This window comes from Prionailurus viverrinus, chromosome E2 (genome assembly GCF_022837055.1).
Source record: "Prionailurus viverrinus isolate Anna chromosome E2, UM_Priviv_1.0, whole genome shotgun sequence".
Classification (NCBI taxonomy): domain Eukaryota; kingdom Metazoa; phylum Chordata; class Mammalia; order Carnivora; family Felidae; genus Prionailurus; species Prionailurus viverrinus.
In genome coordinates, this window is record NC_062575.1 from 2,536,344 (window position 1) to 2,680,522 (window position 144,179).

At 44.1% G+C, this 144,179-nt stretch overlaps 3 protein-coding genes and 1 long non-coding RNA gene across 17 annotated transcripts; 2 read left to right on the top strand and 2 right to left on the bottom strand.

Annotated features, from left to right (window-relative positions):
• The first annotated feature begins 7,919 nt into the window (after positions 1 to 7,919).
• Positions 7,920 to 25,655, top strand: ZNF583 (zinc finger protein 583). Of its 6 annotated transcripts, none has more exons than XM_047834472.1 (5): positions 7,920 to 8,118; positions 9,630 to 9,726; positions 16,132 to 16,258; positions 16,551 to 16,649; positions 21,769 to 25,655. In XM_047834472.1, the coding sequence occupies exons 2-5, from the start codon at positions 9,718 to 9,720 to the stop codon at positions 23,244 to 23,246; spliced, it is 1,713 nt and encodes a 570-aa protein (XP_047690428.1). In that variant the 5' UTR covers positions 7,920 to 8,118; positions 9,630 to 9,717; the 3' UTR covers positions 23,247 to 25,655. The 6 variants fall into 6 exon arrangements, with proteins under 6 accessions (XP_047690428.1, XP_047690430.1, XP_047690429.1 ...); XM_047834474.1 differs by having other exon boundaries at positions 7,925 to 8,118; positions 16,554 to 16,649; XM_047834473.1 differs by lacking the exon at positions 7,920 to 8,118 and adding an exon at positions 8,128 to 8,266.
• ZNF667 (zinc finger protein 667) lies at positions 16,536 to 97,441 on the bottom strand. 9 transcript variants are annotated; one of them, XM_047834468.1, is made up of 6 exons: positions 62,916 to 62,931; positions 51,247 to 51,338; positions 50,951 to 51,047; positions 48,704 to 48,830; positions 47,292 to 47,384; positions 35,006 to 37,868 (listed from the first exon to the last, which is right to left on the bottom strand). In XM_047834468.1, exons 4-6 carry the CDS (start codon positions 48,735 to 48,737, stop codon positions 36,289 to 36,291), a joined length of 1,707 nt encoding a protein of 568 aa, XP_047690424.1. In that variant the 5' UTR covers positions 48,738 to 48,830; positions 50,951 to 51,047; positions 51,247 to 51,338; positions 62,916 to 62,931; the 3' UTR covers positions 35,006 to 36,288. The 9 variants fall into 9 exon arrangements, with proteins under 9 accessions (XP_047690425.1, XP_047690424.1, XP_047690423.1 ...); XM_047834467.1 differs by lacking the exon at positions 62,916 to 62,931 and adding an exon at positions 61,675 to 62,080; XM_047834469.1 differs by lacking the exons at positions 35,006 to 37,868; positions 50,951 to 51,047; positions 62,916 to 62,931 and adding exons at positions 16,536 to 16,761; positions 61,675 to 62,117.
• LOC125152509 (uncharacterized) lies at positions 62,138 to 64,754 on the top strand. Its single transcript, XR_007147225.1, has 3 exons — positions 62,138 to 62,293; positions 62,656 to 62,826; positions 64,417 to 64,754. It is a non-coding gene; the product is annotated as an uncharacterized LOC125152509 (long non-coding RNA).
• Positions 97,442 to 136,500: 39,059 nt separating the features above from the next.
• ZSCAN5B (zinc finger and SCAN domain containing 5B) lies at positions 136,501 to 140,772 on the bottom strand. Its single transcript, XM_047836075.1, has 4 exons — positions 140,437 to 140,772; positions 138,835 to 138,984; positions 138,736 to 138,751; positions 136,501 to 137,174 (listed from the first exon to the last, which is right to left on the bottom strand). Exons 1-4 carry the CDS (start codon positions 140,770 to 140,772, stop codon positions 136,501 to 136,503), a joined length of 1,176 nt encoding a protein of 391 aa, XP_047692031.1.
• Between the last annotated feature and the right edge of the window lie 3,407 nt (positions 140,773 to 144,179).

Genomic DNA, 144,179 nt, shown 5'->3' on the forward strand with positions numbered 1-144,179 from the left:
ATTGTCACTCTCCCTGTAAAGTCTCTTGAACCAAAGCACATGCCAAAAAACTCCAGCTCCCCTCTCCTCTAAACCCAGCTAGATTGATGCCTTTGCCACATTCCTTCTCTTCACAAAGGGACCACCAGTTATCACATGAATGGGATCAACTATGGGGAGGCCCTGTCCCATATGGCCAAGGCTCTTGTAGGCAAAGAACAACAATGTGGATTCTAACCCTATCTTAGCTTCTTACTCCTTGCATGACCATGACTTTAGGCACCACCTGTAACTCTTTGACATACAATCTATATAATGAAGGAAACAAAACTGTGAGTGTGTTTGTTGTTTTTATTTTTCATTAATGGCAATTGTCCAGGATTAACCCTGTGTTCTGCTGTTACTACTGACATTTCTCTATACTGTTTTTCTGGTTTTAAGCTTGCCTATTAACCAGAAGAAAACTCAAATATATTTTCAATACTTTGGTATTTTAATATTTCAAATACATATTTGTAAAGAAAGTTTTATAGATAATATATACTTGAACCCTCTAATTATTTAAGGGGTGTTTTAGTTTTTTTCAAATTTTCAATTATTTTACCTAGATCTCTATTCATCTTTGGCTACTGTCTTCATAGGTTTTGTTATTATCTTTGTGTCTAAGTCTATTCACTCTAGGATTGTGTGACCTTATTTCAGAGAACTGTGTATTTTTTTAATCTTTATTTATTTTGAGGGGGGAGGGGCAGAGAGAGGAAAGAGAGAATCTCAAGAAGGCTCCACACTGTCAGCTCAAGCCCAACTTGGAGCTTGATCTCATGAACCATGAGATCATGACCTGAGCCAAAACCAAGAGTCAGATGTTTAACCGACTGAGCCACCCAGGTGCCCTGAATTGTGTGTATTTTTAACCAGACTTATGATGAAGTTGTGCAGCTAAACCACTTGGCAGCACGACTTTTTCATACTAGAAATGTAAGTGTTATCCTTGACTTCTCCCCACCTAATCAGATACCAAAGCCCACTGAGTCTACTTTCCATATAGTTTTTCTCTCCTGGTGAACAGAATTTATTTGCTCAGTAGTATAGATTGAATGTTTATGTCCCTTAAAATTCACGTGTTAAAAGATAATCCCCAGTGTGATTGTATTAGAAGGAGGGACCTTTGGGAGATGATAAAGTCATGAAGGTGGAGCCCTCATGAGTGGGATTAGTGCCCTTATAACAGAGGCCCCAGAAAGTTTCCTTGTCTCTTCTACCATGTGAGGGCACAGTGAGATGTCTGTCTATGAACCAGTAAGAGGGCCTTTTCTGTATACTGTGCCCTTAGCATCCCTTCATCTGGACGTTTATCTGTATCCTTCGTCATATCTTTTTATAATAAAATGGAATGGGAAGTAAACTTCTCCTGACTTTTGTCAGCCGTCCTAGCATATTAAGCAAATTTGCAGAGGGGGTCATGGGAACCTCTAATTTATAGCTGATTGGTCAGAAACATGAGTAACAACCGGGGCTTGTGATTGGCATGGCGGGGGAGGGGTAGTCTTAGGGGACTGAGCCTTGAATCTGGGATCTGATACTATCTTTAGGTAGATGGTGTCAGAATGGAGTTAAATTGTAGGACACCCATCTGGTGTTGCAGAATTGCTTGATGTGGGGGAAGAAAGGTCCCTCACATAATCTGCTGTCAGAAGCATACTGAGATGTTCTGTTTGAGCAGTAAAGGAGAAACACAGGAGGAAGAATATAAGTTGTCTTTACAATAACCTAACAAAATATGTTTGGTGCAGTCAAGGCAGTGTCAAGAGGGAACTTTATAGCACTAAATGCTTACATTAGAAATAAGAAAAGGTTGGGGCGCCTGGGTGGCTCAGTTGGTTAAGCGTCCGACTTCGGCTCAGGTCATGATCTCACGGTTTGTGAGTTCGAGCCCCGGGTCGGGCTCTGTGCTGACAGCTCGGAGCCTGGAGCCTGCTTCTGTTCTGTGTCTCCTTCTCTCTCTGTCCCTGCCCAACTTGTGCTCTGTCTCTCTATGTCTCTCAAAAAATAAATAAATGTAAAAAATTAAAAAAAAAAAAGAAATAAGAAAAGGTCTTGGGCACCAGGGTGGCTTAGTCATTAAGCATCTGACTCCAGCTTAGGTCATGATCTCATGGTTGGTAAGTTTGAGTCCCACATCAGGTGAGCTTGAACCCTGCTTCGGGTGAGCTCAGGTCCCGCTTATGATAAAACACAAACCCAGGGGAGCCCTGCCTCTCTCTCTCTCACTCTCTCTCTCTCTCTCTCTCTCTCTCTCTGACCCCTCACTCACTTGTGCATTCTCTCTCTCAAAATAAATAAATAAACAAATAAATAAATAAAAGGTCTCAAGTCACTATTCTGAGTTCCTCCATCAAGAAACTAGAAGATAAAAATAAACCCAAGCCAAGTAGAAGGAAATAAAAGTGAGGTCTTTTGTAGACATAGATAAGCTCTTTCTAAAATTTACATGGAAAAGCATAGGCTCTAAAATAGCTGAAATAATTTTGACAAAGAATAAAATGGGAGAAACTCCCCAATATCAATGCTTACTCTATTGGTACAAGACAATGTAAAAATGGACATGTAATCAAGATCATCTAGCATAGACAAAGGGATATACACACAGGTCAATGGAACGAAAGAGAATCCAGAAATAAACTCACATAAATACGCGGAACTAATTTTTAACAGTTGTATTGAGATATAATTCACACACCATGCATTCACCTATTCAAAATGTACAATTTAATGTCTTTTAGTATATTCACGAGATTGTATAACTCACCACAATCTAACTTGAAAGTATTTTTGTTGCCACAAAGAGAAAATTAGTGTTCATTCTTTATCCCCTCCCATCAGCCCTAAGCAACATTAATATGCTTCCTATCTCTACAAATTTGCTTATTACGGCTATTTCACAGAAACAGTCACATACAATATGTGCCCCTTTGTTACTGGTTTCTTTCACATAGTATGATGTTTTCAAGGTTCATCCACGTAGCATATGTTGGCACTTCATTACTTTTTATCACTTTTTATGACTGAATAATATGGGCACTTGGGTTGTTTCCACTCTTTGGCTACTATGAATAACGTTGCTATGAACATTTGTGTACTAACTTTGCACATATATTTTCATTTTTCTTAGGTATATACCTAGGACTGCAATTTCTGGGATCATATGGTAACTCTATGTTTAACTATTTGAGGAATTTCTAGAATGTTTTCCAAAGCAGCTGCATCATTGTAAACTCCCACCAGCAATGTATGAGGGATAAATTTCTCCACTTCCTTGCCAACACTTGTTATCTTTGATTTTAGCCATCCTAGTGGGTGTGAAGTGGTATACCACTGTGGTTTTGAATTGCATTTCCCCAAGGACTATGAATGTTGAGTGCCTTTTCATGTGTTTATGCAGCATTTGTATATCTTCTTTGGAGAAATGTCTATCCAAATCCTTTGTCTATTTTTATTTATGTATTATTTTGAGAGACAGTGTACATACATAGGGGAGGGGCAGAGACAGAGAGAGAAATCCCAAGCAGGCTCTGCACTGTCAGCGTGGAGGCTAATGCAGGGCTTGAAGTCATGAACCGTGAGACAATGACATGAGCCGAAATCCAGAGTGGGTCGCATGACTGACTGAGTCATCCAGGCACCCCTTTTGTCCATTTTTGTATTTGTATTCGTGTTAATCAGTTGTAAGTGTTCTTTATATATTCTGGATACAAGTCCCTGTCAGATATCTGAACTGATTTTAACAATTTTTTTTTTCCTTTTTCAACGTTTTTATTTATTTTTTTTGGGACAGAGACAGAGCATGAACGGGGGAGGGGCAGAGAGAGAGGGAGACACAGAATTGGAAACAGGCTCCAGGCTCTGAGCCATCAGCCCAGAGCCTGACACGGGGCTCGAACTCACAGACCGCGAGATCGTGACCTGGCTGAAGTCGGACGCTTAACCGACTGCGCAACCCAGGCACCCCATGAACTGATTTTTGACATAGGTACAAAAGCAATTTAATGGAGGAATAGCCTTTTCAACAAAATCGTGCAGGAGCCATTAGACAGTCATGACCAAAAAAGAAAAGGAAAAAAAAAAAAAAAAGAGGGAGAATTTTGACCTCATATTAAACAAAAAAAAATTAAATAGCCTTAAATTTGCTCCAAAACTAAGCCCTAAAATAAATGTATTGCATCTTCATTGTGACAATTGAAGGCAAAATAAATGAGTCCTCTGTCTCTGAGGAATATATACTTTATTTCTACTTCTCAAGATTATGTAATTAGATTATTACATTAAACTTAGTTGCTGGGCAGACATCTGTTTGCTGATTACTTATTCGAAATTGATAACTGTATTTATTATGCAAATGAACATAAATTTGATTCATTTAGTGACTACTGCCAAGCTTTTGTAGAGGGTTCTGCCAACAGAAGCAGCTTAGGAAATAATGGCTGAAACAAAAAAATGTTACCACAAAATTTCAGGCTTTGAATACCTAATCTCTTTATATATTTGTGAAATGTGGGAAAGGCTGCAAAAACCTGGAAGTTAATTGATGTATCTTAACTTACCAGAGATTTGTCTGTATGGTCTGCAAAAGCAAAGGAGAAGATAAACACAAAAACAACTACAATTTTTGTGGATTGTGTTCCTTTTACTTTTTAAACAGGAACAGTTTGGGGCACCTGGGTGGCTCAGTCGGTTAAGCGGCCGACTTCAGCTCGGGTCATGATCTCGCAGTCCGTGAGTTCGAGCCCCAGGTCGGGCTCTGTGCTGACAGCTCAGAGCCTGGAGCCTGTTTCGGATTCTGTGTCTCCCTCTCGCTCACCCTCCCCCGTTCATGCTCTGTCTCTCTCTATCTCAAAAATAAATAAAATGTTAAAAAAAAAATTAAAAAAAAAATAAACAGGAACAGTTTTCCAGTATTGCCACCTTGGTGCAATTGTAACAGCTTAGTTCCTCCTTAAAAAAAAAAAAAAAAAACCAAAAGTACTTACTTTCACGTATTGCTTCACCATCACACAATTTTTATTAAGTTGTAGTTTTCAAAACGATAGATGTACCATTATTGAATCATACTTCTACACGTAGCCATATTGTTTACATTCAACATTTTATTACTGTAAGTGATTCAATTAATATCTTTGGGAATTGGGGCGCCTGGGTGGCTCAGTCGGTTGAGCGTCCGACTTCGGCCCAGGTCATGATCTCACGTCCGTGAGTTCAAGCCCCACGTCGGGCTCTGTGCTGACAGCTCGGAGCCTGGAGCCTGTTTCAGATTCTGTGTCTCCCTCTCTCTCTGACCCTCCCGCATTCATGCTCTGTCTCTCTCTGTCTCAAAAATAAATAAATGTTAAAAAAAAAAATTAAAAAAAATATCTTTGGGAATATATTTGCATTTATTTTTTTTTAATTTTTTTTTTCAACGTTTATTTATTTTTGGGACAGAGAGAGACAGAGCATGAACGGGGGAGGGGCAGAGAGAGAGGGAGACACAGAATTGGAAACAGGCTCCAGGTTCTGAGCCGTCAGCCCAGAGCCCGACGCAGGGCTCGAACTCCCGGACCGCGAGATCTGACCTGGCTGAAGTCGGTCGCTTAACCGACTGCGCCACCCAGGCGCCCCTATATTTGCATTTAAAAAAACTTCCGGGGCGCCTGGGTGGTTCAGTCCAACTTCGGCTCAGGTCACAGTCTCGCGGTCCGTGCGTTCGAGCCCCGCCTCGGGCTCTGTGCTTACTGCTGTGCTTACTGCTCAGAGCCTGGAGCCTGTTTCGGCTTCTGTGTCTCCCTCTCTCTCTGACCCTCCCCCGTTCATGCTCTGTCTCTCTCTGTCTCAAAAATAAATAAACATTAAAAAAAAAATTAAAAAAAAAAAAGCTTCCTCAATAGAAAACTTCCCAGCTCATATGCTTTTTGTCATCGGTGACTTTGCTGAGACGAGTTGCATGGAAGCGTTGGAGGCCTAATTTCGGAAGGGCTGAGACTCAAATAGGAGTTAATGAAATACATTCAAAGACATAGGCTGAAGTATAGGAATAAGTGGGTAGATAGAACTGAATGATCTATAAACTTTTTTTTCTTTTCTTTTTTAAAAGTTTATTTATTTTTTAAGTAATCTCTACAGCGAAGGAGGGGCTTGAACTCACCACCCCAAGATCAAAAGCCACATGCTCTTCTGACTGAGCCAGCCAGGCGCCCCAAACTGCTGTTTCTCTTTATAAGAAAACTGTCACTTCCCAGTATATTAAAAAAAATTTTTTTTAATGTTTACTTATTTTAGAGACAGACAGAGCACAAGTGAGGGAGGGGCAGAGAGGGCCGGAGACAGAATCTGAAGCAGGCTGCAGGCTCTGAGCTGTCAGCACAGAGCCAGACGCGGGGCGCCAAAGTCGGACACCCAACCGACTGAGCCACCCAGGCGCCCCAGTGTGTGTGTGTGTGTAGCTGGCTGCAGGCTCTGAGCTGTCAGCACAGAGCCAGACGCAGGGTGCCAAAGTCGGACACCCAACCGACTGAGCCACCCAGGCGCCCCAGTGTGTGTGTGTGTGTGTGTGTGTGTGTGTGTGTGTGTGTGTGTGTGAGTGTAGCAGGCTGCAGGCTCTGAGCTGTCAGCACAGAGCCAGACGCAGGGTGCCAAAGTCGGACACCCAACCGACTGAGCCACCCAGGCGCCCCAGTGTGTGTGTGTGTGTGTGTGTGTGTGTGTGTGTGTGTAGCTGGCTGCAGGCTCTGAGCTGTCAGCACAGAGCCAGACGCGGGACGCCAAAGTCAGACACCCAACCGACTGAGCCACCCAGGCGCCCCAGTGTGTGTGTGTGTGTGTGTGTGTGTGTGTGTGTGTGTGTGTGTGTGTAGCTGGCTGCAGGCTCTGAGCTGTCAGCACAGAGCCAGACGCGGGCCACCCAGGCGCCCCAGAGTGTGTGTGTGTGTGTGTGTGTGTGTGTGTGTGTGTGTGTAGCTGGCTGCAGGCTCTGAGCTGTCAGCACAGAGCCAGACGCGGGACGCCAAAGTCAGACACCCAACCGACTGAGCCACCCAGGCGCCCCAGTGTGTGTGTGTGTGTGTGTGTGTGTGTGTGTGTGTGTGTGTGTGTGTGTAGCTGGCTGCAGGCTCTGAGCTGTCAGCACAGAGCCAGACGCGGGGCGCCAAAGTCGGACACCCAACCGACTGAGCCACCCAGGCGCCCCAGTGTGTGTGTGTGTGTGAGAGTGTAGCAGGCTGCAGGCTCTGAGCTGTCAGCACAGAGCCAGACGCAGGGCGCCAAAGTCGGACACCCAACCGACTGAGCCACCCAGGCGCCCCAGTGTGTGTGGGTGTGGGTGTGGGTGTGGTTGGTTTGCGTGTGTGTGTGTGTGCGTGTGTATTTAGTGAGTTTCTCCCGTATTAGAAGGTCAGCCACATGAGGGTGGGGATTCTCTTGCGCGGGTTCAGGTGTGTCCCCAGTGCCTGTAACACTGCCGGGCACACAGGGGACGCTCAATAAAAGCCTAATGAGACGAGGAGGAGAGAGAAGACATAAAAGGAACGGAAGTAAGGACACCCGGCACCCGGGTTCCGGCCCACCCGCCCGGACCTGCTGACCTCTCCCCAGCGCTCCGGCCCGCACACCCAGTCGGCCAGCTCCGCTTCCGTCCCGCGAACCGCTCACCTTGCAAGCCCAACCAGGGATTCGGGCCCGCGGGCCCGTGCACTGCGCGTGCGCACCTCGACCCCGCCCGGCTTGGGCCCCTACGGGGACCGAGGACGGTGCGCCTGCGCACTCGGAGCCGGCGCGTCCAGGCCGGGGCGGGACTCGGTCGGCCTGACCGGGCTGGGCGGGTCCTGGCTCTTGGTCGGAAAGCCCGGAGTTTCGGGAGAGGGGCGCAGACGCCCAGGGGCGGGAGCAGGAGCCATCTGCCAGCCGTCCCAGGATGCCCAGCGCCGCGCGCGGCCTGGACTCCATTTCCCGGCGGCCCCCACGGCGGGCCCCGCTGCCCGCCCGCGCGCCGCGGCCCCTTTGTGAGCCCGGCGGTCCGGCCGCGAGCGAGGCCCCGCCCCGGCCCGCGGGCCGCTGGGCTCCCGGCGGCCGACGGCGCGCAGGGAGGTGCCGACCCTCGGGGAGGAGGCGGTGAGGATGTCGGGGAGGGGCGCGCGCGCCAGCGGGCCTGCGGGGCTGGAGCGGGCGTGCGAGGGGGCCTGTGACCGTGGGAGACCATGTCACAACGTGCGTGCGCCTGTGTGTGCCTGTGCGAGCGTCTGTGACCATGACAGTGACGGTGAGTGTGCAGCTGTGTGTGTGGTCCTGTGAGACGGCGTGAGGTTGTGTGACCTTCTGTTGGTGTGACAGTGCGACCCACTGTGAGGGGACGGGTGCCAGGCGAGCCGCCAGCAGGAGGACTGTGTGGCTCCTGCGGCGGCCGGGTTGGGGTGTTCGCGAAGATCGGGCGGTCAGGGCGAGCCTGAGTGGGACTGGGATGGAAGGGAACGCTTGAGAGAGGAGAGGGGAGCCCCAGCTTCAGGCCTGGACGGCAGATGAGGAGGCTGCTGGGCCTTAGCCCTCTCTGGCACAGAAGGAGGCTCTTTCCCTTCCTCTCCTGGGCTCTAGAGTAGGTGAGGAATAGAAGAGGAGACCTACTGTGTGCTATTTGTGACCATAAATCACTGACATTTACTGAGCACAAGGGATGTGCCAAGCACTAGGCGGAATGCTTCCTGTGCATCATCTCATGATCCTTCCAGCAATTGATAGGGAGTAGGTACCATTTCACTGATGACGAAACTGATGTTTGGAGTGGTTAGACCTAAATCATGGAGGTTGCAGAGCTCGTGAGTGGTAGACTGAGTATCTGCCGCCAGGTGTTCTGATCCCCAAACCTGGTGGTTCTTACTGTTACCTTATGCTGCTTCTGAGATAATTGCTTTGCTCTCCAAGGCAGAGAGGTTTAGTAGAAAATAACTCATGATTAGGAGTTTCAGTGACTGCGAATGCACAGCCCTCTCGCCCATCTCTTTTTTGAGGAAATTGCTCAGAAACGTTCAGAGAATGGTTTCCAGGTAGAGTTTGTCATAAGCCAGGGCTACAAGCAGAGTGTTCTGACTCTGGTCCAGTGTCTTCCAGACAACATGACCGACCCCTCTGATGCCTACTCTGTAGAAAGAAGCTTTCCCTGGGGCACCTGTGTGGCCCAGTTGGCTAAGCGGCTGACTTCGGCTCAGGTCATGATCTCCTGGTTCCTGAGTTCGAGCCCGGTATTGGGCTGTCTGCTGTCAGCACAGAGCCTGGAGCCTGCTTTGGGTTCTGTGTCTCCCCCTCTCTCTGCCCCTTCCACACTCGTGCTTTGCTTTGTCTTCATGTCTTCGTGTCTCAAAAATAAATAAACATTAAAAAAAATTTTTTAAAGATGCTTTCTCTGAGGCATTGTTTGTAGCTTTATCTCATTTTGTAGTAAGGGTGGTAACATATTCCCTTTTACTATCATTATCTGATGGAAAGACTAAAAAGTCAGACCTAGATTCCAGTTGGGCTAACTTATTACTATGAAGCCTTGGATTATTTCACTAATGAACAGATTTCATGGGTGAAGAGAAAAATAATCCTTACTTGACAGTGCTATTTATGGTTTCTTTCTCCCTCTCCAGCTCTGTTTTTCCAGACACTGCCCTTCCATTGAGGAGCCTGAAGGAGGTGGACAGAAGAGCTGTCATAAATTCTTAAATTCTTAAAGCCATGTCCAAGGTAAGGAAGGATTTTTTTCTCCCTGAGGTGCTTTGTTTTTCAGGTTGTATATGAATATCTTGCTTTTTTCTTCTGAAATTCCCCAGCTAACAAAGTCCCATTCATTCAGTGACCTGGTCCTCATGTTCTTCAATCCATTAAAAGGAGGTCCCCAAAAGCTCAGTGAGCTTCCTTTGTTCCTAAGCCGGCATTTTCATCTTCGTTCAAGAAATAGCTCTGCTCCTCCTGTAGGTTAGGTGTTCTGTTAGGAGCTCTCAGGAGGCAAAAATGCACTCCTTGGAGGGATATGAAAGCCTTCATTATAGGGATTTGATTCATTGAGGTCAAGGTGTGTTCTGATGTGACTACAAGTATAAAGCTTTCTCATAAACCCAGGTTTAAGAGGAAGGCAAGACAAGGGCTATTGGGGCAATCTTAGTTATAGTACATGACAATATCCCTTGCTCAGGGTCATTTTGAAGAGTGGAATGTGTTGGCTTTGGAGTGTTAAAGCGTGGGTCAGTGAAGGCAGGGATTTTCCCAGGCAATCAGTGGGCTCTGAAGAATGGGATTCCATGGGGGTAATAAGGTCCTGTTTTAGGGACATACTGAGTTAGTAGTGGGCTACAGCCAGGATATTTTAGGTCATGTAGTTAAAATTCGTGAAATTAGTATGGAAAAAAAACAGGACATTTTTTGAAAAAATGAGAACAGGAGAGAGTACTTGAATCTATATTTTAAAATGACTGTATACATCTATAATGAAAACAGTAAATAGTGTGGAATGGGAGCCAGAAGAAACAAATGAAAAGATCAACATATAATGCCCAGAAACAAATACAAGTAAGAATGTAAAGTATTTATTCATTCACTGAACATATAGTTATTAAAGACTTCATTTATACCAAATGCTGGGAATACTGTGGCAAATAAAAATAGACACCGTCTTTGTTTTCATAGTTTAATGTTTGCTCATTTGTTTATCATGATAATGTAAGTGATGTTATTTTATTTTTTTTAATGTTTATTTTTTTTGACAGAATGAGCTGGGGAGGGGCAGAGAGAGAGGTGACAGAGGATCCAGAGTGAGCTCTGTGGTGACAGCAGAGAGCCTGATGCGGGGCTTGAGCTCCCGAACTGTGAGATCATAACCTGAGCCGAAGTTGGACACTGAACCAACTGAGCCACCCAGGCACCCCCGTGATATTATTTTAAAGTTTTTTATTTTGAGAGGGCGAGAACACGAGAGGAGGAGGAGCAGAAAGGGAGGGAGAGAGGTAATGCCAAGCAGGCTCCACGCTGCTAGCGCAGAGCCTGATGCAGTGCTCAAACTCATGAACCATGAAATCATGACCTGAGCCAAGATGAAGTGTCAGACGCTTAACCGGCTGAGCCACCCAGGAGCCCCGTAAAGTGATATTATTTTAAATCAGTGTAGACAGAATGGATTATTCATTTAGAAAAAAGACTCCTTCCTCACCCTTTGAGGTTAGATACATTCTGTAGGTTAAATGTAAAGAGTAAAACAGATGAACTGTTGGATGACAATATAGAACATGCTGTAAACAAGAAGATAAGCCAGAAGAAATCAATTAGAGCAGCACTGTCCAGGAGAACTTTCAGTGATGACTGATAATAGAAATGTTCTACATCTGCATTGTCCAATACAGTAGCCACTAGCTACTGTAGGAACTGAATTTTTAATGCTAACTGATTTAAAATGAAATAGCCACATGTGACAAGTACCTAGTGTATTGAGTAGCACATATCTAAGCTCATAAAATAATAAAGCCAGGATGAAAATTATGGGTGATCTTGTACAAGTCACTTATTTTACAGATGAGGGAAAACAATCTAGGTCACTAGTTAGTGATTGTATCAGATGTAGGAAGTTGTAGTATATGTTGATTGTCAGTATAAATAGATGATGGTGAGTGATGATTTGAAGACGGTGGTAGAAAATCATAAAGGACACTGTCAACAGTGATAGAACACATCATTTCATTCCTTTGGAATCTTCATTGGCTTCTCATTTTACTTGGAATGAAATCCAATGTCCTCTCCACAGTCTCTAAGGCCCTGCATGGTCCAGCTCCTGGCTACCCCATACCTCATTTTCTACAAGTCTTTTTCTCTCTTCCAGTCACACTGGCCAACTAGCTGTTCCGTAGACTCACCCAGTTCTTTCCTGTCTCTGAACCTTTGCATTTGCTCCTCCGTCTTCTGTAACTCTCTTCCCTTAGGTGTTGGCATGGCTTGCTCTCTCACTTTTAGATTGTTGTTCAAACATTACTGCTTCCTTGAGGTTTACCTTGACCATCCTATCTAAAACACCTTGTCACTCTAAATCACCTTCCCTTGTTTTTGTCATAGTATGACTTTATGTTTAATGTCTTTCTCCTATGTTAGAATATTAACTCCACAAGAGGAGAGACTGTATTTTGTTCACCATTGTATTTCCAATACTTAGAACATTATAGGGAGTAGGCATTCAGTAAATATTTGTCAAATTAATATATAAATGGACAAGATTGTGAATTTCTCATCTGTGAGTGAGCCCAGAGAGGTAAGAGCCAGCTATCTCTTTTCTCCTGCCACTGAATTGGTAATGGAAAAAGCAAAAAGCAGAGGGTATGATGTGTAGAATAGACAGAGCCCATTGGCCCCAGTGCTATTTCTGGGACCCCATGAATCAGTCTCTGGTGGGAGGATCCAGAAAACCGCATTTTTATTAAGTCCACAGATGATTTTTTTAATGTGTTTTAGTGTTTGTTTATTTTTGACAGATAGGGTGGGGGGAGGGCAGAGAGAGAGGGAGACACAGAATCTGAAGCAGGCTCCAGGCTCTGAGCTGTCAGCACAGAGCCCGACACAGGGCTCGAAGTCATGAACTGTGAGATCATGACCTGAGCCAAAGTCAGATGCTTAACTGACTGAGCCACCCAGGCGCCCCACGTCCAAGGATGATTTTAAGGCACATTTTTTGGAAGCCTCTCCTAATGATTATATTAAAGTGTGCCTCTTGTAAACAGCATATTGTTGGTTGCAGCTTCATGCCTTCCACAGTCCCTGTGACTGTCACCATTCTCTGGCAGTCTGTGGCAGCCCTGTGGCTGCTGTAAGTGGCCCTGTGTGCTTCCCATGATTCCTTATGTCTCCCACAATCCCACATCTCCCTCAAAACATTGATCTTTTTAAAGGGATCCAGGGGGCGCCTGGGTGGCGCAGTCGGTTAAGCGTCCGACTTCAGCCAGGTCACGATCTCGCGGTCCGTGAGTTCGAGCCCCGCGTCAGGCTCTGGGCTGATGGCTCAGAGCCTGGAGCCTGTTTCCGATTCTGTGTCTCCCTCTCTCTCTGCCCCTGCCCCGTTCATGCTCTGTCTCTCTCTGTCCCAAAGGTGAATAAACGTTGAAAAAAAAAAAAAATTAAAAAAAAAAAAAAAAAAAAAAATAAAGGGATCCAGTCTGAGAATATTTGTCTTTTAATTAGTGTTCACTACATTTTCGTTTAATGTAATTACTGATGTATTTGTGTGTATAGCCTTGTAGTTTGTTTTCTACTTACTCCCATCTGTTCTTTGTTCCTTTATTTCTCCTTGTTTACCTTCTTCTGGATAAATCAAGTACTTTTTCTTTATTATCTTGTTAATTATACATTATTTTTATTATCCTTTTAGTGGTCACTCCAGGATATTTACCCATATCATTATGTAATTATCTCCTTTCTTCCTTCTGCAATCTTCCTTCTATAGTTACTACTCTTACTACTTTCTGAACAAGATAAGGCCCCATAGTGATTTAACTCCCATTTATTGTCATTATTAGATATTATATTTATAGTTATTCCTCTGGGACTCTTGATTTCTTCTTGATTTTCCTTTCCATCTCTTTCCATTTTCCTCCACCTGAAGAACCATTAGTATTTCTTTGAGTGCAGGTCAACACTTTACTCCCAGCCTGAATTATTTTTTCAGTAGCTCCAATTCTTGCTAGGTCACAATAACATAATTTAAATTTTTTTCTGAGGTTAAGTACGTTTGGGGAATCATAGTCTCCGTGGAGAGAATATCTTCCAGGATTCATTTTAAGGAAATAATTAGAGACCTCTATTGAATCTTTAATTTAACATACAGTAGTATTATATGAGAACTCTACTATAATGTTAAATTAGTGAGAATCCCAATTCTGACATCATAGTGAAAAATTAAGATTCATATAAATGAAAATAAACGGGTTAGTAAATAAGGTACAACATATTTATACCACATTATGTTATCAATCCAACAAAAGTGATTTTATAAGTAAATGAATGCAGATAGATAATCAGACATGTCTGTATAAGGAAACATTTGAAGAAATATATACTAACTGCAAATTTTTATTGTTTCTAGGAGGTAGGGTGACATGGTGGGTAGATGTGGGGATGAGGACTTCCAATTCTTTTAACTTTTATAAAAAGGAAAAAAATTCACTGAGGGTAGAAATACTGGACATTATTTGGTAAGTTTCTTTGATGATTACAAATCATATGAAGTTCCTGTTTTATCAAATCAAAACAAATATTAAAATATTTGCAAGATATTCAGGTCTCATTGGCTGAGAGGAAAAGGACAGTCAGCCAGTTGAAACCTAGACTCCTTTAGGATGTGCAGCTAAAAAAATGTCTTTTAAGAACACTGCCTACCAAAAGCTGCCTCACCTCTGTTTACAGTAGAAATGTGTGTAGAACACTTTTTTTTGCACAAAATATTAGAGTTTGTATTGAAGTGTTTGAAGTTTGATAGAATTGATGCTTGACAGTATCCAGCCCTGTCTAGGGCAAATTTTTTCTTTTAGGACCCAACTCATGTTCCTTTCCTTCCTTTCTTGAAGCCTTTACTCACTTCCCATATTTCCCTGTAGTAAGAAGTGTTTTAGAAATGGAAGCATGTAAGAACAAGCTGATGTATGTAACTGATGTTTCTTGGAGGCATACTTCTGCTTCCTGTATAGCTTCCTTAACATTGTTGTCCATTACTGGGGCACTAGCCCAGTATCGACTCATTTTTTCCATTAAAAATATCTGCATAAAAGCATTGATGTACTTAAATACATCTTCAGTAGGACCATTACACTGCAGAGTCACATTAATAGGAGTGATGTTCATATCTGATGACCACTAAGGCAAGGGCACACACCAGAACTTACCCTAGATGGGATACTGGAGGCCACTGGAGTGCTGGGTATTCCCCTTCAGTTGCTGGGCTGTGGGGAGATCTGGGATTGTCACCACAGGGCTCAGTGCAGTAGCTGTTTACCAACCAACGTGACAGTATTTCAGTATTTAACAGATCAATTCAGCTCTTCACATGTGTACCATTGAGTGTATCTATATATCATCCCAGTTAAAGAGTCGGTTTTGCTCTGTGACACGCCAAACCAGCTGAGCATATAGTAAATCATATGCAAGCCCTGGTAAGTCTGGAGTAGATTTACCTCGTTAGAAAGAATATCCATTTTGAATTTTTAGGAAGCAGACCAGGTCTTATTCCATGTGATAAAGATCCTTAATTCAATGTAGTATTATTAGTTGAGAACTACACTGTAACATTTGAAAAACTCTCGCTCATTAGACATGCACAACTGGGTATGTTCCTCTAGTGAGAGCTGTAGGGGTTTTTCACTGCACTTCACTATCACATCTGAAATACTATTTAACAGTGCTTAAAATTAGTATTATTTTGTTTCTGTAAAGAGAAGTCACCATCTTTGAAACTCACTGGGGTTATCAAGAGCTGTTAGATAATCTTTTATGACCCCAGTTGTTCTGTTATGGCATACATTTCTTTAAGTTATATTTTGCGAAATCACTACAGAACTTATTTAATGTATTTATTACTTACATGTTTAATTTTAAGAAATTAATATTATGAACATCAAATACATTTATATATGTTACTCTGTTGACATACCTGGAACATTGGCCATTCCATTGAAGAGTTTGGAAAATGTAGGTTTAGACCACATACAACTTAGAGGGCTTAACTCATGTTCCTGTCTCTTCCTTAAAGTCTTCTTTCACTGTCCTAGTCTATCCTGATTTTCCATATTGAGAAATGCATTAGCATTTAGTATGAATAACATATTTTGCTCTTGTTTATAGTGTTCTGTTATTGCCCATTTTTGTGCTATTAATCTTTTCACCATCAGTAGAGACTATAGACTATGCCAGAAATTGTATGCTTTCCTTGACAGAATATTAAAACCAAGCAAGAGAAATCATCTTAGCAAGTGTTTGACATGTGTTGCACAGAACCCAAGATATGGCCTGAAAATTTCACTATATGCACTATTTCTCTCTAAAAGTACAATTTAACTTTTCAAACTATGCCAGTCTGACGTTAGGAACACTAGTTGAGCATAAAAGAATATGTTTATGTCATTTCAGGATTTGGTGACATTTGGGGATGTGGCCGTAGATTTCTCCCAAGAGGAGTGGGAGTGGCTGAACCCTGCTCAGAGGAATTTGTACAGGAAGGTGATGTTGGAGAACTATAGGAGCCTGGTATCATTGGGTAAGGAAGTCTCGCCAGAATTCAGAATCTGCACACAGGGCTGCTTTCCAATGTTTAGGAAGCCTCTGATGTACTTCACTAAATTTCTCTTTCTTGTGCTTCCCAAAATGGGTTGAGTTTTGTAGAACTGGCAGCTTCATTGGATTATTTCTACCACTTCATTTTCCCCATTCTTCAGAATACTTCACATCTTCCTATACTCCCTTCTGTAATGCCCTCATCAACTTCCTGATGACCAAGCAACTCGATCTGCCTTACAGATCTGGCTAATTCCCCTTTTATTTCTTGTAAGCAGGAGTTTCAGTTTCTAAGCCAGATGTGATCTCATTATTGGAACAAGGAAAAGAGCCCTGGATGGTGAAGAAGGAGGGGACAAGAGGCACATACCCTGGTGAGTGAGAATTAGGAAGGTAGAGTCCATTGCAGGGAAAAGCTCAGCTATTCTGAAAGCTTCCAGCGTATAATTGATGTTTCCTGGGTAGCTTTTCTTAAAGGCTGAAGGCCTGGGAAGAAACAGTGAGGTGTCATTAGCGTGAGCTAACTTACTCTTCTTGTATATATTCTCTCATACGTCACTGTATTCTCTAATAACCCTCTCCTGTTCTCTGAGTCCAAACTGGCACTGTCTGCTTGCCCTTCTTTTTTAGTTTTGGCACAAGTGGCTTCATCACATTTAAAAAAATCCAGAGACAACAATGACTATTTTTTTCCCCCTTTTCAGTCACTCATTCCTTTATATTGAAGGATTCATTGAATTTTTACTTTGAGAAAATAATTCTGCTAACTTCTTGGGGTTATTCAGAGGTTTATTAACCATCAAGGAAAAAAGAAATAATTCCCAGTTACGTTTTCAAGTCTGGGCGACTGGATGGTGACACCATTTAATAGAAATAAGCCAGAAGAATATGTTGGTAGGGGAAAAGATGATAATTTGACTTGGGACAGAAGAGTTATTTTTATGAGATGGAGAGACTTTGGAGTGAAGAAATGCAACATGCCACTAGAGTGGGACAGAGGCTTAGAAGAAAAAGTCTGGCATAGAGATGCTAGTATGAATGAATGAGGTCACTAGTCTTATAGCTTGAGAGAGAAACCCTGGTCCTGAGGCCTTTGTGAGTAAGTGGATCTTTGACAACTTTCTCAGTGTTCTCTTTGTGATAAATGGTCTCTACAGTTTCTGTCTTGGGTGAAATTTTACAAATTTTTCTTTTTCTTTTTTTATTAAGCAGTCATTATTGCCCAACATAGGGCTGGAGCTCATGACCCCAAGATCAAGAGTCACATGCTCTTCCGACTGAGCCAGCCAGGCACCCCTAAGTTTTTATTTTTATTTTTTAAAGTTTATTTATTGGGGCGCCTAGGTGGCTCAGTCAGTTAAGTGTCCGACTTCAGCTCAGGTCATGATCTGTGGTTGCTGAGTTCGAGCCCCACGTCGGGCTCTCTGCTGACAGCTCAGAGCCTGGAGCCTGCTTTGGATTCTATGTGTCCCTCTCTCTCTGCCTCTTGCCCACTCACAGACTCTGTCTCTCTCTCAAAAATAAAAAATAAACATTAAATAAATAAATAAAGTTTATTGATTTTGAGAGAGAGAGAGCGAGCGAGCGAGCGAGCGTGAGTGAGTGGGGAGGGGCAGAGAGAGAGGGAGAAGGAAAGAGAAAGAGAATACCAAGCAGGCTCTGTGCTGTCAGCATCGAGCCTGACGCAGGGCTCGAACTCCCAAACCATGAGATCGTGACCTAAGCCAAAATCAGGAGTTGGACACTTAACTGACTAAGCCACCCAGGTGCCCCAAATTTTTATTTTTCTAAACATCACCTTTTCATTCATGTTATCAAATTTATTCTCATGAATCTGAACAAAATAATCTTGTAACCCTTTTTATTTTTAGTATCTATAGTTTCCAATTTTAATTTATTTTGTATACCTATTCTTTTTTTAAAACAATTATTAGGTAGCTAGTTATGAATCAATTTTATTTTTAAAGTCCAGTTTAAGGACTTATTAGAGTTACCACTCTTCTCCAATTCTTTATTTTTTGCTTTTCACTAATTCCATTGTTCTAGTTTTCTGAGATTTATTTTGTTCTCCATTTTGCTGAAATAAATGCTTAATGATTTCATTTTCTTTTATTCACTAAATGATTAAGGGCTATGAATTCTCCTTTGAATATAACTTTAGCTGTTTTCCAGAGATTCTGATTTTTAGTGTTTTTGTTATTGCTGTTTCCTAAATAACCTACTTTGAAAAAATTTCTTTTACACAAGAGTTGTTTAAAAGAAAGTTTCTAGTTTTATTGTATTTTGATCAAATTGTTTTATCATATTTGATCAAATAGGAATTAGTACTAATTCTACTTTCTAACTTTAGGATTTTGTATGGCCAAACATATAATTGGTATTTGTAAATATTCCATAGGTTCCAAGGTTTAAGTCTTTATTTTCAGTGTAAAGAGCTTGTTACATAAGTTTTACTCTTTTTATTATGTTATTAAAGTCAGTCTTTACTTACCTATTTCCATCTTATTTTTTTCTTAATAACTTTATTAAAGAATTACATACAGTAAGTCACATCCATATACATTATACAGTGTGAGGAGTTCTGACTGTTGTATAAACCCATGAGACGATCATTATTATCAAGACATACAGTGTTTCCATCACCCCGAAAGATGGCCTCTGCCTCTTTATGTACCATTTTTTCTCTACTCCTGGCTCCAAATGCTATTCTGATCTTGGTCATTTTAGATTAGTTTCCATCTAAGCTAAATGGAACCATACAGTATATATTATGTCTGGCTTATTTTACTCATAATTTTGAAAATCATTCACAATTTTATGTAGATCTCCCACATTTTGTTTTTCCATTCACCTGTTCACAGACATTTAGGTTATTTCCAGTTTTTGGCTATTACAAAGTGTCTCTGAAGCTGTCATTTATAGGACTTTGTATGCATGTATGTTTTAATTTCTCTTGGGTAAATATCTAAAAGTGTAATGAGTCAGACAATAGGAGTATGTTTAACTTTTAAAGAAACTGCTGGTTTTCCAGTGTCTGTACCATTTTCATTCCCAGAAGCAATGTCGAAGACTTGCAGTTGTTCCATATACCTTGGTATTGTCAGCTTTTAATTTTATTCATTCTAATGGTTGTGTTGTGGTATCTCATTATGCTTTTAAGATGCATTTCTCTGATGACATAATGTTGAATGTCTTTTCATGTGCTTACTGACCATATATCTGTTGTAAAGTGTTCAAATCTTTTGCCCATGTTTTATTATTATTTTTTTTATTCTTGCTGAATTGTAAGACTTCTTTATATAGTCTTAATACAAGTCTTTTGCCATTTATATGTATTGGGATATATGTATGCTAGTTGTGGCTTGTGTTATTGTTTTTCTACTGCTGCCTTTTGAACATCCAGTTTTCAATATTTGTAAAGTCCAATTTATTAATTTGTCGTTTGGTGGTTTTTGTGTCATACCTTAGAAATTCTTGCTACCCCTCAGTCACAAAATTTTTTTTCTGTGTTTTCTCCTATAGTTTTAGCTTTTACATTTACATGAGCTAAATATTGTGTCTTATATGAGGTAAAGAACAAGGTTTTGGTCCTCTCCCCCAACTATTTGGATATACAGTTGCTTGAGTATCTTTTTTTGAAAAGACTTTAACCATTATACTGCCTTGCTGGTACCTTTGTACCAAAAGCAGTTGGTCATATCTACATGGGTCGAGTTCTGAACTCTATTCTATTCCATCTATCTATATATCCTTTCATCAGTACTAGTCTAATTACTATAGCTTTATAGTAACTTTTGATATGAGATAGTTCAACTTGTAAAATCACTTTATTTAAATCCATTTGCATTCCCAAATAAATTTTAGAATGAAGTTAAGAATTTCTACCCCAAAAGCCTGCTAGGATTTTGATTGGGATTATGTGGAATCTATACATCAATTTGGGAAGAACTGATATTCTAATTAATGTCATTTGAGTTTTTTAGTTCATGAGTATGGTGTATTTAGCCATTTATTAGTCTTTTTAAAATTCTCTTATCAATGTTCTGTAGTATCCGGTGTAGTGGCTATATATATGTATTTTTTTCTGAGTCTTACGGTAAGTTTTAGTGCTATTATAAATAGAATTCTTAAAAATTCCATTTTCCAGTTGTTTGTTGCTAGTATGCAAAAATGTAAACTGATCTTTATATTTTCTATCTTACGATCTTGCTAGATTTATTTAGTAGTTCTAGTAGTTGTTTGTAGGTTTCTGAGGATTTTCTGCATAGACCATCATGTTACCTGCAAATACAGTTTATTTCTTCCTTTCTGATCTTACAGCTTCTTTTTCTTGACTTGCTGCAATAGCAAGGACCTCCTATATAATGTTGAATAGAATTGCTAAGAGTAGACATACTTGGATTATTTCTAATCTTAAGGGAAAACCTATTCAGTCTTTCACCACTAAGTTCATGTTTCTTAGATGCCCTTTATCAGTTTAAGGAAATTTTATATTCCTGGTTTGCTAAGAATTTTTATAATAAATAGATGTTAAATTTAGTCACATACTCTTTCTGTATCTATTGAAATGATCACATGATTTTTCCACCTTTAATTTATTAATGTGGTGAATTACATTGGTTTTCACATATTAAGCCAACCTTGCATTGCTGGGATCAGCTATGAGTGGTAATGATTATGCTTTCATATTTTCTTGGATTTGATCTTCAGTAATTTTATTAAAGGTTTTTACATTTATGTTCATTACTACATTGATTTTCTAAACCATAGTAGGAATTTTGGTTTTATTATAAATATGGTGAGAAACCATTGGAAAATCTTGAGAATAGGTGATGGGGAAGGTGGCAAATTAAGGCTTGTGGCAGGTTAATAAAATCAAGCAATTTAATACAAAATTACTTTTACGTGAAGGCATTTTAGCTTTGGGAGCAATTAAAAATTTAGATTTGGTTGGGGCACTTGGGTGGCTCAGTTGGTTAAGTGTCCAACTTTGGCTCAGGTCATGATCTCACAGTTCGTGGGTTCGAGCCCTGCATTGGGCTCTGTGCTGACAGCTCAGAGCCTGGAGACTGCTTCAGATTCTGGCTCTCCCTCTCTCTCTGCCCCTCCCCAGCTTGCACTCTCTCTCTCTCTCAAAATAAATATACGTTAAAAAAAAATGTTTTTTTTAATTTATGTTTGGTTGAACTATATCACATAGAAAACTGTCAAGAAGACATTTTTTTTAGGCTACAAAAGTTTAGCTATAGCTGCATGTATAACCTAAGGCAACTAACAGTACCTTAGGGTCTTGGGATCTTATGGAGGTGTTTTAAGCCACATTAACATTATGAAATTGGCTTTTTAAAGATAATGCTTGAATGCAAGATAGCCTAAGGCAAGAAAGAAAGGGTGTTTGGAGACTAATATTAATATAACTATAAACTTTTTGTTTCAGAAGTTATCTTCTAATGAACAAATACAAAAGACATTTGTTTTCTTGGTATCTTTTAGATTGGGAGTATGCATTTAAAAACAATGAATTTTCATCAAAGCAAGTTATTTATGAAGAATCATCCAAAGTACTGACAATGGGAAGAAGCCATCTTAGTTATAGCCTTGACTGCCCCAGTTTGAGAGAAGACTGTAGATGTGAGGACTGGTTTAAGAACCAGTTAGGCAGTCAGGAGGTACATTCTAGACAACTGATCACCACTCATGAAGAAATCCTCACTGAAGATAAAAGTAATGAATATACTAAATCTTGGCAAACTTTCCATCAGGATGCAATATTTGATATAAAACAGAATTTTCCCACCAAAGAAAGAGTACATAAGCATGAGCCACAAAAGAGAAACTACCGAAAAAAATCTGTTGAAATGAAACATAAGAAAGTCTGTGTACAAAAGAAACTTTTGAAATGTAATGAATGTGAGAAAGTTTTCAACCAGAGCTCATCTCTTACTCTTCATCAGAGAATTCATACTGGAGAGAAACCCTATGCATGTGTTGAATGTGGGAAAACCTTCAGCCAGAGTGCAAACCTAGCTCAACATAAGAGAATACATACTGGGGAGAAACCTTATGAATGTAAAGAATGTAGGAAAGCCTTCAGCCAGAATGCACACCTTGCTCAACATCAGAGAGTTCATACTGGAGAGAGACCTTATCAGTGTAAAGAATGTAAAAAAGCCTTCAGCCAGATTGCACACCTGGCTCAACATCAGAGAGTTCATACTGGAGAGAGACCTTTTGAATGTATTGAATGTGGAAAGGCCTTTAGTAATGGTTCATTTCTTGCTCAGCATCAGAGAATTCATACAGGAGAGAAACCTTATGTATGTAATGTGTGTGGGAAAGCCTTTAGCCATCGTGGATACCTAATAGTACATCAGAGAATTCATACCGGAGAGAGACCTTATGAATGTAAGGAATGTAGGAAAGCTTTCAGCCAATATGCACACCTTGCTCAACATCAGAGAGTTCATACTGGAGAAAAACCTTATGAATGTAAAGTATGCAGGAAAGCGTTCAGCCAGATTGCATACCTTGATCAACATCAGAGGGTTCATACTGGAGAGAAACCCTATGAGTGTATCGAATGTGGGAAGGCCTTTAGCAATAGTTCATCACTTGCACAACATCAGAGAAGTCATACTGGAGAAAAACCTTATATGTGTAAGGAATGTAGGAAAACATTTAGCCAGAATGCAGGCCTTGCTCAACATAAGCGAATTCATACTGGAGAGAAACCTTATGAATGTAACATTTGTGGGAAAGCCTTCAGCTACAGTGGATCTCTTACTCTACATCAAAGAATTCATACAGGAGAGAGACCCTATGAATGTAAAGATTGCAGAAAATCTTTCAGGCAGCGTGCCCACCTTGCCCAGCATGAGAGAATTCATACCATGGAGTCATTCTTGACTCCTTCCTCTCCCTCACCCTCTATGTCCAGTCAGTTGCCAAGACCTGTAGGTTTTATCTCCTAAAAATGCCTTGAACCAGACTCCTTTAATCCATTTCCCTTCCATTATCTTTGTCCAATACACAGTAATCTATTTCATATGGACTATGGAAATAACTTTCTGATTGGTCTCCCTGTATTTACCATTTCCTTTGTCAGTTGCCTACACTGTAGTCAAACTTGTACTTTAAAAGTTTGACGATATCACTTCTCCTTCATTGGTACCCTTCATTGGTATCCCATAGTTCTTAGGTTAAAGCACACATTCCTCAAAATAGTGTAAAAGACCCCCTGCCCCAGATACCTTGTTCCATTTATACCTTACAAAGTACTGTTTTGTGTCAAAATCCATCTAATTCTTTGGACAATTAAGAACTCCTATTCCAGCATCAAACAGATCTGGGTTCTAATCCTTGCTCTTCCATTTTCTAGCCCTCTAGTTTTAGAGAAACATTTTGTCCTTTGTAAGGTTCAGTCTTATTTATATTATGGGAATAATAATGGTACTACCTCAAAAGTTGATGGGAGAATTAAATGAGAGAATGCATGTAAATTGCTCAGAGTGCCTAGCATAAAGTAATCACTTAATAAACATTACTGTAAAATGAAGAGATACTGTGGTATACAAAGAAGACCTGATCATCTTAGCAGGGATCATCTGAGAAAAGCAGTAGCAGCTCAACACTTAAGAGATTATAAGTATTTTTGATTAAGAATAGCAGTCATTGTTCTAAAGTGGTTGATAAGGGCATCTAATACAGTAGCATTGGTGTTAAAGTCCATGATGATACAGAGTAAGATCTGACTTTGTTGGTAAAAACTTCATTAGATATTCAGCAGTTCTAAGAAGCCAGATTTTAAAAATCACTAGTAACAAGTAGGCTTTACTAAGATATATTCAACATTTACACTTAGACAAAGGCAAAATAGGTATTTTTTAAAAGACAAAAAGACCAATAACCAAAGAAGAATAGAAAATAAAATGGAAGTTTGGTCCCTCTCCTAATTCCAGGTGGTTGAATTGTATTAAATCTATGTCATTTAAAACTGAAAAGGTTAAGCTAGCTCTCCAAGCTGTAATTCTGAAACTAGAGGGGAAAAGAAAATTACAGATCAGTACTCCTAAACTGGCTGCCCACAGACATTTGATTTGGTAGTCACCGAGTTTAACATGAATACAAAATAATAATAATAATAATAATAATACCTTTATGTGGGCATGTTTTCCAGTTCTCCACAGTTCAAACCACTCCTTCTTTACATCTGATTTATTTTACACTTTATATTACTTCCTGACTCCTGGAGGCTTTGAGTCTGCAATCAATTCAGAACCAACTCACACAGCATTACAGGTACGCAGAAAATGGATGAAAAGGAAGTCTTAAATAGACACTTTACCCTTCTGCAGGGGGAAGACTATTCTAGAGATGTTAGAGGCCCAAAATTAATTTACAGACTCTTTGTAACTAATAGAATCCTAATTTTTTTTTAAGGCTTGAAACACTGTGTGCATGTCAACGCACACACATATACATTCATACAGGGAAACACATAAATACATAAATAAAGGTACTATGTCAGTGGCTTAACAGTATTAATAACATTAATTCTGCTCTACAAAACCAACTCCCTCATCCTTTTATCTGAATGTAAAAGTTATTAAAGGACGCTGTAATTTATAATCACAGTGAAAACAATCTTCCTAGCTGTAATTTATAATTACAGTGAAAACAATCTTCCTAAACAAGACATGAGATCCAGAAGCCACACACACACAGATTCCAGGTTTTACTGCATAGGAATTTTATTAAGCCTTTATATAGTCAAAGACAGTATAAACACAAAGTTTTTTATTATCAGTATTGTAGATATTACAACATATATGAAATTCATATCCTTAACATAAAAGTGCTCCTACAGATCACTTAGGAAATGACACTACTCCCATGAGCAAAGGATATAAAGAAGCAACAGGTGACTGGTAAGTGACAGAATCTCACTAGAATAAGAACAAGTTAAAGTATCCATTTGTCAATATCAAACTGATAAAAAAAATCTGCATTGCAAAAGCACAGAAAAGGAGATACTTCTATGCAGTGATATGAGGAAGTATGAATTTGTACAAAATTTCTGAAAGGTAACTTGTCAATATCAGAATTTTCACTGGGACAATCAGAATTTTCTTTACAAATTTACTTTATTTCCTTATCCCATTAAACAGATAAAACAATGTAAAAGGTACCAAACAAAAAAGATCAGAAAGGAGGATCATCAGTGGATGAGAGAGTTGAACAAATAATAGACAAAAGGGAAGAAAGTGTTCATTCATGAAATGTAGCAGAGGCTGCTGCTATCTGAAATGTTTGAATGATAGGGATGTCAGTAACAGAAGCCACTTTACAGAGGCTGGGGGTAATAAACAGTGACAAGACTGTTCAGTGCCTTTCTTTTTTTTTTTTTTTTTTTTTAATTTTTTTTCAACGTTTATTTATTTTTGGGACAGAGAGAGACAGAGCATGAACAGGGGAGGGGCAGAGAGAGAGGGAGACACAGAATCAGAAACAGGCTCCAGGCTCTGAGCCATCAGCCCAGAGCCCGACGCGGGGCTCGAACTCACGGACCGCGAGATCGTGACCTGGCTGAAGTCGGACGCTTAACCGACTGCGCCACCCAGGCGCCCCTTGTTCAGTGCCTTTCTATGTGGCAGTCAACAGCTTCCTCACTTCACCCTCTCTTCTGTAAGTAAATTGAATAGGATCCTTCACACCATCCACAAAAATGAGTTCCAGTTAAATAAATTCTTAAATGTAAAATTAGCAAGTATTATAAGAAAATATAGTAGGATATATTTACGAACTGGGATTGAACATATCTTTCTAAAAAATGCTTTTAAACAATTTAAAAACAACAGAAGGGAAGAAATTATAATAACATAATAAAGGGAAAGATGTAAGAACACCTATAAGTAAAGGACAACTAAACAAGTATAAAAATGGACAAAGTATAAGAATAGGTAAATCATAGAAGAAATCGGGATGGCTCATAAAGGAGTCCGTGCTTAACCTCACTAGTATTGAGATACAGATTTAAATAATGTAATATCAAAAAGTGGCAGCTGTATGGAGAAATGAGTACTCCTCATTGCCATTTTGGAGGCAGTGAAGTTTTTAACATGTTCACTCAAGTCCCTTTGGAAGGCAGTATGATTAGTACATGAAACACTGGAAACAATCTAGATTTCCATGGGACTTGACTAGAAATACTAGCAGCAGTTTCAAAGAAGGGACCAATGATATAGACATGGATGGATTTGTCTAAAGGACACTGAAGCAGCAAATTTTGCAGATTTGCACAGTATTATATATTTTAAAAACATTTCTAACACATTTAAATAGGTATTCAAATATTTAGAAAGAGTCTGGAGAGACACACCCAACTAATAAGTGTTCCTTCTAGGGAGGAGACTGGGATTGGATATTCTGGTCAAGAGGAGATTTTGTGTTCTCTGTAGTATTTGAAGTTTTAAACAACAATGTAAGAAATTTAACCTATGAAAAAGTGAACTTAGCATGAAAGTTGGCAGGTAAATTAGAACCTTTTTGGAATTTAGAGAATATTAGCTCATCGACTTGCCAGTCCTTCCCAAGCATACAGAGATCCCAGTAACCTTTCCCATCCAGGGAAACTGATATACAGCTACCTGGAATAATCAAGCCATAATCAGATTTTTAAAAAAGTAATCTCTATACCCAACATGGGACTCAACTCACAACCCTGAGATCAAGAGTTTGATGTTCTACCAACTGAGCCAGCCAGATGCCCCAAGCCATATCATTCCTAAATGTTGAACAGACAGTTAAGGATCATAACATATGAAAACTATCAGAATAAGAAGCAAGAAACCGAAATAAACCTACAGTGGGGAAAGTTATGTAATAACAGAAGAAAACAAAATTTATATTAAATTTGAACCTAAGTATTCCCATATTTATGGGAATCTATATAAAAAAAATTAGATAATACTGTACACCTGAAGTGGATGCAACAATGTTAACTATACTGGAGTTAAAAAATTTTTAAATCGTTTTAAAGAAAAAAATAGTACAGAAAGAAATCATCTGTTTTGTAGAAAAAAACAAATCAGAACTCCTAAGAATGAAAAAAATGTTATTGCTGTAATAAACCTAACAGAAGTTTTTAAAGAAAATTCAGGAAACTTTCCAAGCTCATAAATTGTAAACAAAAAGGGACATTCAATTAATAGGAGTTCCAAAGAAGTTTACAGAGAAAGGATATCAAATGATTGAGAACCTTTATAAACTGAAGAAAGTTATGAATGTTCAGCTTGGAATAGTTCACCAAGTGTTGGGCTGAACTGGCAAAAACAATTACAGTGGGAAAAAAATACATCCAGAAATATGCTTGTGAAATTTCAGAATACTGAAGATGAAACCATCCTTTTCAAAAAGCTTTAAAAAAATGTGAATGTCTCTAAAAAGAACATTCAAGATACCATTAGCCTCCTCCCTGTCAGCAATATTAGATAATACAGAATGTGCTGCACCTTCCAAGTTACAAAGTAAAATTACTTTGAACCTAGAAGTCTATACCCAAACAACAATAAAGCGTGAGACCAAACACTGATATTCTGTATGTGTAGTTTGCTTCAGTTTACTCTCATTTATCCTTTATTAGGGTACTAAAGGATTAGCTTTAGCAAAATTTGGATGAAACAGGAAGGCGGCAGCAGGAAAAACTTCAATAAACACATGTGATTGGGAAAGCGGTGCTGAGGATGACTAGGATGATGGTTCTACAACAATCAGACCAAATCACTCTAGGCTACAAATCCAGGAACTCAATGAAGAAAATCTTCAGGAAGATTGAAATAGGTTACATTAAGTAGGTACAAAGTTGGAAGATTATAACAATACGGTGAAGAATAAAAGTTTGTTCTTAGGAAGACAGGCAGTTATTGGCTTTGAAAAACCATACCAGTTATCAGGTCTGAATATAAAGTCCCCATGAAATGCGGTATGATTTTGGAAAACAGATATGAAAAAATAAAATCCATTTGACTGATACCAGGAAGAGACTCCTCTAAGTGCATACTGGGATAACATCAGACCTATAGAGGAGGAAATGTAATCTTCACACACTGCTTGGCTCCAGCTCTTCAGAGAATATTTACACCATGATAATGATTGAGTGCTGTTTTATTTCCAACTTTACAATATATAGACAAGTCACTTAAGTTTGTCTCTGCATGTATATAGGACTATTTACTGTCTACTTAATGTAACAGGTAAAATGTAGTTGACAGATTGGATGGTGGGAGGTTGATGGTAATAATGAGAGATTGAGGAAGGATGAGGGGCAATATTCTCATAGAGGAGATTCAGAAGATCTAATTAAAGTCAACAGAATAAGAAACAGGTTACCTGTATTTCCAGGTAAAATACAACAGAGGAGCTAATATGGTGGGATGAGTTAAATTCTTTTCTAAGAAATATTACTAAAGAGTCTATAAAGTTGATAAATGGAAAAGCAGCAATTTAGGATTAGGATTCTGACAGAAACCTAATTCCAATTAGCTTGGAAAAAGGAATTTTTAGGACCTGAAATTGAAAGGTATAGTGTGTATATGGTGCAGCTTTAGGCGATCACTCAGACTATCAGAGATTAGTTGTTTCATTCTCTGGCAGGCTCTCTCTTGGTGGGGGAAATAAAATGGCCTCTTGATATTAGACTTAAAAGGTCCTGCCAGCTTTTAATCTCAAAAGGAAAATGATCTTTCTCTTAGTCTCCATGTCAATCAGAGAAGAAAAATAGAATTTGTTCTAAAATAGAATTTGGTTCTCTGGACCGCTCACTAGGTCCATGGTATGGGATACTCTGGCCAGTCTGGGTCAAGTGCACATGCCTCTGGTAGTGGGACTGGATCACTGGATTGACCAGTTCACAAAATTCCCATGGAATGGGGACAAGGTGGAGGGAGGTTGAGAGTCACTTCCCATAAAGAGAAAATTTGGCCTGACAAGGACATTGATCGATTCACTAAGTGTGCGAATATTCCAATATTTGCTGCAGAGTGTGTTTGATGAGGTGGTGCTGCCTTAGACCCTGTAGCAAGGGTTAAGTTAAATTTCCATGGGTGGACTGGACTTGGTACACTGTAAGCTTATAATTTAGCTATCTTGCCAGTAATCTTAAAATGGCTGCATGCTAGACAGGACAACCTCAACATCAAGAGACCAGGGCTTGGGTGACTAGTAGTTGAGCCTCATCTCCTGGACCATTCATGCCAGACTTCAGGCGAGTTCCTTTTAAATCCTTCCAAAGAAGGCTTCCTTCACAGGTGTCAGAGGCAACCAACAGCAAGTAAAGCTGTTTACATAAAGGACAGCAGACCTGATCTACAAAGAGGGTTGCCTTCAAGTAAAGAAACTTCATTTCCGCCTCCCCACCCCCCACCCTTCCACTGTGTCTGTGAGTGGTCGAGTGGTACATACCCTTAAGGAGGCAAAATCATACATATTGGAGACTTTAAATGTATTTACTAACTCCTGAATATAAAGAGGTGGAGCCAAGATGTGTCTCTCCATTTCTCCTTTCTGAAACCAAATTAAATCAACAAGAAAAATAAATGGGAGCTCCATCTTTGATGAAGTGAAGAAATATCTACAATCCTGAGCCTCAAAATCCATAAGGAAATGTGGCTAAATGTGGTAAGAATCCTGAGAGGAAACTGATGCTGTAATATCAAAGAGTATAAAATTCTTCCAAAGCAATGTCCTATCTGGAAGGGCAAAAGAAAAGTGTCTTGATTAGAACCACAGTATTACTTCAAAAAGTCTCACTTTAGAAGCCTCCCTAAATGGTTTACAGTTGCAGAGTGGAGGGGTGAGTAGCTGAAGGGTTTAAGGAGGAAACACTTGGGTTTTTATAACCTATCATATGTCAGAGGGGAGAGAAATTGCCAATGATATGCAGGACTGTAAGGTAAAGAAAGGCTACATACTTACTACTGGAAGTGTGGGCTACAGACCAGCAGCATCACTTGATAATTTCTCACAATTCCAGAATATTGGGCCCTAATCCAGACCTAGTGATTCAGAATCTGCAGCTCTACAAAATCCCCAGGTGATCTGAATACACAGTAACATTTGAGAATCACCGGGCTAAAACAAATTTCTTGCCAGTCTGGAGCACTGCCCTTGGAAAAATAGCTAGATCAGGAAGAGCTCTATTCATTAAAAAAATTAAAAAAAAATCTTTTTTAGTGTTTATTTTTGAGAAAGAGAGAGACAGCATGAGCGGGGGAGGGGCAGAGACAGGGAGACACAGAATCCAAAGCAGACTACAGGCTCCAGGCTGTCAGCACAGACTCTGATGCAGGAACTCACCAACCGTGAGATCATGACCTGAGCTGAAGTCGGATGCTCAACCGACGCTCAACTGAGCCACCCGCTCAACTGAGCCACCCGGGGGCCTCTATTCAAAAATTTAAAAGTCTTTCAGAGACCCTATGGAACAGAAGATTCAGACTTAACAGAACTTCCTTCTAACAAAATTGAATGAAATGACAAAAGAAAAAAGCCAGCCCCATTGAAAAAGTAAAGGGAGGGGTGCCCGAGTAGCTCAGCTAGTTAAGCTCTTGATTTCAGCTCAGGTCATGATCTCAGTTGAGAGAGCAAGCCCACATTGGGCTCTGCATTGGGTGTGGAGCCTGCTTAAGAACTTTTCTCTCCCTCTGCCCCTCCCCCAGTCACACTTGCTCTCAAAGAAAAGAAAAAATAAATCGAGACCATCTCACATCACACACTATGAAAAGTTTAATACAGAAACAACAGGGCCACACTAAATGAACATGCCAGGATCTCTGGCACCCTCTGCCCTCTCATAAGACTGGCATAATGGAGAAAAAGTAGGTAGAAGAAATTTTGAAAAACTATGCCAGTATATCCCAACTTGCTGGGCAAGATGTAGGCAGCACTGAATAAAGGTACATAAAAATTCATCCAAAAATCCTTCATTCTAGAGTGTTGGTAGTTTGAATAGAAAGGGCAAGTTAAAGATCTATTAGAATTTGCCTATCTTTTTGATCCAGGAACTTCTCCAAAAATACTGGTGAAAGTTTTCAAAAGCATGTACACAAGAATGTTAATTGCAGTTTTTTTTATTCCTACATCCATAGTCATTCTGTTCTTGTTAAATGTGAATTTGAGATATAAACTTCCAGTGAAGATGGAATTATGGGGGAGGGGGGAGGAGGACAGTTTATCATCTCATCTGAAACACTTAAAACTGGACAAAATATATGAAACCTTGGTATCCAAGACACTGGACATCAGGCAATGAGACAGAGATCCCTGAAAAATGGGAAACAAATGAGGTGAGTACTGTGATTTCCCCCAAATAACTGCATGGAGAGTTTCCAGGCTATGGTCTCCCTGAGTTGAGATGGGTCTGGGAGCCAGGGAGATTGACTGAGGTGGCTAGCGTTCTCAGGATGAAGTGCCTGAGAGCTCTTAGAGGAAAAAACACCTAGACATTAGAATATTTTGTGTAAAAACTCTGGTTTTTACCTGAACGCTGATCACAGCATGCATGTGAGGAAACCACTTGAATTACCTGGGAAAAGAACTGACAGAATTACAAGGAGAAATGGACAAATCCAAAATTATAAGAGATTCTGACACACATCTGTCATAATGTGTAGAAAATGTTACAGAAAATGTAAGGATACTGAAGACCTGAACTATACTATCCAACAAACTTGACCTGACATTTTAAAAACCTTTCACCCAAGAATAGAATATAAATTATTTTACTGCATCCAGAATATTTACCAAAATAGACCATATTCCAGGCTTTAAAACATATCTCAATAAACTTAAAAAAACTCAAGTAATATAAAATGCGTTTTCTGACTAGAAAGGATTAAATTAGAAATCAGTAACACAAAGATACTTGAAAAATCTCCAAGTAGCTGGACCTAAACAGTAATCCATGAGTCTAAAGAGAAATCAAAAAGGAAAACAAGGAAGTATTTAAAATTGAGTGAAACTTAGAACACACCATGTCAAAATGTGTGGGATGCAGCTAACACAGTGCTTAGAAGGGAATACACTACACTAAGTTATAAAATTTCAAAAGCTCCCAGTGACTTCAAATTAACACAATTAACAAATTAACACAATTTCCACCTTAACAAATTTCCACATTAGCATTAGAATGTAAATAATAAAAAGAAATCAATGAAATAGGAAGCAAAAACAGGTCAATAAAACTAATAAATCTTCAGACTGACTACTAAAAAAAGAAAATACACAAGTTACCAATATCTGGAATAGCAGAGGTGACATCACCACAAATTCTACAGTTATGAAATGGTTACGAGAATGTTGTGGACTTCATGGAAATGATTTGAGAACTTAGATGAAATGGGAAATTTTCTTGGAATGATCAAAAGTTTTCTCAAGAATAATCTGAACAGGTCTTTAAAAAAAAAAAAAAGGAGGGGCGCCTGGGTGGCTCAGTGGTTAAGCATCCAACTTCAGTTCAGACCGTGATCTCACCCTCTGTGAGTTCAAGCCCCGCATCGGGCTCTGTGCTGACAGCTCAGAGCCTGGAGCCTGCTTCAGATTCTGTGTCTCCCTTTCTCTCTGCCCCTCCCCCACTCACAGTCTCTATAAGGAAAATGAATAAACGTTAAAAAAAAAAAAGGAATTTGTAGTTTAAGCCTTCCAAATATTTTCAGGTATCTTACTGTTGTTGCTAGTTTAGTTCTGCTATAGTCAGGGAATACAATTTATACAACCAGTTGTTTAAAACTTAAGATTTGTTTTATGGTTTTGGTAAAATGCTTCGTGTGTACTTGAATGTATTCTCTTATGTTTTATAAATGTCAACTAGTTAACTTGGTCAATTTTGTTGTTCAGGGGCTCTATATACTACTTGTTCTATTAATAGCAGAGAGACAATGGTGAAATCTCCAGTAATAGTGGATTGATCCATTTACCCTTTCTGTTCTTTTTTCATTTGTGTAATTTCTACCTCTGTAGTTTGATACATGTACAATTAGGACTGTTATGTTTACCTGGAAATTGATCCTTTTTATGTCTCTTTATCCCTGATTACATTTGTTGTTCTAACGTCTGCTTCATCTGACACTAATATCGTGATTCCAACTTTCTTTCATCAGTGTTTGCGTGTTCTATCTTTTCCCCCACTTTTAATTATGTATGCCTGTATGTTTAAAGTTTCTGCTAGCATATGCTGGGTCCTGCTTTTCAATTCAGTTGTTTTGCCATCTCTTAACTGGTGTGTTTAGACCATTTGCATTTGCTATAATTTAAGAAATATATTTGGATTAAAAACCTACCTTCAAGGTTCACTTATTGTTTCCTTGGCTGTGTCAAGTATACTTAAGTATACTGATGAACCTGTTGAAAACGTGTTCATCTGTGTTCATTTCTATTATTTCCATGATTCATATAGTTCCACCTCTGCTCAAATGACCCATGTAGTTTGGCTGCTGTGCATCTTTTTGGTTACAGCCTTGAACATATTATAGTTGTTTAAAATTTTGTCAGCCCAACAGCTGTCACTTTGAGTAGTTCTGGAGTGCTTTGTCACTTGGTGGGGATGGAAAGTGTAGATTATTGTTGTTTTGCATGCTTTGTAATTCTCCCCCCCTCCCCGACCCCAAAAGCTAGGAATCGTGTGTAGAACCAAAACAGGTAAATAGATTTCTGGAAATGGTCACGTCATTCCTTCTGTTAAGCCGTGGATGGGGTGGGGGGAGGGAAGAATTCATTAATACAGACAAGAACTGGACTAGGTTTAAGTTTGGTTGCTGCTGTGGTTACCCTGAGTTCACCAGAGTCTTCAAACATCACTAGTGATTCCTTAGCCTATTTTCCCAAGGGTTTATCTCAATGTCTGAGTCACCTTCAGATTTAAGTGTTCCCTGACAACTATGGCTCAGAAAATCCAGTTATACTGAAACATTTTCATTCACTTATTCACTCAAGATCTCACTAGTACTTACCACTTCAATGTACCAGTCACTATACTGAATACTGGAATTTGCCACTCCTCTAATACTCTACAACCTTCTGCCACTATCTTGTGCATGTGTACTTTCTCTCTTTGCCTTCAATAGCCTTCCAACTCTTAAGTGCCTAGTCAGCCTGAGTCCTGTTCTTCCTTTAATATGGTCACTGTCTCCAAGTAATCCCTGTTCCCATGTCCTCCACTCACAATGGAGTTCACCATCTTCTTCTTGGTTATTATCTGTGTCTTTTATATATGTTTCCACATTTTAATATTATGTATTCCCTAGAAAACTCTAAACGTCTGCAGGCAAGTACAATGTCTTATTAGTTTATATTATATATAGTAGGTTTGTGACCATTGATTTGGAACCAATCTCTATGGCAGGTTGGCAAAGAAATTAACAAAGCCAGGGGTGTGGAAGGGGAGGAAGAATAGACCTGCCTCTCCATGAGCATTCTGTTAATTTGCTTACCCATTTGCTTCAAGTGTTGGAGATATTTTATGCTTTTACAGTACTATGACAAGCGTAAATGAAAAGTTAACTGTTCTATTATCCTATATGCATGCTTACCCTTCACAAATCTGGATGTTATTTTCTCAGTTGTGGTCAAAGTTAGAATGGCGTAACTCTCATGGTTATACATTTCGCAGTTATCTTAGCAAGATATGGGTGTTTACAAAAATGGTTTTTGCAGAATACTCCAACCGTATATAACCCAATAACAAAAAGAACTCTGATTTTATTTCTTACAGACTTTGTACAAGCGGGAAACAGGGACTGAAAGCTGTTACATATGGTGATTAGCTGACAGGAAAAGAGACTGGTACATAAATCCAGAGTTTCCTCCCATGTATTAGTCAGCTTGGGCTGCCATAACAAAATACCATATCCTGGGTGACTTAAACAAAAGAAACTTATTCTTCAGTTCTGGAGATCAGGGTGCCACATGGTTGGATGGTAGGGAGAGCTAGCTTCCTGGCTTGCAGACAGCCACCTTCTTGTAGTATCTTCTCATGGCTTAGAGAGCAAGCTCTCTGGCATCCTTTCTTTTAAAGACACTAATACTATCATGATGTACCCTCATAAACTCATCTATCCCTAATTATCTCCCAAAGGTCCCTATCTTTAGAGGTTAGGGGTTTGACATATAAATTCTGAGAGGACACATTTAGGGAATGGCATCTCATTCTCCACCAGTCACTTATTGCACACCACTGTTCTTACATGAAAATACCACTGTTTATTCATATAAATATAAACAAATTTCTTTTCAAATAAAACAGTAACAAATAATTTCTCCCTGCTCTTAAGTTCCCATTCTTCAGTATATCCTGGCTTCTTTTTTCCCATTAGCCTGTCTCAGGCTTGTTAAGATTTTTCATACCATGAAGATTATGTATCTTCATATTCATGGAGACAGTATGATAGTAACTCTACTGATTCACACACATTATGAGTGTTACCTTTATCCACTTGAAGATTCACTCTACTTTTTTCTCACCCACAATTTTCTGTCAGCTGAAAGTAGTACCCTCGTTTGCCCAGGAAATCTCTTATACATGATAGTCTAGTTCTAAGGGACAAACTTAAAACTCTTTCTTCATGTGACCTTAAATAAGGCTCAAAGCCCCATCTATAAATATGGGCTTTGTGGTTCCACTTTGTTGTATGTGACTAATGAAACAGCTTTCTAAATTACACTGCAAATAAAATATCAGTGTCTTATGGAATGAAGAGTGGTCTTCATTAAAAATGATCCAGTCATCTGAACTTGCTGCTTTGAAATTAAGACCTATGGTAACATCACTGCCTTGGTTGATTACAAATTGTCTGGTCAAAGTCACCCTAATGACTTTTGCTCTTTGGCTTTCAAAGTGGGACACAACACCACGATGGTCCCATTTTTACAAAATTTAGGTTATAGACAAAGGCATTTTTCCCATGCCTTGGTCTCTGCTACTTTTATAGCCTCATTCTATGCTTTCACATATTTAAAACAAACTTAGGCTTTTTCCTCAGAATGTGTATTCTGATGTCGAATCAGAGATGAACTCCGACTATATGCCTTCCCACATTTACTACATTCATATGGTTTCTCTGAAGAATGACTTCTCTGATGCCGAATAAGATCTGAGCCACTACTAAATGCCTTCCCACATTCATTACATTCATAGGGTTTCTCTCCAGTATGACTTCTTTCATGTAGAATAAGGGATGTGCGTTGACTAAAGGCCTTCCCACATGTTTTGCACGTATATGGTTTTTCTCCAGTGTGAATTCTTTCATGTTGAGCAAGGTGTGCACTCTGACTGAAGGCTTTCCCACACTGATCACATTCATAGGGTCTATCTTCAGTATGAATTCTCTTATGCCGAGTAAGAGATATTCGATGACTGAAGGCTTTTCCACATTCCTCACACTGATAGGGCTTTTCTCCAGTATGAATTCTCTGATGTTCAATAAGAAATGACTGACGACCAAAAACTTTACTACATTTATTGCATTTGAAAGGCTTCTCTTCAGAATGAATGTTCTGATGTATTTTAAGGTTGGCAGTTCCAGAAAACATCTTCCCACATTCCTTACATTCAAACAGTTTCTTTTTCCTTGTATGAACTTTCTGATGTTGAATAAGGGATGAATGCCGATTACAGACCTTTTCACATTTACTGCATCTGTACAGTTTCTCTCCATTATGAATTCTTAGATGTAGAATAAGGGTTGAAAGGCGCTTGAAGACCTTGTCACATTTATCACATTTGTAGGGTTTCTTTGATGTGTGAATTCTCTGATGAAGCAAAATGGATGAAATCCTATTAAAGGATTTTCCACATTCTCTGCATTTATAAGGATTCTCTAAATGGTGACTTTTCTGCAGTGGACTCTGACTTAAGGTCTTCTCACTTTCATAGGTTTTCTCTCCAGTGTGAATTCTTTTATGTATAACAAGGGCTGATTTGTTTTTGAAGCCTCTCCCGCATTTATTGCATTTATGTAATTTCTTTTTGCTGTGAATCTTCTTATGAAGTAAAAGGGATGACTTTCGAATGAAGTCTTTCCCACACTTTCCACACTGGTGGATATTCTCAACAAAGTGAATTTTCTGGCCCACAGTGAGAGTTGGGTACTGACTCAAGGCCTTCCCACAGTCAAAGGTTTCTTTTCCATTATGAACTTTCCCATGTAGAATAAGAGATGTTCTTTGAATGAAGTTTTCTCCACACTTACCACATTCATGGCTTTTCCTTCCATTGTGAATTTTCTGATGAAGAATGAGGGATGAGATCTGTCTGAAAGCTTTTCTACAATTACTGCATTCATAAGGCTTCTCTCTAGTATGAGATTTCTGATGAAGTTTAAGAGATAAACTTTGACCAAAGGTTTTCCCACAGTCATTACATTTTAAAGATTTCTTTCCTGAATGCACTTTCTTGGGTTTTACTAGGACTGAACTTTTCTTGCAGCCTTTCTTTCCTATGGCAACTTTTTGTGATGCAGAAACTGGTTTCTGATAGCTGCTTTGCCCAGATTTGTTGCACAGAGATGTGGGTAACTTCTTGGTCTCATATTTAGACCTTGAGTCTGAAAGACACCAAGAAATTCAGTATTTGTTTTCCTATGCTGAAAAATGAAGTTTCTGTGCAGTTATTATCAATGATAATTACAATATCAATCATCATCAAACATAATAACAATGATGATAACCAGAAGAAAAACTGTGTAGTATCTTACTGTAATTTTAACATGCCAAAAGGCTTTATAGAAATATTTAGTAATTAAAAATCAGGAAAGCTTGTGATTTGAAATTAATAAATCAAAGTTTTATTTGTAGGATAAATTCATACCACATACCATATTAAACTCCATAGGTTATTCATTAGATGAATGTACTTTTATTACATGAAAGGTCCAAAAAAGGCAGAAGGTAAACTACAAACAGAAGGTAAATTAGTAGTTGCCTGGGGCTGGAGGTGGGACTAGGGTTTAATTGTAAATGGACATGAAGAATTTTATTAGGGTGATAAAAATATTCTAAAACTAGATTATGGTGATGGCTACACAAGTTGTCAACTTTATTAAAAACCACTGAATTATACACTTAAGTGAATTTTACAATATGTACATTACATCCCAATGAAATTGTAAATTTTTAAAATGTATTCTTAAAATCCAATCTTAAAAAAACAAACAAACAAAACACTGGAATTCTGGTTTGCGGTTCTTCATGTAAGAAGCTTGGAAAGCACAGCTTCATCCTAACAAGTAAAAAGCTAAACAGATGTTAAAACCAACAACTCTTCTTGGATCCATAAGACAGGGGAGAATTCAAACGGCTGCCTCCAATTTCAGCGGCCTCTAGCCATCCTGTCCCTCCTAAAGGGATAGGGTTTTGGTGGGGGGGCACTGAGAAACTGAAGACATTCACATTCCAGAGGCAAAGGCTCCCTAAAAGACACACCTCACCCATCACACATCACTAAAGGGCTGTTTACAATAGTTCCTTTTACCTGGTACATAACCTCTGGCAAGTAAAAAAAAATTACAAGGCATACCAAAAGGCAAATAACACAATTTGAAGAGAAAGAGCAAGCATCAAAATCAGACTGATATGGCAGGGATGCTATTAATTCTCAGACCAGAAATTTAAAATTGATTAACATGTTAAGGACTCTAATGATAAAGTATACAGCGTATTAGAACAGATGGGCAATGTAAGCAGAGAGATGGAAATTCTCAGAACCAAAACAAAATGTTTGAGATCAAAAACACTGTAACAGAAATAAAGAATGACTTGGACAGAATTCGACACAGCTGAAGAAAGATTCTGAGAGTTAAAGGATTTATTCTATTGGTAAATTAGAATTCTTAAAAATCAGGGGCTCCTGGGTGGCTCAGTCAGTTCAACATCTGACCCTTCATTTTGGCTCATGTTATGATCTCACAGTTTGTGAGTCTGAGCCCTGTGTCAGGCTCTACACTGATGGTGTGGAGCCTGCTTGGGATCCTCCCTCTCCCTCTCTGCCCCTACCTTGCTCATGCTCACGTGCTTTCTTGCTCTCTAAATAAAAATAAACTTAAAAAAAAAAAAAAGAACCCTTAAAACTTGGAAAGCACAGTAAATAAAGACTGAAAAAAAGAGAACAGAATATCCAAAGACCATGGGACAACTACAAAAAAGTGACAAACGTATTACGAGACTACTAGGAGAAAGAAGAAAGAAAAGAAGAGCAATGAAGAAACAATAAGTGAAGGAAAAAAAAAAAAACCTTTATTTTTTTATCATTTTCATTTTAAAGTTTGAGAGACAGAGAATCTCAAGCAGGTTCCGTGCTGTCAGCCTAGAGCTCGACGTGGGGCTTGATTTCACAAATTGTGAGATCATGATCTGAGCTGGAACCAAGAATCAGATACCCAACGACTGAGCCACCCAGGCACCCCTATTTTTCTTATTCTTAACTGACCTAACAGTAATAGTTTATTCAAAATAATAGCATCAATGTATTCAATAATGTTTGGTCATCTTTTCATCTTATGTATGTACATGTAATATATACATGCTTATCATATTTATATATAAATGAAATGAATGATAACAATGATACAGGTGATGGGAGGAAGAAATTAGCATTATTTTGTTATTATAAGGCACAGTCCCATGAAGTGATATACTGGTACCTGAAAGTGGACTTGGATTAGTTGTAAAGGTATACTGTAAACTCTAAGGCAACCACTTAAAAAACAAAAAAGTATAATTGATAACACTGGAATCATATGAAATGCTCGTTTAAAAACACAATAGGCATGGGGCGCCTGGGTGGCTCAGTCGGTTAAGCGGCCGACTTCGGCTCAGGTCATGATCTCGCGGTCCATGGGTTCAAGCCCCGCGTCGGGCTCTGTGCTGACAGCTCAGAGCCTGGAGCCTGTTTCAGATTCTGTGTCTCCCTCTCTCTGACCCTCCCCCGTTCATGCTCTCTCTCTGTCTCAAAAATAAATAAACGTTAAAAAAAAAAAAATTTTAAACACAATAGGCAGAGGGGCGCCTGGCTGGCTCAGTTGGTGGAGCATGCAACTCTTGATCTCAGGGTTTGAGTTCAAGCCCCACACTGGGTGTAGAGCCTACTTAAAAATACATAAACAAAAAACAAAATAAAACCACAACAAGCAGAAAAAGAGAAGACAAAAGCAGGAATAAAGACAATAAAAAATATTTATTATGTATAGAAGTAGGTATCAATCCAACTATATGAGTAATCACTTTGAATGTCAACAGTATAATTACTGTAACAATTAAAAGAGACTGTCAGGGTGAATTAAAAAACATGGCCCAATTGTGTGTTGTCTGTCTGTAAAAAACCCACTTTAGATATAGATTAGACATAGATTAAAAGTAAATGAATGGATGGATAAAGAAGATGTGGTATATATACACAACACAGTATCACTCAGCAATCAAAATGAATGAAATCTTGCCATTTGCAACTATGTGGATGGAACTAGAGGGTATTATGCTAAGTGAAATTAGAGAAAGACAAATATCATACGAGTTCACTCATATGTGGAATTTAAGATACTAAACAGATGAACATAAGGAAAGGGTAGCAAAAATAATATAAAAACAGGGAGGGGGACAAAACATAAGAGACTCCTAAATATAGAGAACAGAGAGTTGCTGAAGGGGTTGTGGGAGGGGGGATGGACTAAATGGGTAAGGGGCATTAAGGAATCTACTCCTGAAATCATTGTTGCACCATGTGCTAACTTGGATGTAAATTAAACAGTACATTAATAAATTTTTTAAAAAGTAAATGAATGGAGAGAAATATACCATGCCAACACTAATCAAAAGAAAGCAGGAGTAGCTATATTAATTCTAGACAGAGCAGACTTAAAAGCATGGAAAGTTATCATGGATAAAGAGGGGCATTACATAATGAAAGAATCAATTCTTCAGAAAACATAACAATTCTTAATGTGTATATGCCTAACAACAGAGCATCAAACTATAATCAACAAAAACTGTAAAACTGCAAGGAGAAATATATGAATCCACTATCATAGTTATTAAAACACTTCAACATCCTTCCCTCATAAATGAACAGATTGAGCAAGCAGAAAATTCAGGGGAACTCAACCACACCATTTTCAATTGAATATAACTGACATCTACAGACCACTTCATCCAATGACAGTAGTAGTCACATTGTCCCCAAGCTTACACAGAATATTCCCCAAGACAGACAACATTCTAGGCCTTAAAACACACCTTAACAACGAATAGAAATCACACAGTGCTCTCAGACCACAATGAAATTAAACTAGAAATCAGTAACAGAAAGATCAGTGGAAAATCCCTAAATACTTGGAGGTTAAATTTTCAACAACACATGAGGGGCATGTGGGTGACTCAGTCAGTTAAGAAACAAAGTCTTGATTTTGGCTCAGGTTATTATCTCATGGCTTGTGAGATAGAGCCCTGCATGAGGCTCTGTGCTGACAAAGCAGAGCCTGCTTGGGAATCCCTCTCCCCCCACTCTCTGCACCTTCCCTGTTCATGCACCCGCACGGTCAAATTAAAAAAAAAAACAAAAAACAAAAAACAAACTCTCAAAAGAAATTTTTAAATATTCTGAACTAAATGAAAACAGAAACACAACTTACCAGAATTTGTGGGATGCAACGAAACTAGTGTTTATCCTAGGGAAATTTATAGCACTATATAGCACATTAGAAAAGAACAAAGATCTAAAATGAGGGGCACCTGGGTGACTCAGTCCATTGAGCATCCAAATCTTGATTTCAGTTCAGGTCATGATCTCACAGTTCGTGGGATCACGCCCTGCATCAGGCTGTGCGTGGACGGTGTGGAGCCTGCTTGGATTCTCTCTCTGCCCCTCCCCTGCTGGCACACACTCGGTCTCTCAAAAAAATAAACTTACAAAATAAATACATAATATCAGTAATCTAAGTTTCCTTCTCAGGAAAACATTAAAAGAGCAAATCAAATCCAAAATAAGCAGAAGAGGGGCACCTGGGTAGCTCAAGTTGGTTGAGCATCCGACTTTGGCTCAGGTCATGATCTTACGGTTAATGAGTTTGAGTCCCAAATTGGGCTCACTACTGTCAGTGGGGAGCTCACTTTGGATCCTCTATCCCTCTCCTGCTCTCTCTCTCAAAAACAAACATTAAAATAAGCAGAAAAAAATAAGAATTACAGCAAAACTCACTGAAATTGAAAACAAGAAATCAATAGAAAAATACAATGAAACCAAAACCTGGTTCTTTGAAAATCACTAAAATTGATAAGGTTCTAGCTAGGCCAAGAAATAGAGAAAACACAAACTACTAATATCAGAAATGAAAGACACGACAGAAATACACATTTCATGAAAATTAAAAGAATAATAAAGGAAAACTATGAACAACTCTATGCCCTTAAATTTGATAACCTAGATGAAAGAGACCATTTTGTTGAAAGGAACAGTATTCCAAAAGTCACACAAGAAATCAGAAAATGTGAATAGGCCTCTATCTATTCAAGAAATTGAATCAATAGGGGCACCTGGGTGGCTCAGTTGGTTAAGCATCCAACTCGGGCTTGGCTCAGGTCATGATCTCATGGGAGTTCAAGCCCTGAATCAGGCTCTGTGCTGACAGGCTCTCTCTCAGCCTCCTGCTCTTTCTCTCCCTCAAAATAAACTTAAAAAAAAAGAAAGAAAAAAAAAATGAACCAATAACCTTCCAAAACAGAAAGCACCAGGCCCAGATGCATCTGCTGATGAGTTCTAACAAATATTTAAAAGAACTCATATCAATTCTCCATCATCTCTTTCAGAGGACAGAAGCAAAAAGAATACTTGATAACTCATTATATGAGGCTACTTTTACCTTAATACCAAAATCAGACAAAGGCAACACAAGAAAAGGAAACTACAGATGAGTACCTCTGATGCATATTAATGCAAAAATTCTAAACAAAATACTAGCAAACTGAACTTAACAGCACATTAAAAAGATCACACACATGAGCAAGTGGGATTTACACCTGGAAAGCAAGGACAGTTCAATATGGGAAAATCAATCATTGTTATACATCACATTAACAAAATAAAGGACAAAAGCCACATGATGATCAATTGATACAGAAAAAACTTTTGACAAAATTCAAAACGCTTTCATGATAAAAACACTCAACAATCTACAAATAGAAAGAAACTACCTCAACATAATAAACTCCGTAATTGAAAAACCCACAGCAAATATCACAGTAAACACGGAAAGACTAAAACCCTTTCCTAAGATCAGAAACAAGGCAAGAATGCTCACTCTCACCACTGCTATTCAACATAGTACCAGAAGTTGTAGCCAGAGCAGTGGGGTTGTTTTTTTTTTAATTTTTAAATGTTTATTTATTTTTGAGACAGAATGCAAGCAGGGGAAGGGCAGAGAGAGGAAGACACAGAATCCGAAGCAGGCTTCGGGCTCTGTGCTGACAGGGGTCAAACTCATGAACCGTGAGGTCATGACTTGAGCCAAAGTCAGACACCTAACCAACTGAGCCACCCAGGTGCCTCAAACCAGAGCAGTTTTTTAAAAAAAGAAATAAAAAGCATTAAAAAAAGGAAAAGAAGTGACATTCTGCCTGTTCACAGATGACATGATCTTCTTTGTAGAGAAGCCTAAACATTCCACACAGACATACAAAATGTTTGAACCAATAAACAAATCCAATCAAAAAAAACAGCAGGATACAAAATCAAGACTCAAATCAGTTGTGTTTCTATACACTAACAACAACCACTCAGAAAGGGAAACAAGAAAAACAATCCCATTTACTATAGCATCAAAAAGGATAAAATATTCAGGAATAAATTTAACTCAAGCAATTTGTACATGGAAAACTACAGAGCATTGCTAAAAAGTCATCAAAGGTACAAATAAATGGAAAGCTATCCTGTGCATGTGGACTGGAAGACTTAATATTCCACCCAAAGCAATCTACAGATTCAATGCAATTCCTATCAAAATCCCAATGACATTTTTTACAGAAATAGAAAAAAAAATTTCCTAAAATTCATATACAATGTCAAGGGACCCCAAATAGCCAATCTTGAAAAAAAGAAACAAAGTTAGATGCCTCACACTTTCTGATTTCAAAACATACTAAAAAAGCAGGGCCTGTGGCGCCTGGGTGGCTCAGCTGGCTGAGCATCTAACTCTTGATTTCGCTGCACTTATAATCCCAGGGTCATGGGATCGAGGGTCTTATCAGGCTCTATACTGAGTGTGGAGCCTGTCTGGGATTCTCTGTCTCTCTCCCTCTGCCCCTCTCCCCAGCTCAGGTGGTCTCTCTAAAAGAAAACAAATAAATAATTTTAAAAAATCCTTCAAAATACACTACAAATCAACAGTAATTAAGATGATATGGTAGTGGATAAAAGATAGATATAAAGACTAACAGAACAGAATAGAAAGTCAAGAAATATACACTTGCATAACTGGTCAAATGATTTTCAATAAGGAGGCCAATACCACTCAAGAGAAAAGGGCAGTCTCTTTCACAATCAGGGCTGGGAAAACTGGGTATCTACATGCGAAAGAATGATCTTGGACCCTTCCTTACACTTTATATATAAAGGTGTAAGTGGCTCAGGGGGTTGAGTGACAGACTCTTGATTTCAGCTCAGGCCATGATCCCAGGGTTATGGGATCACGCCCTGCATCAGGCTCGGCACTGAGAATGGTGGAGCATGTTTAAGATTCTCTCTCCCTTTGCCCCTCTCTTCTGCTCACTCTCTTTCTCTCTCCCAAAAAAACCCTACAAAACCCAAGTAACAACAACAAAAAAAACTTCAAGAGGGGGGGCACCTGGGTGGCTCAGTTGATTGGCATCCCACTCTAGATTTTGGCTTGGATCATGATCTCACTGTTTGTGGGTTCAAGCCCCACTTGGGCTCTGTCCTGACCGCGGGGAGCCTACCTGGGATTCCTTCTCTCTCACTCTTCCAAAAACAAAAATTTTAACTCAAAATAGATTAAAGACCTAAACGTAAAATCTAAAACTACTGAACTCTTGGGGTGCCTGGTGGCTCAGTCGGTTGAGTGTCTGACTTCGGCTCAGGTCATGATCTCGCGATTTATGAGTTCAAGCCCTGCATCAGGCTCTGTGCTGACAGCTCAGAGCCTGGAACCTGCTTCAGATTCTGTCTCCCTCTCTCTGCTCCTCCCCTGATTGCTCTCTGTCTCTCTCATTCTCAAAAATAATAAACATTAAAAATAAATAAATAAATAAATAAATAAATAAAACTACTGAACTCTTAGAAGAAAACACTGGGGAAAAAGCTTCAGACATTAGATTTGGCATTGATTTCTGAGATATGACACCAAAAAACACAAGCAACAAAATAAAAAAAATAGGACTACATCTGCATGTCAAAAGGAACAATCAAGAGAGTGAAAAGGCAATCTATGAAATAAGAGAAAATAATTGCAAATCATCCATCAGATAAGGGACTAATACACAGAATAAAGAACTACAACAACAGATGACAACCCTATTTTAACAAACAAGCAAAAGACCTGAATAGACACTTATACACATGGCCAATGCTCAACATCACTAATCATTAGAGAAATGCAAATCAAACCCACAGTATCACCTCACACCTGTAAGGATGGCCACTATCAAAAAAACAAAAAATAACAAGTGTTGACAAAAAACTGGAACCCTTGTATACTATTGGTGGAAATGACAAATGGTGCAGCCACTATGGAAAACAGTACGGAGGTTCCCCAGAAAATAAAAAATAAAATTATCATATGATCCAGCAATCCTCCCTCTGGGTACATATCCAAAAAAACTGAAATCAGGATCTTAAATACATATCTGTACTCCCATGTTCATTGCAGTATTATTTACAGTAGCCAAAAGCAGAACAACCCAATTATCCATTGATAAATGGATACAAAAAATGTGATAAATATAATGAAGTATTATGCAGCCTTAAAAAAGGCTACAACATGGATGAACCTCAAGGACATTATGCTCAGAAAAAAAAAAAAAAAAACAAACAAACAAAAAACAAAAAAAAAAAAAAACACCAAAAACCAAACAAAAAAAACAGTTATAAAAGACCAAATACTGTATGATTCCATTCATACAAAGTATCCACGGTAATCAAAATCAGAGAAATATAAAGAAAGGTGACTACTGAAGGCTGGGTGGAGGGGTGGAGGGAAATTAGTGTTTAGTGAGTATAGTTTCAGAAGTTATTAGAAGATGAAAAAGTTCTTGATACCTGTTGCACAACAATGTGAATACACTTAACTGTACATTAAAAATGGTTAAAATGAACTCAATATTATGAATTTTTTTACAACTAAAAAATTCTTATAAAACTGTTTAAGTAAGTAAAAATAACCTGATAAAAAAAGAATCTATCAGAAAAGAGAATGAGCTCTTGGAAAGTAGTCAAAGTGAACAGTTGTGGAAATTTTTTTTTTTTTTAAAGAATGAAGGAATGATGTGAGCTTGAACATTATCATTAGAAATACTATCATGAGAGAAGGTGGAATATGCTTTCTCTGAAGGGAAATGCTGAGGCAGGGAAGGCTGGGATGAGGGCATTAAGAACTGAGCTTCTGAGACCAGAAACTGGGGTTCAAACCTAGCTCTAATGCCACTTCCTAGCTGGGTTACCGTAAGCAAGTCACTGAACTCTTCTGATCTTCAGTTTCCTCATATATAGACCAGAAATAATAATACCTACCTTAGAGGACTGGGAGGAACCTATACTTAAAGTATGTCTGTTACCTACTAAAGGTTTATTAAATGTTGGTTATTCTCCTTCTAGAGCTTGCACAAAAGAGACTGGAATTTTCTTCTCAGGCCTGGGGCCTTTAAGGTAAGGAAACTGGGAGCTCTCAAATATCAAGAGGTTGCCCCCTCAAGATGCAGGGCGCTCTTACACACAATGGCAGTGTATAGGCTTTGGTTCTGTCACTCACCCAAGCCCCGGCGTTTTCTCACTGGCTCCACCATCCAAGGTGCTTTCCCTTTCTCCAATAAGGTGATCACATTTGGTCTCCGAAAGGAAAGTCCTGCATTCGGGAAAAACATCAGAACTGAGCAGGATGTGGATGCCACAGATGTCAGGGCCAAGCCCCATGTCAATGGGAACGGGGGTTAATGACCACAAAGGGTACACAGAAGACGTAAAGGGCAGGCGGAAAAGGAGGATGAAAGTTCAGTTACAGTGAGAGGTGGTGCTCATTTCTAACTCTACAAAGCCAACTATGGTCTTGAAAAGTCAGGCCAGAAACTCCTGAGTCTATTGCCTTTAGCTCCCACTCCCACCTTCTTTGATCTGTTTTGGGTCGAGGGGCTGGGGCTCTGCAATCCACACTTCTTCATCAGCAGCTCCCTATCAGCATCCACCAGCAACCAACCAGCAACCACCACCAGGGGCTCTGCTGGTTTTCATTTTTCTTTTTCCTGCACTCTCAGAACAAGCCTCAGCCTGACTCTTCATGACTGTAACAGACTAGTCAGCACACCTCTCTCTTCCTTCAGAAGTGTGAGTCCCTTCAAGTCCTAAAAACCCCAAACTCTCCCCTTTGTATGCCTAGCCCAAGGATGGTGATGGCTGCAACCTACAGTTATCATCTATCAATCAGCTGTGTCCACTAGTTACCTTTTAACAGTACCTGATGATTCCTTTTATTAAATTCTCTCAAAAATTTTGAGGGTGCCCTCAAAAGGTTACATATATAGTTACCATATGATAGCAATTCCACTCCTAGGTATATACCCCGAAGAAATGAAAATACATGTCCACAAAAATATTCATACACGAATGTTCACAGCAGCACATTCATAATAGCTCCAGTTAAAAACTGCCCAAAGGCCCATCAACTGATGAATGGATAAATAAAATGTAGAATATTATTGGCCATAAAAAGAAGGGGGCACTGATACATGCTACAATGCAGATGAACCTCAAAAACATTACGTTAAGTGAAAGAAGTCAGGCACAAAAGTACCACATACCTATGATTCCATTTCTATGAAAAGCCAAGAACAGGCAAATTCATAGAGACAGAAAGTAGATTAGTGTTTGCCTAATCTAAAGGAATTAGTGGGCAAGGAGAAATGAAGAGTGGTTGCTAATGGGTCTGGTATTTCTTTCAGGGTAATAAAAATGTTCTAAAACTGACTGTGGTGATGGATGTACAACTCTATAAATATTTAAAACCACTGAATTATATACATTGTATATATATGTGAATTACACATCAATACAGCTGTTAAACAATAAAACAAAACTGTAGTGGCTTCTGTTTTCCTGACTAGACTAATTTATGTCCCACAACAGGCTGGTTGTGGATTATGGTGGGGGGGGGGGGGGGGCAGGCCTTACCGAGTGAGACCAGATTCTGGTAGTTTTCCAACATGACATCTTCATACAGATCCTTCTGAATGGGGCTCAGCCACTCCCACTCTTCCTGGGAGAAATAGATGGCCAAATCCCCAAATGTCACTGGCACCTGAAACAGAAAATCACATGTCCTTTCATCATGGGCTTATGCTTCCACATGGCTAGAGACAACAAGAAACTTGTTCCTAAAAGGGGACATAAATGGTGCCAGGAATCTTTTCAGGAAACATTTGGGGTTCTGAGGCCAAGAGGGGCAGGTATATTAAATAAAATAAATACAACACAATATGATATGATTTAGCTATTATCAAAGACTGTGTCGGAGCGCCTGGGTGGCTCAGTCAGTTGAGCATCCAACTTCAGCTCAGGTCATGATCTCATGGTTCATGGGATTGAGCCCCATGTCAGGCGCTGTGTTGACAGCCCATAGCCTGGAGCCTGCTTCAGATTCTGTGTCTCCCTCTCTCTCTGCCCCTCCCCTGCTCTCACTCTCAAAAATAAGTAAATATTAAAAAAAAAAAAAAAAAGACTATCACAGGGGCACCTGGGTGGCTCAGTCAGTTGAGCATCCAACTCTTGATTTTGGCTCACATCATGATCCCAGGTTGTGGGATCAAGCCCAGCATCAGGCTCTGCTCTGCATGTGGTGGATCCTGCTTAAGATTCTCTCCCAGGGGCGCCTGGGTGGCTCAGTCAGTTGAGCGTCCGACTTCGGCTCAGGTCATGATCTCACAGCTCGTGGGTTCAAGCCCCGCGTCAGGCTCTGTGATGACAGCTTAGAGCCTGCAGCCTGCTTCAGATTCTGTGTCTCCCCCTCTCTCTGTCCCTCCCATGCTCATTCTCTCTGTCTCTCAAAAATAAATAAATAAACATAAAAAAAAAAAAAAAAGATTCTCTCCCCTTCTGCCCCCTTCCCTGACTCGTACGCTCTCTAAAAAATAAATAAAGACTGCCACATAAAAAGCATAGCAACTTGGATTTACTGGGCACTGACAAAGGCAAAGCATTTTTCTAAGTACCCTACAGGTACTGACTCATGTTAGCCAGTGACTGGGGCACTGCTGAGAGGATCACAGCAATGTTACAGATGAGTAAACAGGAGGCCCAGAAGGGGAGGTGATTTATGGAAGATCCACAACTAGTGAATGGAGGAGATGGAATTCAATCTGAGCAGCTGGCTTCTGATTCATGCTCCTAACCACATACTCTCTAAAGAGCATGTGACTAAACTACACAGGCCCAAGCTTCTTCATAGATGTAATCAAGGTTACTAATCAGTTGATCTTAAATAGGGAGATTATCCTGGATTATCTAGGTGGGTGATGTAATCACAGGAGCCCTAACAGTGGGGAATTTTCTGTAGCTGGAAGAGAACAGAAAGGAAGTCAGGGATTTCTGAAGCCTGATTTGACCTGCTATTGCTGGCTTGAAAATGGAAGGGGACCACGATGAAAGAAGGAACTGAATATGCTAATAACCAATGAGTTTAGAAGTAGACCCTGAACCTCAGATGGGACCACAGAACCAAGCGACACCTTTATTTCAGCCTCGTGAGACCTAAGGCAGGCCAGGCTGCTCTCTGCCTGACCTCTGCCCATGCACGAACTGTGTGCCATAAATACATGCTGATTGAGCAGCCAAGTTTGCAGAAATTTGTTATAACAACAACAGAGTACAAACACACATAACTTATAGGGCAAAAATGTTTGTTAGAGAAATTTCATTCAAGGTGTTTACTGTAGAAAATCAGTTCATCATCTAAAGTGGTGAAGCACCGGGGCGCCTGGGTGGCTCAGTCGGTTAAGTGTCTGACTTCAGCTCAGATCATGATCTCATGGTTCGTAAGTTCGAGCCCCACGTCGGGCTCTGTGCTGACAGCTCTTAGCCTGGAGCCTGCTTCGGATTCTGTGTCTCCTCCTCTCTCTGCCCCTCCCCTGCTCACCCTCTCTCTCTCTCTCTCTGTGTCTCTCAATAATAAATAAACGTCAAAAGAAAATTTTTTTTAAGTGGTGAACCGTGTTTTTTAATAGGAGGTTGACTCACTGGCCTGATTCCAACAAACCCAATCTGAATATAAGATTATGTGGAATTTCTTACACAGAGAGAGATTTCCTCCTTGTATGTATGGGTTGTACAAGTGAAAACAAAGCAACATTAACAGATTAACTCTAGAGCACAACCTCGAATCTTCCTCTGCCTCAGAGGTCTTGCCTGGGCACTCAGGTCTACCTCGAGAAATCATGGTGGCTCCCCTCTTCTGTCTGAGGAATGGCGCTGGCAGACACCCTGAAGATGCTGAACAAATAGGTGAATGGCCATGGGTACACTGAGAAAAAAGGAGAGGCAGGCACTGAGTGGTTACGTGGGGTGCTAGAGCTCTTATGCTCCTACCCTCCATGGTGATGGGAGGAAACAGAAACAGGTCTTGGATGGGATTCTGTCAGGTAAGAAGTTTCCATGGAAGGAAAGCAAATGGCCTATGTCTTATAAGATGAAACTTCCCCCCAAGAAGAATCGCTATTTACCTTGGACTTGGACTTCCCTCGTGCAGCAGGCATCCTTTCCTCCCCGTTGAGGGTCCGCATTTGAAGAAGGGCAGAGGGCTGAGAAGGTGGGGCTGGGGGAGAAGAGAAATCATGAGGACGACAGGTCCTTTTGGGTGTTCCCAGAGTCTTTAGGATACAAATCCTCTGGCCCCTCCCCCTGGTTACCCATGCACGTACACGCACACACACACACATGCATAGACATACACGGAGGGATGACAGAACAATTTCTGCAGCATTCCTGCCCCTTCTCAGGGTTGGGAAAGGGCAATGGCCAATGCTATCTGCTCCCAAGACAACAAAAGGTTCCAGATCAGGAGGCAAAAGAGACACGAAGACACCTATCCATTCATTTGGCAAGCATTTGTTCAGTTTCTACTATGTGCCAAGCATGTCCCAGGTGTTGGGGAAAAAGGAGAGTTAAAGCAGAGAAATACCAGCTCCCATGTACTTTACTCCAACAGGAATGGGCAATACAGAACAGTGGGGCATACAGAACAGTGTCAGCTGAGATCATTGCTATATTAAAAAAAAACAAAAACACAGAGGAAGGGGTAGAGTGATGGAGTGGTTGGGAGAGGCCTCTCAGAGGATGCAACATTGAGTTAAGGTTTGAATGTAGTGCGTGAGGCACTTGGAGAAGAACATTCTAGGTAGAGATACAACAGGTGCAAAGACCCTACAGCAGGCACGTGCTTGGTGTGTATAGGGAAGTGAATGGTGTGCTGAAGAATGAGGCAGAGAGTGGTGGCCTAGGAGATGGCTGAGGTCAGGAGAGAGCCACGTCATGAAGACGGTCAGGAGCACTTGGAATTGATCCTAAGTGTGATAAGACATCACTGAGGGAGCAGGGGTCTGAAGAGTGATAGATCCGACTTAACATTTAACAAAACCTATTGGGTGGCTATGTGGTGAATGAACTGTGTCTGCTGGTGAGGGGTGGAGGGGACACAGGAGCTGAAGAAGGAACTCATTAGGCAGGTATGCGTAAATCCAGCAGAGACTTCAGTGGCCTGGATTAGGCCCCCTCTATCACTCTGAACCTGTTTTTCTACATGCGTGTCATTGGCACATGGTGCCACTGGTGACAACTGAGATCTAGAAATAAGGCTAGTGCCATTGAGTGTTTAATGTTATTTAATTTCAATTAATTTATCACTAAAGTCATAACAAAATAATATTAAAATAAATGAATTAAAATTTAGTTATCTAAAATTAAACACTGGGGTGCCTGGGTGGCTCAGTTGGTTAAGCGTCTGACTCTTGATTTTGGTGCAGGCCATGACCCCGGGGTGATCAAGTCCTGAATCAGGCTCCACACTGAAAGTGGAGCCTGCTTAAGATTCTCTCTCCCTCTGTCCCCATTCCCCACTCATGCCCTCAAATAAAATTAAAAAAAATTTTTTTTAATTAAAAAAATAAATAAAGGGGCGCATGGGTGGCTCAGTCAGTTAAAGCATCTGACTTCGGCTCAGGTCATGATCTTGCCTTTCATGGGTTCGAGCCCCATGATCTTGCCTTTTGTGGGTTGACAGCTTGGTGCCTGAAGCCTGATTTGGATTCTGTGTCCTTCTCTCTCTCTCTGCCCCCACTGTCCCCACTCACACTCTGTATCTCTCTAAAATAAACATTAAAAAATAACAATAAAAAATAAAATTAAAAGCTAATCTTCAATTTACTGTAAAACTTTGAAGGATGTTTGAACTGGCTGTGTGAATCTACTTTTCCAATGGTAAGTTTTATGAAATTTAAATACAGATAAAATAATGTAAATTATGTATCTGAATTGAGGTGCACTGCATGTATAAAAAACACAGATTTCAAAGACTTAGTATGAAAAGAATGTAAAATATCTCTTTGGTAATTGTTTATATTGATTACAAGTTGATGCTTAGAATATATTAAGTTAAATAAAATATGCTAAAATTAACTGTAATGATTTTTTTTTTAATTTTTCCAATGTTGCTGCTGGAAAATTAAAAACTGTATGTCTTACGTTACATTTCCACAGGACAACTACTCTCTACTAGAGTCTACACCATTCTATTGCCCCATTTCCTTCATAGCACAAGCTGCCTCCTGAAAACGGCTTGTTTATGTTTATGTAGGAACAATCTCCTTCACCTTAACTTGGGCTCCATGAGAACAAGCACTTTGACTGTTGCATTCACTGTTCTGGGAGCTAATAACATGCCTGGCACAGAGCAGTGCTCAAGAAATTCTTGTTGACTCAATCAATAACCAGTCCAGAATGCTTCCTTGCATGCTGAAATTGGGAGTGGAGTGTAACCATTTTATGCCAAAATCATCTTACAGAGAAACACTTCTAATAGCAGTCATTCCAAGCCCTCTAAACTTGTCTTTTGGAGAAGGCCAGGGTCTAGAAAAGGCAGAAATGGGAGTATAATTTCCATTTTGAAAAATTTGAAATCTAGGAAAAAGAACAATAAAATGAACACCTGATTACTTTTTACCAAGTGTTAACATTTTCCTTTTTTTCTGAAATCATTTCAAAGTAACAGACATGATAGAAGTTCACACCTAAATGCTTCAGCACACCTGAAGAATACCATCATCACACCCCAGTGCCAACAAAAGTGGATACGTCACAAATTGTTTTTTTTTTTTTTCTATGACAAAGGAATAGCAGCATACGGTCTAGAAGATGGAAATAGGAATGTTTCTCTCTACAGATGTTCTTTTTTTTTTTTCTCCCTTGAGGGTGGGGTTAGGGAAGATAAATGAAACCAAGGCCATAATTAAGTTTCAAGTTTGAAAATGGTCATGTTTTGATTCAAAATCCAAGTCATTGGGGAGCCTGCGTGGCTCAGCCAGTTAAGTGTCTAACTTCAGCTCAGGTCATGCATGATCTCATGGTTTAAGACTTCAAGCCCTACATTGCGCTTTCTGCTGTCAGCACAGAGCCTGCTTTGGATCCTATGTCCCCCTCTCCAGATCATTCTCTCCCCCCCTCTCTCTCAACAAATAAAAAAAAACTTAAAAAAAAATTACAAAATGCAAGTCAGAAGATGACCTTGTACTGTTTAAGGGAACCTAGCCAGAAGAATGTTTGGTTATTACGCTTCTCTCTTTAAAAGAGAAAAGCAGGGCATCTGGGGGAGCTCCGTCAGTTAAAGAACCAACTTTGGTTCAGGCCACGATCTCAGTGCTCGTGGGTTCAAGCCCCGCATTGGGCTCTGGGCTAACAGCTCAGAGCCTAGAGCCTGCTTTGGATTCTGCGCCTCCCTCAGTCTCTCTTAAAAAATAAACATTAAAAGAGAGAGAGAGAGAGAAAGAGAGAGAGAGAGAGAGAGAAAAGCAGTAATAAGCAAGAGTAGCAATCCTAAGATTAATACTAAGATGAATAAATACAGGGCACTTTTGTGAAGATCATCATTTAATCCTCGCTCCTAACTTGCTGGGGCAGGTACTCTCATTAGTGCCATTTCCAGACGAGGAAAATGAAGCACAGAGAAGTAGGGATTACTTGCCCAAGGTCATATAAGGCTGGGAACTGGCAGAGCCCAGATTCAAGCTGAGGGTGATCCAGATATCCCACTAACCACTCTGGGTCAGAGGAAGGGCTGTGTCAAACATCACTCTGGAGTCAGACCACCGAAGTGTGATGGCTATTTTCATTAGCTGTGTTACCACGGCCACGTTACTGAACCTCTCTGCCATTTTTCTCCCGTTAAACAAGAACAATACAGAACTACTGAAGTTGTCCTGAGGCTTAACAAAACTTGAACTCAGATCCTACATTTCTCTCCTTCCTCATGCAGGCCTCCCTGCCAGTCCCAGAATTTGCTACCACAGCCCTGCCTCACTTCCTCACTCCTTTCTCTCTTTGTTCCAATCTCACTCTCTACCAGTCTCACCCTAACCTGTCTAGTAACACTGCAACCTGCCTCCCACCCTCCTACCTACCGCTCCCAGTCTCCCTTGCCCAGCCCTGACTTCTCTTTTCTCCGCAGCTCTCATTGCTAATGCACTAAGTGTGAGAGAACTAAAAAGGCATACACTGGTCTCTGCCTTCCTCCTTGGTACCACGGAACTCCTAAAACCCTTGTAAATGCTTAAGTGATAAGAACACTAGGAATGTTTCTTGTTTCAATGAGGTGACTCTGGGTGGGCTCCTGGACAGGGTGTGGTCATCAGAAAGACCAAGCCATGAAGAGAAGAAGCCTGAAATTTTCAGCCTCAGACAAGGGGGCCTACCAAAAGTCTTAGATGCCTGAATTCTCTCTGCATTAGACTCCAGGGCAGGGGTGTGTTAAGTGATTTGTGGCCCTTGCCAATTTGCATGGTGTAAACACTCCCATTAGGGCCCCACCGTAAGCTACCAAACTGATGTCACTGAGCTTACAGCTGGGGAAAGGTGTACAGAACAGGTCTGTGAACTGGTGTGAGCCAGCCCCAGCACTCTGCAGCCACACAGCCTGAAAATAAAGCTCAATTCTTTGCCTGGGAGTTCTACTTTTAATTATCATTCCCAAAGCATAGAGGTAATGCCTAGTTCTGTGTGACACACCCCAAGGCAGTTTCCTCATTATAGAAAACTACTGCTGGTTGGTTCTATTTCGTTTTGAAACATCCACATGACTTCGGCATCCTATGTCATAATAAACCTGAGCCTGTATTAATGTAATCATACTTTAAACTATTTACCAGATCAGTACATCCCTTGGCTTTTTTTCCCTTCCAATTCAAGTACAACAGATTACTGCAGGAAGTGGCATCATGTCCATCCTGTGGTTTCTCATAGCTGCCTGAACTCAGCCGTGCAACCCAATCTAGAAAAGCACAATCCTTGTCCACAAAACCATTTTCTCTGAGGAGCCCAGCACTGCTGGAGAAGAAAGAACAGCAGTTTGGTATTAGATTATTCCAGATTCAAAGTTTGCCTCTGCCGATTACTGGAGAAAAGAAAACCTGCCTCACCATTAGCTGTTAGAAGTTTACATGAGCTACCTTTTTCAAGAGTTATTTTCAGCCACAGGCACATGGTAATTTCTTCCCTTCCTTCTCTTCTCACTTTTATCTCAGTTTACACCAAGCATCCCAAAGACCAAGGAAGCCTGAGATCCACTGAAAAGGCTGTGGGTAGAATTCTCACAGAGTGCTGACTGGAGAGAAACTGCCACCACCTCAAAGGAGGATAATTTGGCAACATCTTTGAAAACTGAAGGCACACACCCCCTCAAGATAGTAAACCTCATTTCTGGTATTTGTCTTTGGAAGTCCTTGCATGTGGATAAAACGACACACAAGAGCATCCAGTGTGGCAAGACTTATGGGAAGAGGCAGTATGGTCCTGCGGTGAAGGACTTGTGCCTGGAGGCTGTCTGGGTTCAACTTCTAACTCTGCTACCCTTCCCTAGTGTACTCTCTGGGCCTCTGCTTCCTCCGCTGGCAAATGACGCAAGCAACTGACGCCACAGAACTGTTCTGAAGACTAAATGAGTGAAAGCAGGTAACACACTTTAAACAGTGCCAGGGCTGAACAAATGTAAGTTACCAAGAGATTGGAGACAACCAAATTGCCCATCAATAGGGAAATGGCTAAGTGAGTGTTACGTGAACATGATGCGACACCAGGTAAATCTTAAAAGGAACAAAGTAACACCACATCAGTGCTTCTTTGTTGAGGACAATTTTGCACCCAGGGGACACTTGCAATGTTTGGGGACATTTGTGGTTGTCACAGATGGGGTGGTGGTGGTGGTGCTCCTGGCATCTAGTGGGCAGAGGCCAAGATGCTGTTCAACACCCTACATTGCACAAGATAGCACCCCAAAGCAGAGAACGTCAACTGTGCCAAGGTGGAGAAATCTGCTGTACACGAATTACGTGAAATGATCTCCATGATGTGATGTAATGACAGTGAAAAAGGAACAGAAAAACCACTTAGAGAAAACGAAATATGGAAAACATAATATATATGTTTGAAAAGGCAGACATGTTCTGGAAAAATAATCATGACATTGGCAGCGGTGACCGTCTCTGAAGAGAGGACCGAAGTTACTTGGCATGGGAAAAGAAAACTCAAAAATTCACCATCCCCCCACCCCATCTGCACTTTGGCATCATGTTTCATGCACATATAACTACTTCTTCAAAGCAACACAAATAAAATCATGTAAATCCCACACTACCTCAGGGGAGAACAGTACACCTGGCCTATCTTCTGAGACTCAAACATAGTGTGGAAAGGGCTTGGCAATTTAAATTTAATACCAAGCTAACTTTTTTTTTTAACATTTATTCCTTTTTTGTGAGACCCAAAGTGCAAGCAGCAGAGGAGCAGAGAGAGGGAGATACAGAATCAGAAGTAGGTTCCAGGCTCTGAGCTGACAGCACAGAGCCTGATGTGGGGCTTGAAAACCACAAATCATGAGACCATGACCTGAGTCAGACAACCAACTGAGCCACCCAGGCGCCCCAATACAAAGCTAACTACTTGATCCTAAAGTGAGGTTGGCAAAAACCAGGATGGGAACAAGTTTCAAAGACATACTGGGCAGCGGCCATGCCTCTCCTCAGGAGCAGACAACTAGGGTTCTTCCTCTCAGCCCCAACATCTCTGTGATCCTGGGGTGCTGTGCTGAGCACTGAACTGGGGGCAGGTCCTAATGTACCTGAGAACCAGGCACTTAATGAGCAATCTCATTGCTTCCCTTCAAAGTCAGCTTTTGCTCATAAGAGACTGTTAAAAACTGAGAACAGGGGCGCCTGGGTGGCGCAGTCGGTTAAGCGTCCGACTTCAGCCAGGTCACGATCTCGCGGTCCGTGAGTTCGAGCCCCGCGTCGGGCTCTGGGCTGATGGCTCAGAGCCTGGAGCCTGTTTCCGATTCTGTGTCTCCCTCTCTCTCTGCCCCTCCCCCGTTCATGCTCTGTCTCTCTCTGTCCCAAAAATAAATAAACGTTGAAAAAAAAAAAAAACTGAGAACAAACTGAGGGTTGATGGGGGGTGGGAGGGCGGGGAGGGTGGGTGATGGGTATTGAGGAGGGCACCTGTTGGGATGAGCACTGGGTGTTGTATGGAAACCAATTTGACAATAAATTTCATATATTAAAAAAAAAAAAAGTCAGCTTTTGCTGTACCAGCTATCAAATATTTGACGATCACCCCTACTCTGATCCTGCCAGTCCCAGAGGCCAAGATAACAAGATACTTTCCTTAAGGACCCTAGTCTACCTGTAACAGAAAATATGGGCTTCGCACAGGAACAGATTTCCTCACTTGTAGGACGGGGCTAGGAACGTCCCTGATGCAGGAAAGCACAGCTGTCAAGACTGTCTTGGGTAAAATATTGAAAGCACTTGTCACTCATGTCTCCTCCTCTTCCTCTACCAAATTAACTAACCTTATTACTCAAGTAAGCTCTCGGAGCTACAGCTCTCAACCTTGTTTGCACATTAAAATGTCTCAGGAGCCTTTTAATAAATATTGATGGCTGTGCCCAACGGCAGACTAATTAAATCAGAATCTCTGAGAACCAAGTCTGGGCACTTCTTTTTATTAAAAAAAAAAAAAAAATTTAATGTTTATTTATTTTTCAGAGAGACAAGAGTGCAAGCAGGGGAGGAGCAGAGAGAGAGGGAGACACAGAATGGAAGCAGGCTCCAGGCTCTGAGCTGTCAGCACAGAGCCCGACACGGGGCTCAAACCCATGAACCATGAGATCATGACCTGAGCTGAAGTCAGGTGGTTCGACCAACTGAGCCACCCAGTTGCCCCCTGGGCATTTCTTTTTAAAGGAGATGCTAATGGGAAGCCATAGTTTAGAACCATTACCCCAGTCTCTACGAGCCTTGGGGCGGGGCTGAAGGTCTGACCTCTCCGGTAGAAACCCACACCTCAGTGTTGAAGAAGAAAAGCCTACGATGATCTCAAAGCCAAACTCTTGGATTCCCCAACCAAAGGATACCCCCAAGTCACTGATGGTGGCCACTACCGGCTTTGGAACCGAATGAGATGCCCACGGGAAGCCTGGGTATTGATCCTGTGCTTAGTCCCTAACCCCATCACCCTGCTTTACCCAACAAAACGCTTGCCACCGCTTGTCATAAATTGAACCGTCTTCCTCCTGAATGCCAGTCCCAGATGGAGAGTAGTAACCTGTCTTGTCCGATAACTGGCACAGCGCCTGACCCATGGCAGCCACTGGACTACGGAGTGAGTGACTTGGGCAGGCCGCAGACACATTCTCTTCTCGGGTAGACAACATCATCCTTATGTCTTCTTTCCTCCAGCCCCTCGCCCTCTTTCCTATCTGCACCCCTTGAGGGAGTCCACGGTGTGCCTTCATCACAGCTCTGACGATCCTGCCCTCCAGGGGACACCCGGCAACGTAGGGAAAGGTTTCTGCTTTCACACGTGGGGGAAAGGGTGGGGGGGGCTCTGCTACGGCCATCTGATGGCTAGAGGCCAGAGATAATGCTAAACATCTTACAGTAGGCAGGGCAGGGCAGGGCAGGGCAGGGCAGCGCCCCCCCCCCCCCCCCCCCCCCCCGCCCCTACACAAAAATTACCTGGCCCGAAGAATCCACAACTCAAAGAAGGAAGACGCCTGGGCAGACACGGAAAAAATCTCCAGACCCCTGTGTTATCAGCAAATCCTTCCCCTCAGGCTCTGCCGCCTCCGACCCAGGTTATTCACCCCACAAGCTCCCCAGGGACACGTCCACCCTGGAAGACCCTGAGCCGCTGGTCTCCCCTCACACACCCTACTACTGCCCTCCCAAGACCCGACTGTGAAGCTCCGGACCTAAGCTCCAACCTGGCCTTCAAGGTTACTTTCTAGGTGGGCCTGAAACCTCTACTCCGAGGCTCAACTTCGGATGTTCCTCCCTCGGATTTTTTCCGGGTGTGAGACCCCTGGGGTGACTACGCCAGTCATTAAGCGATTACCGCCCACTGCGGCTTACTTGGGCCAGGCACCCTTCTACTCCAGGCTCACCCCAAGCCCGGCATTATGAACCGCCCCTGTTTTGGGCAGCGGAGTGACCTCTCCCGGGGTCGCACGACTAGTGAGCGATGGAACCTGGAGCCCCGGGGCTGCTGCAGAGGAGACCGGTCCCAGAGCCAGCAGGGCTCTGCCCCCCACTTCAAATACACTGGAAGGCAGGCTCGCAGGCTCGGCTACGGGGGGCAGCGCCCCTCAGCTGGGAAAGGCCGACCGCGCACCCCCAAGCTCGGAAATGCAAACGGCAGCGTTCACCACCGCACCCCTACCTCTGCCCCGACACGGCGCTTACTTAAGCGGCGCCAAGCCGCGGGCGGGGTGTCTCCCCGGCGTGACCGCGGGGAACCCTCCCACAGGGACGCCTGCACAGGGAAGGGGGAGACGACGGCACACGCACTCTCACCCGCCCAAGTCGCACAGCCGTCGGCGAGAAACGACCCCGTCGGTCTGGGGCGCACACAAACGCGCCCCACCAGCACGAGGCCTCGGAGCAGCACCCACGCACCCACATACCCACTCCCGGCTGTCCAAACATCTTTCCTGTCTTACAAACGACCACCGCGCACGGCGGTCCTCGGACGCGCGCCCACCTGCCCACGGTCTGCCTGCCTGCCTGCCTGCCTGTCTGTCTGTCTGTCTCTCTCTCTCTCTCACACACACACACACACACACACACACACACACACGACGCAGAACGCCGACCACCTCACGTGAGGTCCCAGACCCCGTGCTCCCCTCAGCGCTGCCACTGGCGCGCGCCGCCGACCCCGCGCCGCTCCGGACCCGCAGCCTCACCCCACCTCAGGACCCCGCGTCCCCTCACGACCCGCGCAGCCCCGCCAGAACCCACACTGCGTCACGACCCTGCGCCGCCCCAGGCCCACGACCCCTCACGACCCCGCGAGGCCTCGTCAGGAATCCACACTGAGTCATGACCCGCGCAACCCCCGGCCCGCGCCCCCTCACGACCGCACGCAGACACACAACCCCACAGTCTTACAGACCCACGCTCACATTCAACTCAGTCCTCCCGGGCCGGGTCCCGGCGGAGACCACTCCGACAACTGCGCGGCATCCCGCGCCCCTAGTGCCCCTCTGCGCCTGCGCACTCCCCTCGGAGACCCCCCCCCCAGGAGCAACCGCCGGCCCCGCCCCCTCACACGCACAACACGTAGCAGGCCACCGCCCCGCCCCGGACCTCCCCGAGCGCGCCGGGCCCCGCCCCTAAACAAAGCCACGCGGCGTGCACGCGCTCACTCTCCTCGGGCTGGGGCGAGGGGACTCCCCACACGCTGAGCCTGAGGCCCGCCCCCTCACTAGCAACAGACACTTACGCAAGCACGCCCCCGCAACCCCTGCACCGAAGCGCGCGCCAGGCCGAGCCCCGCCCCCGCACAACCCACGCAGCAGTAGAGCCGCGCGCACGTACAGAGTGTACCTGGAGCTCCCGGGGCCACGGTTCTCCAGTTAAATCATGTGGATGCCCTGAGGCTCGAGGGGCTTTCTGCGAGCCAGGGAACCAAACCCAGCCTCCGCAGTTGGCCTCCCTCACCGGCTAGCACACCCGCAGGTTCCCGTGCGTGGGCTTGCACTGCGGCGCTCGGCGGTACTGGGAGCCGGGCTCCCCTGCGGTTGCGCGTGCGTACTGCGATCTCAGTCCGCAGCCCCCAGGAGCCTCCGGGGCGCAGCGGGGCCAGGCCCACAACGGGGGGCTGACCTCCCGGTCTGCGCGTATCGAGATCTGTCCGGCCCGGAGTCGAAAAGACCGGGTAGAGGGGCCCAGGGACGGTGCTCAGGCCAGAAGTAGAGTCGCGTTCGCGCCAACGTAGAACGAAGGTTCCCCAGAGTCCCTTGCGCTGCGCCTCTCTGGCCCGCAGCCTACATCTCCCGGGAGCCCCTGCGACGCGTGGGGACGCGGCGGCGCGCAGAGAGGAGCGTCGGGCGGCCGCGCGCGCAGTGGCGGCATCTGAGGTGACCGCCTCGTCCCCCGGATTCTCTGAGAGGTGTGCGGTGTGGACCCGCCCCTGGCACCTGGGCGTGAGTCCCGGGTTGTGACGGTACGTCTGAGTCCGTGAGGCCCATTTTGTGCCATTGTATCTTCTGAGGCCCTGTGTTTGTGATTGTGTTTTGCGTGTGTGAAGGGGAAACACCGGGGTTGAGTGTGTATGCTCGTGCCCGCAGGTGTGTCGTCTCTGGCTGCTTTGGCACCACGGCAGAGGTGAGCCTACAGAACCTTAAATTACCGTCTGACTCTGGATGACTGTGTGTGTGTGTGTGTGTGTGTGTGTGTGTGTGTGTAGGGAACCACAGAAACCGACTGGGGGTGTGCACAGAAACCACCGTTTGTGCAAGCGTATGTTTGTGTGCGTGACACCACGGTGACTAATTTTGTGGAGACTCTGTTTTTGCGTTTTTATAGGCGTGTGTGTACAATCCTGACTGCAGTCGCAGTGTGGACTCTCCCCGCCGTCGAACAATGACCCCACTGGCGTGTGCTACGATCCACCCTAATTCTGACCCTATCTCGCTGGCGACGGCTCAGCCCCCAGGACGGCGCTCGCCCCCCTCCCCCACCGGACCCCAGTTCCAGGTCTGTAGGTCAGAGTTTCTGGGGACCCTCCTCCGAGGGCTTAATATGCCAAGGGCGGATCACAGGCCTGGGAGAGGCGTCTTACTTACCAGTCACCAGCGTTACAAAAGGACGTAACCCAGAAATGGCCCTGGAAGAGGTGCACAGGGTGAAGCTTCCACTCTTCCAGCGCCTCCACGCGTTCACCGACCCGGAAGCGCTCTGAACCGCGTCCTTTTTCGGAAGAGGCTACACCGCAAAGGCACTCTGGATGAAACCATTGGCCAATGGTGATGGAACTCAATTTCCAGCCCCTCTCCCCGGCACCGAGGTCAGGGGGTGGGATTAAAAGTTCTAACCCTCGCCCGCTGGCTTGGTTCCCCTGGCAACCAGCCCCACCAAAGGAGTTTCCCTCGATTTCCTGTTCGTTAACATAACAAAAGAGAGCCTTCCCCCTCAGCACTTAGGAAATTCCTAGGGTTGGGGAGCTCCAGGCCGGGAAGGGGCGAAGAACAAATACCTGTTTCTTACTACACGGCACTACATCGCACCACGTGTGGGGGAAACCCTGGGTTTGTGGTGGTGCCCTCTGGGACTAGGTACTAAGAATAAATGTGTAAGGCACTAGTTTCTGCATTCCCAGTTGTGTGCCAAGGTGGTGGTGATCATCAAAATAGCAGCTAACGGGTATTAGGACTTTCACTACCACCACTGCTAGCAGCTGGCACATTGCTGCCCCAGGTCAAAAGTGTCATTTGCACTTAAAGTTTTATTTAATCCTTTTAACCCTACTGTTGTTTCTACTGAGCTCTCTGGTCTCCACGTGCATAAACGGAGGCACAGGGAGGTCAGGTTAACTCACCCAAGGTCACACAGCTAGTAAAGATCGGAGCGTGTTTTTGAACCCGGGTCTTGCTGACTCCAAAACCCCTGCTCTTTGCACCCCTTCGGGTTTTTTTTTCCCCTGGAGCAAGCTGCTTCTTGAACTGGGAGATTCGTCAGTACCTGGTGGTGCTGGCGGTACCTCTGCTGACACCTGGAAGCTAGCACCTGCTGTCTGGGAAGGTGCTTTCCCTACGGAATTCACTGTGGGGTGGGCATCCACTGGCCAAGAGGCTGCTAACTGAATTCAGGAATGAATGCATGGATAAATGAATACTGCTAGTTTAGGCATACAGAAAGAACTGAGGCTCGAAGACATTAACACTGTTTCTTGACAAGTGAAAATTTGGGAGCCAAGGTTCAAACCAGAGATTTCTGACACAAAGTCACAATAATATTCCAGAGCTTTATCTTAAGCCATTTTTGTCTATTTCATTTCACTTATTCTTTTATTTATCCAATATTTTAGTTTCTATTACGTACCAAGTATTTTGCCAAGTGGATGTAAAATGATAGAATCAAAGCAAAATAGAGGTGGTCTCCAAAGTCATGGAGATCACAGTAAAATAAACGACCCTTACAGTAAATAAGCAAATAGAAGTAGAGTACAACATTCATATAACACACTGTAATTTAAGAATATTCTGATAGTTTATCCCTTATGTCATCACATAAGATGGTTTGAAAGAATTTCATGCAATTTAGATAATGTGGGTTTTTGTTTTTTAGAGAGAGAGAATATCTCAAGCAGTCTCTGTACTGGGAGTCTGATGAGGGTCTCAACCCCATGACCCTGACATCATGACCTGAGCGGAAATCAAGAATCGGATCCTCAACTGATTAAGCCACCCAGGTGCCCCTATAATTTTGATGTTCATTTTTAACTTTGTTTTGAAATTGTACAAATTTCATAATTTTCATTCATGTTTTCCTTTTTACCCTAGAGTTGTTTAATGGAAATGTTTTATAATTTCTTGTTGTAAGCATCCTTTATTTAGGTTTTCATGTTCTCCTTTAAATCTCTTCATTTCCTGCATTGTGAGCATAAATGACACTTGTAATTTCAATTTTTGGACATACTGATGCATTCTTTGTAACCTAACCAAATATATGGTCATTTATTTTTATTTTTTTTAATTTTTTTAACTTTTATTTATTTTTGAGACAGAGAGAGACAGAGCATGAACGGGGGAGGGTCAGAGACAGGGAGACACAGAATCTGAAACAGGCTCCAGGCTCTGAGCTGTCAGCACAGAGCCTGACGCGGGGCTCGAACTCACGGACCGCGAGATCATGACCTGAGCCGAAGTCGGACGCTCAACCGACTGAGCCACCCTGGTGCCCCATTATATGGTCATTTAAAAAAGATTCTGTTCCTCACCCTGAATAGGAAAATTTTGAAGAAATAAAGGCTGAGATAGGCTGTCCCAAAGGTTTCCCTGGGAAGGCTATTAATCCTTGGTCAGATCCCCGGAAGCCAGGAGAAATCATGGCAGCCCAGCCAGGCTCCACCTTTTGGCCTACACGAACATCCTTCAATATAAACTTGCTCAGGAAAGCAGAACTGAGAAGAAACAGACCAAGTTGTTAACAGTGGCCATCTATATAGAATATCAGTTATTTTCGGGGCAACTGGGTGGCTCAAGTGTCGGTGGCTCAGGTGTTGGTTAAGTGTCGGACTCTTGAGTTCAGCTTGGGTCAGGATCTTACAGTTTGTGAGACCGAGCCCCACATGGGGCTCTGCGCTGACAGTGAGGAGCCTGCTTGGGATTTTCTCTCCCTCTCTCTCTCTGACCCTCCCCCACTGTCTCTCTCAAAATAAATAAGCTTTTTTTAAAAAAATCAATTATTTTCAATATTTATCTTGATAACTTATATTACCCCCACTTTTCTAAAATAACCAGTTATCTGGGTGGCTCAGTTGGTTAAGCCTCCAACTCCTGGTTTCAGGTCAGGTCATGATCTCACGGTTCGTGAGTTCAAGCCCCACATCCAGCTCTGCACTGATAGCACAAAACTTTCTTGGGATTCTGTCTCCCTCTCTCTCTGCTCCTCCCCTACTCGCTCTCTCGCTCTCTCTCAAAAATAAATAAACATTTAAATAAAATAAGCAGTTATCACTCTTCCCAATGGTAAACCCAGACCACATTAATAAGGCTAAATAGTGGGAAGTCACACTTACCCATTTACCACAATTCTATCTGATAATAAATTACCTTTCCTCTAAGTGTAATGACTTAGCAGAAGCAAAAGTGATTGGAACCATTTAAGAGCTTTGGGTCCCTTAATCACTGATGGTTCAGTTCCTCCAGTTGGACTCCCTCCTACAAAAACCAAATGCCAGGCACAGACCTGGGCTTCACCCAAGCCTAGCCCTGCTGGAGCAATCAGGGTGACTTCCCAGCTGCTCCCACGAAGGCAGCCCCAGGGAAGGAGCCACAGTTATTGGAGAAAGTGGTTAAAACTGCAACAGCAGCAGCTCTGGAGAGTGCAGGGCAAGTCAGCAGGTGGCAAAGGAGGCATGACACCCCTTCTTCCAACCCACTGTCTGTGGGGCAAAGCACGGGGAGAGGAACTGTGCTCATAGCCCAGGAAACCCATCATTCAGTGTCATCCTCAGATGTTACTAGAACATGCAAGCAGACAACTGAGTATTCAGGAAGCATGAGATCCTCTCTCTGGAACTTGAAAGAGATGGCCCATTTCCCCATGCTCCCCAAAGGAGAGATTCAACAATAGCACCCTTTTCATCCAGAGGGATGAAATGGATTCTGGAGAGAATGAACAAGCATAGATGGTATTTGCAGTACTGTTTTCCTGATGGCAGGAATAATGGGCAGTTTGCATCTTGTTGCGCATAGCTGAATAACTGACTTCTCATTCACCATTGCCATTTTCATGTGTGTGATGCATTACTAGCACATTACATCACATTACTAGTCCTAGACTGACTCCTGGCTTGTGGTTGGCGCTCAGGAGCCAAAGTGGATGTATAGATGTATAGATACACCAGTGGTTCTAAACCTCAGGGGCCACAAGGCAACATATGAAGATATTTTTGCTTGACACAGTTTGGGGAGGGGTTCTATTCTACAGCCTCTAGTGGGTGGAGGCCAGGGGTACTGCTAAACATCCCACAATGGACATGACAGCTCTCTCCTGAAGTTAGCCTGCCAGAATCTCAACAGTGAGGAGGCTCACAGCCCTGCTTTACATATATAAACTTATGTCCCACAAAACTTTTCAATGGATTCACAGTTCTACATTTTGCAATATACTCTAATTTAGCCAATCCCCTTAACCATTCGTGCCTTTTCTCTTTTAAATATACTGGCATTACCTCTTGTGTGTTAATCTGGTAAGCAGCTGCCACCTCTGTTTCTATTTTCTTCTTGGGTCTACCCAGGAAGAAGGTGGAGGTCACAGGCCTGCAGCACGTTTTAATGTCCTTGGGGTTTCGGGGCTCTCCCAAATACATAGATGCCCTAAGTTCAGCCATTTTCTTGGGGTTTTGTGCTTCACTCAAAGCTCATGGCTATGGGAACAGACACTCCACCCTTAATTAAAACCTCTAGGAGAGCGTCAGGGGGGCTCAGTCGGTTAAGCGTCTAAGTCTTCAGTTTGGCTCAGATCATGATCTACGGTTTGTGAGATCGACCCTGCATTGGGCTGTGCAGTAGCAGCACAGAGCCTGCTTGGGATATCCACACCCCCCCCCCACCCCCGCCACTTCCCTGCTTGAGCTCTTTCTCTCTCTCTCAAAATAAACAAACAGGAGCATCAGTCATCTGGTTCTTCAAAGCCGATGACTACAGCAAGCACCCAAAAGAAAGACACACTGTGTGGTGTGACTCTTCACAAAAACAGCAGCCACTCCAGTTTTGCTTTCAGAAGCTTCCTCAAGGCTGAAGGGAGCACCAGCCTCCTTGAGAAAGGATGCCTCACCTGCTCTGTGGGATGAGGGGCAGCTCCTGGAGGATGCCCCTTGAGGCTCTGCTGTGTTGTCTTGTGGGCTCTGTGCCTGCCTTCAGCCCACCTGAGCAAGGGGCTCTCGGGCTTCACTTTGACAGGCCTGCTGATGTTGTTATGGTGGCCAGATTTGACCTTACACTCATCAAAAACTATTCCCTCATTCACTTTACCTGGAGACCACCTTGCAGAACTCTGCTAAGTGAATCGGGAAGAGGGGCACAGGAGAAGGGGACGAGATGACTGGGGGCTAGGCATGCCTGCACCAACATTTCCGATGCCCTCTTACAAAACATGACTCCTGGTCAACTTCCATGATTGTCTGCTATGTCTTACTCATGACTCTGCCTCCTACCTAAATTTGGAAAATGCAAATTTGATGACATCCGTATATACGGTACTAATTAAGGATCACTTTTCCAAAATAATTGCAGGAGTGTGCTTCCCACACATTAAAATGTGCATCCAGGCTGCAGCAACTTCTTACTCAACACGTCTTCGGAGGCAAGGCAAACAAAAGCAAAAATGAACTACTGGGACCTCATTAAAATAAAAAGCTTCTGCACACCGAAGGAAACAATCAACAAAACTAAAAGGCAACCGACAGAATGGGAGAAGATATTCGCAAACAACATATCAGATAAAGGGTCAATATCCAAAAATCTATAAAGAACTTATCAAACTCAACACCCAAAAAACAAATAATCCAGTGAAGAAATCGGCAAAAGACATGAATAGACACTTCTCCAAAGAAGACATCCAGATGGCTAACAGACACATGAAAAAATGTTCAACATCACTCATCATCAGGGAAACACAAATCAAAACCACAATGAGATACCACCTCACACCTGTCAGAATGGCTAACATTAACAACTCACGCAAAACAGATGTTGGCAAGGATGCGGACAAAGAGGATCTCTTTTGCATTGTTAGTGGGAATGCAAACTGGTGCAGCCACTCTGGAAAACAGTATGGAGGTTCCTCAAAAAGCTAAAAATAGAACTGTCCTACAACCCAGCAATTGCACTACTAGGTACTTATCCAAGGGATACAGGTGTGCTGTTTCGAAGGGACACATGCACCCCCATGTTTAGCAGCACTATCGACAACAGCCAAAGTATGGAAAGAGCCCAAATGTTCATCGATGGATGAATGGATAAAGAAGATGTGGTGTATATGTATACAATGGAGTATTACTTGGCAATCAAAAAGAGTGAAATCTTGCCATTTGCAACTATGTGGATGGAACATGAGGGTATTAAGCTAAGTGAAATTAGTCAGAGAAAGGCAAATATCCTATGACTTCACTCATATGAGGACTTTAAGAGACAAAAGAGATGAACATAAATAATATAAAAATAATATAAAAACCGGGAGGGGGACAAAACATAAGAGACTCCTGAATATGGAGAACAAACAGAGGGTTGCTGAAGGGGTTGTGGGAGGGGGGATGGGCTAAATGGTTAAGGGGCACTAAGGAATCTACTCCTGAAATCATTGTTGCACTATTTGCTAACTCATTTGGGTATAAATTAAAAAAAAAAAATTTTTTTTAAATGTGCATCCAACACCTCATAGGTCAGTGATGCCGCTCTGAGTAACATGCACCCAGTGTTCTGGAAGTGAGCACACCATGGTGGATGAACTGAGATTGTGGCAAACATGTATTCGAACCGTGGAAGAGTCCTACGAGCTAGGAGTAGTTTGGGTTCTCTAGAGGTGCACCCCACACACTATGATGAAGGGGAACGGAGGAGCCTGCCTGTGTTTGCAATGGGAAATCACATCTGCTGACTGTCATCCCAAATTGTCTACTGGGATTGGGGCCAATCTGTGCTTATATATTCACTCAACACTTTTTTGGTGACTGTCTACATGCTAGGGTCTGTGTAAGGGACCAAGGCTTACCTGTTAGGGGTCAGGCGGTAGCACATTGGTCAGGAACACAGGCTTTGTCTGTAGACTGCGTTCAAATCCCACGTCTGACTTGTTGATATAGTGGCTCTAGCAATTAGTAAGGACAATGCCTGTGATTTTTCTTTTCTTTTTTTCTTTTTTTCTTTTTTTTTATTAAAAAAAATTTTTTTTTAAAACGTTTATTTATTTTTGAGACAGAGAGAGACACAGCATGAACGGGGGAGGGGCAGAGAGAGAGGGAGACACAGAATCGGAAGCAGGCTCCAGGCTCTGAGCCATCAGCCCAGAGCCCGACGCAGGGCTCGAACTCACGGACTGCGAGATCGTGACCTGAGCTGAAGTCGGACGCTTAACTGACTGAGCCACCCAGGCGCCCCTGCCTGTGATTTTTCGTTCACAAACTATGGGTAATGATAACATCTTCCTCACTGGGTTGGGATAAGGTAAACAAGTTAATACACATTAAGTTTTAAAGACTAAACGAGCTCATAGCCTTAATGCTGGAAAGTGCTGTCATGCTCTGCCCTACAGACAATTGTTGACAATGCATCAACATGGGAAGATTTTGAAAAATCAATGTATGAGATTCCAGAGAGAAGGTGACCTGGGGGATTGTGGGACTTCACAGAGGTGGGCAGAAGGGGATTTTAGAGTGGGCACACCTCATTTGTAAAGTCAGTTAAGGATCCTCCATGGTAATTCCTGTGCTAGGCCTGTGATAAACCTTTTTTTTTTTTTTTTAAGTTTTATTTAAGTAATCTCTATACCCAACATGGGGCTCGAACTCATGACCCTGAGCTCAAGAGTGGGACCCTCCTCCCACTGAGCCAGCCCCTGTAACAAGCCCTTAGCCCTCTGAAACCCTTTGTGATGCATCAGAGTCATGAGGAATGCTTTCCTCAACACCCCCACCCTCCAGTGATGTGACATTGGGCGAAACAGTCTCATTGCTTGTTTCTGTTTGGTTCACTCTCATATGAGATCATACAGTATTGGTTATAAAGATTAAGGAGAAATGACATAATGTGTGTAGTGCCTGTCCCTGTGCCTGGTCCTCAGAGCAGTCCTCTACCCATGGAAACACCCCATTTCCTTGCTCGGTTTTGTCATATCATTGTCTTCCTCAAAGACATTCTTGCCCTGGGGTGCCTGGGTGGCTCAGTTGGTTAAGCATCTGACTTCGGCTCAGGTCATGATCTCACGCTTTGTGGATTTGAGCCCCGCGTTGGGCTCTGTGCTGACAGCTCAGAGCCTGGAGCCTATTCAGATTCTGTGTCTTCCCCTCTCTCTGCCCCTCCTGTTTGCACTCTGTCTCTGTCTCTGTCTCTCTCAAAAATAAATAAACGTTAAAAAAAAATTTTTTTTAAAGATGTTCTTGCTGAGTAATTGGGACAATGTGACTTTGCGTTGTGTCTACAAGAGTATACTCCTCTGAGAAATACAAAACAATTTTTTAAATTTATTTATTTATTTTGAGAGAGAGCACGAGCAGGGGAAGGGCAGAAAGAAAGAAGAGAATCCCAAGCAGGCTCTGTGCTGTCAGCACAAAGCCTGATGCAGGGCTTGAATTTACAAACCTTGAGATTATGACCTGAGCCAAAATCAAGAGACAGACGCTTAACTGACTGAGCCACCCAGGTGCCCGAGAAATACAAATTTATATAATCATCCAACAAATGAGCTTTACAGTACTAACAGTTCATGATCTCTATGTCACAATGAATAATAAACATTTTCTCAGTGTTGCGAAATTACTTGTAAATATCACAAAAGGCAATGATAATCATCTTTGAAAAAGTCTGTACCTGAGATTCTGACAGCCTGAGGCCTCGTCACTAATTTGGGGGATTGAGGAAGTGACTGCAAAAGTCTGTCCTCTTCTGGTTTCCCTGGCTCCTGGGGACCAAAAAAGGTGACTCCAGCTCCCTCCTTGTCTGGGACCTGGATTCCAATTCTTTCTCTAGATATCTGAGGCTATCAGAAACTCAACTCAGCCTCTGGACTGCCTTTATTGAATTTAAAAATGTCCAGGGACACCTGGGTGGGTCAATCAGTTGAGCGTTCCACTCTTGATTTTGGTTCAGGTCATGATCCCAGGGTCATGGGATCGAGCTCCGTGTTGGGCTCCATGCTGAGCATGGAGACTGCTTAAGATTCTCTCTCTCTCCCTCTGCTGTTCACCCTCACTCACACACTCTCTCTCTAAAATAAAATAATAAATATAAATAAATAAATTAATTAATTAAAATGTCTATTGGGTTTTGAAAAGCTGCCCTAAAATATAATGAATAATCTCCTATGATCCTAAAGGAATAGGACCAGTAAACACTACTTTACTCTTTTGTTAGTGTTCTGATTCCACCAAATAGAGTTGTTCTAAATGACATTTTGGACATAATGGAAGAAGACCAATCACACTCTGTCTCTGAATGCTTGCTGATTAAGCAGGAGCATGCTTTTATTTTCCTGTTCTCTAGTTTACTAATCCTGCTCCAACCTACCTGCATGTATGTTCACCCTCCTCACATCTGTCAAATAGCATCCCCAGATATCAGCAAGACAACCCGTCCATGAGATAAAGCCAAGCTCCCTCCAATCCCAGCATGACAGAGCACTTCCTCAATGATGTCTCCTAGCCTCTGCGTGAAGGGGGCAAGTTGGGACCTTTTCTTTTGTGATTTGAAGGTGGTTTAAGTGGAACTTTCAATGCAGAGTTTTCCTAAGGATTGAGTAGGAATCGTGCATGATACAATGATTTTGGAATGAAGAGACAAAGTGATGACAAAGTCAGTCATCTGAGGTAAGGAGTTCAAAGACTCTTGACCTCTAAACTGTTGTATAATGATTTCTGTCAAAGAGATGGACCTTTCAGACAGTTCCTAAAATGAACGAAGGTTACTTGCAACCTTTGTTATGTTGTGTCCCACTCACAGCACAACGATAGCAAAGTTGTGCTGTGAGTAGAACTGTACAATCAAACAGGAGTGGACAATGGACTGTGTGTGAATGTTGTAGTAAGTACGCTGTATGTGTGGATTTATCCACTCTGATGTTCCGTGAATTTTTATAGGTAAGAGAGAAGTAGAGGGTACTAAAAACCACAGGTGAATAGTAGCAAGTTTTACAAAAGGCTAAATGGCCACTGGACAGCTAGATGACCACTTATTTAGCTATCAGAACAAAAGAAAGTGGAGGGTCAGTTCTCCCAACTATGCTATTTATCTTTATGGGTAATACACAAATATATAATGGATGCTAGTCCAAGACTCATCAGACCAATAAGGTGAAAAGGAAACCATAATTAGATTCCAAGTAAGCATAAAAGTTTAAGAAAAAATCTATGGAGTAAAAAATAAAAATAAAAAGACAAAAGGTTATATCATCATTGAGAACCAAGGTATCAACAATACTATTGAAAGACACAGAAAGCACTAGAAATTCCCAAGAATAAAATTGTATCTTTTTTTTTAAGATTTTATTTTTAAGCAATCTCTACACCCAACGTGGGGTTTGAACTTACAACCCCAAGATCAAGAGTCACATGCTCCACTGACTGAGCTGGCCAGGGGTCCCTGTCTTCAATGTCTTATATCAGTGTCTTATAGTTTTCCGCATACAGGACTTTCATCTCCTTGGTGAAATTTATTCCTAGATATATTATTCTTTTTGATGCTATTGTAAATAGGATGGTTTTCTTAACTTCTCTTTTTGATAGTTCAGTATTAGCATATAGAAATAACTGATTTTTGTATATTGATTTTGCATCCTGCAACTATACTGAATTTATTATTCTAATGGATTCCTGACTAGTTCTTGATGTTCCTGTTCAGATTTTTGGAGACAACCTTTGAAGGGGCTGGATGCTTTGCGCTGGCCATTGAGGAGATCAACAGAGATGCCAATCTGCTTCCCAACCTCACCCTGGGTGTCTCCCTTTGGGACTCCAGGTGTCCCCCTTTGGGACTCCAGGTGTCCCTGGCCCTTCAAAAGGTAGTGAATCTGCACTCAGGTTACAAGGGCTGCACTCCTAACTACAGGTGTTGGGGCAGCCCCCCTCTGGCTGCAGTGGTTGGAACAACAAGTTCAGCTCTTTCTAGTCCTATGGCAAGACATCTGGGGCTTTACAAAATTCCTCAGGTGAGTAGTCCTGAAACCCCCATCATTATGCTTAATTACATCCCTATTACAAGCATCATGGACTTACTTATTTATACAAAGTCAAATTCTTTTTGAGCCTCCTTATCCTAAACTACAAAATAAAGAAAACCATAGTCTTCTCCTTGTAAGTTGGGGGAAGGACTGAGGAATAGATGTGAAGGGTGAAAACAGACTAAGTCCTAATGTGGTATTATTGTCTTGACTCTTAACCCTCCTCCTCTTCTTCATCCTTCTCCTCTTCTTCTTCAATTTCCTGTTATCATTGGCAGTTTTCTTATCACATAGTAAAATATCAGAAATTGTATTAAGGTCTCATACCCTGTGGTCATCATGTACCAAACCAACCTTTCAGATTCTCGGATGACAGTCAAATCTTGTCTCAGAGACATTATTTATACATCGCTACCATAACAAAAACAACCACAATAGTAGCATCCACTTAAGAAGGAACTCTGATTCTCCTGGAATTTTTCTAAGAAATTCTCATTTTGAGGAATCTGTGGTAGCGAGGAATTGTGCCTTCATTCTTGCCTGGGGATTTCAGAAGCCGTGAGTCCCAGCCCCCTGTACCAGCCAGGAGAGGAGAATAGAAATAGTGCACGGAGTATTCTCAGAAGAAAGCCTTATTGGACTTTCCATTCTTTTATGTGTGGCTGACTGTCAGTCAGAGGTCTGTCTGGGGCGCCTGGGTGGCTCAGCTGGTTGAGAGTCCAACTTTGGCTCAGGTCATGATCTCGCAGTTCATGAGTTCAAGCCCCACATGGGGCTTGTTGCTCTCAGTGCAGAGTCTGCTTTGGATCTTCTGTCCCTCTCTCTCTGCCTCTCCCCTGCTTGTGCACATGTGCTCACGTGCTCTCTCTCTCTCAAAAATAAAGTTAAAAAAATGTTGAAAATAAAAATGAAAAAATAAAGGGGCGCCTGGGAGGCTCAGTCGGTTAAGCATCCGACTTCAGCTCAGGTCATGATCTCACAGTTCATGGGTTCAAGCCCCGCATGGGGCTCTGTGCTGACAGCTCAGAGCTTGGAGCCTGCTTTGGATTCTGTGTCTCCCTCTCTCTCTTCCCCTCCCCCACTTGTCTCTGTCTCTCTGTCTCTCTCAAAAATAAACATTAAAAAAATAAATAATTAAAAAATTAAAAAAAAAAAGATAGAGGTCTGTACCTATGGTGTTTCAATGCTTCAGGTTGGATTTAAACACAGCTTTTAAAAAGAAAGATGTACAAGTAGACACCAGAAACAACTGTCTGGCCTTCTGAATTACTCAGTGATGTAACGTATTTCAACAAATGCTATGGAAGGATATTCTCTCTTCCTATTTAACCTAGCTGTGTTCAGTGCCAGATAAATGGGGCAAGCCAACCAAGAATGGAGATACATTGTTGATTTTAAAGTATGTCCATCCAGCATGGTAAAACGTGGGACGAAGGCACAGTGGTGTGGGTGGTTGTCATAGAAACGGAAGCACGTTCCAATTGAGCAGCTTTCTCAGAAGGGTTATTAGTGGGATTTGAATTTTAACTCAGAGATGAGATATTTAACCACCACAGCATGTCCTGCTGCAAATGACACCCTTTGAACAAAAGAGAAAAGACAAAGGGTACTGGGAAATCTAGGGGATCTATTACATTGGTGTCCAAGCATTCAAGAGGTTTTATTACATGCTCTCCCTGGTATCCATGTTTTCTTTCACTCCTCCCTAACTGTTGTACCCTGCATCCTTCTTGATGCAAAGAAATGTCAATTTTATTATAAATTTAAAAAAGAATAATCCATAAAAATAAAATATTAAAAAGCATTATTTGAGAGAGAGGGGCAGCATGCGTGCAAGTCGGGGAGGGGCAGAGGGAGACAGAATCTTTTTAAAAATTATTTAATGTTTATTTATTTTTAAAATTTTTTTAACGTTTATTTATTATTGAGAGACAGAGGCAGAGCATGAGTGGGGTAGGGGCAGAGAGGGGGGAGACACAGAATCCGAAGCAGACTCCAGGCTCTGAGCTAGTCAGCTCAGAGCCCCACACGGGGCTTGAACTCACGGACCATGAGATTATGACCTGAGCTTAACGAAATGAGCCACCCAGGCGCCCCTAGACAGAGAGAGACTCTTAAGCAGGCTCCTGCTTGCGCTTTCTCTTTCTCTCTACAAAAGAATAAAAAGAACAGTCTACAAAAGAGAAAAACCATCAAACCTGGGTGGTGGGGGTGAGAGGGCTGGCTATCCACATCGTATCAAATGTGCAATGCCCCGTCTTGGAGAGAGTGACAATCTTTTTGTTCCTTCCAGACACAAACAGTGCAGGCTCTGCCTGAGGGTCATTATCCAAATAAGAAAGGGGGACCACCGCCTTCCCAAAACAGAGACTTTCCTGGCCTGACTCAAGCATGTCTCACACTGTCCTTAACTGCCCTCTCCGTTCTGACCCTGGTGGTGTTTGTGAGGCATTGAAACCCCCCTGGTCAAAGCCAACAAGCGGACCCTCAGCAATGCCCTCCTGTCTCCCCCATGCTCTGCTTCCTCTGCCCCTTGCTCTTCCTCGGCTGCCCCACTGCTGCCACCTGCCTCATCCATCCGACAGACCACATCTGCAGCTGGGTTCACGGTGGCCCTGTCCCCCATGTCAGTCAAGACCATCACTGTAGTCATGGTCAACAAGCAGGGTCCAGAGGTGAGCGGGTCCTTGCACAGCTCACTCCTCTGCTCCTCGTTCAAGGGGTCCTCTTGGGGTCTGCCTGGGGATGTCTCCCCCCTTCCTGGACAAGGACCCTCAGTCTTCACTCGGCCACATCACCATCCAGTGTAATGAGGGCTCTGATGCCGCCTCCTACTGTGTCCACCTTCTGCCCTGTTACCTAGGCTTCTTGATCCTGGGACCCCTGCTGTTGCTTTCTGGGTAAGAAACCTGCCTGACACCTTCGGTGAAGTCAAGTTCCTCACCTTCAGTATGCTGGTGTCCAGCAGTGTCTGGGTGGCCCTCCTCCCAAGTCGCCACGGCGCCCAGGGCAAGGCCACTCTGGCTGTGGGGATCTTCTCCATCGTGGCCTCCAGCGCCAGGCCACTTGGCTGTATCTTTGTCCCCAAGTGCTGTGTGATCCTCCCTCATCCAAAGGAACACCCTTTGGTCTTTAAAGAAAAGGCCCAAGAAACCAGAAACAAAAGGACCCCATCAGGATCGGGTTAAGATGGTGGAGCAGGATGGAGGCCCTGAGCTTGTCTTGTCCCTGAAATGCAGCTAGATCAGCACCAAGCCATTTTGAACACCTAGGAAACTGATCTTGGGATTAACACAACAATCTGCATAACCTGAGGCACAGAACTTGGCCCTCCGAGGTATAGAGAGGTGAAATGGGGGAAAGAAAAGCCGTGGAGGGTAGGAAACTGTTTTTGCAGAGAGAAGACAGAGGAAGAGAAAGGGGAGAGTGTGGCGCACTGGGGATTGTGCAAGAAAAGCACTCCCCTGAAAGCAGCTGGAGAGAGAGACTGAAAGAGTGAAAACACTCAGAGGGGACTGAACAAGAAATCTGTTCCCCAAAACCATTGAGGAGAAGAAAGGAGAGGGTTTCGATGCCACCAGCATTCTATAAACAGTGGAGCACAGAGTCTGAAGTTCCAGATTTCAGTGCCTGGCAGTGCTCTGGCAAGGAAATAGGACAAATCGCCAGGAGCAGGCAGTGGGGTCTGAGGGATCTGTGTGCCACACAGGGAGAAATGGTTCCCCTACTTGTAGTGCATTTGGTAGAAGCCATACAGCCTGGCCTCATCACAGGCAAAGGTCCCAGAGGACCCTGGAGAGCAGCCGCATTTGTTGGTATTGGGACAAAGACACCAGAGTGCAGTGACAACTGGTGCCAGCTGTATGTTATGATTTGACTTAATCTCTGAACCTCTGCTGCTATGTGATTGCATGAACATTTTCTGGGGCAAGCTGGCACCTGGCCATTGATCTGTAAGACCCTCCCCCAGAGGGCTGGCACGGGTCCAAGCCACAGGGGTCTGTGGGGGTTTTCAAACACAACCCCATCTAAGATAAAACTCTGGAGGGAGGTGCCACCTAGCAGGCAGAGCTTGGACACTGACAGGGTAGAGGCAGGAAGTGAACGGAGGCCTGAGACAAAGGTAGGGTGCTTGATCATGGGGTGGTGAATGAACCAAGTTCCTGTGCTGGAGACTAGGGAGTTGGGTGAAGTCATTTCCACCTCTCCCTCCCCCCGGCCGCATGTGCATCACATTGATCCACCCCAGTAAGCTAAGCAGCGCCACCTAGTGGAAAATGGGGCAATTACACCAACCCCCACCCCCCCACCCCCCACCCAACTGCGCCGTCCAAGCACATCCCCTAGAAGACCACCAAAGTCATTCCACCCACTTAGAGTATGGACTACAGAACCCTTCATAGTTTCAGTCCTAGGGGAAACTGGATGTAACGTCATTCAAGTTTCATTCTGTTTGCTGGCTCGTTTATTAATTTTCTTTGCTTGTTTTTGCTTAAATTATTTTTTTCCTTTTTCTTTTTTCCCCCCTTTCTTTTTTTCTTCCTCATTCTTGGATACAGAAAGATAAATTTTTATTTTTGTTTTTGTTTTTCTTACATTATTTTTTATTTTTCAAATTTTTTATTCTATTTCATTTTCTTTACTTCATTTTATTCTATTTTCTTATATAAATTTTTTTAATTTTAAAAATTTACTTAACTTTTTTTCTTCTCTTTCCCTTTTTCCTCTATCCTATTGAGCTTCTTTCAATAAGCTTCTTTCAAAACACACCTAAGATCTAGCTTCCTTTATTCAATTTTTTGTTTTGTTTTTAATTTTTTTAATTTATCTTATTAATATTTTTTTCTTTCTTCAAAATGACAAGGGACACCTGGGTGGCTCAGTTGGCTGGGCATCCGACTTCGGCTCAGGTCATGATCTCAGTCTGTGGGTTTGAGCCCCCGCATTGGGCTCTGTGCTGACAGCTCAGAGCCTGGAGCCTACTTTGGATTCTGTGTCTCCCTCTCTCTCTGCCCTGCCTCCACTTGTGTTCTGTCTCTCAATCTCAAAAATAAATAAAATGTAAAAAAATAATTAACAAAATGACAATATGAAGGAATTCACCCCAAAGAAAGAACAGGAAGAAATGACAGCCAGGGACTTAATCAACACAGATATGAGCAAGATGTCTGAACTAGAATTTAAAACCACGATAATAACAATACTAACTGGGGTTGAAAAAGCATAGAATCCCTTTCTGTGGAGAGAAAAGAAATAAAATCTAGTCAGGACAAAATTCAAAATGCTATAACCAAGATGCAATCACGACAGCAAGGATGGATGAAGTAGATCATAAAATCAGTGATTTAGGAGATAAAATTATGGAAAATAATGAAGCAGAAAAAAGAGGGAAACAAAGGCAAAAGATCATAATACAAGACTTAGAGAACTCAGTCACTTATTAAAAAGGAATAACATCCAAATTATAGAAGTTCCAGAAGACAAAAAGAGAGAAAAGGGGGCAGAAAGTTTATGTGAGCAAATTATAGCAGAAAACTTTCCTAATCTGGGGAAGGACAGAGACATCAAAATTCAAGAAGCACAGAGTACTCCCATTAGATTCCACAAAACCAACCATCACCAAGGCATATTATAGTCAAATTCACAAAATACACAGACAAGGAAAAAATGAAAGCTGCACAGGAGAAAAGTCCTTAACCTCTAAGGGAAGCAGATCAAGGTTCATAGCAGACCTATCCACAGAAAACTGGCAGGCCAGAAAGGAATGGCAGGATATATTCAATGTGTTGAATTGGAAAAAGTGCAGCCAAGAATCCTTTATCCAGCAAGGCTGTCATTCAGGATAGAAGGAGGGATAAAGAGTTTCCCAGACAAAAACTAAAGGGAGTTCATGACCACTAAACCAGCTCTGCAATAAATTCTAAGGGGAACCCTTGAGTGGAGAAAAGACAAAACAAAACAAAACAAAAAACAAAGCAACAAAGACTAGAAAGGACCAGAGAACACTGCCAGAAACACCAACTCAACAGGCAACACAATGGCACTAAATTCATATCTTTCAGTACTCACTCTAAACGTGAATGGAATAAACACTCCAATCAAAAGTCATAGGTATCACAATGACCCATTGTGAAAACAAGACCCATCTATATGCTGCTTATAAGACACTCATTTTAGACCTAAAGAAACCGGCAGATTGAAAGTAACGGTATGGAGAACTATCTATTATTCTAATGGTCATCAAAAGAAAGCTGGAGTAGCCATACTTATATCAGACAAACTAGATTTTAAAACAAAGACTGCAACAAGAGATGAATAAGGGGATTATATTGTAATTAAGGGGTCTATCCACCAAGAAGATCTAAGAATTATAAATATTTATGCCCCCAATGTGATAGGACCCAAATATATAAATCAATTAGCCACAAACATAAAGAAACTCATTGATAATAATACAATAGTAGAGGACTTCAACACCCCACTTACAACAATGGACATATCATCTAAGCAGAAAATCAACAAGGAAACAATGGCTTTGAATGACACACTGGACCAGATGGACTGAACAGATATATTCAGAACATTTCATCCTAAAGCAGCAGAATACACATTCTTCTCAAGTGCACATGGAACATTCTCCAGAAGAGATCAGATAGTAGGTCACAAATAAGCTCTCAACAAGTACAAAAGTATCAAGATCATATCATCCACATTTTCAGACCACAATGCTATGAAACTCGAAATCAACCACAAGAAAAAAACTGGAAAGACCATGAATACTTGGAGATTAAAGTACGTCCTACTAAAGAATGAATGGGTTAACCAAGAAATTAAAGAGGAAATTAAAAAGTACATGGAAGGGGCGCCTGGGTGGCGCAGTCGGTTAAGCGTCCGACTTCAGCCAGGTCACGATCTTGCGGTCTGTGAGTTCGAGCCCCGCGTCAGGCTCTGGGCTGATGGCTCAGAGCCTGGAGCCTGTTTCCGATTCTGTGTCTCCCCCCTGCCCCTCCCCCGTTCATGCTCTGTCTCTCTCTGTCCCAAAAACAAATAAAAGTTGAAAAAAAATTAAAAAAAAAAAAGTACATGGAAACCAACGAAAATGAAAACACGACAGAACAAAACCTCTGGGACACAATGAAGGTGGTCATAAGAGGGAAGTATAATGCAATTCAGGCCTTCCTAAAGAAGGAAAAAAGGTCTCAAATACACAGCCTAACTTAACACCTAAAAGAGCTGGAAAAAGAACAAACAAAGCCCAGACCAGTAGGAAAAAAGAAAGAAATAATAAAGATTAGAGCAGAAATCAATGATACCGAAATCGAAAAACAAGAACAGATCAATGAAGCCAGGAGCTAGTTCTTTGAAAGAATGAACTGATAAACCCCTAGCCAGATTGATCAAAAAGAAAAAGGACCCAAATAAATAAAATCAAAAATGAAAAAGGAGAGATTACAACCAATACCGCAAAAATACAAACAATAATATGAGAATATTATGAGCAATTATATGCCAAATAATTGGGCAATCTGGAAGAAATGGACAAATTCCTAGAAACATATAAACTACCAAAACTGAAACATGAAGAAATAGAACATTTGAACAGATCCATAACTAGTAAGGAAGTTGAATCAGTAATCAAAAATCTCTCAACAAACAAGACTCCAGGGCTGGATGCCTTTCCAGGGGAATTCTACCAAACATTTAAAGAAGAGTTAACACCTATTCTTTTGAAGCTGTTCCAAAAAATAGAAATGGAAAACTTCCAAACTCATTCTATGAAGCCAACATTACCTTTATTACAAAACCAGACAAAGACCCCACTAAAAAGGAGAACTACAGACCAATTTCCCTGATGAACATGGATGTAAAAATTCTCAACAAGATACTAGCAAACTAGATCCAACAATATATTAAGAGAATTATGCATCACAATCAGTGGGATTTATTCCTAGGATGCAGGACTGGTTCAATATCCACAAATCAATCAATGTGTTACATCACATTAATAAAAGAAAGGATAAGAACCACATGATCCTCTCAATAGATGCAGAGAAAGCATTTGACAAAATACAGCATCCTTTCTTGATAAAAACCCTCAAGAAAGTACGGATAGAAGGATCATACTTCAAGATCATAAAGGCCACATATGAAAGACCTACCGCTAATATCATCCTCAATGGGGAAAAACTGAGAGCTTTCCCCCTAAGGTCAGGAACATGACAAGGATGTCCACTCTCACTCTCACCTCTGTTATTCAACGTAATGTTGGAAGCCCTAGCCTCAGCTCTCAGACAACACAAAGAAATAAAAGGCATCCAAATCGTCCAGATGGAGGTCAAACTTTCATTCTTCACCGATGACATGGTACTCTATGAGGAAAACCCAAAAGACCACCAAAAAAACGTGCTAGAACTGATCTATGAATTCAGCAAAGTTGCAGGATATAAAATCAATGTAAAGAAATCGGTTGCATTTCTATACACCAATAATGAAGAAACAGAAAGAGAAATCAAGGAATCAATCCCATTTGCAATTACGTTAAAAACCATAAAATACCAAGGAATAAACCTAACCAAAGAGGTGAAAAATCTATACACTGAAAACTATAGAAAGCTTATGAAAGAAATTGAAGAGAACACCAAAAAATGGAAAAATATTCCATGCTCATGGATTGGAAGAATATTGTTAAAATGTCGATACTACCCAAAGCAATCTACATATTCAATGCAATCCTTATCAAAATAACACCATAATTCTTCACAGAGCTAGAACAAACACTCCTAAAATTTGTATGGAACCAGAAAAGACCCCGGATAGCCAAAGCAATCCTGAAAAAGAAAACGAAAGCTGGAGGCATCAAAATTCCAGACTTCAAGCTGCATTACAAAGCTGTAATCATCAAGATAGTACGGCACTGGCACAAAAACAGATACTTAGATCAATGGAACAGAATAGAGAACCCAGAAATGGATCCATTAACGTATGACCAACTAATCTTTGACAAAGCAGCAAAGAATATCCAATGGAATAAAGACAGTCTCTTCAGCAAGTAGTGCTGGGAAAACTGGACAGCGACACGCAGAAAAAATTAACCTGGGCCACTTTCTTACACCATACACAAAAATAAGCTCAAAATGGATGAAAGACCTAAATGTAAAACAGGAAGCCATCAAAATTCTAAAGGAGAAAACAAGCAACAACCTCTTTGACCTCGGCCGTAACAACTTATTACTTGACATGTCTCCGGAGGCAAGGGAAACAAAAGCAAAAATGAGCTACTGGGACCTCATTAAAATAAAAAGCTTCTGCACAGCGAAGGAAACAATCGGCAAAACTAAAAGGCAACCGACAGAATGGAGAAGATATTTGCAAACAACATTTCAGATAAAGAGTCAATATTCAAAATCTATAAAGAACTTATCAAACTCAACACCCAAAAAACAAATAACCAGTGAAGAAATCGGCAAAAGACATGAATAGACACTTTTCCAAAGAAGACATCCAAATGGCTAACAGACACATGAAAAAATGCTCACCATCACTCATCATGAGGGAAATGCAAATCAAAACTACAACGAGATACCACCTCACACCTGTCAGAATGGCTAACATTAACAACTCAGGCAAAACAGATGTTGGCGAGGATGCGGACAAAGAGGATCTCTTTTGCATTGCTGGTGGGAATGCAAGCTGGTACAGCCACTCTGGAATGAAGGTTCCTCAAAAAATTAATACTAGAACTACCCTATGACCCAGCAATTGCACTACTAGGTATCTACCCAAGGGATACAAGAGTGCTGATTCGAAGGGGCACATGCACCCTAATGTTTATAGCAGCACTATTGACAATAACCAAAGTATAGAAAGAGCCCAAATATCCATTTACTAATGAGTGGATAAAGAAGCTGTGGTATGTATGTATATATGTGTGTATGTATGTATATATATAATGGAATACTGCTTGGCGATCAAAAAGAATGAAATCCTGCCATTTTCAACTACATGGTTGGAACTAGAGGGTATTATGCTAAGCGAAATTAGTCAGAGAAAGACAAATATCATATGACTTCACTCATATGAGGACGTTAAGATACAAAACAGATGAACACAAGGGAAGGGAAGCAAATATAATATAAAAACAGAGAGGGAGACAAACTATAAGAGACTCTTAAATAAAGAGAGCAAAGTGAGGGTTGCTGGCAGGGTATTGGGTGCAGGGAAGGGCTAAAAGGGTGAGGGGCATTAAGGAGTGCACTTGTTGGGATGAGCACTGGGCGTCATATGTAAGTGATGAATCACTAAATTCTATTCCCAAAATCGTTATTAGAGTATATGTTAACTTGGGATGGATGGATTGGATGGATTGGATGGATGGATGACCCCATCATACATAGCCTGTTTGTTGCAGAGAAATTGTAACCTGATTATACAAAATACCCCCAAAAATCAATAAAAAAAATGACTTATTTGAAAAAAAAAAAGAAATGAAAATGAAAAATGAAATACAGACAGGCAATTTACAGAAGCAAAACCTGAATCATCAATGATTAGTAAAAAGCTGCTAAGTTTGATTAGAAATCAAAAATAAATTTAAACCACCATGGAGTACTCCTCATGACAATGCCAAAAACCTCAAGTCTGTAATCACTGTTGACCAGGATGTAGACACACACATACACACACACACACACACACACACACACACACACACACACACACACAGAAAGGATTGGATAAACTTGGCACCTGTTAAAGAATATTTCCAGAATGAATTCTTAAGTAAAATTAGGAAGGTATAAATGAGTGTCAACTGGGGTGCTTGGCTGACTCAGTGGAGCACGTGACCCTAGATCTCGGGGTTGTGAGTTAGAGCCCCATGTTGGGTGGAAGGATTACTTAAAAAAATAAAAAAATTGTGACTTTTGAACCATGTGGACATTTTACATGTTCAAACATAAAATAAAATTTTAAAAAAAGTCAAAACACCACCTATAAAAGTAAGGAGGGGGGCATTCAACCTCTCTGTGCCTGTCTCCTCCTTTGCAAAATGTGGATAACAACAGAATCCACCTTAAGGACTTGGTATAGAAACTCAATGAAGTCATCAATATATTGCACTTAGCAAAATCTCTAACATGTGCTCAGAGCTAAATAAAGGTTCCTATTATAAATTGATGATTTTAAAGTTGAGCTAATAATCACTATCCTTTAAGTTGCAGGGAAAATTATACGACAATAATGCAGGTAAAGCATGGGGCACATAATAAGCAATTAATAAAAAACCACTACAACTTAAGATTTTCTGGAGAAACAGACCAATAGGATATATATAAAGTGATTTCTTTTTTTTCTTTTTTTAAAACATAATTTATTGTCAAATTGGCTAACATACAGTGTGCTCTTGGTTTTGGGAGTAGATTCCCGTGATTCATTGCTTACATACAACACACAGTGCTTCTTAGGACCAATCGGCTCATGTGTTTATGGGGTCTGAGAAGACCTACAGCTTGCCATCTGCTCGCTGGAGACCCATGAAAGCCAGTGTTGTAAATTCCACACCAAGGGGTCAGCCTGAGACAGAATTTGCCCCTTCCTCAGCCTTTTTTGTTTTATTCAGGCCCACAGTGGATTGGGTAATGGCAACCATGAAGGCAGGGTCTTTGGCTTTACTCAGTCTACTGATTCAAATGCTAACATCTTCCGCAAACACCCTCACAGACTCACAGAAATCACCTTTTTTTTTTTCCAGAGTTTATTTTTTAAGTAATCTCCACCCAACGTGGGGCTTGAAGTCACAACCCTGAGACCAAGAGTCACATACTCCAGTGCTGAGCCAGTCAAGCGCCCCTCAGAAATCATCTTTAACCAAGTATCTGAGCAGCCCATGATCCAGTCAACTTGACACATAAAATTAACCCCCACAATCACCAAAAATGGGGGTGAGGTTAAGATTTATTTTAAAAGTCATACATGACCATATAACTAGATGTCACAAAAATGATGGGTCATGGGCTACAGTCAGACTCCGGATGTGTCTGGCCAACACAGTGTTTGCAAAACAATTTCTATTAGTGCCCATCTCTAAAAATAGAGACGCTTTCCACATGAATTGGCGTTCCTTGGGGTGTAAAAAAATCAGTTTAGGGGAATTCTAGGTAAGTCTGCATCCCCACATAGCAGCACTCTGCTGGAGATGTGGGATGGATTCCGTCCACAACTATCCCCATCGCTCTCTATGTCTCACACCCTGCCAGCACCCCTCACTTGCAGCATTTGCCTGCCCCGCACGGGGAGCCGAGTTTGAGAACGCCTGCGTGCAAGCAATACCCCTCAGCCCGGCTGAGCAATTGCGGGATGTGGCCACCGGGTGGCACCATGGCTGCGTACTGCTCAACCACTAGATGGCACTCGATAGCTTTAGGAAAAGCAACTACCATCTGCTGAGCTCCTACTGTGTGCTGGGAGCATCAGATGTGAGTTCCTTAAATCCTCACAAATGTACATAGGTAGTTGTGCCTCCTATATGGTGGCGGGGGGGGGGGGCGGGACTGAGGCTCAGAGAGAGGCCCCATTTATAAGACCGGACAAAGCATCTCTCTGGGTGGCCAGAAGGGTTCAAGGCCATACTGGGTGTCAAACGTTCAGCCTAACTTCTGCTGCACAGTGTGTGCTTGGCAAATGGCACTTAGTTGCTATATTATTACCACAGTTGCTTGGTTATTATTATCAGATGCATCTGACCGTCAGTTCTGCTGGTTGCTCCCAACAGTGAGAGAACCCTGACATGGAGCTGGTCCATAGCCACCCTGAGTCAAGGCTACCCTTCTTAGCCTCCCTCACAGCCGGTGTTAATGGAACACGGGCAGAGTGATGTATCCCCTTTATGCCCACTTTCATGTGATCTCTCCCTTCCTTTAGATTGCACTGCACTTCCTCCCAGAAATCCTCCCTGGGGTAACCCCCACTCTGCCTCCCCTCTCCCAGCTTGGGTGGAGGAAGCATTTATTAGCTTGTGGTCCCTCAGGATCCTATACTTTTTCTCATCTCAGAGCTTTTCACACTCACGGCTGCCCATTTGTTTGTCTGCCCAACCTCTGCCCACACCACCTCACCCCAAAGGACTCTGAGGTGCAGGAATGAATGAGGAAATTCTTCCTGGGGTAGAAGAATCTCTACCCCTGTGGTTCCCAATCTGGACTGAGCACCTGAAGAACTCTTTCTTCTTTCCAGCTTGATTATCACTGGCACATGATACTGTGTAAGTTTAAGGTGCACAGTGTGTTGACTGGATACAATTATACTGCAAAATGGTTAACACCACTGTTAGCTAACACCTCCATCCAGTCACACAAATACCATTTCTTTAAAAAATTGGGGGGCGCCTGGGTGGCTCGGTTGGTTAAGCGTCCGACTTCGGCTCAGGTCATGATCTCGCGGTCCGTGAGTTCGAGCCCTGCGTCAGCTCTGGGCTGATGGCTCAGAGCCTGGAGCCTGCTTCCGATTCTGTGTCTCCCTCTCTCTTGGACCCTCCCCCGTTCATGCTCTGTCTCTCCCTGTCTCAAAAATAAATAAACATTAAAAAAATTAAAAAAAATTTTTTTTAATAAATAAATAAATAAATAAATAAATAAATAAAAATTAAAAATTGGAGCAGCACCACCTGGGGCCAAATGAAGCCCAGTGTCTGGGATGGAGCCCCCCACGTGATTCCAAACTGCATGAGGTAAAGGAAATGTTATAAGGGTGCTGTGCAGACCCTTGGTTATTCTGTCAAGGTCTTGTTAGAGTCAAAAGAAAGAAGGGATCTTTCTTGGGGGAATGGGGCCCCAGGAATCTAGAATGGGGTTACATGTTCCAATCGACACCGATTGTAATGCCTTTTGGTTTTTTTCCCCACTTGCCACCACAAGCAGTTCTCTGACACCAGCTGGGGGGTCCTACAATTTCAACTCTTTTTAAAAAAATTCCTTTTAATGTTTGTTTATTTTTGAGAGAGAGGGAGAGAGACACAACGTGTGAGCAAGGGAGGGGCCAAGAGAGAGAGGGAAACAGAATTTGAAGCAGGCTCCAGGCTCTGAGCTGTCAGCAGAGAGCCCGATGCGGGGCTCAAACTCAGACCACGAGATCATGACCTGAGCCGAAGTCAGACGCCCAATCGATTGAGCCACCCAGGCGCCCCCAATTCACCTCAATTATAACACCTTACCAGAAATAGCGTGATATCCCACAGTGAAGGGCTCAGTCCTACAAGACTGGCCCCCCAACCTTCATACACCAATCCAGGTTGTCTCCTGTGCTTCTGGCCAACCGGCTGTCAATCAGAGGTTCCCACGACGCCCTCCTCAGGTTCAATTAATTTGCTAGAGCAGTTCACAGAATCCAGAGAAACATTTTACTCACTAGATTAGTGATTTATGATAAAAGCACAGAACTTGAGAACAGCCAGATGTAAGGGATGCTCGGGACCAGGTACGGAGAAAGGGTGTCTGGGTCTCTCCCACATCTCCACATGTTCACCAACCTGAAAGCTTCCAGAACCCAATGCTTTTGGGGTTTTAGGGCGGCTCCATTATATAGGCATGATCAATTAAATCACTGGCCATTGGTGTTTGATCCAACCACCAACTCCTCTCCCCGCCCAGAGATCAGGGGGGTGGGGGCTGGAAGTTCCAACCCTCCAGGACTTGGTCAGTTCTCTTGGCAACCAGTCCCATCCCTATGTGCTTTCAGAAAGTCACCTCATGAACATGTTCAAGGCACCTTCATCACTCAGTTCCAAGGAAATTCCAAGGTTTTAGGAGATCTGTGCCAGAAATGGGGATGAAGACCAAATAAATTATTTCTTATTATAAATCACACATGTATATCGCTATGTAATCACTGTAACATCGGAGGTAGAAAACAGCAAGGCAAACGGGAGGTTCTGACATTCAGCGGACGAGCAGGCTATACACTTGTTTTGTGGCCCTGCCCAAGTGGGACAGCCCGCTCTGGGCTGGATTTTCTTGTTGATGAAACGGGGATTGTCGAGAGTAAATCGTGGGGCTACAGCGAAGGTGCGGTAATGTAAGTGCTTTACTCACTTTGGCACATAGTGTGAATATTCAGTACATGGCAGCTACTATTAGCAATATGAATTGTATTAAACAGATACTATGTGTCATCTTGGTAAGCAATTAGGCGCCAGCCACTTCACATTTACTATCAGAAGAAAAACAAGTGAAACCACCACCAACGGTTATTGGACTCTTGTGGCGGGCACTATTTTTAAGAGCTGTAGTTATTAGCCTGTTTATTCTGTGATAATCCCGGGAGGTGACATAACCCACCGTCCTGAACAGGAGGACTGCTCGCCATCACCTCCGTAGCCAGGTAGCTACAGAGCCAAGATCCTGACGCAGGTCGGTAAGCACTGTGTGGACTCACAACAGGATGCATCAGATCAAGCGGCAGGAGGGGAAAGACAGCACAGAAGGGGGTAAACGACGCCACTTCAAGATGTGCCTCCTTGACACGGCAGACACAAGACAAGCTCTAAAAACAGAGTAGAGGCTACCCCTTTTTTTAAAAATTTTTTTTAACCTTTATTTATTTTTGAGACAGAGACAGAGCATGAACGGGGGAGGGGCAGGGAGAGAGGGAGACACAGAATCGGAAACAGGCTCCAGGCTCTGAGCCATCAGCCCAGAGCCTGACGCGGGGCTCGAACTCACGGACCGCGAGATCGTGACCTGAGCCGAAGTCGGCCGCTCAACCGACTGAGTCACCCAGGCGCCCCGAGGCTACCCCTTTTTAATCTCTAGGAAACCCTGGACCAATGGGAAAGGCCGGACTTCAGTCTGCGCTACAACCCACTCTCGCTTACTGCGCTCTCCCTGGTGCCCTCCCGTGTAACTAACGCCCAGGAAAATCTTTTGTCTTCAGTTGAAGATGGTATTGAAGGCAATGGCTTCTACCATTTCGCAGTTACTGTTTCCCTGGGTCTCTCTCGTGTGCACAGGAGGTGTGTGTTATTAAACTTTTGTTTTCCTCCTGTTAATCTGTCTTCTATCAATTTAATTATTAGACCAGCCAAAGAACCTACAGGGGAGGTTCCGCCTGGGAGTGAAGTGAGGTCCAGGTCTCAGTATTTTGTTTGGTCTATGAGAAGCACTCCAAATGGCAGCTCACATCAGCATTAATAAAGCAGGAGCATGGTCCAGATCACTGGTCAGTTTGTTTTTTTTAAGCAGCCCAGCTATTATTGGGGTACATGGGTAGTTCTGTTGGTTGAGCATCTGACTTTGGCTCAGGTAATGATCCGGTGGTCTGTCATTTCAAGCCACACTTAGGGCTCTCCGCTGTCAGAGAAGAGCCTGCTTCAGATCCTCTGTCCCCTCTCTCTGTCCCTCCCCTGCTTGCATTCTCTCTCAAAAAAAAAAAAAATGGGGCGCCTGGGTGGCGCAGTCGGTTAAGCGTCTGACTTCAGCCAGGTCACAATCTCGCAGTCCGGGAGTTCGAGCCCCGCGTCGGGCTCTGGGCTGATGGCTCAGAGCCTGGAGCCTGTTTCCGATTCTGTGTCTCCCTCTCTCTCTGCCCCTTCCCCGTTCATGCTCTCTCTCTGTCCCAAAAATAAATAAACGTTGAAAAAAAAAATTAAAAAAAAAAAGGCAGCCCAACCATTATCAAATGACTTCTTGCAAAGTGGGGGGGGGCGGGGGGGAGAGGGGCGGGTAACAACAGGCTCTTTCAATACCTTCCCCAGCCCACCCTCCACAGGAGTGCTGTAGTTGGAACACTACCAGCCTAATTCTAGATCAGACCTAATGGGGGGTGGGGATAAATCATAATAGCATTAGAGGGAATTAGATTATTTGGGGTTGGGGGTCATAGGTTGAAGGCACAACACGGCCCCACATCAGGGCTCCTGGCTTCTGCACAAGTTGGCTACAAATTCAGAGGGTCCCACTAGCATGGGGCTAGTGGACTCCCAGAACTCAGGAAAGCACCAGTTACAGTTTTATTATAAAAAATACGTTGGGGAAGACAAAATTTCCTTTACCCTTCAGAGGTTTTTCTGGCTGGTCTAAGAATTAAACTGACATGAGATAGATTAATGGGAGAAAAACAAATTTAATTTTGAACACACACAAACATAAAAGAGATGTGGATCCCCACATACATAAAAGACAGAGGTTTCAGGACAGAAAGGTAAGATGAGGTACCCATGCCATCCTGAGCTAAGGAGTGGGGTCGGGGGCTGGGGCTTCAAAGGGGAGCAGGGCAATAAGAACAGATGTTTGGTAAGTAGATGTTTGCCCTGCCATACAGATGGGTCACCCAGGTAGTATTTATCTCTGGTAATAACGCTTATTCTGGAAAGACCCCCAATTTAGATTCTTCTAGGCAGTTAAGGGAGGGGTAAGTTTCTCCTGAGCCTGCAGGGTCTCGACTGCCTTCAACTCAAAATTGTCCACATGCCAAACTGGCACCTTTTGGGGAGCCTTGCAAGGAACACCCTCACAATTATTTAGATGAAGGGGTTAGTTACTGAATGAAGGAAGGCAAAGTAGGCAAAGACCTCTTTAGGACTTAGGAATGAAAACATTAATGAGAGTTAGAGCACAACAGACCTTTATAGATGACCTGGTCAGTGTTTCTCCAACCTAATACGTTAGAATCTTCTGAGGAGTTTTTTTTTTTTTAATTTTTTTTTTTAACATTTATTTATTTTTGAGACAGAGAGAGACAGAGCATGGACAGGGGAGGGTCAGAGAGAGGGAGACACAGAATCTGAAACAGGCTCCAGGCTCTGAGCTGTCAGAACAGAGCCCGACGCGGGGCTCGAACTCACGGACCGCGAGATCATGACCTGAGCTGAAGTCGGCCGCTTAACCGACTGAGCCACCCAGGCGCCCCATCTTCTGAGGAGTTTTAAAACACAATGCACTGGGTCACAACCACCACAATTTGAACTCATCTCCAGAGGTGGATCTGAGCACAGTATTATTTTTTTAAATTTATTTATTATTTTGAGACAGAGAGAGAGACACACACACACACAGTGTGCATGTGCAGGAGAGACAGAGAGAGAGACAGAATCACAAACAGGCCCTGCACTGCCAGCATGGAGCCTGATGCAGGGCTCGAACTCATGAACTGTGAGATCATGACCTAAACTGAAGTTGGACACTTAACCAACTGAGCCACCCAGACGCCCCGCACAATATTATGTCCTTTAACAGCTCCCAAATGGCTCTGATGTAAAACCAAGACTGAGAACCAACGAATGTACAAAGTTGTGGTTTTTTTGAAGATTTTTTTTTATTTAAAAAAAAAAATTTTTTTTAATGTTTATTTTTGAGACAGAGACACAGCATGAGCAGGGAAGGGGCAGAGAGAGAGGGAGACAAAGAATGTGAAGCAGGCTCCAGGCTCTGAGCTGTCAGCACAGAGCGCGACGCGGGGCTCAAACTCACGAACGGTGAGATCATGACCTGAGCCGAAGTCAGACGCTTAACCGACTGAGCCACCCAGGCGCCCTGAAGATTTTATTTTTAAGTGCTCTCTACACCCAACATGGGGCTCAGACTCACAACCCCAAGATCAAGAGTCACACGCTCCACCAACTGAGCCAGCCAGTCACCCTGTACTAAGTTTGTTTTTAAAATCTTTTTAAAAATCTTTTTAACTTTTTTTTTTTTTTTGAGAGAGAGAGACAGAAGAGAGAGGGGGAGGGGAAGAGAGAGAGGGAGACACAAAATCCGAAGCAGGCTCCAGGCTCTGAGCTGTCAGCACAGAGCCAGACACGGGACTTGAACTCACAAACCACAATCGCTTCTCCGCCTTTTGGCTAAGACCAAAAGTCTGCTAGAACTGATACATGAATTCAGCGAAGTTGCAGGATACAAAATCAATGTACAGAAATCAGTTGCATTCTTATACACTAACAATGAAGCAAGAGAAAGACAAATAAAGAAACTGATCCAATTCACAATTGCACCAAGAAGCATAAAATACCTAGGAATAGATCTAACCAAAGATGTAAAAGATCTGTATGCTGAAAACTATAGAAAGCTTATGAAGGTAATTGAAGAAGATTTAAAGAAATGGAAAGACATTCCCTGCTCATGGATTGGAAGAATAAATATTGTCAAAATGTCAATACTACCCAAAGCTATCTACACATGCAATGCAATCCCAATCAAAATTGCACCAGCATTCTTCTCGAAACTAGAACAAGCAATTCTAAAATTCATATGGAACCACAAAAGGCCCCGAATAGCCAAAGGAATTTTGAAGAAGAAGACCAAAGCAGGAGGCATCACAATCCCAGACTTTAGCCTCTACTACAAAGCTGTCATCATCAAGACAGCATGGTATTGGCACCAAAACAGACACATAGACCAATGGAATAGAATAGAAACCCCAGAACTAGACCCACAAACGTATGGCCAACTCATCTTTGACAAAGCAGGAAAGAACATCCAATGGAAAAAAGACAGTCTCTTTAACAAATGGTGCTGGGAGAACTGGACAGCAACATGCAGAAGGTTGAAACTAGACCACTTTCTCACACCATTCACAAAAACAAACTCAAAATGGATAAAGGACCTGAATGTGAGACAGGAAACCATCAAAACCCTAGAGGAGAAAGCAGGAAAAGACCTCTCTGACCTCAGCCATAGCAATCTCTTACTTGACACATCCCCAAAGGCAAGGGAATTAAAAGCAAAAATGAACTACTGGGACCTTATGAAGATAAAAAGTTTCTGCACAGCAAAGGAAACAACCAACAAAACTAAAAGGCAACCAACGGAATGGGAAAAGATATTTGCAAGTGACATATCGGACAAAGGGCTAGTATCAAAAATCTATAAAGAGCTCACCAAACTCCACACCCGAAAAACAAATAACTCAGTGAAGAAATGGGCAGAAAACATGAATAGACACTTCTCTAAAGAAGACATCCGGATGGCCAACAGGCACATGGAAAGATGCTCAACGTTGCTCCTTATCAGGGAAATACAAATCAAAACCACACTCAATATCACCTCACGCCAGTCAGAGTGGCCAAAATGAACAAATCAGGAGACTATAGATGCTGGCGAGGATGTGGAGAAACGGGAACCCTCTTGCACTGTTGGTGGGAATGCAAATTGGTGCAGCCACTCTGGAAAGCAGTGTGGAGGTTCCTCAGAAAATTAAAAATAGACCTACCCTATGACCCAGCAATAGCACTGCTAGGAATTTATCCAAGGGATACAGGAGTACTGATGCATAGGGGCACTTGTACCCCAATGTTCATAGCAGCACTCTCAACAATAGCCAAATTATGGAAAGAGCCTAAATGTCCATCCACTGATGAATGGATAAAGAAATTGTGGTTTATATACACAATGGAGTACTACGTGGCAATGAGAAAGAATGAAATATGGCCCTTTGTAGCAACGTGGATGGAACTGGAGAGTGTTATGCTAAGTGAAATAAGCCATACAGAGAAAGACAGATACCGTATGGTTTCACTCTTATGTGGATCCTGAGAAACTTAACAGAAACCCATGGGGGAGGGGAAGGAAAAAAAAAAAAAGAGGTTAGAGTGGGAGAGAGCCAAAGCATAAGAGACTGTTAAAAACTGAGAACAGGGGCGCCTGGGTGGCGGAGTCGGTTAAGCGTCCGACTTCAGCCAGGTCACGATCTCGCGGTCCGTGAGTTCGAGCCCCGCGTCGGGCTCTGGGTTGATGGCTCAGAGCCTGGAGCCTGTTTCTGATTCTGTGTCTCCCTCTCTCTCTGCCCCTCCCCCGTTCATGCTCTGTCTCTCTCTGTCCCAAAAATAAATAAACGTTGAAAAAACAAAAAACCAAAAAAACTGAGAACAAACTGAGGGTTGATGGGGGGTGGGAGGGAGAGGAGGGTGGGTGATGGGTATTGAGGAGGGCACCTTTTGGGATGAGCACTGGGTGTTGTATGGAAACCAATTTGACAATAAATTTCATATATTGAAAAAATAAATAAATAAATAAATAAAATCTTTTTAAAAATCTTTTTAACTTTTTTTTTTTTGAGAGAGAGAGACAGAGGAGAGAGGGGGAGGGGAAGAGAGAGAGGGAGACACAAAATCCGAAGCAGGCTCCAGGCTCTGAGCTGTCAGCACAGAGCCAGACACGGGACTTGAACTCACAAACCACAATCGCTTCTCGGCCTTTTGGCTAAGATCAAGTGTGAACTCACAAACCACAAGATCATGACCTGAGCTAAAGTTGGATGCTTAACCCACTGAGCCACCTAGGTGTCCCTGTGTACTAAGTTCATTTTTAAGATGAAACTTCATGTACTGCCCCAAATGGAAACCCAGTATCACCTGCCATAAAGATAGTCCTAACAGTAAATACAATGAAAACAGATATAACCTGATAAAAGGGATTGGTAAACGTTAAGCTGCTACAGATAAACTTACCTCTTCACTGAGAAAGCCTGAAAGAGAAATGAAAAAATAACTTCCTGACCACAGGATTTGGGCCTCCAGAGGTCATGAGGGGCACTGACCTAGTTAAACCCTGATTTCAGAGACAGGGCAAGGGAAACATGACTTAGCCCAATTTTGCTAGACAATTAAAAAAAAAACAAAACTGGAGCGTCTGGTTGGTTCAGTCGGTTCCATCCTGGTGTCGGGCTCTGTGCTGACAGCTCGGAGCCTGGAGCCTGCTTTGGATTCTGTGTCTCCCTCTGTCACTGTCCCAGACCCACTCACACTCTGTGTGTCTTTCTCAAGAATAGATAAACATTAGGGGCGCCTGGGTGGCTCAGTCAGTTAAGCATCTGACGTCAGCTCAGGTCGTGATCTCATGGTTCGTGAGTTCAAGCCCCACGACAGGCTCTGTGCTGACAGCTCAGAGCCTGGAGCCTGCTTCAGATTCTGTGTTTCCCTCTCTCTGCCCCTCCCCCAATCACGCTCTGTCTCTGTCTCTCTCTCAAAAATAAATAAACATTATGGTGCAGCCACTCTGGAAAACAGTGTGGAGGCTCCTCAAAAAATTAAAAATAGACCTACCCTATGACCCAGCAATAGCACTGCTAGGAATTACCCAAGGGATACAGGAGTACTGATGCATAGGGGCACCTGTACCCCAATGTTTATAGCAGCACTCTCAACAACAGCCAAATTATGGAAAGAGCCTAAATGTCCATCAACGGATGAATGGATAAAGAAATTGTGGTTTATATACACAATGGAGTACTATGTGGCAATGAGAAAGAATGAAATATGGCCCTTTGTAGCAACGTGGATGGAACTGGAGAGTGTGATGCTAAGTGAAATAAGCCATGCAGAGAAAGACAGATACCATATGTGTTCACTCCTATGTGGATCCTGAGAAACTTGACAGAAACCCATAGGGGAGGGGAAGGAAAAAAAACAGGTTAGAGTGGGAGAGAGCCAAAGCATAGGAGACTCTTAAAAACTGAGAATGAACTGAGGGCTGATGGGGGGTGGGAGGGAGGGGAGGGTGGGTGATGGGTATTGAGGAGGGCACCTTTTGGGATGAGCACTGGGTGTTGTATGGAAACCAATTTGACAATAAATTTATATTATATTTAATTATATTAAATTTATATTATATTAAAAAAATAAAAGTTATAAAAAAATAAATAAACATTAAAAAATAAACATTAAAAAGAGGCAATGAAGGCATATCTGAGACTAAGAATAAGATGCTGGATACAAAGGGAGGGTAAGGTGGGGTGAGGAGAGGGACACCAGATCTTCTGACTGCAATTCAAAGTGACCTCCAAGTCAACTGAGCTCCCTCTGGTTATTTTACAGATGACGCGAAGATGGACAGGACAGCTTGCCCAAGCAAAGTTAGGGCCAGTGCTTGGACCAGAGTGAGAATTAGAAGTCCGATCCCATAATTTTCCACTTGAGGAAACTCAGAGCTCCTCAAGGACGAGAACTGACCGGGGTCGTGCAGCAGCGGACGTGACAAGGGCAGATTTCTGGAATTACAGGGTCCTACCACCAAACCCCGTAGCATCCCTCCGGTTAGACAGTCATTGGCTGTGTGCTGAGAAGCAAGATTAACGTTCACAAAACCCACTACGTCCATTTCTCAAACCAACACACCGAGACTCCAGAGTAGGCGAGGGACTTGTCCAAATCCCCAAACCAAAGATGACGACGATGACAATCAGACACTAACACTTGAGAGGTCACGGTGTGCGGGGCACTGTCCTAAGGTTCCATCAGAGAGTCAAATTCTATCATCCCCCTCAATTTGGGGGAAACCGAGGCACAGAGTGTGTGCACCTCGCCCGGGGTCTCAGAGCTAGTAAGGGGCAGAGTAACTCCAAAGATCATTTCACAAAAGGGGAAACTGAGGCCTACAAAGGACGAAAGGGTTCCAACCCAAACTCCCCGTCGCAGGGGGGGAGGGAGGGGACAAGTGGGCGACCAGAATCTACGACACCTTCAAATTTGCCCTCTCCCCCTCGATGGGAGCTATGACGTCACATGTCGGTGAGTGGGGGCTGTTACTAGGAGCTTGGGCATTGCATTCGGAAACCCGGGGGTAACCGGGGGTCGCACTCACCTCCGGAGGCACTTCTTTGGAGCCGGCACTTCTGGACTCGTGACCGAGGCCCGGAGCGCCCCGCCTGCGCACACTCGGCGTCCCTCCACCAGCGCGACCTGCGACACTGCCCAGGGACCGAGGCTCGCGAACCCCTGGACACCACGGACCGCGAATGCGCGCGGCCAACTCAACGCGCATGTGCGCCCCCGACCTGTCGTTCAAAGCCTGCGGTGTGGCATCTCTGCCAGTCGGAATCTTCCTTCCAGCCTGGCCCCGCCTTATGCGTCAAGCTTCCGGCGTCTGGCTGTCTCCAGGGCAACCATCAGACTGACGGCCTAGGAAAGCGAGGCCCAGAAACTTCTGGGTGTCGTAGACTCAAAGGGGCAGAGAAACAGGAGGTGCCTGGGAGTGAGAAAGGACTCCGACGCAGTCGTCGGCCGCCTCCTTTCCCTGGCCCAGCTTGCCAGGTCCTGCCACAGTGGCCGACCCGTTCGCGACCCTTGGGGTCGGTTGCAGGGTGCTCTGCCCTCACAGCGGGCATAGCTGAGCTGGCCGCGGTTGCCATGGTAATACCTCTGGCTCGCCGCCCGCCCCTTGGTGACGTCACACGCCGAGCCCTGAGGGAAGGCAGTGGGCGCATGCGCCTGAGATGGGAGGCGTGAGGTTGAGCGGTGGGCGGAGCCGGGGGGGGCGGAGCCGGGGGGGGCGGAGCCGGGGGGGGCGGAGCCGGGGGGGGCGGAGCCGGGGGGCGGAGCCGGGGGGGGCGGAGCCGGGGGGGGCGGAGCCGGGGGGGGCGGAGCCGGGGGGGCGGAGCCGGGGGGGCGGAGCCGGGGGGGCGGAGCCGGGGGGCGGAGCCGGGGGGGCGGAGCCGGGGGGGCGGAGCCGGGGGGGCGGAGCCGGGGGGGCGGAGCCGGGGGGGCGGAGCCGGGGGGCGGAGCCGGGGGGCGGAGCCGGGGGGCGGAGCCGGGGGGCGGAGCCGGGGGGCGGAGCCGGGGGGCGGAGCCGGGGGGCGGAGCCGGGGGGCGGAGCCGGGGGGCGGAGCCGGGGGGCGGAGCCGGGGGGCGGAGCCGGGGGGCGGAGCCGAAGGGACTCCTCTGACCGGTCAGTTTAGGGTGCTTTCTTTTCTGTTTTTTTTTTTGTTTTTTTTTTTTATAGTTTTGAAAGATTTTTTTTTTTTTTTACTGTTTATTTATTTTTGAGAGAGAGGCAGAGAGTGAGCAAGGGAAGGGCAGAGAGAGGGAGACACAGAATCCAAACCAGACTCCATGAGCTGTCAGCACAGAGCCTGACATGGGACTCGAACTCATGAGCCATGAGATCATGACCTGAGCTGAAGTCAGTCGCTTAACCAACTGAGCCACCCAGGTGCCCCGGGTGCTTTCTTTTCAGAAAGTGCTCAGAGACTTCGCTGCAGGTCGTTCACTCGTTTTTACTTGCTCCCCATTTGTTTTATTTGCTCCGCACTGGTTGGAAACAGACTTTCCATGTCAAGCCTGCCTCCAGGCAAACTAGGTCCCTTTGAGCTCTCAGGAGCATCCTACCTCCCCCTGCCTGCTCTGGGCCTTGATGACAGGTTCGTGCTATCCGTTGATTCATCTAACAGGTCGTTATTAAATGTCTGATAAATGCTGGTGCCAGGGAGACAGCTATGACCAAACAGGGAGCTGGCTGCAGACTTCTTGTTTTGAGCAAGTAGAGAAAAAAGTGAACCCATGTTTTTCAACCTCGGTATAATTGACATTTGGGTCTGATTATTCCTTGGGGTGGGAGCTGTCCTGTGCATTGTAGGGTGTCAAGCAGCATTCCTCTGCCCACTAGAGGCCAAGAGCAACACCCTCAGCCCTCCCACCAGTCTTGACAACAAAAAATGTCTCCAGACACAGCCAAATGTCCCCTCCGAGGCAAACTCAGTCCCGTTGAAGAACCACTGCTTTTTAAGGGGGTTTCCTAGGGGCACCTGGGTGGCCAGTTGTTTAAGCATCTTACTTCGGCTCAGGTCATAATCTCATGATTTGTGAGTTTGAGCCCCACGTCAGGCTCTGTGCTGACAACTCAAGGGCCTGGAGCTTGCTTCAGATTCTGTGACTCCCTCTCTCTCTGCCCCTCCCCTGCTTGCATTCTGTTTGTGTGTCTCTCTCTCAAAAATAAATAAACATTAAAAAAGAAATTAAGGGTTTTTTCCAAGCACTGGTCCTATTTTCAAATAACGTGGGCACCTCATAAACTCTCACCAGGTGATTAAAATCTGATGTCTGGGTATTTGAGGGTTGCTACCAGAGTGGATCTTTAAGGTTCGTATCACAAGAAAAAAATTATGTAACTACATGTGATGATGGAGGTTAAGTAAACTTATTGCAGTGATCATTTTTCAATATATACAAATACCAAATCATGTTGTACACCTGAAACTAATAGAATGTTATATGTCAATTATACCTCAGTAAAACTTGGGGGGGGATCTGATATTGATTGCTGAGATGAGCTGGTATATTAACAAAACTCAGTTTTAGATAAAGTTTAAGAGAGCCCCACTTCACCACAACCAGCACTACCATCAAAGGGAAGGTGATTGGGGGCGCCCAGGTGGCTCAGTCAGTTAAGTGACTTCAGCTCAAGTCATGATCTTGCAGTTCGTGAGTTCGAGCCCCACATCAACCTCTGTGCTGACAGCCTGGACCCTGCTTGGGATTCAGTGTCTCCCTCTCTCTCTGCCCCTCCCCTGCTTGTGCTCCTGTCTCTTAAAAATAAATAAATGTTAAAAAAATTTTTTTAAGACGGGAAGGTGACTGGATGTACAAAGGTCATAAAGATACACGTTCTTTTTATTAACGTTTTATTTATTTTTGGGTCAGAGAGAGACAGAGCATGAGCAGGGGAGGGGCAGAGAGAGAGGGAGACACAGAATCGTAAACAGGCTCCAGGCTCTGAGCCATCAGCCCAGAGCCTGACGCGGGGCTCGAACTCACGGACCGCGAGATCGTGACCTGGCTGAAGTCGGACGCTTAACCGACTGCGCCACCCAGGCGCCCCACGTTCTTTTTATTAAAGTAGCAACCCGGTCCGTATGCAAATTGCTGTAAGAAATGATGACAGCTTCCTTGAGCTCAGACACAGTTGTGCCAACCCAGTGACACCCCCACCCCCTTTAATTCAGGACTTTAGTTGACTTGGAAAACTAGTTTTACATGCTCAAGTAGTCACTGGGGCTCAAGCATGTGAAATTACCCTCGGTGTGTGCAATCACACTCTGAAGAGTATAGTCAAGCCTTTGTTTCCTTATTGACTGCCTTCCCACTCTTCCTTTAAGTGGATTTCCCACGAGGGGGGCGGGAAAGGTGGCATCCTATTTGCCAAGAACAAACATAATCACATTTTGAGATAGAGAAACCGAAGAACTCCATAAAAACCTGCTTCTTGCTCCTTTTCTATTCTTGCTAGGGCCTGCACTCCCAACTTCACACATGCTTCATATTGCAAATAATGTATGTCCTCCTTGTAGGGGACAAGGAGTTAATCATTTCTTTGGAACTGGCAAAATCTAACGAAGGACCAGGGGAAAATGACCCAATAAAGCCGTCATATGCGCATTCTAGATCTCCACCACTGGGGCTAGACCTCTCCACGCCAAGATCTGCCTCCAGGGAATAACACCTGAGCCCTGGTCTTTGCTCTAACCAGTTCCTGGATGCCTGAGAGGACCTGTAGTCCAGACCACAATCCTCAATAAAAAAACCCAGACCTCAAGCAAAACCGAGGCTCTCACCTTCCTGAGTCTCCTGCACACTGTGTCTACACCTGCACTCTCTCTCTACCTTCAATAAAGTCTGCTCTCACAGACTCACATTTGGATTCTATCCTGCCAGCTCACATTTGGATTCTATCCTGTGCACAGCCAAGGACCCTCTTGGCTGGTCCTGGAGGACCCCATCTGGGTCCTCAGACTGGCTTGCCGGTAAGTGTCTCATCATAGTGGACAAGACCCAACTGACCGTGAGATCATGACCTGAGCCAAGATCAAGAGTCTGGTGCTTAATGGACTGAGCCACCCAGGCACCCCAATCAGATGTTTTTTTTTTTTTAATATTTATTTTTGATAGAGCATGTGAGCAGGTTAGGGGCAGAGAGAGAGGGAGACACAGAATGGAAGCAGACTCCAGGCTCTGAGCTGTCAGCACAAAGCCGGATGTGGGGCTCAGACCCACAAACCCACGAACCGTGAGATCATGACCTGAGCTGAGTTGGACACTTAGCTGACTGAGCAACCCAGGTGCCCCAGCAGACACGAGTTTTAAGTGACTCCTGGGGTCACTGATGTTCCCCATCCTCTCTCTCAGAAGCACTGGCTGGTGTCCAGGGCTTCGGAAAGCCCATGGCAGGCACAGCGCTTTCTAAAATGCCTGAACCAGGGCTCCTGGCTGGCTCAGTCAGTGGAGTGTGTGACTCTTGATCTCAGGGTTGTCAGTTTGAGCCCCATGTTGGGTGTAGAGATTCCTTAAAATAAAATAAAATAAATATTAAATAAATAAATATTAAATAAATTTAAATTAAATATTAAATTCCTTAAAATAAAATAAAATATTAAAATAAAATAAAATAAAAGCAGAATGACAAAAATGTATTAAATTCGAATGGGTAAGACAGCTGTAAGAATGGACTTTTTCACTTGTTTTAGTCTAGAAAATTTCTACCTTCCAACCACTCTGCAAGAATGCTTGTCATTTTGCTCCTCCTTGAAAGGACAAATTGAACACTGTAGGTCTATAGACACGTACTAACAACAAAACAAAACAAAAAAATAAAAAATAAAAACAAAACAAAACTTCGGTTCCATCAGACCAAATGAGTGTACATTTGTATGTCTTAAAGTAGTTTTTTTTTTTTTTAATGTTTATTCATTTATTTTGAGAGAGATAGCATGAGTGGGGAAGGGGCAGAGAGAGAAGAGAGAGAGAATTCCAAGCAGCCTCCCCGCTATCAGCGTGGAGCCCAATTTGGGGCTTGATGCAATGAACAGTGAGATCCTGACCTGAGCCGAAATCAAGAGTCAGACACTTAACCAACTGAGCCACCTGGCGCCCCTTAAAGTAGTTTTAATTAGCAGTAGTTTTAATTAGCCATTTTAATGAACTTTGTGATGAATAAATGACCGGTTCTGATCATGATAATAAGAGGGCTTCTACTCTGTCAGTACCCCCATTTTGCAGATGACAAAATGAGGTACAGAGAGACAATAACTTCCCCAAGGTCACAATCCAGTAAGGGGTGGCACCGGGATCTGCACTCAAGAAACCCGTCTCCTCCTTAGAGCCCAAGCTCTCAACCAGGACGATGGACATCCTCAAACATGGGCAAAAGTCCACGCAGGTGGGACAGTTGGGACATAGCCTAGTCTCGAGATCACTACATCTTCAGATGCCTATTTCTTCATTTGGGAGACCTAAATCTTTATACAAAAAAAAAAAAAAAAAAAAGACTTTGGAATGAGTCAAACCTGTCATCTGTGTGACCTTGGACAAGTTATCGATCCCTCTGGGCTATAGTTTCTTCACCTGTAACAGGGACAGCATAACAGAATTCTTCATGGGGTGATTGCCAGAGTTAAGGGGTATACATGATTCTTGGCCCCCTTCCCTCCCCCCGCCAAGGTATTAATTCTCAGTGTCGCGTGAATGGAAGAACTGAGCCCTCACGGTCTCAATTAGTGTACATTTAATTAGAGAAACAGTGGGGGAGGTGGGAAGAGGCCAGGGACAGCGGTGTGGAAAGCCCCCTGAGGGCCCTCGCCCGCCCTGGGTCCACCTCCTCAGGACCCTCAGGGACACCTTCCTGCAGAGACAGGTGTCACCCCTCAGAGGACCCAGTCCGTCACTCTCCAAACTGGCGGTCCCGGGCAGACAGGGTTCTTGGAGGAGAGACTAGCGGGCAGATGAAGGACTGGCGACCGCCCAGAGGGGACGGAGCAGGGTCGCTAGAAAGAGCAGCAGGGGTCGTTCCTGGGGGAGGGAAGAGGACAGGGAGAAAGGTAGATGTGCCTCGCTCTGCGCCGCCGCTTGGTGGTTCCACCGACTGGAACGCGCGTCCCGGGGTCTGAGCTGGGGGGGGGGGCTCCACCTGGTCACTCCCAGCAGGTGCCTCCCCCTCCGAAGGGTTCCTGCGACCACGCGGAGGGAGGAGGCCGCCCCTCCAGTTTCGTCTGTCACCTTCCGGCCTTCCAGGACACTCACCTGATTGCCAGTCACCCTCCATAGGGCGCTCTCCGTGACCTCTAGGGCCTCCCCTGCCGCAGCCCGTCTGTGCCCCGGCAGCTCGGTGACCCCGGCCCTCCGTGACCCCGGCCCCTCGGGGTGCTCGCCCCTCGAAGACCCCGCCTCTCCGTGACCCCGGGCCCTTCCGTGACCCCGCCCCTCCGTGATCCCAGCAGCTCTGTGCGCCCTCCCCTCTGTGACTCCGCCCCTTGATGACCCCGGCCCCTCGGGACGCCCGCCCCTCTGAGACCCCGCCCCTCCGTGACCCCGCTTCGTGTCCGGCCGCTCTGCGCCCCCGGCCCCTCCGTGCCCCCTGCAGCACCGCGCCCCCGGCTCCGGTACCCCCAGCCTGGCACACTGGAGCCTCGCCAGGTTGGAGCAGGGAGCGAGTATACAGGGTCTGCTGTGCGTGCTGGGGTCCCCAGGGTACATCCGTCCGGTGGACTTGCTCCCAGAGGGTCTCACAGCGCAGTGCAGGGGTCCTCAAAATACAGCCTCCCCCACTTTTTATAGGTTTTTAAAACAGGTAAAATCCACATGGCATAAAATTCACCATTTAGCCGTTTTAGCTACTCAAGGATCCACCATAGAATCGTCGCTCAACAAAAGCTTGCTGAGCTCCTCAATCAGGTTCAACAGCAGCAACCCCTCGGCCAAGTGTGTACCCGGAAGAACTGAAAACAAGTGTTCAGACAGAGGCCTGGACACAGATGTCCACAGCAGCACTATTCACAACTGTCAAAAGGCGGAAGACACCTCAAATGCCCTTCTGGGGGACGTATAACGAAATGTGGTCCCGCCGGCCGATGAGGTGTACCCAGACTGCTCGGCCACCGTAAGAACGGACACGTGACCCCTGCCACCTCCTGGATGAACCTGGAAAGCGCATAAGCGTGACACGGGCCACGTGGTGTGTGGTTCCACGTCTATGACGCTATCCGTCCAGAACGGGCCAAGCCATGCGGACACAGAGAGTTGAGTGGTGGTTACCAGGGGCTGGGAGGAGAAAATGCCCTTCTGGCCGTCACGTACCTGATGTCCACTTCCGTGCTGCAGGAGTGACAGTAACACTTGGGTGGTTGACGAGGAAGTGAACCGGAAACAGAGAAAGAAACAGGAGGGGTGAGGTAGGTCAAGTTCCTCCCCTGGCTTTCTCCCCTTCCCTGTTGCTGTGACACCCTGAGGGCCTGCTGGTCTGTCGCCCTCACCTTCCACCTTCTGTCCCATCTTCCAGCCAGCTGTTCCCATCCTCATCAGCAACACCGTCCTCTCCCCTGGGGTTTCTCAGCTTGATCGCTACTGACATTTTGAGCTGGATCACTGTTTATTTGGGGGTAGCTGGCCTATGCAATGCAGGATGTTGAGCAGGATCCCTGGCCTCCTCCCACTAAAGGCCAGTAGCACCCCGTCCCCAGTCATGACAGCCAACAGTATCCCCAGATGCTGCTGTGCCCTCTGAGGGGCAAGGTTGCCCCACTGGAGAACCACCGGTCTAACCAAGGGCCCAAGTCCAAGCCTGAGGCTCATCTCGTTGGTGCCATTTTCCTCGTCCCTCACATGCAACCCGTTAGCATTTTTATTTTATGTTTCAGAGAGAGACAGAGCGTGAGCAGGGGAGGGGCAGAGAGAGAGAGAGGGAGACACAGAATCCGAAGCAGGCTCCAGGCTCTGAGCTGAGCTGTCAGCACAGAGCCTTACGAGGGGCTCAGGGGCTCGAACTCAAGAGCCGTGAGGCAAGAAGTCATGACCTGAGCTGAATACTGACGCTCAAAGGACTGAGCCACCCAGGCGCCCCCCATTAGCACTTCTTATAGAACCACCAGGTGGTCTTCCTTACCTCCACTACCTCATCACCAGGTATTCTGCCGGGCCAGGGCCACTCGGACCTCATTCTCTCATCTCTCTGCTTCCGCTCTTGCCCTGTCCTCATTCAGCATCCAGACTGACCCTTTCCTACTTGATGTCAGATCTTGTGGATGGCTCTCCACCAAACTTAGAATAAAACTTCCTTCTCGCCATGGTCTATGGGGCCCCTTTGTGACCTGGACGCCCTCTGGCTCTCCCAACTCATGCACACTTTCCTTTGGTCCCTCAGAGGCACACAGTGCAGTTCAGCCTCGGGGTCTTTGCCTCGCATGTTCCCTTTGCTCAGGACGTTCCCTTTGCTCAGGACGGCTGTCCCTGCAGCTCTCAAGGCAGGCTGCTTCCGCCAACTCAGCTCGCCTTTTCCAGTAAAGCAGCCCACCGCTTTGCGTGCTCTGACAGATCCCCTGATTCGCTTCCTTTCCTGGAGCTCACTGTTTGTTTTGTTTCTGTCCTGCCCCTATCCTGTGAGCTTGTGGGGTCCAGGGACCTTGTGGGGTCTTGTAGTCCCGGCATCCAGCAAGGGACCTGCTGCATGTGTAAATATTTGAGTTTGCGGATGAAATGAATGATTACTGGCCATTTCTTGCAGGTAATATTTCCATGCCTCCGCCCCCCCTAACCTCTACCCCCAGACCTCTACTTACTGCTTGGGAAATGACTTGGTCCTTAAGAACCTACCTTATTTACATGGAGTGGGGGTGGGGGGGAGAGAGAATGAATGAATGGTAGTATTTCAGAGGAGTCTCTGAGGCCGTGTTAGTGCAGAAGGGAGTGTCTCCTAGCCAAGCCTGGTGGTGGAGGGGTGGAGGTAGGGGGGAGAGAGACAGTGAGGGAGGGGTGATTCGATTTACAGAGTGGGGGGATCTTCCTTCCTACCCCTTCCCTTGCTTGGCACCTCCTTCACTCCCTCCCTTCTCTGTGCCTTCCATCTCTGTCTCTGGCATCCTTCTTCCCTTTTCCCTCCTCCCTACCCCCTCCCTTCTCCCTGCTCCTCCCTCCTCCCTGGTCCCCCTCCTCCCTCTTTCCTGCCCCACCTCCCTCCTCCCTTTCCCTCCCTCCTCCCTCCCCCTCCCTCCTCCCTCCTCCCTGCCCCCTTCCTCCTCCCCCCTCAAAGGTAACAGGCTCCTTCTTACCCAGTCTCCTTTGTTGTAGGACACGAACAGGAAGGTGACCATCATATAAGTGCATTTCAACAAGTTCCATCTGGTCCGTTTCGTGGGTGGTTTCTTGGTGGAGGTGGCAGTGGCTAGGGAAATCTTCCCTGGGAGAAGCCGGTGGGAAGGATGCACGCTGAGGATATGCCCGTCCCCATCCAGAAATCCCTGCCCTTCCGAAATCTCTGTTCCCAGCACAAGTCCCCTCCTGACCTCTCCGCACCACATCTCCACCTGACGCCCTGAACTGAAATTTTGGTCTCCTGCTGCCGGTTCCCATCCCTCCTGTCCACCCGACAAGCAGCCAGCTACACGTGCTGTCCTCCCCGATTCCTCACCAGCCTCCTGCTCACCTTTCTGTCCCTCGAGCCTCCTCCAGCCTCCATGAGGGTGCCAGGAGGGTCTTTCTAACACCCAGATATGAGCATGCGGCCTCCCCGCTTCAGACCTAATGTGATTTTTCACCTCCCCAACGTCCTTCCCTGCCCTTGTCATCCGAAACATCTTGTTCAAGTATTACATACAGAAAGCCCCAAATTTTTGCAATAAGCATTTTAGGACCGTGTAGGTACAAAGTAACATCTATGTAAAATGGGTTTCCTTTCTGACTTTCAGGTCCTTTCTCTTGCCTGGATAGGACGTGCACAGGATGGAACACCCAGTACGATGGGCAATAGAAGTGGTGACCCGGAAAGCCGTCCGTTCACGAGCTGGGGGCTGGGAAATCTGTCACGATGTCCGCATCGAACAGGTTGTTCCCTGTGAGTTTGCAGGGGGCTTCTCTTTGTCATATGGAGATGTTCTCTCCATCCCTGGTGTGCTGGGATTTTATTTTGTAATCAGGAATGACTGTTGGATTTTATCTTTTTTTTTTTTTCTGTATCTGTTGAGATGATAATATGATTTTTTTCCCTCTTTATATTAATAGGGTGGGGATTCCAGGGGTACCTGGATGGCTCGGTCAGTTAAATGTCCAGCTTCGGCTCAGGTCATGATCTCGCAGTTTGTGGGTTTGAGCCCCACATCGGACTCTGTGCTGACAGCTCAGAGCCTGGAGCCTGCTTCGGATTCTGTGTCTCCCTCCCTCTCTGCCCATCCCCACTGATGCTCTGTCTCTCTCTCTTGCTCTCAAGACTAAATAAACATTAAAAAAAAAAAAATGTTCCCTGTGTGGTTTTAAACTATTTTGTGGCAGTGTTCCTAGAAGTGGTTTCCTTTATATTCATTCCCTTTGGCATTCTCAGAGCTTTTAAAATCTGTTGCTTGATGGTTATTTTTTTTATCAGGACGCAAAATTCTTAGCCATTAACTGTTGAGCTATCACTTCAGCTTCATTTTCTCTTGCTTTTCCTTCTTAAATTCTCATTTCACATGTGTTACAAATTTTCACCAGTTCTCATAAGTCTCTTATGCTTTTTTCTGTTTTCTTTAATTTTAAAAAAAACTGTTCATTTTTTTTGAGAGAGAATGAGAGAGAGAGAGAGAGAGAGAGAGCAGGGCAGGGGCAGAGAGAGAGGGGGACGGAGAATCCCAGGCAGGCTCTACAATGTCAGCACAGAGCCCTGCATGGGGCTCGAACTCAGGAACCGTGAGATCATGACCTGAGCCCAAATCAAGAGTCAGACGCTTAACCTACCGAGCCACCTAGACGCCCCTTTTCTGTACTTTTCTATTCTTTTATCCGTTGTTCTGCACTTAGAATAATTTCTCTTGACCCATTTTCTAGCTCACTAATCGTGCTTTCTGCTAAGCCCAACCCCTGAACTCTTCATTTCGGTTACATATTTTCAATTCTAGAATGGCCGTTTGACTTTTTTTTTTTTTGACTTTTTTTTTTTTTAAACAAATTATAACTCTCTGGTGAAATGACTCATCTATTTTTGTGAACTTGATAATCATAAGCTTTTTTGAAGTGCTTATGGCCAAACTCTGGGTCCCCTGGAGGCTCGCTCTTATCGCCTGGTTTCCCCTCTCTTGGTTTTTTGGCCACGCGGCCCTGACACTCGGGACTTACGTGTTATTTCCAGGGGGAACAGGAATGTTTCCCACACCTACCTCAGTGGGTGGGGCCTCCTTGGCACCCACGAGTGGCACAAAGGAACAGAAGGCTTTGGATGCCCTTCAGAAGGACACCTTCACAGGTACTGGAGCTGTGCCCGCGGTTACCTGGGGTCTTCTCCATGAGGCTGTTGGATTTTAGCGGATCCATGACTTACCTGCTTCCTTGCAATCATTTGTTTCTTCTAAAGATGAACATGGAGGAGGAGGAGGAGAGGAAATCAGTAAGGGAGCTTGAGATGGATGGATATAGTGCTTCTAGTGCCTGGGGAGGGAGGGGGATGCAGTGACCTCCTTGGTCTCCTTGCTGTCCCTCGGTTCCCAGCCACTCTCCTCCCTCACGCTGTTCCCTGCGCTGTTCCTAGGCACTCTCCTCCTTTGTGGCCTGTGCACATGCTGTTCCCTGTGCCTGGAGCACTCTTGTGCACTCAACTGGCTCCCTCCTTCAGGTCTTTGCTGAAATGTCACTTTCCATCATCACCCTCTAAACACCTGTCAACCTGTCCCAGCTCTATTTCCCTCTTCCTTTCTCCAGTGTTTTCCTAAGACTCATCAACATCCAACAGACTCTTAACCCCCTTCTTTTTTTTTCTTTTTTAATGTCTATTTTTGAGAGGCAGAGCACGAGCAGGGGAGGGACAGAGAGAGGGAGACACAGAATGGAAGCAGGCTCCGGGCTCCGATCTGTCAGCACAGAGCCCCACGCGGGGCTTGAACCCACAAACCGTGAGATCATGACCTGAGCCGAAGTCGGACACTTAACTGACTGAACTACCCTATTTATTTGTTTTCTTTCTCTTCTCCCTGGAATGCAAGGTCCATCCAGGCACAGATTTCTGTCTGTTTTGTCGCCTGCTATCTCCCCAACACCTAGAACAGGACTTAGCACAGAGGAGCTAATATTAACCAGCGTTTGTTGGATGAATGACAAAAATGTTAAACCATTTATGATGGTAACGATGAGGAGAGAGAGCGTAGGGTTTGGTGATATCTAAAGGCTCTTCCAACACTAATTTAAAAAGCAAAGAGCTCTGTGTTTCTGTGCACAGGAGTGAGAACAAATAGTGGGACCCAAACAGCAGTCACTACTTACCGCTTAGCACCTGGAGGCTCAGCAAACCTAAGGAAGACAACACACAGACTGAATTACAAAAAGCAGCATGACGAGTGCTCTCGGGTCCACAGGTTCAACAGGCTCGCCACAAGCTAGCTCTCCTCCGAGAAGCCCTGCTGGGTTGCGGGCACCTTTTCTCCTTGCCACCACGGGCAGGACGTTGATCCATATTGCATAATAACCACCTGTCCCCCAGTAGACTATGAGCTCATGTACAAGTCTGAGCATGTCAGATTCATCTTTGGGGTTCCCACCGCCCTGCATGGTCTTGGCACATACTGAAGTGTCGAAGAATATTCTCACCAGACAAGATATTCTCACCAAAATCCCAGGGCATGCATGGAGTGAGATTCTTACCTAGGATCTCTGAGGTCACCCATCCAGGTAAAAGGGTGGTCCCAGGAGGCAAGACCATGGTGGCAGACAAGGTCCAGAGTGTTGAGTCCATGGGGTCATGAGCGATGAGGCCATAAGGAGGAAACAAATCACCAGATAAGAAGATGGGGAGACTGGGAACACATGAGGACAGAGCCCAGGTGGCTTGTGATCAGTTAAGGACTTAGCAGTGAGGAGGGGAGACCTTTGAAAGCCTCATTGTCTGGGTCAGAGAGGAAATCAAATGGCTTAAGGGACTTGCATTGGGTCAGGGTTAGGCTGGGCAGGCAGCCACCATCCCTCTCCATGTGTTTAGTGTCCCCATGTTGTCGGCACCTTGCACATTTTGGGTGAATAATGCCTACTTTGTGAACAAGTTGTGGGGAGCCCTGATTTGGTTCCCAGAGGATACCCCACCTTTTTGAAAGTCAAAGTAGTACAGCTAGTTTTTCAAGTCCCTGGGTTAAAAAAAAAAAAATTTTTCCAAGAGATGATCCCTGGCTAGGAATGGACCCTTTAGCAGAGATAAGAAAGGGAACAAAGTGGAGGATGGGGGAGCAATGTGAAATAAGAATCTTACGTTTCAATACTGTTGAGATGTGAGCAGCAAGGAGAGAATCCAGAAGGGGTCATTGGGCAGCGACAGAAACAGAGAAGGTGAAGAAGGTGTTAATGGTTCCTTCTTAGCTCACCCCACCCTGATGGTTCTCAAAAGAGGCCCCCCCATAGGAGGGAAAGGAGGGTACCCCCCCAGATTTCATGGGATGCGCTGGGGACCAGGGTGGGTTGCTTTGACTTACACATATCCCCTTTGGAGACACATTTATCCAGGTGGCCAGAATCCCTGGGTACCATTTTCCTTGGGGATTCATCCCCCAGAAATTAAGAGGATTAACAGCAAAGGATCCCCTTGACCCATTTTTTATCTCATCTATCTCCTGAGGGTCAGGTGAGAGACAGGTGGAGGAAAGAGTAGGCTACACTCTCAAGATCTCTTTATCCAGTAGCTCTTTGCACACATACACAAAACTCAATACATCCTTGTATTCTATGGCAGTGGTCGTTGGCTTTTGAGAGTCTGATAAAATCTGGGGACCTTATATGCATATGTGCTTCCATACCCAGTCACACCTGCAGCCTCAACCCACCTGCATCCCAGACACCCTCTCTCAGTTTTCCCTGCAGCCTCAGGGGTCATGTGGACCCCTACAGTTCGTCCCGTAGGGGTGGGGCAGTGGATTGTGGGGCAGTGGATTGTGACCTCCCTTAGCAGAGGGTGTCTCTCAACCTGGTCCCTGAATCAAAGAGAACAAAGATCCTCTTCTCATTCTTGTTTTCTATACTTCATAGCACCCAAAGACATCCCAGTTACCCCTAGAAAAGGGAAAACTAACTTACCTTTCACTGTAGGGCACCGCAGAACCAAAAGTCAGGACATCAGTATGGAAAAGAGAGAGCAAGAGAGTAGGATAACATTAATACCTCCCCAAGTACACTCCATTATTCCTTCATTAAGTAATCTTAAAGTTGTGTTTAACTTTTTATTGTATACTATTTATAGACTCACAAAGTATTGCAAAAATAGTACAGAGGGGTCCTGTGTAACCACCATCCAACTTCTCCCAATGGTGGCATCTTACATGACCGTAGTACTTTATCAAAACCAGTAAGTTAACATTGGCACAATACCAGTAACTGAACTGTAGAACATACTCAGATTTCATCAGGGTTTGTGTGTGTGTGTGTGTGTGTGTGTGTGTACTCCTTTTTGTTTTAATTGTATGTTATTAAATACCTAGCTATCTCACGGTCATAGGGAAGCTATCTTAAAATAATAAGGATATCATTACCTTGCTCTATAAGTGAAAGAAGGGAGATTCATACAGTTCCTAGGGGTCTCTAGGAGAGCCAGACAGTGACCCAATGCAGGTGGGTACCAGTGAATCCCCGCCTCTCATTCTCAAGGGGCGAGTAGAAGCGGGACTTGAGGCTGATACTGGAGATGAAGGGGGGAGCACTACTTCTTTATTTGTCCACTTCACCCCCATAAATCATGATGGGCCCCACCTAAACAATATGCTTGTTGAGTTGAAGTTGGTGGGTCCATATGTGTATTAAGAATCAACACCTGGGAAGCTTATTACAAACAAGGAGCCTTAAGCTCCGCCCCAGATGTCCTGATTCGTTAAGTAGACCTGAGATGGGCTCTTAATTTTAAACAAAGTCTCAGAGGTCAACAAACATCTTCTGTAAAGGGCCAGATAGTATCTATTTTAGGCTTTGCAGGCCACACAATCTGATTATGACTACTCAACTGCTTTGCCAACCAGAAACCAGCCATAGAGGATACATAAACGAATGTGTGTGACTAGGTGTCAATAAAACTTTATTAAAAAAAAAAACACAGGCAGCGGGTCAGGTGGTAGTTTGCCAACTGCTACTCTATCTAGTTCATTGGTTCCCAAACCATCTGAATCATATCACCTGAGAAACCTTCTGAAAGAACAGATTTCAAGATCCCTTTCTTTGGTATTCTCATGCCAAATTGCAGGTGGAATACAGAAATTTGTGTTTTGTTCTTTCAAGTTTCTGTTTATCAGCTCGTTTGGGGAACCACGTCTTCTAACCTAGGCTCCATCTGGCTCACAGTGCCATTATGAGACAGAGATAGATGCTCCAATATTATTTCTCTTTGACTCCTTCCAATGAGCAAAAGTACCACGCATTGGCAGTTGTAGGGAACATTCTTTTCCTTTAAGAAACATTTGTGTAGCCCAACTGTGTCCCAGACCTTTCTTCTAGGGCAAGTCTTTGCCTCGGAGGAGCAGTAGACATGTACCCTTTCCCACCTGTCCTTCTCCCCAAGAGGCAGTTGCTAAACATCTGCCAGGACACTGCAGCTTAGATCCTTCGGTGGAATCTGCCTGTACTGATTATGCTCCTGACCCCAGGCCAATATCTAAACACCAGGGTCTGCACCCACCCTTGCCCACAGAAAGTTACGAGTATGATCTCAAGGACACAGAGTCAAAATGGTCACAGTACTCACTTTCTTCTTCTGTCCTATCTGGAGGGGAGAATGCAGGCAGCCAGGTTCCGAGGGAGGTGTAGGGTAGAGAGAGACATAGGCATTAAGAGTGGGATCCTAGGGGCGCCTGGGTGGCTCAGTCGGTTAAGCGTCTGACTTTGGCACAGGTCATGATCTCACGGTTCGTGAGTTCGAGCCCCACATCGGGCTCTGTGCTGACAGCTCAGAGCCTGGAGCCTGTTTCGGATTCTGTGTCTCCCTCTCTCTCTCTCTGCCCCTCCCCTGCTCATGCTCTCTCAAGGAATAATAAACATTTAAAAAAAAAAAAAGACTGGGATCCTAGACACCAGCAAAGGAGTGTCCCTGACTGGTCAGAAGAGAGCAGTGGTGGAAAGACCACTGGGGATGAGACAGATGAAGACTCAGACTCCACCGTTTGCTCCATCATTCCCTCCCACAAATCTTTTTTTTTATGTTTATTTATTTTTTAAACAGAGCGAGCAGGGGAGAGGCAGAGAGAGAGGGAGACACAGAATCCAAAGCAGGCTCCAGGATCTGAGCCATCACCACAGAGCCCGATGCGGGGCTCGAACTCACAAACCGTGAGGTCATGACCTGAGCGGAAGTCGGCGCTCAACCGACTGAGCCACCCAGGCGCCCCATCTCCCCCACAAATCTTGGCGGAGCATCTACTATGTGAGGACACACGAACAGCAAAGCAGGCAAGGTCCTTATGCTCAGGGAAGCAGTGACAAGGGTCATCTATGGGGTACAAGCAGGGTGAGTGTGTTTGGGTAAACCTGCAGGGGGCAGGGGGAGCCTGTAAGCCGGTGGTGGTGGCTGACCTTGTGGGGGTGCCAGGGAAAGCGCCCTGGAGGCATCGCTGCTGTGCCTGAAACCTGAAACGTGATTGGGGTTAACCATGTGACTATGCTTGGAAGCAGGGAGAGAAAAGCATCCGGGCAGAGGGAACAGCATGGGCATAGTCCTGGGTGGGGAGGAGCCCAGGCTTTGGAATGATAGCGAGAGACCCCCACACACACACTCACATAGGGGCACGATGATATAAGATGACCACGCACAAGTGTATCTGGAGCAGAGCCTTGTAGGCGATTTGAAAGCCCTCAGACTTCATCCTGAGAATAGCCATGCAGCACTGAAAGGCTTGGACCCATGTCCAAATCTCGGCTGTACAAACACTAGCTTTGTGATCTTTGGCAACTTACCTCACCTCTCTGTGCCTCAATGTCCTTGTCGTAAAAATGGAATTCTAACAGGATGACCAGGCATTCAGGCTTGCCCGGGACCGGAGGGGTTCCCAGCAGAGTGTTTTCATGCTAAAACCAGGAATGTCCTGGGCAAACAGGGTCACTTTAGATGATGATGGCATCTACCTCTGTTCTAAGAGCTAAAGAAACAATGCACGCGAAGCCCTAAACACACACTGGCTTTGTTAAGGTGCTTAATGAAACTTTTGTTAGTTGCCAGTTTACTCCTGATAGTCTGCTTCTTTGTGGACCTCAGTTTCCCCAGCTGTATACTGGGTCACATGATCTCCAGCCCCGTGAGCCTATGACTCAGGTTGAGGGTATTACACTTAATAATGGCTTTATTACATTGATCTTCTGCTTCCCGACAGGTGCTTGGCACTTGGAAGAAGAAACACATTTTACTTTTTTACAAAGTGCAGCTGCCCTTCCAAGGAGGGTGGTCTGGTCCACAGAGGGCTGATGTGAATGGATTATCTGAGGACGGGAGTCAGGGAGAGCTGAATTATTTGCCCTGCAGGCAACGCAGGAGGAAGGGAAGGAGAGAGGGAAAGAACCCCCACTGATGTCCAGTCTCTCCATTTGTACAAAATGGGGATCCATTTTCTTTCAGCCATCCCACCACTGAAAAATCAAAAAGTTATATAATTCCCTGTGTGACCAAACGTGTGGAGACATAAGCATTCTTGTTGGCTGTTGATGGGAGTGTAAATCTGTTTATCCTCTGTCCAAGTGTTTTATTTTATTTTATTTTATTTTATTTTATTTTATTTTAATTCTATTCTATTCTATTCTATTCTATTCTATTCTATTTTAATGCTTATTTGTGTATTTATTTTTGAGAGAGAGACAGCACAAGCAGAGGAGGGGCAGAGAGAGAGACAGACAGACAGACAGAATCCGAAGTAGGCTCCAGGCTCCGAGCTGTGAGCGCAGAGCCAAACGTGAGCTTGAACCCACGAACCATGAGATCATGACCTGAGCTGAAACCAAGAGTTGGACGCTCAACCAACTCAGCTACCCAGGTGCCCCTCCTTTGTCCAAATTTTAAATGCCAGTGCCCTTTGACCCAGTCGTTTCCCTGTTAGGAGTGTATCTCACACATAAGTACATGCAAACATGAGAAAATCCAAAAAGTGCAAGGATATTGTTGTAGCACTGCTCACAATGGCATAAACATGAACTGAAGCAAAACTGAAACGAAAATAAGAGGTAAACAAAAGTCCCGTAAACAGAAAAGACCCATTAAATGACGTGAATCAGTGAAATATCATTCAGGTATCTGAAGGAAAGAGACGAGTTCTGCCACTGAAATGCATACCCTCTTTAACCCAGACGGTTGAGGATATCCATACATATGTGTTACTCTTTCTGGTTAAGAATAAACCAGAGACTACTCATAGCTGTTTCTAGACAGACCTGGGACGGGATGAGGAGGAGATTCTGACTTTTATTTTATGTCCCCTCGACTTCTTCCACGTGCATATACTATTTTTTTATATAAATCTACAGCATAACAATTACCAGGGTAAGTTCCAACTGTGCCATACGGCAAGAAAAATTTCTATCACCTTAAAACTCAGAGAAACAAAATGGGACTGGATGCTCTCTGAATGGTTCTTCCCAAATGAATAGGACATAAACAAATTGATAATTACACACTTATTTTAAGTATATAAATAACAACCTCAATGACTCTGTTAAGTCTGCATGTCCTTGTAGACAAGAGAAACACCCTAAGGATATAGGCTCCCTACTTACCGTCCGTTGACAACCTGCTCATCATACCTGAAGAAGAAGATATACCACATGGTATGCAAGTACAAGACAAAGAAATATTCCTAATTAATGGATTTCTCCAACTCAACAGATGTAACAACCTCTCTTCTTTGGGAAGTATGGCTACGGTGGCTCAGGCATGATTTAGGGTGTCCCCCAATACCCACCACTGTCCCTTTTCCCCATCTTCACTAGCCTGCATGTCTAATATAATCTGTTCATTTGTGTCTCTTCTCTACCAGCGTCTGAGTTTCTCAAGGACGAGCATCTCTGATCCATCTCTGGGTTCCCATCACCCAAGCATGGGTCCAGGCTCATAGTTGATGCTCAGAAATTCATGCTCAAGGTTCGCCCACCAAAGTTCACAGTCCAAAGCCATCACTCATGTGGCATGGTATTTACCTAGGATTCCTGGCAGCAGCCCATGCAGAAGAGGAGTTGGCAGCCAAGGTCACAGACGCGGTACAGAATGGCAGGATCGCAGAGATGGCGCCACAGACCAAACATAAGATGAGATACTGAGGGTCAGGAACGGGCTGGGGAGCAGGGTCAACCATGGGTCGTGGTGGGTGGTTAGAGGCTGAGACCCAGACCTCTGTGAGATGCTGGAGTCTCTGCATTTGATTTTGGAGGGAGCTTCAGTGAGCTGGGGAGGGGAGGGACCATTCCCCCACCATGGTAGGAAGAGATGGGGGAACAAGCCGTTACTGACTCCAGAAGGAAGTGCCCAGTCTTTACTTCCGGTGACTTCATGCCACCCCCCCTCAGATCAGACCATTGGCCCCATGTTGCCTGTGAAGATTGCTCAGGAGAAATCATGGGACTTTTGACACCTCATGCAGCTGGTAAGTGAGTGCAAGAATTCAACCTCAGGAGCTCTCCGACCTCCTCTGTAAACCCCTACATCCTCATCTGCAAAATGGGGATGTTAACACCCATAGTGGGGTTGGGGTGAGGTTTCCTACATACCAAGGACTTCTGCTGTTTGTTGGGGGAGGCTTCTGTATTCTGTATTCACAAAACCACCCTCCATATCACTTAGAGTAATCAGGTAGTAACTTGTCGTCAGGAGTATTGGCATGGGAGTTGAATGTGACATCCTGGTTATATGTGTTACTAACCGGGTGATCCTGGGCCGCTCACTGAACTCACAATGCCTCTGCAAAATGCAGATATTATGTCCCCTTTGGAGCTGTGGCAACAATGAAGGAAGAATGCATACAGAGGGGTCATGGAACTTAACCTAATTCCTGGCCCAAGGCATGTTAGAAATAGTAATATGTTGTAAGTGATAATAATAATAATTGCATTTGTATTTAGATATGATTGTGTGTGTGTGTGTATGTGTGTGTGTGTGCGTGTGTGTGGTTGGGAGAGGGGAGGAAGGGATATGGTATTTTGTTTTCAAGATATTCTATCTAGGGGGCGCCTGGGTGGCTCAGTCGGTTAAGCGTCCGACTTCAGCTCAGGTCATGATCTCACGGTTCGTGGGTTCGAGCCCCACGTCGGGCTCTGTGCTGACAGGTCAGAGCCTGGAGCCTGTTTCAGATTCTGTGTCTTCCTCTCTCTCTGCCCCTCCCCCACTTGCACTCTGTCTCAAAAAATAAATAAACATTAAAAAAAAAAAAAGATATTCTATCTAGTACTGGAGTTGTTATGTTTCTAGATTGGGAGCCGGGCTGCAGCCAGGAGAAGAAAGACAGCAGAAATTACCCTCTCTCTGACACGGGCAATCAAACCGAACTGAGAGAGGTGGAACAGGAGTCTTACCTTTCAGCACTGTTGATGTTCAAGCAGCGGGAAGGAGAGGTCCGATGGTGGCCGGCAGGGGTCATTTTCCCAGTAAAGGTTCAGAGAGAATACGAAATCAATCAAGTCGTCCTGTGTACCTCATGGCACCCCATAGGTCCCAAGACGGGATAAGGAACCAGAAAGAGAAGCTGTGACCCATTCTAAGAGTCCTGGACCCCTTTGGAGACACATTTACCCCAAAGTCAAACGCCCCCAGGGATCCCAGCTGCCTGGGGCATCCAAATTCTCCCCCTCCATCTGAGTTTTGGGAGGTTGGCCAAAGGAACCAATTATCATCCCCAGTTTTCAACTGGAGACCAGGAGTGTTAATACTTGGAAAAGAGGGAAGCCTGGCCACCCTACACCATATTTTTCTTGTCTAAAACCCACCAAATGAAAACATGCAATCCAGCCCAATTCGGTTGTACTTTTTGGAGCATGTCACTGATCCTACTGAAAATCTGATCAAATCTATGAATTCCTTATTCCCGGAAAACCACACCAGTTCCCTACCCTCTCTCTCTCTCTCTCTCTCTCACACACACACTCAGTTTTATGCAAGATTACAAAGGCTCTCTGAAGTCCATTTATTTGCCCCCTTGGATATGCAGATTCTGGGTTTGGAGCTTGAGTTGGGACCAAGAGCATCTCCCAGAATCTGCCTTGGTTGAATGTGGTGGTCAGAACTTTTGTCTGTTCCTTTCACTCCCTTCTCTGGGTTGAAGGGCTCCCTAGTGAGGTAGGGAGAAGGAGATGGGACTTACTTACGTTTGACTAGAAAGGCAACAGAACCAGGAATCGGTGAATTGACATGGAAAATAAAAGCAAGGGAGAGAATAGGGTTAATGCTAACATTACTTATCTCAGTTAATTTATTTATTCCTTCTTGGAGCATTTATCTGCCTTTACCACTTAGAGTTATGCCCTGCTCCCAAGACAAAGCCTGTGTGGCAGACCCGAGTCCCACCTTTCCCCAGAATTCCCTGAGGGGTCTTGACATCAGAAGGAATCTGAGAGGAGTTAGTTAGCTGTGGGAATACAAACTTGGGGGTTCACACAGTTCTTACTTTTTTCTTCAATGGCCACTGGATGCGGAAGTGTCAACCATCCGGATGCCAACAGGAGCAGGAAGCAGGGAGAGAATTTGGTGTTAGATCACTGTCATGATCAAGAAGACAGATAACCCAACCACTACTCAGGTCTACCCACCATCCATCCATCATTCACCCAACCAACACTTATTTGGCACAGACTCTGACCACTGCCATATGCCTGGTGTTGGTGATGTGGGTGACTCAGACTCAGCCCCTGCCCTGTAGGCATTTGAGGTACCGCCTGGGGAGAGAGGTGTTGGTCCAGAGTTAACAAGATATCTCAAGCCCTGCTCTCACAGAACTCGTGACCTATGGATTTCTTTTTTTTTTTTTTAACGTTTATTTTATTTTTGAGACAGAGAGAGACAGAGCATGAACGGGGGAGGGCCAGAGAGAGAGGGAGACACAGAATCTGAAACAGGCTCCAGGCTCCGAGCCATCAGCACAGAGCCCGACGCAGGGCTCGAACTCATGGACCGCGAGATCATGACCTGAGCTGAAGTCGGACGCTTAACCAACTGAGCCACCCAGGCACCCCGTGGATTTCTTGAACTTCCTACGGACTCTTCCAACATAGCGTGTCCCAAAGAGAACTTGTGGTCATCACCCTCCCGCCCATCAAAAAGTGATGTTATTTTTTGTTAATTAAATATCCATGTGTTCACAATGATATAAGTAACTACTCAAATAAATAAAGAGAACATATGGGTCAGCTCTTTCTTACACAAGAATTCCAATTAATACATGTAGAAGGAATACCGGAAATAGAAAATCAGCACAGAGCAACTACCACCATGATCATTTTTGCAGGCAAGATCCACAGGTGGATGCTATAATTGGTGGGCAAATGTTTGAGGAGAAACAGGATATTGTGCATAGTCTCCCACTATCCCCGCCCCCCACGATGTTCATTAATTACAATGAGGGAAATAGTTACTGGACTGTGGAGAACCCTGGCAGACACCACCTCAACCAAGTGATCAAGGTTAACATTGCAGGTAATGACACACATCAACATCCTTGAAGAAATGCACACAGAAGGGCATAGCACCACTTCTGGGACTTTCCTGCCCAAACTGCATAACCTCAATGTGATCGTGAGATAACCTCGGACAAGCTCAGAATGGGACATTCTTCAGAGTGTCTGACCAAGACTCTTCTTGGGAAGGGTCAAGGTCATGTAAGATTGGCCAAGTCAGCCATGAGTTCTAAGGACTAAAGGCGAGATTGGGGAGATGTCATGACTTAGGGAGATGTGGGCTCCTGGACTGGATCCTCACTTGCGGGCAAACTAGTGAAATTTGAATAGAGTCTGTAATTTAGGTAGTAGTTTTGCAGTGGTGTTGAGCTCCTGGCTTTGATCACTATACTAGGTTGGGTAAGATGGTAACATTAAGGGAGGTTGGGAGAAGGCTGTTTAGGAACTCTAGTTGTGTGACTTTTCTGTACGTCTAAAATTACTTCAAAATAAAGTTTAAAAAATCAGTTGTAGGGGCACCTGGGTGGCTCAGTTGGTTGAGCATCTGACTTCGGCTCAGGTCATGATCTCACAGCTCGTGGGTTTGAGCCCCACATCGGGCTCTGTGTTGACAGCTCAGAGCCTGGAGCCTGCTTCCAATTCTGTGTCTCCCTCTCTCTTTCTCTCTGCCCTTCCCTTGCTCATGCTCTGTCTGTCTCTCTCTCTCTCTCAAGAGTAAATAAAACATTAGAAACAATCAGTTGTGGTACATCTTGGTTACGGGTAGCCTCAATTATCCAACTGCAAAACTGAATGAATGAATGAACGAACGAACGAACGAACGAACGAATGAATGAAATTATTGGAGTCTTTCTTCTCTCTTTCCCTAACCTCCAGCCTCATCTATCATTCAGTCTTATATACCCTTGCTCCTAGATACCTCCGACTCCTTCACCTCCACCCTGAGGATTGCAACCATCTCCTACCTGGTGTCCTTGCTTCCGTTCTGGTTCCCGACCAATCTGTTCTTCAGGACCAACACTGATCATTTAAACACACACACACACACACACACACACACACACACACACACCTAAATATGACATTCCCTTTCTGAAAGCCTTTCAGCAGCTTCCTGTGGCACTTATAATATCCACATCCCTGATCTGACTCACAAGACCCCATGTGTGCTAGTTTCTGCCTTCTCTCCACTCTTATGTGTAACAATCCCCACCCACCATGCACCTCTCCCTGTCCACCTTGCTCCAGACACACTGGCTTCTCTTAGATCCAGGAATGGACCCAGTGCCCTCCTGCCCTAGGACCTTTGCATGTGCCAATTCCCCCACCCTGAACCATCTCCCTAACTCTGATGTTAGCTCCCACCCACCATCAGCGTCTTGCCTCAAATGTCACGTATCCAAAGAGGACTTCTCCCAGTGGCCACACTGTGATGTGCTTATTCGTGTAACATGCAAATTCCATGAAGATGAGACCATGTCTGTCTTTTTGACCCACTGCGTTCCCAGCACCGAGCACAGGGAACGAACCAGGAACTCAACAAATATTTGCCGGACAAATGAGGCAATAGGAACTCAGCTTTGTGACAAGACTCTCAAGTCCTCTTTCTAACATATGGTGTCTTTATATTGTAAAGATCTGGGGTCTTGGTGCACCTGGGTAGCTCAGTCGGTTAAGCATCCGACTTTGGCTCAGGTCGTGATCTCACATTTCGTGGGTTTGAGCCCTGCACTGGGGATGTAAGGGCAGAGCCTTCTTGGGATTCTCACTCTATCCTCCCTCTCTCTGCCCCTCCCCTGCTCATGCTTTCTTTCTCTTTCAAAATAAATAAATAAAAACTTAAAAAAATAAAAAGATCTGTGGTCTCGGTACAACTCCATAACCATGATAATGTCAACTCCCAGGCACTATGCAAATGTAACCTTATCAATGACACACAGAAATCCAATGGGCTGGAGATTTTCATGATGCCCATTGGTTCAATGAGGACAGTCAGGCTTATTCAGGCAATGTCTCAACCCCAAGCCACCAAGAGTCCCTGAGGAAGCCAGGATTCACATGCAAGTCTGTCTCTGAGGCAGGGCTATGGTCGGTACCGAGGACTCAGGCACCGACCATCTCCACCCAGGAAGAGAGAGAAGGGATGCTAACACCTGAAGCAGTGAGTCTGGCTGGACCGCAGGAAGCTATCCAGAGCCAGCCACAGAACCTGTCCACTGTAAGCAGAAATGGAGAGGAGACGGGGAGTGGGTGCAGGCATCACCTTCACGGGGAATGCAGGCTTCTGCCAGTCCCAGGAAAAGCAGAATCAGCAAGGGCATCCTCAGAACCAGCTCGGATCTGCGCATCGTGGGGTGGGATTTGGGGTGGAAGTTCTCCTTCCAAGGCAAACAGGAACTCTGGTCACCTGCTGTCCTCCCAGACTCCCAGGGCAAAGCTAACTGCCCACACATGCCCTCCAGCTGGCCCGGAGGCTGGCAAGTACCCACACCTGGGCTCCTGCCGCCAACTGCTGACGTAGGTGCTGCTCTTCCTGCCCACATTGCTTATCTTAAAGCAACAATCTAGATAAAATGCTGGGCATCCTGCTTGCTATCCCATGACCCACAAGGCCAAATCCTGCCTGTCTCCTGTTATCATGGGGCCCATGAGCTAAGTGTTCTTTTATATTTTTAAGTGGTTGGGGGTGGTGGAAAGGGAAACAAAAGAGTATTTCATGACAAGTGAAAACTGTGTGGATTGGGAATTCTAGCATCCAGAAAGAACGTTTTATTGGAACACAGCCCACTTATTTAGATACTGCAGGAGGACTGTCCTGCTCCGATGGCAGAGCTGAGTAGCGGTGACAGAGACCGTCTGACCCACAAACCCTAAAATATTTGCTACTGGATTCTTCACTGAAAAGTTTGAAACCCTGTCCTAGACAAATTGTAATTTTCAGAAAACCAAGCAAAAATGCCTGTCATACTTCTGCTCAGAGGCAAATATTATTTTCACATTCTTGGGCATATACGTGTTCCAAACACTTACTAGCTGTGTACCCTGCACAAGTTACTTAACCCCTCTGTGCCTCAGTTTTCTCATCTATAAAATGGGGATAATGGTATTTCCAATCTCATAGGTTGCTGAAAAGCTTAATTGTGTATATATCTATAAAACACATGGAACAGTGTATATAGTGTCTCTGTATGTATATCAAGAATGCAGGGGCATCTGGGTGTCTCAGACGGTTAAGCGTCCGACTTCTGCTCAAGTCATGATCTTGCGGTCCATGAGTTCAAGCCCTGCATTGGGCACTGTGCTGACAGCTCAGAGCCTGAAGCCTGATTTGGATTCTGTGTCTCCTTCTCTCTCTCTACCCCTCTCCCCCTCTCTTTCTTTTTCTCTCTAAAAAAATAAACATTAAAAAAGAATGCAATATATGGACATATCATGATTGTACATACATTTAATACATGATATATGTGGTATCTTATGCATGCAGATCTTAAGAAGTGATCATGTCGTGCATAAAGTATTTAAAGTACTTTATTATAGTACGCACATTGTAAACTGAGCATTTCTCCAAGGCTTCAAATATTCATCAACTGCAAAGTTTTACAGGCAAAACTTAAAAGTTTTTGTCATAGAGGCACCTGGTGGCTCAGTTGGTTAAGCGACTGATTCTTGACTTCAGCTCAGGTCATGATCTCATGGTTCGTGGGTTCGAGCCCTGCATTGGGCTCCACACTGACAGCACAGAGCCTGCTTAGGATTCTCTCTGTCTCCCTCTCTTTCTGCCCCTCCCCCACTTGCTCTCTCTCTCTCTCTCTCTCTCTCTCAAAAGAATAAATAAACTTAAAAAGAACATTTTAAGTGTGGGAAAATACATTAAAAATTTCTCAAAATAGCAACCAAATATAATCCTGTATTACAAAAAAAAAAAAAAAAAAGTGCAGGCCCAGTGACTGCTCATGTTAAAGCTAACCCAATTTAGGGGCTGCCTGAGTGATTCAGTCCATCATGCGTCCAACTTCCACTCAGGTCACGATCTCATGGTTTGTGAGTTCGATCCTCTGTCCCCTTCTCCCTCTGCCCCTACCCGCTCACGCTCTGTCTCTCTCTCAAAAATATAAATAAACATAAAAAAAAAACTAACCCAATTTAAAAATTAAATCAGCAGCAGCAGCCCTCCCCTCCCCCCACGCCCCAGCTCTTTACAGGGAAATTAATGAAAACAGTTCAATCCTTCCATGCAGTTCCTGAAGCAATCCCAGAGCTTGGTCACCGTGGGAGGGATGAGCACTGTGTCCCCATCACAGGGGCCGTTACTCCCACAGACTACACCCACATGGGTGGTCACATCAGCTAGTGTGACCTGCTTCTGTCACCGGGCAGTCTGGCCTCCTTACCCCAACTTCCAAAGAATCTCAGGCCAACGGCTAGGTCCTGCCATCGACAACCCACTTCCTAGGCTTGGGCTGGCTCTCTGCTCAGTTTCCACACACCTATCCTGAATGGAGGGTCCATTGGACTCTCTTGTCCCCCCCCACTGAACATACGAGGGAATGATGAGCTTAAGAGATTTGCCCGGAAGGGGCTTGCACTGTGTAATGGGAATGAGCCAAACTGTGGAATCAGAAAGCCGTAGGACCAACCCTCAACTCCTCCACCTCCTGGTCTGTGAATTTGGACATATTATTTTTCCTTTTTGGTCCTCAATTTCCTGAGAAGTAGAAATGGAAGCATCACAGGAATAGCTAATGCTTTTTACAGCATCGACTACAAGCCTGACACCCTTCTAAGGGTCTTGTCACCTAGTAACTCCTACAACCCTACAAGATAGGAACTGGTATGGGTCCCACTTTATAGATGAGGAAACTAAGGCCTAGAAAGTGTAAGGTCAACACAAAATCATGCACCGAGTAGTCTCGGTATTGGGAATGCACCATGTCTGGCTCTAAAGAGTTTATGTTCTAGTGTAAGAAGACAAACGGTAATATGACTTGGGTCCCGGTCATTGCTGCAAAGAAAGTCAATAAAATAGGGTCATGTGGCAGAGAGTGAGGGCATTGAGATGGTCCGTCAGAGGGAGGTTGTCCGGGAAGGCCTCACCAAGGTGGTGCCTCGGGTTTAGGTCTGAATGGGTGATGATCTGGGGCAGGAGTATCTTGGATACAGCCTGTGCAAAGCCCCTGAGGCAGAAAAGAGTGGGAAGAACGTGAAGGACACACATGACATAGAAACCCACGCGTTTCCATTAGCCCCTAGCATCTCTTCTGCAGGACGCTATGTCCAAATGATGCATTTTAGAAATATTTGCCCACAGCAGATCAGAAAGGGCAAAGTTCTTCATTGTATTGCTCGTTTCTACCAACCACAAATGAACTAAATCAAGAGCCAAAGACTGGTGGGAAATATTCTAAAGATTTATTTTTGTTTACATGTATTTGTTTCCTTAACTGCTGATGGAAATGACTTAAGTTTTTTTTTTAACTACAAGGGGTTTTTTTCCACCTTTATTTATTTATTTTGAGAGAGAAGGACCACGTTTGAGCAGGGGAGGGGCAGAGAGAGACAGAGAGACAGAGAGAGACAGATCCACACTGTCAGCGCAGAGCCCGACTCAGGACTCGATCTCACAAACTGTGAGATCATGACCTGAGCTAAAACCAAGAGTCAAACGCCTAACCACTGAGCCACCCAGGTGCCCCCAAAGTCTACGAGTTTTTGAAGCTACAATTTAAAAACTTTCTTCCAGGGGTACCTGGGTGGCTCAGTCAGTTAAGTGTCCGACTTCAGCTCAGGTCATGATCTTGTGGTCCGTGAGTTCGAGCCCCGCGTCGGGCTCTGGGCTGACAGCTCAGAGCCTGGAGCCTGCTTCTGATTCTGTGTCTCCCCCTCTCTCTGCCCCTCCCCCGTTCATGCTCTGTCTCTGTCTCAAAAATAAATAAATGTTTAAAAAAAAAGAGAGAGAGGGGCGCCTGGGTGGCGCAGTCGGTTAAGCGTCCGACTTCAGCCAGGTCACGATCTCGCGGTCTGTGAGTTCGAGCCCCGCGTCGGGCTCTGGGCTGATGGCTCAGAGCCTGGAGCCTGTTTCCGATTCTGTGTCTCCCTCTCTCTCTGACCCTCCCCCGTTCATGCTCTGTCTCTCTCTGTCCCCCAAAAAATAAATAAACGTTGAAAAAAAAAATTAAAAAAAAAAAAAAAGAGAGAGAGAGAAAAAAAAAGAAAAAATAAATAAATAAAAACTTTCTTCCAGCAGAACAATGTCTGTGCCTTCAGAGCAGATAGGAGGTGACAGGATTCTTAAAAAAACTTAAAAAGGCCTAAAATACCATTTTGTAATATTTGTTTATATTCATATTTATTTATGATATTTTATGATCCGAAGTCACCAAGCCAGTAGGTGAGGGAGGCAGGATCTGAACCCATCCTCCACTTTCAGATCAACTGTTGAGCACACACCCCAAATCCCAAATATGAAAATCCTTACAAAGACGCTTTTAAAAAGCCCCTCAGACGTGTGAATTTTCAGGCGCTAAAATCTGGAACTCACATGGCTTCGTGCATTTTGTGTGTTCTTCTCACAGACAGGAAGGGCAGAGGGCAGATTCGAGGAAGGATAGAGGAGAGCCTGGAATAAACAGAGACCAGATCCGAAAGAGAATGTCCTCTGAACTGTGCAGATGAACACCCTTGGGGGGACCGTTGGAGGACAAAGCAGGGACAGGGCGGGGTCAGAAGTGCAGGGTGGGAAGTGTGACCCTGCTCCAGTTACCTGTCATGGGTTTCCCATTTGGGGAACGGGTCACCCCAAAACTCAGTGACTCAAATCAGCAACAGTTATTTGAGTACCTCTCGTAGCTTCTGACGGTCAGGAATTCAGGGAGGACCCCACTGGGTGGTCTGGCTCAGGCTCTCTCACAGGGTGACTGGAGCCAGAAGTACCAGTGACAGGTGGTTGGCGGCCACCTCTCTCTCTCCGTGTTGTCCAGGGCGTCTCCAGCGTGGAATGGGCTAGTTGGGTCTTTGTCACAACATGGCAGCCTCAGGGCAAGGGCAACGGGACAAGGGAGGCCAGCTTGGGCCTTCTGTGCAAATAAGGAACAGGGGGAATTATCCTTGCTGCCACTTTCTGTTGGGTGCAAGATAATCACCTCCCGACCCCTCCCCCACCGTCAGACACAAGGAAAAGGAAATCAGACCCATTTCTCCACCAGGAACCGGCTAGTTTAGAGCACATGAGATGGGAGGGAGTGCCATGACCGTCCTTGAGACACAAAGCAGATGTGTTTGTGTGTCCCTGGCCTCCGTTCCACAGACTGTAAGGTCTTCACGGGCAGGAACTCTGATTTCTGTCAGTCTGTCAGTCCCCACAGTGTGCACACGGGTCTAGGCTGTACGGGTGGCTGGATGAGGGCTTATGGGAAGGGTGGGCTTCACTGATGCAAAACGGCACCCCTGTAACTCCCTAGGGACAGCACCAGGGGGCAGAGGCAGGGCAAGGTTCTTGAAACCTGCCAGAGGTTTGCAGGTCCTCCCAGGCCTGTGTCCAGCAAGATCAGATGGGGGCAGTCGGAAGGGACCAGGGTGAGAGGCGGCCCGTTGCCAGTCAGGTGAGCACGGAGGGCGTCTAGTTCCTGCACGCCAGCCATCTGTCCAGTACTGGAGGGACTCCGCAGACCATGTCCCAGAAACAAACTTTCCATGTCCTTCCCATAACTTCTCCTGAGAACATGGAGATCAGCCCTTGGCTTCTTCTCCAGTGTCCTCCAGACCCAAGGAGTCACCTGCTTCCAGGAACTGTCATGCCTCAGCATCCCTCAAAACTCTGCTGTGCTGTCCTGACCCAGCCACCCCCACCGTCCCCCTGGGCCTTGCTTTTCCTTCCCTTTGTCCTTCCTCTGGTATCTGATCCCCACACTCTCAGTTATCTGGGCTCATGAACCCCTCCGGAGTGGACGGCCGAGTCTGGGGTGCACTCCTGGGCCCTATGCCTCAGTATCCCGTGGACCTCAAGCGTCTCCCTGGACGCCCCACAGACCTCACGGACTGCTAACAGTGAGCACTTAATTTCCGCCTTCAGACCCGTTGCTCTTCTCGTGTTTCCTTTTGGGCGGAACCCCCAAAGCAACTGGTTTGCTTTTCTTTACCATCTGGTACAGATGGGCCATCATGACACCTGCTGATATTTACATAGTGCATGTATCTATCCATGTGGGTTGTTACACGTGTGTGTGTGTGTGTGTATGATATATACAAGTATCTATAAATGTGTCTATTACACACACATATGATGTATACATGTATCTATAAATGTGTCTATTACACACACATATGATGTATACATGTATCCATAAATGTGTCTATTACACACACATATATGATGTATACATGTATCCATAAATGTGTCTATTACACACACATATATGATGTATACATGTATCCATAAATGTGTCTATTACACACACATATATGATGTATACATGTATCCATAAATGTGTCTATTACACACACATATATGATGTATACATGTATCTATAAATGTGTCCGTTACACACACATATATGATGTATACATGTATCTATAATTGTGTCTATTACGCACACATATGATGTATATATGTATCTATAAATGTGTCTATTACACACACATGATGTATACATATATATATAAATGTTTCTATTATACACACACATATGATGTATATATATCTATAAATGTGTCCATTACACACACATATATGATGTATACATGTATCTATAAATGTGTCTATTACACACACATATATGATGTATACATGTATCTATAAATGTGTCTATTACACACACATATGATGTATACATGTATCTATTACACACACACATGATGTATACATGTATCTATAAATGTGTCTATTACACACACGTGATGTATACATGTATCTATAAATGTGTCTATTACACACACATGATGTATACATGTATCTATAAATGTGTCTATTACACACACACGTGATGTATACATGTATCTATAAATGTGTCTATTACAGACACACGTGATGTATACATGTATCTATAAATGTGTCTATTACACACACATGATGTATACATGTATCTATAAATGTGTCTATTACACACACATGATGTGTACATGTATCTATAAATGTGTCTATTACACATATGTGATGTGTACATGTATCTATAAATGTGTCTATTACACACACACGTGATGTATACATGTATCTATAAATGTGTCTATCACACACACATGATGTATACATGTATCTATAAATGTGTCTATTACACACACATATGATGTATACATGTATCTATAAATGTGTCTATTACACACACACACATAGAAAAAATATCAGAAGGACACACTCTAAATATCAAATCCGCCTGTCTCTACAGGATGGGATTATGGGCGGCTTATTCTCCATTACTCTTTCCCCGTGTATTTAAAATGTATTCTATAAACATATGTATATTATCTTTATGGTCAGAAGCAGACGATGATCACTGTTTTTAAAATAAGCCATTGAAAGGAAGCAGGCCACCCTGGAGGCTGGCAATCAACAATGTTTTCCAGAACTTCAGAGTGAACTTTCTGATGGCAATTTAGCGCCACGACAGGCAGAAAGTGAGCCTCGTGCTCTGGGGCTCATTAAAATCGCCCTAACAACGCTCACAGGGACCCTGAAAGTAGGGGAGGCTGTGTTCTTCATCATTGCTGCAGCTAGGTAATTACAATCCACTCAACCCAACGTGGGACTGGCAGGAAAAACAGCTTTCTTGTTTTCAGGGGCAGGAGGGCGGCGTTGAGATGCCAGAGGGAAAACCTCTTGGGCCACAGGCAAGAGAACTTTGGGAATAAATAAGTTTAAACACTTGTGAGGGAATTAAAACTTTGAAACCGCAAGAGGAGAGTTACATCAGGCTGCAATCAGGCAGAAGCCACCTGTGAATGCTGAGGCTGTTTTTGTTTTCCCAGTTTGCGTGAGGGCAGGAGTTGCTGGAAGGGGGTGGGTGTTTTCTCTGTGGCCAGAGGACAAACTTTTCTCCAAGTCACACCTTTCGCTTCCCTGATCCCCACCTCCCAGGTTCCCAACAGGATCTTGACCACACTCATTTACATTTTTGGAGTCTCAAGTGAGACACAAGTTTGTGTACTTTTTCACTACAGAGTCACTGAAAGCTTTTACACTAAAATAAAAGTACCTTCACTGTTTCCAAAGAGAGCAGCTTTAGAAATACAGAGAAAGTTCAAATCTCCTTGCCCGTTCCTCTCCTTTTTGCCCTCTTCACCTTAACCCTGTTGGCAGTTTGCTGGAGTCCTTTTACTTGCCTGCATGGACGGGCACACCTGTTCCCAGTTTCCAATATGCAAATGCAGAACACATCAAGTCTGTAGTGAAGTAACCCGCTTTTTTTTTTTTTCTCCAGTTATCAGTTTGTGATGGACACTTTGCCAGAGCAGTAGACAAAGATCTATCTTATTCTTTCTCAATGACTGCACAATGTTTACGGGGCTATTGCTGGGCTCTGTGCTAGCATCTGGGGATGTCATTGTAAATAAAAGGTAATAGAAGACATAGGGACGCCTGTGTGGCTCGGTTGGTTAAGCGTCCAACGTCAGCTCAGGTCATGATCTCACAGTCTGTGAGTTCGAGCCCTGCGTGGGGCTCTGTGCTGACAGCTCAGAGCCTGGAGCCTGCTTCGGATTCTGTGTCTCCCTCTCTCTGCCCCTCCCCTGATTGCACTCTGTCTCTCTCTCTCTCTCTCAAATATAAATAAACATTAAAAAAAAAATTTTTTTTAAGATTCCCTTTCTCCTTCTGCCCCTCCCCCTCCTCTGTGTGTGTGTGCTCTGTCTCAAATTTAAATAAATAAATAAATAAATAATAAATAAATAAATAAATAAATAAAATATGGGAAATGACGACAGTTTCAGTCTGATAAAATTGCATTAACAAATAAAATAGGTTATAGTCTAATGAGAAGATCATTATCAGTAATCACAATCTTATCTCTGTGTAATACTTTGGGATTAATAAAAACTGTACAACAAAATATTTCATGAAAAAATTTAAATACGCAATTCTAGTAAAGGGAAAAAAATACAAATCATGTGAACTACCATATGAAGGGTCAAATTTAGCCCCACACTAACAGCAGAAAGATTTACTTTTTTAAGAGCTACTCATCCGTTGGTAGAAAACCATTTGCCGATGGAAACACTGGTTATTGGAAACGTTGGTGGAAGAACCCATGAACACAACCCGATAGAAGGTCTTTGCTGCCATCTACTGGACGTTGTCACAAAAAATATACAAATTAGCCCTAAAATCAATTATGTTAGAATTTAAAATGTTCAGAGGCACCTGGGTGGCTCAATCGGTTAAACATCTGACTCGAGTTTGGTTCAGGCCGTGATCTCGTGGTTCATGAGTTCGAGCCTCACATTGGGCTGACAGTGTGGAGCCTGCTTGGGATTCTCTCTGTCCCTCTGCCCCTTCCTGGCTCATGTTCTCTCTCTCTCTCTCTCTCTCTCTCTCTCTCTCAAAATAAGTAAATAAGTTTAAAAAAAAAAAAGGGAAATTTTTTTAAGTGTTCAAAATGGGGCACCTGGCTGGCTCAGTCAGAAGAGCGTGTGACTCTTGATTTCAGGGTCATGAGTTGAGCCCCACATTAGGTATAGGTTACTTACATAAGTAAATAAAGTTAAAAAAAATAAAATGTTCATGGGGCGCCTGGGTGCCTCAGTCGGTTAAGTGTCCAACTTAGGACATGATCTCACAGTTTGTGGGTTCGAGCCCCGCGTCAGGCTGTGTGCTGACAGCTTGGAGCCTGGAGCCTGCTTCAGATTCTGTGTCTCCCTCTCTCTCTTCCCCTCCCCTGCTCGTGCTCTGTCTCTCTCTCTCTCAAAAATAAATAAAGGTTGGGGCGCCTGGGTGGCGCAGTCGGTTAAGCGTCCGACTTCAGCCAGGTCACGATCTCGCGGTCCGGGAGTTCGAGCCCCGCGTCAGGCTCTGGGCTGATGGCTCAGAGCCTGGAGCCTGTTTCTGATTCTGTGTCTCCCTCTCTCTCTGCCCCTCCCCCGTTCATGCTCTGTCTCTCTCTGTCCCAAAAATAAATAAAAAACGTTGAAAAAAAATTTAAAAAATAAATAAAATAAAGGTTAAAAAAAATAAAAAAAAATTTGTAATAGTGTCAATACAATTCTGCGAGTTGCAAATAAAATTAAATTATTAAAAGGTAAGAAACAGAGCATACTAACAACTAATATCTCTGGATATTGGAAGCAGCCTTTTTTCTTAAAGTTTATTTATTTTAAGAGAGCGTGTATGAGTGAGGGAGGGGCAGAGAGAGAATCCCAAGCAGGATTCCCTCCGCTCTGAGCCTGATGGATGCAGGGCTTGATCTCACAGAGCTGTGAGGTCATGACCTGAGCCGACATCAAGAGTTGGAATGCTGAGCTAAGTCACCCAGTAAGTAAGGTTTTTAAAAGTGTTTCTTTTATTGTCTCTATGTTTTATAATTACTCCATTGTGTGTGCACAACCTAATAAAATATTTTTTTCATTCTAACAACCTGAGATAGATATATATATATAGATATATATATATATATATATATATTTTATACCCGTAACAAAGGTATGTCACTATTTAGAAATCTGGGACAAAAGGGGGATGTGAGGCAGAGAAGGAAGAGGAGAAGCCAGCTGGAGAAGAGTGAGCCAAGGGGACGAGGGGTTTTTAAGAGGGTAGAATTGTTACGGAACGAGGCTGGAACGCTGGCGGAAAAATCAAGCGGCACTTGGACATTTTGGTAGATCGGAGATTTATTTCACACCTGCGGGCTCAGAGGAGACTGTTTCTCCAAAGATCTGAGCCCCGAATGCAAGTGGGAAGGGTAATTTATAGTTGTCCGCTTCCATATCTGTGGGGGGTTCCGCGCGGCAAATAGGGCAAGAAGAATGTGGAAGAGGGGTCTCTAAGCCAGAGACCAGAGCTTGTCTTCGTCCCACGGGCCATCTTTGGTGTGGTACTTGATTCACTTCTCCAACAGAATGGCCGGTTCCATCACCGGCTGCACTGAGTTTGATGACTGACTTCAAGGAGACCCAAATCACTGTTGGCTCTGATAAGAGCTCTTTTATGGGGATGTGGGGGAAGGAAGCCCAAGTGAGAAGAGGACAGGCTGGATAGAAGTAAAAACACGTCTCTACACACCTGTGTCAGTCTAGACGTCTAAATACATTGGCCTTGTGCCACTTATGCATCTTTCAATAGACTGGATCCAGGGGCCATGGGACCTCCGTGCACTATTTTTCAAGAACAAACAAAGCAAAACTCTACTGCGTGTTTGACAGTCTAAGAACCAATGTTGAAGGACAGTGGTTGGAAAATCTCAGGGCGTATTAGAATCCCCCTGGAGGGCTTGTAAGATGGAACCAGGCACTGCCCGCCCACCCCCCACCCCCCCCCCAGGGTTTCTAATTTAGTAGGTTTGGGCTAGAGCCTGATTGTTATTTAATTTCTATCGAGTACCACAGTTGTGTGGGATGCATCTGGTCCTGGCCCACACCCAGAGGGTAGGAGCGATTGAATGGTTGATCACACTTGACCCCGGTCACCTTCCACTAAATCCTAACTATCCCCCAGGAGGCATGGAGAAAGCAGCAGGGGGGAGGGGCAGGATCTCAGACCTCTCTGAACACACAGCAAGGTTCATCCTCTCTGTTGGCTATGGAGGTGGGCTGTGAAGCCATTGAAATGGCCTCATGGGTTTCAGTGGGGAAGGGGACCTTGTGGTGTGACAAGCCATAGGAGTCACTAGGTAACTACAATGGGCAATCAGAAGACTCTGAGCTGGCAGAGTCAGCCACACATAGGATCACCTGAGGAGCCTTCAAAATTCCCAATGCCCGGGATGCGCCTGGGTGGCTCAATCAGTTAAGTGTCTGCCTCTTGATTTCAGCTCAGGTCATGACCTCATGGTTCAGGAGTTTGAGCACCGAGTCGGGCTCCGCGCTCACAGCATGGAGCCTGCTTGGGATTCTCTCTTTCCTCTCTCTGCCCCTCCCCTGCTCATGCTCACTCTCTGTCAAAAATAAATAAACATTAAAAAAAAAAAAGAAGAAAAGAAAACCCTCTCAATGCCCAGGCCACACTCCAGACCAGCCAAATTCTTATCTCTGAGTATGGCCCCCATGCATGGGTGGTTTTCTGGTTTTGTTTTAACTCTCCAGATGGCTCCAACATGCATACACATTGGAAAATTGGGTGAGGCTTATTGATGAGAGTCCCTACGATGAAAACAAACAAGGTTGTATCATCAAAACATTTCCCAGGTCTGGTGAAGAAAGTCGGACTTAATCGCCATGATGGAGAACCACCTCCTGCTCAGCTCCAAGAATGCTCAGAGCCTGAAGTTTCTAGGTGAAGAGCAAGTCCACACAGGATTTCAGATGGGGAGGCTGCCCCAGGGAAGGACTTTAAACCCTCCTTACAAACAGGAGGACTTGTGTAAAAGGCCACCTCCTGTGGGAAGTGACAGACCCAGAGCTTTGAAAGTTACTGGACCCCACCTAGGAGCTAAACTTGCTTTTCTCAAAAGGTCCCAAGAGCAGGAGCATCAGCATCATTTGGGAAGTTCTTCCAAGTGCAGATTCTCAGGTCCCTAAAGACAGGGAAAATCTGAGAAACTGTCACCACCAAGAGGAACCTAAGGAGGTTTGACAGGGAAACATAGTGCTGGATCCTGCATAGGAGGCTGCAACGGGACATCACGTGAAAATCAAGGAAATCAGTAAAGTATGGGACTATTCCAACATATTAACAGTTGACAGATGTTCCATGTGGTGCACAAGGTTAGAGGAAATGGTGCAGGACATGAGGGAATCCTGTGGGCTTGGGAAAACTGTTCTAAAACTCAGCTTTTTAAAAACACTTTCTTTTTTAAAGTTTTATTTTGAGAGAAAGAAAGAACACAAACAGGGGAGGAACAGAGAGGGAAAGAGAGAATCCCAAGCAGGCTCCACACTCAGTGCTGAGCCTGATGCAGGGGTATGATCCATGACCACGAGACCATGACCTGAGCCGAAGCCAAGAAAGAGTTGGACGCTGCACTGTGACTGAGCCACCCAGGCGCCCTAAAACTCAGTTTAGCATGGGCCTGCTCACCTGTGGCTTAACAAGGCCCTCGGGGGATGCCCATGTCACTAAATTAAGGTGACCTACTAATGAGTGTCTCAGAATGCCTCTGTAGTCAATGTGGGAAATTACAGTTTGCCAAATTTAGCCAAACATCCAGGATGCAAGTGACAAAGCAGAACAGGCAGAGCACAAAGGATTTTTAGGGCAGTGACACTACTCTGTATGAGACTACAAGGGTGGGTGAATGTCACACACCTGTCTAAACCCATAGAATGTGTAACACTGAGTGACCCCTAAAGTATACACTCTGGGTGAAAATGACATCAGTGTAGGCTTATCAACTGTAGCAAATGCCACCACTCTGATAGGGGATGCTGATGGTTAAGGGAGGATGTGTTTGACTGGGGACCGAGGGCCTCTAGGAAATCTCTGTACTCTGTGCTGTTTTGTTGAATCTAAACTTGCTCTAAAAATGTCTAGTTGAATTGTTCGGTGGTATGTGATGATTCAGAACGTGTTTATACTTTAAGAAAATGTTCATCTGAGACCCAAATTTCATTGAGTATTTCATATTTAATCTGGCCACCCTACCTGGATCATCCTATTTTACAAGGGAGTAATGGATAACAGGAGGGGGGTCTGGGTGGCTCGGGTCGGTTGAATGTTCATCTCTTGGTTTCAGCTCAGGTCATGATCTCGTGGTCATGAACGGAGCCCCATGTCAGGCCCCTCGTGCTGACAGCTTGGAGCCTGCCTGGGATTCTCCCTTTCTCTGCCCCTCCCCAGCTTGTGCTTGCTTGCGCTTTCTCAAAATAAACTTTAGGGCGCCTGGGTGACTCAGTCGGTTAAGTGTCCAACTTCAGCTCAGGTCATGATCTTGCAGTTTGTGAGTTTGAGTCCCGGGTCAGGCTCTGTAGTAACAGCTCAGAGCCTGGAACCTGCTTCAGATTCTGTGTCTCCCTCTCTCTCTGCCCCTCCCCTGCTCACGCTCTGTCTCTCTCTCAAAAATAAGCATTAATAAAAATAATGGATAACAGAAAGACATTCAGCAGCCACCATCTTTATAAGGAAATATTGACAATAAGATTTGCCTTCATAAACCAAAAAGCCTTATAAGGAAACAATGGGACATAATTAAAACAGAAAATGAAAACCAATAAGGAAGATGTCATCATTCCAAGATCCTCCATAAATTAATGTTTATGGAACATCTACTGTGTTCCAGAAACCTTGTAAGTGCTCACAATATCATGTCATTTTTATAAAATAGGTGACAAATCGCCATTAACTTCCTTCTTGGAGCAGAAGGGACTTAAATCTGATGGTGGAATCATTGGGAAGTCATTTTTTAATGTATTTTTTGGTGGCGCTTAAAAGTGCCCAGCTGACGAAAGGCACAATTACACTCATGACACGTGTAGGGCTTTACCCCAGAGTGGGTGCGCTGGTGAACATTGAGGTTCCCTTTGTGGCTGAAAGCTTTCCCACACTCTTCACACACATAGGGCTTCTCCTTTGTGTGGATCCTCTTGTGGCTCCGCAGGGTGGAGTCGTGGGTGAACGTCTTGAGGCAGATTTCACAACAGTAAGGCTTCTCGCCTGTGTGGATTCGCTGGTGAACTCGGAGGTCTGAAGTCTGCATGAAACTCCCAGAACAGGTGTTGCATTTAAAGGGTCTCTCTCCTGTGTGTGTCCTCCAGTGGATGGAAAACTGAGATTTATAACGAAATTCTTTCTTACAGAGGCTACAGACATTTGATGTCCCTCCCGTGGCTTTTTTCCCAACAGGATGAACTGATGACACAGGCTGTCCTGAAAATTCTTCTGTGTCCAGATGTGTGGCCACGTCTTGGGAAATGGAGGTGTTTTCCTGTTTTCTCCTTTTGGAACTTCTTTGAGTCTTCCGGGAATCTCTTCTCTTCCCATTCTGAGTGGACACTTGTCTCTCTGAAACCTGTGTGGAAGGCTTTTCGGCATCCACATTTTTAATATGGGTTCCTTCTTGGAGAGTCTTCATGGGAGCTGTTGAAAGAAGGGTTAACACAACAACACTTAATAAAGAGCATTTTCAATGATACCAACCTTATTTGAACCAAACACTGAGGTGGGCTAAGAACTTCTCATCAATCAACAAACTTGAGATTGGGTTGTATGTAGGACGCTCTGGAAATCAGTGATGGAGAAGGCATTTGAGAGCCTCCCCACCACCAGCACCACCAAGAGATGTCAATGCTTGATCCCCAGCCCCCCCCCCCCAGCAGAGAAGTCACTCTTCCCAGTTTCCATGCTCACCAGGACCCTTCAGAAAGGGAGGCTCTTGGGATTTAAGTATTTTTGTCTCTTCCAAGTCTTCTGTCAGATTCTTCTCCAAGTTCTCCTTAGGTCTCAGACCCTCCAGTACACCTTTTCCAGGAATGGTCTCAGGCAGGAGAATGTTCTGTCCCTGACAATGGGCAGTCACTGTAGTTACCAATGTGTCTAAATTATGGGGTGGAAAGCTCTCGTCTCTTCTTTCCCCATCCTGCCCATCTTTCTAATCTGAGACCCCAACTTTCTCCATAATAGTGTTTTGAATATATCCCCACGACTTCCCTTGGACCACCCCATCACCCCTGATAATCACCTGATTCTCAGAACTTTGTTAACCAATACCCACTGCGCCTTTAAATCATGTCCACACATCACAACTTTAGTGCCTAATTCTCTAAGCATGCTTCCTAAAGCCACCCCTGCTTCCCCTTGTCCGACTCTGTTTTTTTTTTTTTTTTTTTTTTTTTTAAATTTTTTTTCAACATTTTTAATTTATTTTTGGGACAGAGAGAGACAGAGCATGAACGGGGGAGGGGCAGAGAGAGAGGGAGACACAGAATCAGAAACAGGCTCCAGGCTCTGAGCCATCAGCCCAGAGCCCGACGCGGGGCTCGAACTCCCGGACCGCGAGATCGTGACCTGGCTGAAGTCGGACGCTTAACCGACTGCGCCACCCAGGCGCCCCAACCCTTGTCCGACTCTGGAAGCAAGATGGCCCTAGGTCCAGGTGTCCCTACCCAGCACTACTGATACTTTGGATGATTCCCTGTTGGGAGGCTCTCCTATGCATTGTGGGACAATTAGCAGCATCCCTGGTCTTACCCAACAGGTGTCAATAGCACCCCCCCATCCCCACCTCCATTCTGACAACCAAGAAGGTCTCCAGACATTTGCAAATGTCTTGAAAGGCAAAATGACTACAAGTGAGAACCCTCCTTTAATTTATTGACAGTAGTCCCCAAACTGGTCCTTTGGCCAATTGTCATTTCATGGAATGCCTTTGAGGAACTCGACTATGGAAAAATCAGCTTTCAGTTCATTACCCTGTGGCAAATTGACCTGGCACCATTTCATCACCACCATTTTCCTCCAGCCTCAACACTAAAAGCCTTAATGGCAGGGGGACAAAGGCTGAAAGGTCCTCATTCTCCACAGAGGCTCAGAAATGTCTAGGGACTTGATGCATCCATGGGAATTCCTAGGGCAAAAGGGCCTAGTTCGGTGCTATCCTAAATATCCCAATTATTCTAGCAGCTGCACACACTTCTGGTACCTTCTGCCACCACTCCCTAGAGATTGAGGAGGGCATCACACTCACCTGCCCCTTTGATGGTTCATTGGTTCCTGGCAGGTTCTGTAGCTCTCTGCTGACCTGGATGTTCTCTGGATGTATCTCACACCCAGAGGATTGGGGCTTCTTGGACAAGTCTGTCACAAGATCCCTGTCACCAGCCTCAGCGTTGGCCATCTGAACATCTGAACTTCGCATGAGAAATTCCTGTCCTTCTATGCTAACTATGGTCTGCGGGGGGTGGGGGAGAGGGGGGAAAATAAAACAAGATCAGACTCTGTAAGAACCAGAAGGTAGCTCTCTTGTACAGTGCGCATCCTACCACACATTCAATTTGTTGGAATAACTTGTTTAAAATGGCAACCAAAAATGTCTCCAAACATTGTCAAATGCACCCCTAGGGGGTGAAGGTGAAATTACCCCATCCCCTTGTGTTGGGCAGCTAACTACTGGCCTAGCCACAATATCTAATCAACTTCAATACCTCCCTTTTATTTCCCACTGCCCCAGCTAATACTAATACTAATACTCAGCCCTCAAACTGTCCTCCTGATCTAGGCACATGCAACATGGTGCCGTGAAAACCCCAACCTCTCCCCCAAGTGAGGCTGCCAATGTTTGACCTACGTGTCACCCAGCTGGTCTTAAATCCCTTTATCAATCATTCCAGATTAAAACCTTACAGTTTTCACAGCTATTTTTCCACGATGTTGTGGAAGCTTGTAATCTCCATTCTTGGCTCACCCCCTGGAGGATTTCGTCTCCTACCAGAGTACACAGGGAAAGGGGGATTGCCATGTTGGACTTAGTTCCCTCCTGTCCACTGGTTACAAAATTACCTATAGAGGAACCCATCCCCTGTGACTGGAACAAATATGCATGTGGCACACCAGGTCCTATTCCCTTCTAGATCCTTCTGAACCCTTCCTTTTTCTACAAAGGATAAAGGCACACTCAACCCACCATGATGGAAAATGTTCCCACGTAAATAAAGTCTTACCTGGTCTGGTGATTCTTACCCCAGAGCCAAAGTTTTGACCCTATGAGACATTTGGCAACCACCAGAGATTTTGGGGGGATGGGGTGGGGTGGTGAGGTTTGATTTTCACAACTAGGGGAAGTTGCCACTGACACAATGATGCTACAAACCACCCTACAATGCACAAGAAAACCCCCAAAGCAAAGGATGGTCCACCCCCCAGTATCACTAGTTGATCTGAGAGAACCCGATCCAGTCAAAAACCTACTATCCCAACCCCCTCCCTTCCTCAGCATCTTCCCAGGACTCTAGTTGCCATGACAACACATCCAATGCACCTCTCTGCACCCTGTAGTTGCTTTACTCAGGTAGGACCACTTTTAAGAGGGTCTCTGGCAATACCAGGAATTGTGGGGCCAGTGGACCGGTTTCAGCCTTTCTCCTCGAGTGTCTGGAACATCCCTTACACAACTGTCCCCTTGAGAGGTAGGGCAGGGTTAAGTGACAGTAAAGTGTGCAGACTCACAAAGCCCACTGGATGCCAGTAATGTCCCCCTCCTCCCTGTTCAACAGCCAGAAATGTCTCTAGACATTGCTGAGTGTCTCCTGCCTTCCACTCGAGAACCACTGGGCCCAGAAAAAGCCCCTCCTGTCCCCCATACCAGCCCCCGCTTTCCCGTTGCAACGAGGAGGGCGCTACTCACCCATTTCTTGGGCCGCTGGCTGCTTCTCAGCACATCCTGCAGGTCTTTGCAGCTCTGCACAGCACTTTCCTTCACTAAGACCTGGAGCTCCTGCGGCATGGAGATCATGAACTGCTCCATCACCAGCATATCCAGCATCTGCTCCTTGGTGTGCAGGTCTGGCCGCAGCCACAGATAGCAGAGCTCATAGAGCCTCCTCAGGTCCTCCACAGGGTCCGACTGCCCCGAGCCGCTAAACGCCCTGAAGCTCACGTGCCACTGCTCACAGCTGCTGTCTTGCGTTCCAGCGAGGGTTCCTTGGGCTTTCTCCCGTGAGAACGTCTGGTCTGCAGCCATATTTACAGGAGAATTTTCCAGTATGGCTCTGTGCAAACTCTCTAAGGGCTGGTGCCTAATTAAGACCTATCTAAAGGTATTTACTCTGGTTTTCCTCAGCAGTAGACTGGCTGTTTTTTCACAAGTCTGGGGGTGGGGGGAGGAATGAACCAGATTAGTTTATTGTTTGTTTGTTTTGAGGAAGAGAGAGACAGCAAGTAAGCAGGGGAGGGGCAGAGAGAGAAGAGAGGGAGAGAGAGAATCCCAAGCAGGTTCCACACTGTTACTGCAGAGCCTGACATGGGGTTTGAACTCACAAACCGTGAGAGCATGACCTAAGCTGAAACCAAGAGTCAGATGCTTAACCAACTGAGCCACCCAGGTGCCCAAAGATTAAACTTCTTACCCTTCCTCCCCTCACCCAACACTAGACACCAACTGGTCTGTGTTTAATACATTGGAAAGTGAGCCCCACTATTATTTTCCCAATGTCCTTTATAGTAAAAGGTGGTTTAATTGTCTGAATGGACCCCTAAGTTCTGAGCATGAAATATACAGAGGTGGGCTCAGTTTTTGCATCTATAAATTGGGACAATACTGTTCTTTACTATAAATTAAATATAACTAAGTGCAGGCACCAGGGTGGCTCAGTTGCTTAAGCATCTGACTCTTGATTTCAGCTCAGGGCAGGATCTCTTGATTTGTGAGTTCAAGCCCTACGTGACTATGCACAGTGAGAAACCTGGTTGGGATTCTCTCTCTCAAAAATAAACTTTGTATATATTTCAATTTTGAATTTCAATTCAAAATATATTTCGATTTTTCAAAACATATATTTTGATATATACAATTTATTTTAACAATGTCAATCTTTGTACCTTCTCATCAGGACAGCATACAAGGCAAAACTGTTAGTTGTAATTCTGCAGAATACAGAAATATATTTCCAACCTAAGAATTTCATGTGGTGTAGAAATGTTGGAAATATTAACCTAGGATTGTCCCCCAATACATTTCCTTGTTCATCCCAGGATATTGATTTCTTCCAGGAAAGGGAGAACTCAAAAGAATCCTAACAGGATTAACATAACTTTGTCACTGTGATAAAATACACATTACATAAAATTCAGTCCTTTAAAGTATACAATTTTGGGGCAGTACTCACATTTGCAATGCTGTACAACCATTCACCACTGTCTATTTCTAGAAGTTATTCATCCCTGAAAAGGAAACCCTGCCTTCCCCACCCACCTTTACCTCCTGGTAATCCATTAATGGGCTCTGTCTCTATGGGTTACACATACCTAATCTCATCCCAGAAAAAAGGATTTAAAATCCAACGCTCTTTGAAGTTTTCAAAGATTTTAAGAGAGAGAGTTTTTAAGAGGTTCTCAACCTAGCTCCCAAAGGCAAGAACCACTTTGTTACTCTGCAGACTGGTGGGGGGACTCAGTTCACAAGTGAGAGCCACGGGGCCCCCAGGTAAAGGGGCTCTAATCCTGGCCTCTCTAGTAGGTTGATAAGAGGCCCATAATTAAAGGTTTGATTTTACCCCGTGGACAGCAAACACCCAGTGATATGTTTTTAAGCAAAAGTGTGGCACGTTTAGAAATCTCAGGAGAACCATGTGCCACATGGAATTCAAAGGTAAGACATTTTGCCTAAAACCCACAATTGTCCACTTTTGTCCTGTTTCAGATCGTTGGGGAAGCTTGCTTGAGCTCAGTGTTGTTTTAGTTCCATGCTTCAGCTTCAATTAGCTGCGGGGTCTTGGGCAAGTCAATCAGCTCTTTGGAGACCACAACGCTTCTCCATGACATGGGCAGATAAAACCTACCTCTTATGTGGTGTGAGGATAAACTAAGGAGGCTAAAGACATGCCTGGCACACGTTTACTGGATGGAGCGACCCCAACATTTCGATCTGCGGTTCTCAACAAAGGTGACTTTTGCCCCTGTTCCCCACGCACCTCGGGACTTTGGGCAACATCTGGAGACACTTTTGGTTGTCCTAACCCGGGCATGGGGGAGGCGGGTGGGGGAGATGTCGCTAAACATCCTGTGAGGCACAGGGCAGCCCCCACAACCCACAACTCCCCTCCCACCACCCCCACAAAACAGCAAACAATTATGTGGCCAAAAATAGCATCTGAGGTCGAAAAACCTTGGTTCAAAGTATAAACCACACCCACCGTAGCACGAATGTATTAACATGATTCTCATTTCCCAGATGAATTCGACAATGAATCGACAATGTATCGAAGTTAATAATGGGGTGTAGGAAGATAACATTGCCGTCACAAGACCTCAGAGCTAATGCATAGTGAATATAGACCTAAGCCTTCCTGGTTCCAACCTCCATCCATCCATCCATCCATCCATCCCAGTTTCCAAGCAACCTTAGGCATTCCCACCCATAACTTACCTCCTACATGTCTTCCTGCCTCCGAGGGACCAGCTCTCAAACTGTGCCTCAAGCTGAAATGTCTCTGTTTATATATGGCTAGAGAAACTACAAACTTCCGGTTACCTCATCAGCCTGATGATTGGTTTAAAGCCATAGAATTAACAACTTTAAATGGTTGAGTGGATTAAATTTCTCACTGAAACCCCATCAAGAGAAAAACTCATTTATTAAGTAAGTCTCTTTGGAGACAATATTGGTTTTCCTGCTCTGGTGAATTATTTATCATATGCCCAAGGTGCTCAAAGGAATTGGGGAACATAGAGCTGCAAGTTTTAAGCACTTTGGGTCAAGGTTTTATTTAAAATGGGTTGACAACTCCTCATCAGGGAAATACAAATCAAAACTACTCTGAGATATCACTTCACTCTGGTCAAAGTGGCTAAAATGAACAAATCAGGAGACTATAGATGCTGGAGAGGATGTGGAGAAACGGGAACCCTCTTGCACTGTTGGTGGGAATGCAAACTGGTGCAACCGCTCTGGAAAACAGTGGGGAGTTTCCTCAAAAAATTAAAAATAGATCTACCCTATGACCCAGCAATAGCACTGCTAGGAATTTACCCAAGGGATACAGGAGTACTGATGCATAGGGGCACTTGTACCCCAATGTTCATAGCAGCACTCTCAACAATAGCCAAATGATGGAAAGAGCCTAAATGTCCATCAACTGATGAATGGATAAAGAAATTGTGGTTTATATACACAATGGAGTACTACGTGGCAATGAGAAAGAATGAAATATGGCCCTTTGTAGCAACGTGGATGGAACTGGAGAGTGTTATGCTAAGTGAAATAAGTCAGTGAGAGAAAGACAGATACCATATATTTTCACTCTTATGTGGATCCTGAGAAACTTAACAGAAACCCATGGGGGAGGGGAAGAAAAAAAAAAAAAAAAGAGGTTAGAGTGGGAGAGAGCCAAAGCATAAGGGACTCTTAAAAAGTGAGAACAAACTGAGAGT

What these genes read in the sequence shown, in the direction of transcription:
- ZNF583 (XM_047834470.1), top strand. Translation starts at nt 16,114, where the DNA reads ATGTTTATGTCATTTCAGGATTTGGTGACATTTGGGGATGTGGCCGTA. An exon ending in TAGGAGCCTGGTATCATTGG is followed by an intron (nt 16,259 to 16,550) that starts GTAAGGAAGTCT and finishes ATTTCTTGTAAG; the next exon opens with CAGGAGTTTCAGTTTCTAAG. An exon ending in GACAAGAGGCACATACCCTG is followed by an intron (nt 16,650 to 21,768) that starts GTGAGTGAGAAT and finishes GGTATCTTTTAG; the next exon opens with ATTGGGAGTATGCATTTAAA.
- ZNF667 (XM_047834464.1), bottom strand. Translation starts at nt 51,306, where the DNA reads ATGCGGACCCTCAACGGGGAGGAAAGGATGCCTGCTGCACGAGGGAAG. An exon ending in CCAGAATCTGGTCTCACTCG is followed by an intron (nt 47,385 to 48,703) that starts GTAAGGCCTGCC and finishes TCCCGAATGCAG; the next exon opens with GACTTTCCTTTCGGAGACCA. An exon ending in GAGAAAACGCCGGGGCTTGG is followed by an intron (nt 37,869 to 47,291) that starts GTGAGTGACAGA and finishes GGTGTCTTTCAG; the next exon opens with ACTCAAGGTCTAAATATGAG.
- ZSCAN5B (XM_047836075.1), bottom strand. Translation starts at nt 140,772, where the DNA reads ATGGCTGCAGACCAGACGTTCTCACGGGAGAAAGCCCAAGGAACCCTC. An exon ending in GCCAGCGGCCCAAGAAATGG is followed by an intron (nt 138,985 to 140,436) that starts GTGAGTAGCGCC and finishes CACCCCCCGCAG; the next exon opens with ACCATAGTTAGCATAGAAGG.